Here is a 137,629-nt window from a genome sequence, read left to right on the forward strand (position 1 = left end):
TGAGATTTCTGTTCCCCGGACACAATTCACTCCTTCCAGAAGGCTGGGGAAGGAGGTGACCAGGCTAGAGAAAGAATACCAGTCCCAGAGCCTGTCCTAGGGTGCAAGCCCGTCGACCCGGCCGAGTCTTGGGGAGAGGGATTCCAGGGAGGAGGGCCCTGGTGCCCAGCAGTCTGTCAGGGACAGGCCTCAGGACCTCCAAGAGCATCAAAGGGGAGTGCCCTCCCACCCTCTTGCTTCTGGCTCCAGCAATCCCAAGCCCCAGGCCAAGCTCCAGAGACCTTGACTTCCAGGAATAATATTTTCGCCAGGAACAGAAGTTCAGGACTCCAAGATCACTGTCACGTCCATCTCCCCCACACCTCCCCAAACACACCCCCAGCCACCACCCTCGGGCCCGTGTGCTCAGCCCACATGTCCCAGCTGCCGACACAGCGGTCACCAGCCCCGGGTCCACCGAGTCAATGGCTTCCCATGCAGCCTCCCCACCCAGAAGGGCCAGAGCCCCTCTCAGACACCCCTTATTTTTGAGGGAGGCAGTTTAAATGGAGAGATTACAAACTCAGGGGCTCACTCATTTGACTCGAGTTCCTCTCCCCATTCCACCACCTCTTTGCGACGTGATGACCAGGGTGGGAACAAGAAGCCGGTGTGCCTCGGTTTCCTCATCTGTACAATGGGGTGACCCCAGCTTCATGGGCCAGGCGGCCAACCATGGCCAGTGGCCCATGCCAGAGCCCTCTTTGTGACAAGGAGTGCGCGTGCGCACATGTATCATGTCCGAGTCCAGGAGGGATGCTCCGGATCCCAAGGGCTGGACATGGGGTAGCTGCAGACTTCCCCTCTCTATACCCAGGCCCCTCGGTGACCACAACTGCCTTACTCCTTTCCCCCTCTCCCTATCACCCATGAGCACAGCATCCCCAGCTTCCGGCCTCAGCTCCAGCCATACCAGGGGCTCGGAGAGGTGCCTGGGTGCATGGGCCTCAGGCCTCCTGGCTCTGCGGTTCCCCCCACCGCCCTGTGCTCTGCAATCCCCAGGCAGACCAGAAGGAACTCAGGAAGTTATATCATATTAATGAGGGATGATGCCTGGCGGGCTTACGTCCTGTGGCAGGATCAGGGGAGTTGGGGGGCGGGGCGGGGTAGCTCTGGTTCCTGGAGCCTCCCTCCCCCTGGCTTCCTGTCCCCACCAGGGACCACTGAGCATTCAGGAAGTCCACTCTGCTCCCAGGCCCAGTGTGGCCTGGCCTCATGCACCCTGCCCCCCCTCCAGGCCTCAGTTTACCCCCCTGTGCCACTGGGGGCCGGGAGCCCTTGCAACCCTGGCATCCCGTTGTATGCGTCGGGGCAGGCGGGGGTGGCCGCGACTGTAACGAGAGGTCCCTGGGGCTGGTGTCAGTGCTGGACCCCCTCCACTCACTTTCCGGGAACCCTGGCATCCTGCCAGCTGTGGCCACGCCCACAGCTGGAGCCACAAAGGGGTCCTCTTCTCTCAGGTGCCTTGGAGTGAGAGGCCACCCCAGCTGGGCTATGAGGGGGTGGCTTCCGGGGCTGGGGGTGGGGGAACTGTGGGAAGGAACAGCTCGAGAGACGAGTCAGCCTCCCTCCCCTCCCACCGCTTGAACAGGACTCAGGCATCCCCAGAAGGACCATGGACAGGGGCAGAGGAGGGCGGACAGCCCCAGAGACAATGGGGAGTGGCCAGCACCATACCAGGGCAGGGGGCGTGCAAGGGGCTGTCGCGGACACGTGAACTTCAGGCGTGGGTCTGTGTGATATTAGCGGGGCCTGTGGAACTGAAGTGAGCATTTTTTAAAATGTATTTACTTATGGGGCGGGGAGCAGAGGGAGAAGGACAAGCAGACTCCCCGCTGGGTGTGGAACCCAACGTGGGGCTCAATCCCACGACCCCCGAGATCATGACCCGAGCAGAAACCAAGAGTCAGACGCCCAGCTGACTGAGCCACCCAGGCGCCCCCTACAGGAGCATTTTAACCGCACCGTGAGTGCGTGTGCTTGTGTGCACCATGGCGGTGGGTGGGCGTGATTTTTCTCGACAGCCTATTTGTACATCTGTGTCCCTTCACGCACCTCGTTGTGGGTCTGCGCATGTGTGTTTATTGTGGACCCCTGTGGTGCTTTATGGCTGTGTCTCCGTGTGTGTGTGTGTGTGTGTGTGTTTGCTTGCGGAGGGGCTGCCTGGCGCAGGGGGAAGAGAGTGGCTTTGGAAGCGCCCCTCCACCCCTCACCAGTCACTTGATGTGTGACCCTGGAAAATGACTTCCCCTGGCTCAGCCTTGATGTTCTTCCTCACATGGCTGCCTTGCCCTTGTTGGGGTGTGGTGTGAAGATTAGAGACCGGGTTCCCCCTGCCTGCCTCCAGGAAGCCCTCAAACAGCTGCTGGCGTTGTTATTATTCATTCAACAAACTGTCACCCACTTACTGGGGGCCGAGGGAGGGGGACGCAGCGGGGCTGGAGGGGGACCATCCGACGGATGCATGTTCCCAAGTGGCGGGGAAGGTCAGAAGGGGAGCCTGGGCACGCAGGTCCTCCGCTGAGTCATCCGCAGCCCTGGGTCTCTCCCACACCTGCTTGCGGACCAGTGCCTCCAGCTGCCTGCCCATGCCTGCATCCGGACCTGCCCCCGAGCTAAGACCCTGCTTGCCCGGGGCCTGACCTTCTCCCGACTCCCTGGTGTCCTGGCCCTGCCCTGCCTGGGAAGAGGTTGGCCCCACACGCACACGCACAGACATGCACGTGCACGCGCACCCCATCAGCTGCTCACACCTGCCAAGCCTACCTGTCCACCTGTGCCCTCCCGTGGCTGCAAGAAGTTGCTGCGGGTCCATCCTGACCTGTCCCTCATTGGCAGGTGCCAACGCTTTCAGACACAGGCCATTTGTCTCTGCCCACCACCCTTTCCTGCACCCCAAATGGGCCCTTGCCTACCTACCAGTCTCTTCTTCTCGTTCCTGCTCCAGGGGGCTCTCCTCCTGCCACCCCTGCCCTGCCTTTGCCTGGGCCCGGCCCCTCCCCTGGGATACCCCCGTTCTGTCCTTCAAGCCCCCCACAACACCTCCAGCCCCTCCTGAACCCTCACCCATTGGTGCCCACTCCAACCTCAAGCCCCAACTGGCCAGGTGATGTCACTTCGCTGTGCCTGACTCCATGTCTATAAAATGGGGATAAACAGAGTCCTTTGGGGGGTCATCGGAGAATTAAGTGAGGTGGGGCTTCAGAAATGGGATTCCAATATGTGATGGTCATAGCTGTGGCTCAGGGCCACTCCTCCCCCAAATCCCCTCAGCAGAGCCAAGCACCGCTCAGAGCATGTGGGGTGCAAAGGGCAGACAGCCTGGGAGGGGCAGCCTGGGGCCCCTCAGGGTCTGGGGTGAAGTGGAAGGGGACTGCTGGCAGCAGGCACTTCCCCAGGTGGTCCCCTCTGCCTCTTGGCCTGGCTCTGACCCCAGGGCTGACCTCACGCGAGGCTGGCCGGAAAGAGCAGAACAGCGGGTAACCAGAAGCTGTTACTACAGAGTCATACCCGCTAACAAGATTACCCAGGTTTGCATGCGTGGATGCTGCTCACCCAGGACCTGCTCACCCTGTCTAGCTCATCTGTCTGGCACCCTCCGCACCCCCAGCCTCCCTCCCACACCTCCTCCAGGTAGACCTCCTTCCTGCCCGCCCTCCCCTCCCCACACTGGGTCAGCCAGCCCCCTTGCTTCTCCTGACTTCCATTCCCCAAGACCAGGAATGTGAAGGAGGGAGGATCCACACTACACAGCCCCAAGATTTCGGGGCTAAAAGGGTCTAAATCCCAACAGTCGAGCCTCAAGGAATCCTTACACTCCTGCAGTGCAGAGCTCTGGGTCCTAGCTGGACAAAGGAACAGGAGTCTAGCCCCACAGGGTCGAAAGACTCCAGAATTCCAGCCCTCTGAGGTCCTGCGATTCTAGAGTCCTCTGCATTTCAGGTTCTAACATGCAAGGATGCTGGGTCTGAGAAATTCCAGAATCCTCTGGCAACTTCCCTCCCAGCATCCCTCCTCCCCAGCCCCACCCCCCCCAGCTCATCCTTGGCTCTGTCTGTCCCCGGTGTCCCCAGGGGCTCCCACAGACATGATGCAACTAGGCTGGAGCCAGCTGAGAGGGGTGGGAGGCAGGAGGGAGATGTAATTACAGCTCGTCCTGCCTCAACCCAACAGGAAGCTCAGAGTTGGGGCCCAGGGGACCCTAATCCAATGTGAATAATGGAGCACTCACCAGAAACACACATGGCCCGGTGAGCCGGCTCCATCCAGATCCAGGGGTCCAGCCCCCGTTGCCCCAAGCTGGGGAGCACAGGTGTTAGTCGGGAGAAAAGAGGAAGTGGGGGTGAGGGGACTGGAGAGGGGTCTCTAACTCTGTGGCCCTCCAGCCAACCTGGTAAAATGATTGACCAAACCCACAGCTCACCCAATCTGCATCTCATTTTCTTTTAAGATTTTTTTTTTCTTAAAGATTTTATTTATTTATTTGAGAGAGAGAGAAAGCATGAGGTGGGGAGGGTCAGAGGGAGAAGCAAACTCCTCGCTGAGCAAGGAGCCCGATGCGGGACTTGATCCCGGGACTCCAGGATCATGACCTGAGCCCAAGGCAGTCGCTTAACCAACTGAGCCACCCAGGCGCCCTCTTTTAAGATTTTTTATGTGTTTATTTGAGAGAGAAAGAGAGAGAGCACAAGCAGGGGGAGCGGCAGGCAGAGGGAGAAGCAGGCTCCCCACTGAGCAGGGAGCCCGACGTGGGACTCGATCCCAGGACCCCAGGATCATGACCTGAGCTGAAGGCAGATGCCCAAGCGACTGAGCTACCCAGGCGTCCCCTGCATCTCATTTTCAACAGACATTCAAGACATAACACGTTCCACTAGAAGAAGCCCCTGATAAATAACACCTGGCACTCAGCCTTCTTAAGCAGGAGACATTAGGGCATGGTGGAGACTTTGGTGAGCTGGAAAGCCCAGATCCCACCTCCCAGCCTAGGGTCAACCTGAGGGGTATATGGGTCTGAGGTCACCCGAACATCCAATTTGGGAGAAGCTGGAAATAAGGACTTTTAAGTGAAAGACTCCTATTTTTCAATTTGGCAACCAAGTCAAAAACATTTTTAAACATTATGTAGGCCAAAAGTAGAGAACCCAAAATAAGTGAATAAATAAAAGACGACATAACATAAATGGAACTGCAGGCTATAAATGTCCTGTGGGCCAGCCATGTGTGAAGTGGGAAACACAGGGCAGGAGCCAGAGCTGTTAGTCACCCCTGTGTCCCCGGAACAAAGAAATAACTGTTGAAGGAAAGAGTGGTACACATTAAATTGTCTCCTCTCCCTCTAGCCACATTTCTCTCTCCTCCTGGTCCCCAAGTTTTATTACCACCCTGTCTCAGCTCAGATGTCCCCTCCTCCAGGAAGCCTTCCCTGATCCCTAAGCTGAGTCAAGTATACCCTCTGGGCTCCCCCACCCCAGCCCTGCCCACTCTGGGTCATCATTTTCTGGGGACAGGTCTGTTTCTCCCACTGGATTCTGAGCCCCAAGAGGGCAAGGCCAGGGCTGTCTCAGTCACAACCATGTTCCCAGCTTCACCCAGCGCGGGGCTGGTCACAGAGCAGGTACCACAGGAATGAATGAACAACAGAGATCAGTGCTAAGGACAGAGGTGAGGTAAGCTTGTGGCAGGGGGTGGAATCATCCAGGGGGTGAGGAAGGTGCAATGGGCACAGGGGCTCCTAAAAATCTACAACCCAAGAGAGGAGAGAGGCCAGCTCAGGGGTTCGGGGGTTCGGCACTGGAGGCCACAGTCTTCACCTCATTACCTCCTAGCTGTGTGACTTGGAGTAAGGGACCTCCTTTGGCTCAGTTTCCTCATCTGCAAAATGGATACTCTACAATCAGCCAGCTGCCTTCTGGGGCTCTTGGAACGATTAAATAAATTCAGGATCATGGAGTGCTCAGTGGAGGTCAGAGCCCAGACTGCTCATTTCCTCCTGCACAAGCCTCTGCATCCACACACCACGCCCCACACACCCCGCACATCCTCACCCCCCAACACACTCCACACATACTCAGAAGGGATGAGAAGGGACACAGGTTCCCCCATGATGGCCCCAAGCCCTGGGCGTGCCTCAGTTTCCCCAAAAGCACAGGTACCACCACAATCACCACGTTTATTGGATCCATACTTTGGCAGGGGAGGGCAAGCGGTCGGGAAGACTCAGAGCAGGACGCAAAAGAGCCGCTTGTCGCGGAAGGGGTTCTCTGCGGCGGGTACCGGCGTCACCAGCGGGTCGTCTTTGGCGTGCGTCTCGCAGAAGGCCAGGAGCTCGGCCGCCGCCTGCGACACCTGCGGGCGCCCGCGTGATGACCATCCTCCGCCCAAGGCCCCGCCTCTTGCCCGGGCCCGCCCCCAGCCCCTCCCCGGACCCGGCCCGCCCCCTTGTGACCACGCCCCCTGTCCGAGCCCCTCCCCCGGGTTCGGCCCCGTTCCGAAGGGAATCTTCCCCCGGGCTCCACCCCCAACAGCGCCAGGTCCAGACCCCAGCCCCAGAGCCCCCGCCTTCCTCCCTACCCGCACCCCGCACCTTCATGCGGTCGATGTTCACCTCCAGCTTCAGCTGTTCCACCGTCTTGCGGGCCTCCGCGATCTTGGCCATGTTGTTGGACATGGCTGAGGGCGGGGAAGAGTTTAAAAGCCGGGCGGGAGTGGGGGGCCGAGAGGGTTGGGCTAGGGCAAGTCTGGGTCCCCAGGTAAGGGTGGCAGTGGTCGTGGGACCCGGCGACAGGGTTGTGGATGGAAGAGCGTACGAAGGGGGTGCCCAGAGGTGGAGGGAGGGACAGGAAAACAGAAAAAAGGAGGAACGAAGAGACGTACAGATGGGGGACCAAGAGGCAGGCCAAAGGAGGGACAGAGGAACAGGGAGGAGAGGGGCAAGGGGAGATGGTGGAGGGGTGCCTAGGATGGGGGACCTAGAGGCAGGTGGAGGGGGGACCAAAGAACAGGGCCACAGGTGCTGGATCAGGATCCAGGTGTCCTCAGCCCCCGGGGATAGAGCAGGAGCCAGGAGGGGGGCCCTCCCCAGGCCAATTAGCGGTGACTCCGGGGAGAACAAGGAATTAAGATCGCGGCGGGAAAGGCGCAGAGGGGGCCTCATTAGGGCCTTGGCAGCAGCTGCCCCCTCCAGCCCCCTTGGGGAGCTCCCCCACCCCAGCCCTGGCCACCTCAAAGGCTCCTCTGCTCATTAGCGGCCAGAGAGAGGGCTGGGGCGGGGGGCGGGTAACCCAGGCACAACTGGGAGAGGGGCAGAGAGGATGGAAGGACAAATGGAGGGGCAGAGGGAGTGACAAAGTGACAGAGGGAAAGACTGAGGCCCGGAAGAAATAAAGAGACTGGGGCGGGGGAGAGAGAGATGGAGGGATGAAACAAGGGAAGGAGTAGAGGGAGGGGAGGACAGATAGAGGGACAGAGTGATCCAGGGGGACAGAGGCACAGAAGGGACAAAGGGACAGAGCGGGGACTGGGAAGGTGAGGGGGACTGGGAAGGGGAGTGAGGGAGTGGGAAAGGAGAGAGAGAGGCACAAAGGAAGGGGCAGAGAGAGGCACAGCGGGGATAAAGGGACAGAGGAGAGAAGGGACAGGGGGACAGAGAGAGGGAGCCACTGGAGGGGCTGGGGGAGAGACAGGCTGATGGAGACGCAGAAGTAGAAAGTCATTCATTCGCCCATTCATTCATTCATTCATTCATTCCCAGGCGGACAGACCGCGGCTGTGGGGTGGAGACCCGAGCCCCCTACCTGTTGCTGCTCCGGGCTGGGATGGCGGGCAGGTGGCGGAGGCTGGGAGACCGCGTCTGGGTCCCCCGCCGCCAGTCCCGCCCCGCCCCCTCCCCCGGGGCGCAGCCCCTGAGGGCCGCCTCCTCCTGCTGCCACCGCGGCCGGCCCCTGCGCCCTGGCCGCCTTGGGTCTGTCTCTGTGGGTCCCCTGTCTCTGTCCGTCCCCTTCTTTGTCTTTCTGTTTCTGTGTCTCTGTCGCTCCTGTTCTGTGTCTCTTGTCCTCCCCCTTTCTCTCTCCCAGTCTCCCCTCTCAGTCTCTGCCCCTGCCTCTGTCTCTGTCCCTCTGAAACACACACACACGCACACACACACGCACACACACACGCACACACACGCAGGAAGGCTCTCCTGGCGTGCCCCACACCCCGCCCTTACCCCACGGTCGCACAGATCTCTCCTGTGAGTCCCGCACAGCCTGTCACTCCATCACACGTGCTCTCCCACCTGTCACACCTGCCCCTGTTTCACCCCACCCCAGCCCCTCACACAGAGGTGCACACTACCTCACCGTCTCACGACCATCCGGCGCGCTGAACACACAGCCGCGGGACCCCTCAAAACGCCACACACGGTCCCTCACAATCTCTCAGAGGGTGGCACATCATCGCCAATGCCACCTCGCACAAGCACAGATATCCTATCGCAGAGTGTCCCGTGTGCAGAGTTTCACCCAGTGTCACACGCAATCTCTCAAGACGTCCCTCACACACATTCACGTGCAGCTGAAACTTCTGTCTCGCCCCCGACAGCAACTTCACCCACACTTTGTCAGGGTCTCACACGGTGACATGGAGTTACTCACACGACGTCTTAGTTGAGCGTTGTCACACGACATTCCATGGGGTCACACATCCAGTGACCCCCACATACAGTCATACTCGCTCTTGCACGGTCTCCCGGTGTCACACACAGCCTTACACAGTCCCTCACAGACTGTCCCCCCCACACGCTGTCATGCACACAAGCTCCTGCTGAGCTTCGCGCAGTGCACGCCGCACACAGCCGTCCCCGCCCTCACGCCGCAGTCTCTAGTGGCGCACGTGCTTACGGGCACAAGACCTCGCTCATCCTCTCATCTCCGAGTGCCCCGCACAGTGACACGCGCCCTCACGCGCTGTCACGACACCGTGACAGTCTCTCACTATCCCACACGATCTGATCGGTGTCACACAGAGTCACACAGTTTCTCACAGTCCGTCAGTGTGGCTGATATACACTGTCACACTCACATGGTCCCTCTGTCACCCCCATTCCCCGCGGGGCCTGTCACAACGCCTTCTCACGCCACCTGAGTGCGTCCCACTCATCTGGTCTCACCCTCTGTCACACATCGTCTGCCCGTGTGACACGCACAGCGCTCGCGTCCGCCCCATGTTGCACACTGTGCCACACAATCTCTCGCTCTCACATAGTCTCTTGATGTCACAACCAGTCCCCCGAATAGTGTCTCAGGCACACCCAACCTCACGGGGTCCCACGCAGTCACCTGCATGTCATCTCTCATCCCACAACACAGTCGCACACAACCTCTCCGTGTAACACATGGTTTCACAGTCACACCCTGTGTCTGGTGGTCACAAAATCTCACAGCCACACACCAACCCCTGGCGTCACGCGCAATCTCACGGTAGTACGCGCTCACACAGCCTGTTGGCGTCACACGCCATTCCCCGGTGTCACCCAGGGGCAGCCACGGTGTCTCTCCCGCCCTCGGCACGCCCCGGCGGGCGCCCATACTCAGCCCTCGGGCCTCTCGCGACAGCCCCCTGATGGCCACACGGGGGCGCCCGCGGCCCGCCGAAGCCGTAGGCGGAGGTGGAAATTGGGAGGGCAAGGCGCCCGGGTGGGCGGGCGGGGGGTGCAGACCCGGGAGGGAGACCCGGACACAGAAGGTGGAGGGGGCTGGAGGCCAGAGGGAGAGAACTGAAGATGGACTGGGACAAGAGAAATTCAAAGAGGCGGGGAGAGAGATGCAGAGAGATGCAGAGTGGCAGAGAGAGAGGCAGAGACAGAAATTTGGGGAGATAGAGACCTAGGGACTAGGTGCAACAGAGACAGGCAGAGGGCTGCAGAGACAGAGACATGCAGGGTTTAGGAGAGACAGACACACAGACAGAAATGTAGAGAGTCAGAGACAGGGACCGAGAAACGCAGACACCCAGAGACACAGAAGCGAACAGACAGACGAACTCGCACAGCGAGCGGCCCACAGGGGATGGTGGCGGAGGCGGGGCCTGCAGGGCGCGCCCCAGGGGCGTGGCCCGGGGCGGCCTAAGGGGCGGGGTTAGGGGCGGGGTTCCGAAGGGGCACGTCCCGGGGCGGACCATTAGGGGCGTGGGCTGGCGGAGTCGTGCCCGGAGGGGCTGGTGTTGGGGAGAGGCGGAGGTCCTGGAAGGAGCGTCTCCGCCAGTCAGCCCACCCCAATCCGGTTTTTACCGACTGGATGGGGAAGCGAGACCGGCCGGGAGGGGACACCGGCCCAGGTGCCTGGTAGCGATTTCATAGGAGGGTTTCGGACCCTGACTCCCCCCGCCCCAACCCCGCAGGAGCAACGGGGCCAGGTGGGGGAGGGGAACCGGGCTCACATCTGGAAAGCATCAGGCGCGCCGGACGTGCCAGGGCCCCGGGCCCGGCTGCGGAAGGGGGGAGGGGAGCTAGGGCGCCCTCGTCCTCCCCCTTAGCGGGGTCTGCCGGCGCCGGGGAGGGGCCTGGGCTTGCGCCGAGCCTCCGCGCCTCCCGCAGCTGGTTTCCATCAGCGGTCTTGGCCCGGGCCGCCCCTAAGGAGGAAACCCAGCTTAGAGTGGGGGAAGACAGGGTGGCGACCCAGTCTCCTATCCCCCCTCCCTGACGGCAGCCAGACGCTGGGGGGCGGGGGAGACGGACTGACCGACGCTGCTTGAACCGTACATAACCTCCAGTTCTCGCCGGAGCTGCAGACCTCAGCCGTCTTAACACCCGACGCATAAGTTTAGTTTCCAGGTATGCAATGCTGTCCTGTGCTGCAAAGGAATCGCCCCAGCCTCGTGACAGCCTAGGAGCCAGTGGTATTATTGTGCCCATTTTTTGGAGGGGGAAACTGAGACCCTGGATTCGGCTTCAGTTCTGGCTTTAATTATTCAGGAAATGTGCAATGAACGCCAACAGTAACTCTAGGGTCGAATACCCCATCGCCTATTGTATGTTCCCAGCTGGACGTCTGCTGGGTATCCCACTCAACCGTCCAACACTGAGCTCTGGATTCCACCGGCCAAACCCTCTCCTAATGCAGTCTCAACCATCTGATAGTAACTCTTTGGGGTCATTCTTGATTTCCCTCCCTCTCTCTCACCTCACAACTGATCTTAGTAACAAATGCCATTAACTCCGGCTTCCGGCTGTCCCCAGTGTGCAGTCACTTCTCATCTCCTCTGCCGCCCACACTCCGGCCCAGCCACCATTCCTCACTGGCTTCCCTCATTCTGGTCCCCAGAGAGCAGCCAGAAAGGACCCTGTTTGAGACGAAGTCCCCAGATAATAGCAAATGTTAGCGAGGGGGTGGCGAAATTGGAACCCTCACACACTGGTGGTGGGAAGTAAAATGTTCCAGCCACCATAGATAACAGTATGGCCATTCTTCAAAAGGTTAAGGTCACCACATGACCCAGCAATTCCACTCCTAGGTATCTACCTAAGAAAACCCCCGAAAACACCCATCCACACAAAAATTTGTACGTGAACGTTCATAGCAGCATGATTCATAATAGCCCCCAAGTGGAAATGACCCAAATATCAACTGATGAGTGAAAAACTGTGGTCTGTCCAGACCGTGGGATATCATTTGTCAATAAAAAGAACCAGAGTACTTTCACATGCTGCCATGGACTGAACTTTGAAAACATCAGGCTGAGTGAAAGAAGTCGGTCCCAAAAGGCCACATGTTGCATAATTCCACTGACATGAAATGTCCAGAATAGGCCAATATATAGGGACAGAGAGTGAGTCAGATTAGGAGTTTCCAGGGGCGGGGGATAGTGGAGGATGACAGCTAAGGGTGCAAAATTTCTTACTGGGATGGATATTCTTAAACTGGTTATGCGGATAGTGACACAACTCTGTGAATATACTAAACGCCACTGAACTCTGTACTTATAGGGGTGAATTTTATGGTAGGTGAATTATATCTCAATAGAGCTGTTAATCCTTTCACTTCCCTTCTGCCCCCCCAAAAACCCAAGTCCCTCTTGTGCTCAGAATTCTCCCATGGCTCCCACCTCCCTCAAAGTAAAAACCAAAATCGTCATTAAGGCCCATGATGCCCCACGCAATGTAGTGGGCCCTACCATTCTCTGCCCCCCCACCCTGGCTACTCCCACCACTGTTGTCCATCCTGCCAAGACATTCACAAGCCTCACTCCCCCACCTCCTTCAGATCTCTGTTCAAATGTCACCTTCTCAACTAGACCATCCTGATCACTCTACTTAAAATCACAAACTCCTGGGCGCCTGGGTGGCTCAGTTGTTAAGCATCTGCCTTCGGCTCAGGTCATGATCCTGGGGTCCTGGGATCGAGCCCCACATCGGGCTACCTGCTCATTGGGAAGCCTGCTTCTCCCTCTCCCACTCCCCCGGCTTGTGTTCCCTCTCTCACTGTCTCTCTCTCTCTGTCAGATAAATAAAATCTTAAAAAAAAAAAAAAATCACAAACTCCTCTGCTCCCCCATCCCACCGAATTCCCTCATATCTCTGCTCAGTTTTTCCCCCATAGGCCCTATCACCTTTAACAGATTATAGAATTTATTTACTTATTATGTCAACACCCTTGCCCCACTCCCTGCTCCCACCCCTGTAAGCAGTTCCTTTTGCACTCTTCTAGAAATAATCCATATAGCAAATAGGCTATGTAGGGCAGTGCTTAAGAGCATGGACTCTTAGGCAGCCTGAACTTAAATCTGGCTTTGCTGCTTATTAACTTACTCCAGGCAAGTTACTTAACATCTGTGCCTCAGTTTCTCCATCTGTAAAATGGGCATAACAGTATCTATATATCTATCTAATAGGCTCTTGAGTTCTGAGCATTAAATGAGTCACCGAGAAGAGAGTCTGGCATGCAATAAAGGCTCAATTTATTGTTAGCTGTTGTTTTTTTTATTTTTTTGTTTTTTTAAGTAGGCTTCACACCCAATATAGGAGTTGAATTCACCACCCTGAGATTAAGAGTCGCGTGTTTACCAACTGAGCCAGCCAGGCGTCCCGCTGTTATTATTATTATTTTTTAATGAGTAAGCACTAAAATCTTTAAAAAGAAGGAAGGCCATCCATATGACCTTGACATATGACCACCAAGTGGTCTGTGTAGCCTTTGACAAGTCCCTTCCCCCGAGTATAGTTACCTCTTTGACTCAATGGAGATGGGGCAAATATTCCCAAAGGCCTGACAACCAATGGCTTTTCCTGGCTAACTTTCAAAACTGACTTGTATTTATTGGTACTCTAAACGAAATACATGTTTATCCATACACACACACTGCCCTCCCACCTTCTACAACAGAAGGAAGCTCCGCAGGAAGGAACTTTTTTTTTTTCCCTGCTTTGTTCCTTGCCATTTCCCCACCGCCTCAGTGGGCACTGGGCATGCAGGTGAGCGTAGCAGGTCTGGTCTCTGCTCTCTCAGACTTCAAAGCTACAGAGAGGTGGACCCACCCACGTAAAGACACAAAAGTCAAAGCAGAATAAATACCATTCTTCAGACTGTGGAGTCAGGTGGGGGTTGGGTCCTAGCCTTAGCTCCCACCTTCTTGCTGTGCGATCAGGGTTAGCAATGGCCCCTCCCCAAACTTCTACTTACCCACCCATGAAATCGGTATGATTACCGAACTTACCCAATAGAAATATGGGCAAAGGGTGTGAACAGGCAACTCATAGAATTAAAAGTGGTCCAACAAACATAGAAAAGTATGTGGTGCCTCAAGGAAACAGGGAGGGAGACATGCTAATTAAAACAGAACACAGTTTTCCCTCGGAAGATTGGCAAAAATATTCGGTGAACAGGTGGAAAAATGGGCATCTCAGAAATTGCTGTTGGAAATGTCAATTGAGGGCACGCTTAGTGGAAGGAAGTGTGGCAATGTCAATTAAAAGTTTTTAAATGAGCATACTATAATGACCAAGCAATTCTATTTCTAGGAGTGGGGCCTCTGGAAATACACACATATATGCACAGAGGTAGGTACAAGGACATTGCTGCAGCGAAGTTCCTAACAGCACAAGAACTGGCAGAGCTGACAATCCCACAGTGACCTCTTATGCAGCTATTGATAATACAGTGATGGGGGCACCTGGCTGGCTCAATCGGTAGAGCATGCGACTCTTGATCTCGGGCTGTGAGTTCAGGCCCCAGTTGGGCGTAGAGATTACTTAAAAATAAAATCTTTAAAAAATAATAATACAGTGACAGGAAAACATGCCACCTAAATTTAGATGAAATGGACAAATTCCTAGAAGAATACAACTTAATGAAACAGACACAGGAAGAAATAGAAAAGCTAAAGAGTACCATAACCATCAAAGAAGTCCTTTTTTTTTTTTTTTAAGAGCCAGAGAACAGGAGCGGGGATGGGGGGAGAGGGGCAGAGGGAGAGAATCTTAAGCAGGCTCCATGCCCAGTGTGGAGCCCAACACGGAGCTCAATTCCACAACACTGAGATTATGACCTGTGCTGAAATCAACAGTCGGATGCTTAACCAACTAAGCCACCAAGACACCCCTAAAAAAATCAATTCTTAATTGAAATCCTTCCCATAAAGAAATCTCTGGACACAGATGACTTAAGACCACCAAAAAAAAAAAAAAACCAGTGATAAACAAGGCAAATATAAAGCTCAATTTATATATGTATATATATGTAAATATATATAGTATAACTACATGTATATAATAGTTATGTATTTGTATAGTTACTTAGATTAATATACGTATGCAAATGCATAAAGGAAAACAGGCAAGGATACACATCAAACTGATTATGATAACTTCTGAGAGAAGGGATTTGGGGTTGTCCCTTTACCTATATTTTTATGAAACAATGTTCATGCCCAAACACAACTCAATCAGAGGTCAGATTCCTTGTAGTAAAACAGCTGATGATAGGAAAACTAGGTGGAGACCCACCCTGAGATCTGCCATCTGGTTCTGGAAATTACTATATTCAAAGCAAACAGTAGTCGCTCACTAAATGTTAGTCCAAAAGAAAATCATGTCTCCCATTTTACCACAGAAGAAGAGTCCACCACATATGTAACATTGTGCATTTATTTACAAAGAGGTTAGAGAAACACACAGTCTGGCCCCCCTGTGCACTGGGGAGTCACCATCGTCATAATAAATACAGTAATTTTAAAAAAGAAAAAATACTGGATTGGAACAGTTGAGGGTCTTCCTGGGCTCCCTGAACTCCCTCAGCTGGGGAGCAAGGGGGCACGAGATAGAAGCCATCTTCCTTCCCCTCTTCTACCTCCTAATCCGCCATAATTGTCCAGGGATAGAGGTGAAAGAGTGTTTCTTTCCAGGTGTTACCACCTCCTACTTGACCCTCAAAACCCCAGAGTCAGTGCTCCTTCCTTTCCCAGGGCACTCTGCAAGCACCACCTGGGTCAGACACAGAATCTCTGACCATGGTGCCAAGGGGATATCCTAAGAATCCAGGGACATGGACGGGGGCACTTTGTGAATGGGGGGTGGGGAAGGACACCGTATCTGGGCATGGAAAGGAGGAGTAAGAGGGTTCAGTGACAGAAGTGAACGGGAACAAACGGACTAAGTGTCTAAACTAAAATGGGGAAATTCAAACTGAATTACCCCTTCTGCATACCATAGTACACCCATAGTACAGATGAGGAAAGTGAGGCCCAGACAAAGGGAACTTTCTTGCCCATAGGCTGCAGAGCCAGCAGCTGAACTGGGTCAAACAGGGCTCCTCCCCCATTCCTCCCTATGGTGGAGGGGGAGCCTTTTCAACCAAGACTTGCAGTGGATGGGGGGCAGTGAGGAAGGGTCTTTGGAAGCAGAGAAAATGGTGGTCTTTGGAAGGGAGGTATGGAAGGGTCGGTGACTGGGAGTGTGGCGGTGCAGAGGCCATGAAGGGGGAGCCCGAGCAAACTCCCAAACTCACACGGTAGTCATGACCTTGAGAGAACCCGAACGGAAACGCAGTATCTTTTTCTTGAGTGCGTGGGAAGCCTTGATCTTCACAAAGACTTTGGCGGGGCCCGCGGGCGCCCCTCCACCTGCACCACCCGCTGCCCCAGAGGCTGCGGTGGCCGCCACCAGCTGCTGCGGCCACACCAGGCCACCGCTGCCGTCTGAGTCGCTGGATGCGGAGCTGAAGGCCGGCGACTCCCCCTCGCTGGCGCTCGACTCACTCTCCCCATAGCCGCCGCCCACGCCGCCTGCGGGCCCCCGGCGTCCAAGGGGCCCCAGGCGCCCGGCCGAGCACTCCGAGTCGCTGCCCGCGCAGCCGTAGAGAAGACGGCGCTGAGGAGCCGACGGCGACGGGCCGGGCCCGGGGCCGCGGGCCGCCGGGGCTCGGGGGCGGCCGCGGCGCCCGTCCGCCGCGTCGATCTCGGCCGTGGAGCGCCAGCGGCGGCAGGACCCCGCGGCCTGCGCCGCGAGCGTGGGCGCGGGGCCGCGGCGGGGCCTCGGCGGCCGAGGCTCTTCCCGTTCAGCCGTGGGGTACTTGGGGGGCCCCGGAGGAACGGCGGCCGCGCGGCCCAACAGACTGGTCTCGGACTGGGAGCGCGCGGCCTTGCGAGCCCTGGGCGAGCCCCGGCGGCCCGAGGCCTCCGCCATGCGTCCGCGGCGGCCGGCGGCCCGGGGACGCTCCCGGGGCGGGGACTGCTCCACGCTGCGGCCGCGGGTCAGTGGTGGCGCTTTGCGGCGCGCCGCGCGGCCGGGGAGGCCGCGGGTGGCGGCCTGCGCGCCCGGGATGTACTGTGCCTTCACCAGGCGACCCTCGGCCGGGCTGTCGGGGGGCGAGGGAGCGGCGGGCGGCGCGGCGGGCTCGGGCGCCGGCTCCGGCTCCCACGGCGGGGCCCAGGCGCGGCCTAAGGCGGCCGGGCTGGCGGGACGGCCCCCCGCGCGCTCCACCGGGGGCTCGGGCGCGGGCCGCGCGCCTCCGGGGGGCGGGGACACGTCGGGCGGCCTCTGGCGCACGCTGTTCTGGCGCCGCGGGCCGCCGTCCGCGCCCCCGGGACTGGTCCGGGGCTGGCCCGCCCCCCGGCGGCGGCGCCTGCGCAGGAGCGCCGAGATGTAGCCGTCCAGGGGCCGCCCCGCACCCGAGGCGTCCGGCGAGTCCGCGGGAGGCCGGCCGCAGGGCCGCGGGCTGCGCAGCGCCACGGCGTGCAGGGGGCTGGGCGTCAGGAAGGGCCCGGCGCGGGCCCGCCGCTCGGCGGAGGAGCAGGCCTCCGGGCCCGCAGGGCCCGCTGCCGTCGGGTAGGGCGCCGAGTAGGATCGCGGCACGGCTGCCCGAGCGCTCACCGCCTCTGGAGCGCTGGGACTGGCGTCTCCTACGGAGGGAGGCAAAAAAAAAAAAAAAAAAAGGAAGAGAGTGGAGGGACCCTCGAAGCCCTTGCTCAGTGAGTCTAGGTGGGGCAAGTTGCCTACCCCGTCCTCTTCCGCTGTCATCAAAAACCCTTCCCCTCATACCGGGTTCATAACAAAATCTTCACAAGACCCTGAATCTTCACTGCCCTGCCTCTGCCTCTCCGACCTCCATCTCTGACCCCTCTCTTCTATAATTCTAGGTCTCCAGCTCCACTGACCTCCTGGAAGCACACGCCAGTCACGTTCCAGCCCCAGGGCCTTTGCACTTGCTGTTCGCGCTACCTGGAACACGCTTCCCTGAGGATATCTGCTTGGCCCACTCCCTCACTTACCGTAGGGCGCCACACAAATGTCAGAGTCTCAGTGACACCCTCCCTAGCCATGTCTCCTAAAATTGCAACTTCCTCCCCAACTCAAAAGGGCAGGCCCTCCCTAGCCCCCTTCCCTTTCTTCTCATCCTATATGTCTATATCTTAGTTATCTCGTATATTATCTGTTTCTCCCACTGGAAAGTCAGCTTTATGAGGACAGGGATTTTTTTTTTTTTTCACTGTCGTATCCCTCACCACTGAAACAGAGCTAAGCTGGCACATAGCAGGGGCTCAGAGACTTACTTGCATAAATGAACAACAGCAGTTGCTGTTTACGAGTGGCTACCAAGTACCAAGTCCAATGGCAGTTAGGGCTGAGGCTCACTGAATATGCGAAACTTCCCTATGAGGTAGGTGCTGTTATTAATCCCATTTTAACAGATAGAGAAACAGAGGCCCAGAAAGAAGCAACATGCTCAAAATCACATGAGGAGGGAGGGTCACAGCTAGAATTTGAATCCAGGTCAGTCTGACTCAGAAGCTTGTGCTCAAAACCATTCTCTTACTGCCCATTCCCTGGTTCTCGGGGCCCCAACCCCACCCACCTTACCTAGGGACTTGGGCCTCTCGCTGGCATAGATGCCCCGGGGTTCAGAGGGACCCAGGCGTCCATAGGAGCCAGATCCAGAGAAGCCACTGTCCCCACAGAAGGTAGAGGGTGGTGAGTCTGGACCTCCTGTGGAGCTGGGGTCTTCATAGAAGCCTGGATTCCAGGGAGAGGAGGAGAGACAATCAGGGGCCTGGATGGGGAAACCAGGGGTGGGGAGAGGAGAGACCAAGAGGCAGAGACAGGGAAACCTTCGAGGTAGGGGGCAGTAGGAAAGATAGGGGTGTTTCATGCTCCCTCCAAGCATACTCACCTGAGCTGCGCCCGCTCTCCTGTTCCAGACCCCCAGACTCCAGGCTCAGGTCTCCCAGTTGCTGGCCCAGGTCCCAGATGAGCCCAGGCAAGGCCTCCTGAGGGCATGAGGAGAGCAGGATAGTCAGAATGTCCCCAATCCTCTTCCACCTGGTCCCCCCAACTCCCCCCCCTCACGCTCCCCTCCCCTCGCCAATGGGCAGAGTTTCACTTTGACAATGAGGCTCTGATATCAAAAGTATAAAAGCAGTACCCAAGTCCCAGGATCCCCCTCAAGATCTCTGTCCCTTCATCCCATTAGAAGTCTTGCTGATTGTCTAACTCGAGTCCTTCATGCTACAGCTACATCATCCTTTCTTAGGTGGGATAAGCTTCCGAAGAACCCATCCCTTGCCCCCTCTCTGTCAAGTGTTCCCTCCACTTGTGCTCATAGTCCCTTAACCCCTATTAGAACGTCCCTCTTGGAGTCTCCGTTCAGATGGTCTCGCTGTAAGGGCAGTTCGCTGCTAAAAGTTGGTATCCAGGACTTAGCAGATCCCTTATCCATTGGTCTGCCTCCTCCCAGTCCTTGACCTTCTCTTCTCAGATGCTCCCATCTCCCCCCCCCGCCCCTTATCGTCAGCAGAAAGCCCTTTTGCAAGTCTTCCTTAAGTCCTTCCTGCTGCAGACCGATTCTTTCCCTCATATGGATAAAACAGGCTGACCACGACTCATATAAGCCTTTGCTCCTTCCCTCAGGAAGAACCCCCCCCACCCAAAATGCCTACTGGAAAGTCCTTCTGTGAGTCTAGCCTGTAGTGGTATTACAGTAGCAAGCCCCAGCAGGTTCCCTTGCCCCAGGGAACCACATCTTCCTCCTGCCCTTGCTTCCTTCCCACCCAGAAGCCTCCAGTGTCTGCCCACTGCGCCTCATCCCCATGAGAAAGTTCGGTTGAGTCTATCCTGGATCCTTCTTGCTGCAGGAAATGACCATTTCTTATCAGGTGCGAATAAATGAAGGTGAAAACCCTTTTAGGGGAGCGGCAGTGACCAGGGACGGGGCTAGGGGCTAACACAACACAGATGGGGCCTCCGAGACACTAGGACCTAACCCCATTTTGGAAAAACAGGGCCAGATCCAGGAAGAGTCTCACATGGGTCTGGGTGAGGCTAGAGGTGGCAGCCGCCGAGGGCTGACGGTTGACCCTCAGACAAAAGCAGCTTGTCTGGACGGCGGGAGGGAGGGAAGGAGGGGGGAGGAGCCGGGAGGCCAGGCGCCCAGCCCTGCCTATTTAGGGCAGAAAGACTGGCCGGCTCCCCCGTAGTCCCCTCCCCTCCCCCAGCTTCCTACTCCTGTGGCTGCTCTCCTGGGCCCCCGTCCTCACCCCTCCCCCGCCCCCCCAGAACAGAAGCCCCCATCTGGGCTTGTTTATGGGAGGAAAGTCAACAAATCATTCCATGTTGGGCTCCTGCCCTGGGTGTGCAGAGATGCTCAGGGTGGCGTCATCTTGGAGCAGAACCCAGGAAAGCAGCCGAATTGTGCAGCATCAGGGGTGGCTAAAAAAAATGTCGCAGACCAGCCATGTACCCCATGTCATGTCCCCCACTAATCACCCCCTCGCTCACTCTGCTCTAGCCCCGCTCCCTGGACGTGCCATGCTGTGTGGTGCTCCTACCTCAGTAAGGACGTGTTCCCCCTGCATTTCTTCCTGGCTCCCTCCCTGGCTTCATTCAGATCTTTGCTTACATGATCCCTCCTCTGACCGGTCTTTCCAAAATAGCTCCCCTGTCATTTTGCACCCGTTGACCTGCTTTTTTTTCCCTTCCCTGCAACATAGCAGTAATGACCTCCTGGCTCAAAAGGATGCATCAGGTTGTCCTTGGGTTATTGTCCGTCTTGCTAAATGTCATCCCTGGAAGGCAGAGATTTTTTTGTCTGCTTTGTTCATTTCAGCTTCCTTCCCCACCCCCCAGTGCATAGCACAGTGCCCAGCACAAAGCAGGTGCTCAGGAAATGTCTGATGAAAATGAATGTCTATGGCAGAATACTATGCAGCTGTCAAAACGGAAGGAGGCCATTTCTACACAGAATCATCACTAAGAGGGGGTGCCTGGGTGGCTCAGTGGGTTAAGCGTCTGCCTTCAGCTCAGATCACGATCACTTGTCCTGGGATCGAGCCCCGCGTGGGGCTCCCTGCTCAGCGGGGAGTCTACTTCTCCCTCTACCCCTCACCCTGCTCTCTCTTGCTCGCTCTCTCTCTCAAATGAATAAAATCTTAAAAAAAAGAAAAAAAAAGAATCATCAATAAGATACAGCATTGAGCAGAAAAAGAAAAGTGCAGAGTATGAGCCAGAGTCAGATTTACCTGAAGGGCCTGGGTCCCACCTCCAGAGCTTCTGATTCCAGTCTGGAGCCCAAGAATCTGCATAGCTTACAAGTTCCGCGGTATGCTGCTTAGTCCAGCGGCCACACTTTGAGAACCACTGGCATTATCTCTGGGACCTCAACCAAGAGACGGGAATTTGCAAGAAGCAAAACAAAACCCTACGTTTCTTGGCATGTAAGCTCGTCCTACAAGTAGATGCATTGGTAAGAGGTCTGGAGGGACTCACGCCAAGGTGACAGTGGTGGTGATCTCAGAGGAGATCCTGTGTGATCTTTAGCAGGTTACTCCCCCTCCCTGGGCCCTGGTTTCCTGTCTGTAACATGGCGTCATTCAACTCCCTCCCTCACAGGGTGTTGTGAGGATTATATGACTTAAAACAGCAGTTCCCTTTAAGCTCTTAATAATTGCTAGCTTTTATTATTACACGAAAGCTATGAATTTCTTAACAAGGAAAATATAAAGTCATGTTTTACTTGTGTAATTAAAAATAAATATAAAAGGATGGATTCGGGGGGTAGGTTCTGCAGGCCTAATTTCAGTTTTTGCTCTGTAGGGAAGAGGAGGACTTAGGGGGACAGAGAGGCAAGGGCTCCTCTTCCCCCATGCCTGGGCCCTCCAACACCACCCCAAGTCTACACGCTCCCATTGTTTGTAAGTTTGACCCCCTCCCTTCCAGGAGCAAAGCGATGGGTGCCTGGGTGGCTCAGTCATTAAGCATCTGCCTTCGACTCAGGTCATGATCCTGTATTGGGTCCTGGGATGGAGCCCCGCATCAGGTCCTGCATCGGGTCCCAGGTCCGGCTCCTTGCTCAGTCGGGAGCCTGCTTCTCCCTCTCCCACCCCCCCTGCTTGTGTTCCCTCTCTCTCTCTTTCTCTGTCAAATAAATAAATAAATAAATAAATAAATAAATAAATAAATAAATAAATAAAATAAAATCTCTATTAAAAAAAAAAGACCAGAAGGACCTTGGTCTGAATCCTGCTCCCTATGTACCCACAATGCCCCTCAGTCCCCCCACCCCCTTTTTTTTGCAAGCCCTTCTGCCGGCCGTCTGTGGCCGTCCAGTTCAAGCAGGGTTTTTGTTTGTTTGTTTGTTTGTTTGTTTTCAAGCAGGTTTAACACGCGTGTGATTAAGACCCCTGGAGACCCCTTGGCCCAAACTTTTCCAGACCTTTGTTCCCCGCTGCTCACATGCCCCTAGTCTGTATCCAGTTCCCTTTATCGCTATTTGGAAGTCCTTTTGCAAGTCTAACTTAAGTCCTTCTTGCTGGAAGGGGACCCTTTTTCTTGGTGGGAGAGAACAGAACTCCTACCCCCATCCAGGATTCTCACCTCTTTTCTCTGAGATGTCCCTGGTCTTTACCTGCGTCCCCACTACTCCTATTAGGAACGAATCAAGTCCAGCTCCAAAGGGAGTGTATTCCTTGGTAGGGGGGTGCGGGGCGGGAGGGGTTAGCATCATAAGAGAGAGGCTCAGCGATCAGAGGAGGGACCCACACCCTCTTCAGAAGGACCCAGGAACCCCCAACCGCAGAGGAGTTTATATTTAGCGCTTCTCTGTTCCTCCCCTCCCGCCGCTGCCTTCCTCCCGCTGCCTGCCACCGCCTCCTCCCTGACGCTGGGACGGAGCTTTGCCTGGAGAGTGTGGGGGGGATGAGGCCTCTCCACTACCACCTCCTGGGGGGCGGGGTAGACAGAGGGGCAGAGAAGGGGGGAGACTCAGCGGCAGGGATAGGGAAGCTGAAGGGCAGAGAGGGGAGACTGAGGCAGACAGAGGGACTGAGGGACAGGAAGGAAGGACACAGCTCGCCCATCCCCATGCTCTCTCCCTCTCCTCGTACGTGGGGTGGGAGGTGCCTTCCCTAGCCCAGCCAGCTTGGGGTGGGGGGTGAGCTGGTGAAGGCCCCCACAACGCGTCTCTAACTTTGGGAGGGGGTGGGGCCTCCCACAGCTGTTTCTGTTTCCAGAGAAGAATGTGCAGGGTCCCACTCCCGGTCGGGGGAGGGGCTGTGCGTGCAGCCCCGGAGTCTGGCGTCAATCCTCCTCCCCATTCCCCATCTGGGGAGGGGGCAGTGGAGGTCAGCAGCAGGGAGAGCCCCCTCCCCCGCCGCCATGGCTCAGGTTTCCCCAAACGGGAAGCTCTGACCACACACAGGCTTGGGGATGGGATCTGCAAGGGAAGCCAGGGTCTGGAGCCTGGCAGGCTGGGGGGAGGGGAAAAGAGAGATAGGGACAGGGACGTGGGGCGGGAAGAGAGAGAGGTGCAGAAAGGCAAGAGAAGGCCAGGGAGACGGAGATAGAGAGACACAGAGAGAGGGAGGATTAAGAAAGACAGAAACAGACGCCGAAAGTCAGAGATGTGGCAATAGGGAGATAGAGTGAGAGAAATTCAGGAAGAGGAGAATCAAAGAATGACAGAGAAGGAGAGAGGGGTGGTGCTCTTGAAGTCATTCTGGAGACCTCTGCATCATTTTCTACCATCAGAGCACTCAGGGAGTTCAGAAGGCAGGCCCCCATGCTGCCTCGACCTGCCTCTTCTGGGGTCCACCAAGGCTGGGACCAGCTAGGAAAGGAGGGAAAGTGTCACGGCAGCGTAAAGATCACCGCGGGGTCCTCAAGGACAGCAAGCTTCCTCTCAGCAGTGATCCCTCCCTCAGGAGGCCTGAGGATCCCCTCCCCCCACCCCGCCCCCTCCAGAGATCTCCAAGCACACCGGGACTTAGGGAAGATGGAGCCCTGGTGGCGGGGCCGGGGGTGGGGGGTGGTGGCATGTTTGGATCCCGGCTGTGTGACCTTGGGTGAGTCACTTGCCATCTCTGAGCCTCAGCTTCTTGCTCTGTAAAATGGGGACTATCACCCCCTTCTCCCCGCAAGCTGCAAGAAGACAACGCATGCCAAATACTCGGCCCAGGCTTGACACATACTTGGCGCCCAGAAGAATCTTCTTTGGGGAAGGGGCCTGTGCATTTCACGAGGCTCCAGCGGAAGCGATGCGGTTCCCCTTCCCCAGTTTGGGGGTGAGCAGACCAGATCCCGCCCGCCGCCCATACTCCTGGGTCTCCAGCCCCACCCCCTGTCCATTCCCCCTCCCCCACCGGAACGGGTGTCTGAGCATCCAACCGAGACAGACAGACAGACAGACACAGACGGGGGCGGAGGGATGGACGGACAGGCGGCCCCTCACCAGCTGCTCCTCCAGGGCCGCTGCGGCCCGGCGCGCCGCCGCGGCATCTTCGTCCTCATCGGCGTCCTCCTCGTCCTCGGCCTCGGCGCCCCCCATTCCGGGCTGGGCCAGCCGCAGCGCCTGCTGCACGCGGTACTCCTGTCTCTCCCGGAGCCAGTGCAACTCGCAGAGCCCGGCCAGGCTGCCCTCCAGCCAGCCCCGCAGCCGGCCCCGCTCGGGGCTCACCGGGAACGAGAAGGCCCGGATCATGGCTGCGGCCCCCCACCCCAGCCCGGCCGGGCCCCACGGCCACCCCTCTCCGGGTCCCACCTCCCCGCCCCAACAGCCCGCCTGCCCGCCCGCCCGCTGGCCCGGCTGTCACCGTCTCATCTGCATAGGCGCCCGCCCATTGGGCCGCCCACCCGCGCCTTATCTGCATGGCCACGCCCCCGGCGACAGAGCAACCGTCGCCTATTGGCTGGAACCCTCCCTTACGAAGATGCCCGGCGGTGCACCCGCGCCCCCCCAACGCGACGCATGCTCGCAGCTTCCTACTCTCTTTGCTTCTGGGCGGCCTCGCCACGCCCCACCGCTTGCCTGCCTTTGGGCCCTAGTCACGCCCCCTCTCGCGTCACAATGAAACAAGTCCGCCCTTGCTCCAATGTCATTGGTCCGTGCCTCCCCGGTCCGCAGCTGGTTCCGCCCACTTGCGGGCGAGCTCTGGCTACCATTGGACTGTCCCAGGCGAAAGGGGAAGGGTGATCTATAAATAGAGAATGGGTCCACGTGACAGTTTGGCAACCGTTCCTCTCCCCCCACCCCTAGCAACCCTGAGCGGCTGAGGCTGTGCAGGGGGCGGAAAGGGTTATCGAGTCGAGCCCTGATTTTGCCTCCTCTTCCACGAAGCCTTCCCAGACACTCAGCTGTAAAACTAGAGGCCAGCTAAGACCGACATCCTTCCATAAAATAATGCTTCTAAGAGGGACCGGCTTCACGGACGTGTGACCAGCTTAGGAGGGCCCTGCACTTGGTTTAGTATTGGCTGTTCTTGTCTTGGAAATTCTTAATTTTTGAACAAGGGGTCTCGCATTTTCGTTTTGCCCCAGGCTTCACAAATTATGTAGCCAGTCTTGCTTCTAAGAGTCAGATTGGTTGTATCCCAAATTCTGGAATTGTAAGACCAGCCTGGGTGGAAGATTCTGTGATTCGACCAGAACAGAATCTAAGCGTCTTTTGTCTCCCAGATCGTGTGGGGCATTGCGTTCACCGTTCTACGATTCCAGGAGCCTTTGTTCGACGTTCTAAGAGGCTTTGTTCTCAGCATTCTAAGATGCTCTGTTCTCAACGTTCTGTGGTCCTAAGAGTCTGAGCCTGACTTTGGTTTCCAAGGTTCCCTTCTGGCTCCCCAGGCTCCGCGAGCCGGGCTGGCGCCCCCTCAGGCGGCCAGCCTGGGTCACTACGCCGAGTGTGTGTCCCTACAACCTTGGAGATCTAGCTCCAAGATTCGTACCCATTTCTCAGACAGACCTTGACTCCCTAAAAGCTAGGGCCCAGAAGATCATGTGAGAACTTCCCTCTTTTATGACCCCCTCTTTTATGACACCAGAAGACATCTGGTCGTAAGCTGGAGAGGCAATGATAACCATTGAGAACTAACTCTGGAACCAGAATGCGGGAGGGGGGGCGGAGCCCCAGCCCCTGCCACTTTCTAGCTGTGTGACCTTGGGAAACTTGCTTAACCTCTGTGCCTCAGTGTCCTTATCTGTGTGATGGGGGTCATAATACTGCCTACCTTATCCAGGCATTCTAAAGACTGAGTGAGATAGCTGTCCAGTGCCTTCCATGTATAAAGAGCCACAGAAGGGTGTGATAAATAAGGACAAAATAATCCCAAGGAGAAAAATGAGCCTGGATTTTAATATCGACAAAGTATATTCACTCCCCCTCTTGTTTAAGACAGACCTAGACTTTCCTTAAACAGTCTTAATTTTCCAACAGTGGGGAGATGATCGGGATTCATGATAGGTGGTTCTGGGGAGCTTGCTCTCAAACGAGATTTTCTTAGTAGTTAGTGTCTGGGGTGATGTCAGGGTTGGGCTTTCATCTCTGCTGTTTGTGCAAAGCCAGTTGGACCATTTCTTGCATAAAATGTTGGATCTGGAACGGATTTAGGTTTTGGTCACTGGGCTTTCACGAATGGGTATTCCTAGGAAGAGCAATAAAAAGAGAAATATTAATGGTTGAATAAGGGAGTAACACCAAGATTGGAGGCCCAAGGGCAGCCAATTGCAAGGGTTCCCAGAAGGAGGTACAGAGAGATCCTTAATTGATGGAGTCAGATCAGCGGTCACAATTCTGCGGATTTCCTCGGTGGCCTCTTGATGTTCTTACCGATGATGATCAGGTCTGAGGAGTCCCCAGAAATGAATGTGCAGCAGTAACTTCCAACGAGAGCATACAAGTCCTTCCCTTGGAAGTCCCTAACCTGGTACTAAAGTTGCCCAAACCTGGTTGGAGGCCGTATGAAATCCTCGGAGCTTACTGCTAAGCATTTGACTTCTTGTTCCAAGCCTCCTTTAGATGCTAATGAAAGAAGGGGTCACGGTCATACTGGATCGTGTGTCCGCGTGGTGATTTTCAGCCTTCACAGGATGTGGCAGATCTCTTATGTTTGTGGGGAATTGGGTGGGGCTTTGAGAGAAGAACGAGTGAAGTTTAGACATTGATAGAATGAAGAGGACTCAAAACCCTGAAAAGGACTTACAGGATTGGCAAGATAACAGAAGCCAGTCCAGTTTCTGGTAGGTAGATATCAATCTGCAAAACCTTTATGCATAAAATACACAGCATTAGGGCGCCTGGGTGGCTCAGTTGGTTAAGCGACTGCCTTCGGCTCAGGTCATGATCCTGGAGTCCCGGGATCGAGTCCCGCATCGGGCTCCCTGCTCGGCAGGGAGTCTGCTTCTCCCTCTGACCCTCCTCCCTCTCGTGCTCTCTGTCTCTCATTCTCTCTCTCTCGAATAAATAAATAAAATCTTTAAAAAAAAAAAAAGAAAAAAAAATACACAGCATTGGGGGCAATCCCAAGACTCATGGAAATCATTGTCTTATTTATTTGAGGGGTCAGAAAATAAATGTGGGGTTTGTTGTGTTGGGTTGTTTTGTTGTTGTTGTTGTTGTTGTTTTTTAAAATGTTGATTAAAGGTGAAAAACCAGGGGCACCTGAGTGGCTCAGTTGGTTAAGCGTCTGCCTTCCGCTCAGGTCAGGATCCCGGGGTCCTGGGATTGAGCCCCACATGGGGCTCCCTGCTCAGCGGGGAGTCTGCTTCTCCCTCTCTCTCCCTCTCTGCTGCGCACACACACACACTCTCTCTTAAATAAATAAAGAAAATATTTTTAAGAAAAAAGGTGGAAAACCAAGGAGAAGATGCAGGGACGGGACTGGGACCATGAAATGAGTCACAAGACGGGTGATACCACTGATACCAAGAGAAATTGTGAGCGGCACCAGTTGACTCGGGATCAGCAATATTTTGATAGCTGGAAAATCTGGGTGAGTTCAGTGAGGAGGTGGTTCCTGCCATTAGGGTTGTCACCGTGTCATTTACCACGTAAAAGTTTCCGGAGACTGAGTCCCCTGAAGGGGCCGTTAGGGAAGTTGTGGAAGGAGCACATAAATCCTGACTCATAGATGCTAGGGATAGGGAGAGTTTTGCTGTGACAATCAAGTGGTGAGTTGGGAGGGGTCTTGGAGGGGATGGTGCTCGATCCATCTGCAACCATCCTATTTCCAAATCAGGTCACATTCTGAGATACTGGGGGATAGGATTTTAACATACCTTTTTTTGGAGGGGGTGTGGACACAATTCAACCGATAACAGGCCCAGAAACCCCTGGAGTTGCGTTTTAGTCTTGGGTAAAAGGTGAAATTAACGATGGGATAAATTCATTCCGTGGATAAAGTTAGCCTTCGGGGGCGAAGTCACGTCCTAGATAGTGCACTTTTGCTTTATGTGGCTGTAATCCTTCCCGAGATACCCTGTGTCCCTGTGAGCAAGGGCTTGGGGTAAGTATTGAGTGTCAGAGAGTGAGCTGGGTGAGGGATCAGCCACATTTTGGATTTGAGGCGTCTTGTGAGGGAAAACCACATCCCGCAAATTAGCCTTCAGAGTCCCAGAAAAGTAAGGAGGGGCTTCGGTGAACTCTTAAGGCACACCTGTCCCTGTGTATTGTTGACTTTCCCAGGTGAAAACAAAAAACGTCTGTGAATCAGACGTAGAGGGATATGAAGGAATGTGTAGAGGAGGTGTTAATCCAGTAAAGTGGGGGGTGTTGGAAGGTAGAGAGAGGCCAGGCAGTGTTTGGAGTGGGAACTCGCGGGAACCTAGGTTTGACTATTTTATTTATGGCCTACGGGTCTTGGACTAGCCATATTCCCGTGGTAACACTGGAGTTCTAGACGGACAAGGTGGGAGTGCTTCAGGGTCCGGGAGCCAGGATTGGGAGACCCCGAGTGACTGGTGGAGGCATGTGAAGTCAGTTTCAGGAAGGGCATGAAGGTTCTATTTCCACTTGGAGAGAGGTTCAGCCTCCAAGATGCACCCTATGTTGCTGAGGCCCAAAGAGAATCAGAATGCGGGGCAGCGTGTCTTGAATATGTGGGCTTGAGGGAGAGGTTGATGGGTTTTTTGGGGAGGGGGCAGGGGAGTAGGAGGGGTAGCGGGCTGAGATGGATAGGAGTAGTCCGGGACTTCGAGACATAGGCTCTCTTGTGAACATGAAATCTTGATGTTCCAGATGGAAAGAATATCCCTTCCTGAAAGATTTCTTGGAGTAGTTTGGGTATAAACCGCACTGGGTAGTAAGGGGGCCTAATGAGTCACAGAGGGACTTAGACAAGCCTAAACACGTGGCAAACTGCGGAATTCATCTTAATCATTGCTGTGTACTGATGGAGGGGGAGGGGGAAACTGGGAGATATTTATGGGGAGGGCGTGGCCCCTGTGTATTAAAAGGGGTAGGATACCCACTAATGGGGATAGTCATTTCACCTGTGGCTTGAGGGGTATTTATAGGCACAGAGAAAGCCTGCCAGGAGGGAATCCTTGGAAAAACGAAATTTTACCCCCTACAAGTTTGTGCCTCTGTCAAGATCAGGGTTGGTGGTATCCGATACCCTGATAGGATGGGCTTTTTCTTCTCTAATTGTTTAAGTTGTGGGGCCTTAAGTGACGTTATGTGGCTTTGATTTGATCTGCCATGGTATCCTCATGATGTTGCACTACCTCATGGAATTCTGCAATCAAGGTATTTTCCCATCTGACATCATGGATTTTTTTTAATGATTTTATTTGTTTATTTTATTTTATTTTTTTTCGAGAGAGCGCTCGCATGAGTGGGGGGAGGTGCAGAGGGAGAAGCAGACTCCCCACTGAGCAAAGAGCCCTATGCGGCACTTGATCCCAGGACCCTGGGATCCTGACCCAAAGGCAGACGCTTAACCAACTGAGCCACCCAGGCGCCCTATGGGTTTTTTTCTTTTAAGTTTTTATTTATTTATTCATTTAAGTCATCTCTATACCCAACGTGGGGCTCGAACTCACGACCCAGAGATCAAGAGTCGCCCGTTCTTCCGATTGAGCCAGCCAGGCGCCCTTAAGTTTATGTTTATGATCATATCTCTAATTCCTGGTCTCAGGGTGTTAACGAAACTGGTGGTCAAGATAGAAGCAGTGTGTTTATTCAGGATTGGACCTGAGTATTTGGTCCATGCACTTCTTAGCTCGGTTTTATCACTGGAGATGGAGTTGTCTCTCTGTTGTCTACCCCCTTGGATCTTAGGCCAGTCAGTTTTAGAGGGAGAGGCATTGAGGATGCAGTCCAAGAGACTCCAATATTTCCCAATATTATTAGCTCGAATTATGCCTCAAAGGCATTCTTGTTCATTTGGAGATCCTCATTGACTGAGGCTCATTTGAGCCTCTTTATCTTATTTTAAAGATTTTATTTATTTGAGAGAGACAGAGGTAGCGACAGAGAGCATGAGCGGGGTGGAGAGGGAGAAGTAGGCTCCCCGCTGAGCAAGGAGCCTGAAGTGGGGCTCGACCCCAGGATCAACCTGAGCCAAAGGCAGACACTTAACCGACTGAGCCACCCAGGCGCCCCTCTGCGCTTCTTTAAATCAAAGAGCTGTAGCTCCGGAGCCAACCAGCAGACGGGCTAGCTAACATACATCAGGAAGCCTCAGAGAGTAAGCTCCCTGTACTAGCCCATTTTTCCAGGGTTCAGGAAAGTCTTTATGGTGTGTAAGTCTGAGTGTTTAGAAAGGACTTGTTTCGGTGCATGCTCCAATCGCTTGCCCTCAGCTGTGACAATGAGGAGCTGGAGAATCTGGAGGTCAGGGGTCAAAGGTGGAGAGATGTTCCCTCGGCCTGCAACCTCAGAGCCAAGATGAGAAGTCAGATCAGAAGACCCACCTTCCTGACCCTCAGGCTCGCTCAAAGCTGCCCCACCCTTCTGGACTCCCCCATCCCAGTCTCACCCCCATCTGTCTCTCCACGGGATGGTGAACCCCCTGAGGGAAGGGTCTGGGCTGTCTCAGTCACCACCGTGTCCCCAGCATCACCCAGCACCCAGCGTGACGAATGAATTAGTGAATGAGCACATTTGGTGTGTAGAGAAGTCATTGCATCAATTTAAAATACTAGATATTGTGGGTCAGGTTTCTACTATGGACCAGACTTGTGCTAATGGCATTGTCGTTATTAGTAGTTGTGATTAGTAGTAATACCACTGACCAAAAAAGTGGATCAAACAAGCCATGGGATTACTTTGCTCTAAACCCTCTATCCCTCTAGTCATGCTCCTCCATCCATCTATCTTCCCCTCCTGGCATACTCGTTCCATCTCGAACTCTTCTTGCTTTTCTCTTCCCTGTCCTCCTTATGCTACCCTTCCTATCTTCCCCCTTCTAGTCCTCCCTCTTGGCAGTCCTCCCTCCAGATTTCCCACCCCAGTTGGTCCTCCTTCCAGAACTCCTCCGCCTTCAGCCCCCTCTCTCCCACCTCTCCCATCCCCCCTCCCTCCCGCCTCATTCTCAGACAGTCCTCTTTCCAGGGGAACTCCATCTTGGTGAATAACAGACTCATGATGGAGAGTGCGGTGTGGCCAGAGACCAAGGCCATGGGGCCACAGATGAGTTCGTTTTAATTGCTGGGGAATTCAGGTTGGAAATAACTATCCCTGACCCGCCACGGGCCCCCGCCCTGCTCCTCTCCTGGGGTGTGTCCCATCCATCTTGGGCAGGAAGCGCTTCTGTTTAGAACAGTTCCTCGCTGAGACGGTGCGGAGGGGCGCTCTCTGGGGACCAGAGGACAGCATCATGGGGCAGCCAAGGTGGGAGCACGACGCCTCAGAGGATGCTGATGCGCTCGGCCAGCCCCTGCATCTCGCGGTCCTGCGGCGGGAGGGCCCCACCGAAGTCCCCACCGAAGTCCCCATCGGGGGGCAGCCCGGGCCCGGGCAGAGGGTGCTCTGCCACGAACTGCTCCCAGCGCGCGTCGTCACTCTCGTGCGTGATGTACCGCTCGCCCATCTTCCCCTCCAGCTCTCGGAGGTCCAGCCACGTCTGGTACTCCTGGGCCCGGGAGAACAGGGGTTAGCTTGCACAGAGCACGACCCATAGCGGCTGAGCTGCGCCCCTGCCCTGCCAGTGACAGGCCCGGGATCAATGAAGGGGAAACCACACCCTTCGCAACCTGCCCAGCCAATAGAAATTCAGCTCCGCCTCCTTCTACAGCCCAGCCAATAGGAGGCTCAGCCACTCTCCGGATCCACGGAAAATTTACCTGCAGCCTTCACCACCTACACAGCCAATAAGCCGTCGGGCTCCACCCCTTCCTCCAACCCAGCCAATGAGACCTCCCTCCCCTTTGCTCTCAAGCCCCGCCCCCCGCATCACCTGTAACCAGGGGTGGCTGAGAGACTTGTCCACGCTGTAGCGCTTGCGCATCTTCACCTGCAGCAGGTTGTTGATGAGGTCAATGGCTGCGCGGGAAGGAGACAGACAGTTCAAGCCCTGCGCGGTAGGGGCCGCCCCTCCACCAACAGGCCACTCCAGCCGACCTGCTACCATCCTGGCCTTCCGTCTGCCCTGGCACCAATCTCTCACCCACTCATTTCCTCATTAAATTACCATCTTGTCCACCTCTCCCCCGACGTTGCATACCCACTAGCTCCTACATGTCTTCACCAAGCCTCTCCCTCAGTTTCCCCATTCCTATGTCACCTCCATAAGTTTTGTCATACAGAGGTACACACAGGTACACCTGTAGTATTCTTCACTTATATTTTCCTTTAAGCCAGGGGCGCCTGGGTGGCTCAGTTGGCTGGGCGACCGACTCTTGATTTCGGCTCAGGTCATGATTTCGGCTCAGGTCATGATTTCAGGGTCGTGGGATTGAGCCCTGCATGGGGCTCTGTGCTCAGCGTAGAGTCGGTTTGAGATTCTCTCTCTCCCTCTCCCTCTGCCCCTCTCCCTGCTCACACACGCTCTCTCTCTAAAATAAATAAATAAATACAATGTTTTTAAAAATATTTTTTTTCTTTAAGCCAAACCATTGGCCCAAGATATACGGTGAAGAGGACAATGCAAGTAAAAAAGCAGCAGGTATAGCACACTATCACTTGTGTAAAAGGAGGAAATAAAAGAATATATGTCCATATATTTGCTTGTACATATTTAAAAGATTTGTAATAGCCATTGCCTTTGGGAAGAATGGCAGACAAAGGAGTGACAGAGGATTTTCACTGCCGACCCTTCTGTATATTTAAAAATTTGAGTCACGTCAGTATTTGATCAAAGCAAAAATCGGTAACATTTGGCTTTAAATCACTTCACTTTTTAAAAATTCATTTTCCCCTTGAAAAACTTAAGGGGTAAATAAATTTATTTGTAATGGAAATATTATATCACCCCGGCCAATGAAAATCCAAAGATCACTTGCCATGTTCACAAAAATAAAATGAAAATAAAACAACATTATTAGAAGGCAGTCAGTCAGTGGTTTCCTGCTCAGGCTCAGAGATAGGCCTGTTCTTTAGGAAAAGAAAAATTAGCGAGTGTCAGGCATTCAAGACAAGCCGGCACTCATCCGAAGCTGTCTCCTTGATCAGAAGCCTTGAAGGACAAGGCCTCACTGTGTGAACCCCTCTGAGTATAGGTCTTGTCCACACGGCCTCCCTCACACATGTCCATCCACACCAAATTCATTCTCGCATACTTGATGCACTTTTATTGAGACTCCTGAGCAGGTCCAAAAACACAACGCTGAGGACCTCCAGTATTACTCCAGTACTCGTGAATCCATTCTTATCACTTAGTGCTTACCTCTCTTGGCCCCCTGCTGCCACCTTTTCCTGCACTAACCCCCATGTCATCCCCCTCTCTGCCTGCTCCATGAGGCCATATCCCTCTAGGTTCCTTCCCTCCTCAACAACCTTCTTCCCGCACGACCCCTTATTTCCAACTCATCCCAGTATTCCCAGAGCCTGGGACAGTCAGTACGGGGCCCACAGTAGGCACTCAACATGCTTGTTGAATAAACTGTTATGAACAGTGATTGTCTTCCTAACTTCCCTCCCATCCTCTGTCTGTCTTCCTGAGCTCCCCGGCTCTAGGGCCTGCCCCTTGTTCTTACAGCTTCCTAACATGCCCCAGTATCTTAGTCCCACTGTAGGCCCACCCTCACACCTGTTCGGGCCCCAACATTATAGGCCTCCTGAGGGAACTTTCTGAGGCCCAAGTCACAAGCCCCAGTACCACTAGCCGGCCACAACAGCAGAGCCCCTGGATCCCAGTGTCCGCCTCGGGCCTGACTCCCCTCTCCTTGCACCCTACCCTTAAGCTTCCCCCCACTCGCTCCTCTTCACAGGTCCAGGTGATTTTGGTCTCAGGATGGGTCTTTCTGGACAGCCTCAGAAACCCTCCATGACCCTGCCCCTCCTCTTGCCACGCTCCTAAACCAGGCCCCTTCATCACCGGACCTGTCCCCGGCCCCAGGCCCAAGTCTGCCCAGCACCCAGCAAATTAGCCGGGTCCTTGTTCCTCAACCCTGCCCTCCGGCACCACTGCTTTTGCAAGGCTAACCCTTTCGGGGTCGTAGCCCCAAAGACTCCAGGCCCCAGCCAATGCCTTGGGAGGAAGGATCCGCCCCTTCTCCTGGCCACCCCAGCTGTGTGGCTTCCTCAGGTCCAGTAGTCCCTCTCCTTGTCCCGCCTTAGACAGGCCAAACCTTGTTCGGCCCCCAAAGCGCCAGGTGTCTGTCTCGGTGCTTCTGGAGCACTTCGTTTCCTGTGAACTGGGAACTAGGACTGACTAATTCCATACACACGCCTGAGTCCCTCTGCCCCAAGCTTCCAGGTCCAAGGTACCGCACCGTTTAAAGGACCGCCCTCCCTGTGGCCCCACCCACCGCCAGGCTCCACCCCCACAGCCTGGACGCTTCCGGGCCCACCTCTCTTATGGCCCCGCCCACTCCTCGCCCCCTCCCGTCCCCACCCACCTCCGGAGGAGATGCAGCTCCAGGGGCAGGCTGGGTACATGAAGGCGGCGTTCTGGATCTGGTCCTTGATGTCCTCGTCCTCGTTGAAGGGGAACGTGCCACTGAGGCTGACGTACATGATCACGCCCACCGACCACATGTCCAGCGAGCGGTTGTAGCCCTGGTTGAGCAGCACCTCGGGCGCCAGGTAGGCAGGGGTGCCCACCACCGAGCGCCGGAACGACTTCTCGCCGATGATGCGCGCGAAGCCGAAGTCACACAGCTTCACCTGCAGAGGGCGTGGGGTGGAGGGTCCGAAGGAGCGTTAAGGCTGCCCCTGCCCAGTGACCCAGCCCCACGCCCTCCATGGCGTTCCAGAGAAAACGGAGTTTCTCCTCTCACTGGTCGACGGACCTTGGTCGAGTGACTTCCTCCCTGTGCCTCAGTTTCCCATGTATGGAAACTGTTTCCTCAGTATGCCACGAGCGCTTAACAAAGGCCACCTGTCCCTGTACTTCCGCCACATTGAACAGGTCTCTTAACCACCTCGTGCCTCTATTTCCTCTTTTGCACGACGGTGATCTGAAAACTCCCTACCTTAAAGGGCGGTTGTATGGGTTGAATGACTAAATACATGGAAAGTGCGGGGCTCAGTGTCTGGCTCAGAGAGAGCCTCACTGGTCTCAGGGGCAGGAGCTGATTTCTCTCCGCCCCAGCCGCGTCACCTGTATCAGGGCTGTTAATAGCAGCTTCCTCTCAGGCTTCCCTGGGGATTAAATGGGACCCCGCGTGTAAACTGCCGACCGTGATGGCCAGCAGTCGGTAACAGGTAGACGCCCACCTTTCCCCTGATGGTGGAGGCACTCAAGGGTCACAGACAGGCTCTGGAGCCAGCCACACCCAGGTTCAAGGTCCTGCTCTCCTTCCTACCAAGTTCATAGGCAGTACCACCTCTGTGCTGCCATCTCTGTTCATGTATTGTTCCTCCCCTGCTCAAAATCCTTCTGTGGCTCACTATGGCTCTCCAGATGGAGTCCAAAACCCTCGAAGCCCCAAGCCCCTGTTGCCTGCCCTCAAAAACAGCCAGAGCCCAACCACTGACTCGATGTGACAGCCATACTGTCCTGTCCTAAGATCCTTTCCTTTTCAAAGATCCACTCTTTTCTCCAGATGTTACAATGGAATATTACTTGGCTGTTAAAAGAAACAGAAGGACTGATCCATGCTACCACATAAACGAACTCTGAAAACATGAACTAAGTGAAAGAAACCAGTCACAAAGGGCCACATATGCTATTCCTGAATGTTCTGTTCATACAAAACGCCCAGAAGGGGCAAATCTACAGAAAGTCGATTTATGGTTGGGATGAAGAGTGGTGGGTTTGGAGGATGATGCCTAAGGGGTACAAGGGTTTGTTTTGGGGGGTGATGAAATGTTCTAAAACTGATTGTGGTGATGGCTGCACAACTCTGTGAATATACTAAAAGCCACTGAATTGTATACTTTTCTTTTCTTTTTTTTTTTTAGATAGGCTCCACGCCCAGCACTGAGCGCAGTGTGGAGCACAATGTGGGACTTGAACTCACGACCCTGAGATCAAGACCTGAACTGAGGTTAGGAGTCAGATGCTGGGGCACCTGGGTGGCTCAGTCGTTAAGCGTCTGCCTTCAGCTCAGGTCATGGTCCCAGGGTTCTGGGATCGAGTCCCGCATCGGGTTCCCTGCTCAGCGGGAGGCCTGCTTCTCCCTCTCCCACTCCCCCTGCTTGTGTCCCCTCTCTCTCTATCAAATAAATAAATAAAATCTTAAAAAAAAAAAAAAAGGGCACCTGGGTGGCTCAGTCGTTAAGCATCTGCCTTCTGCTCAGGTCATGATCTCAGGGTCCTGGGATCGAGCCCCACATCGGGCTCCCCGATCGGCGGGAAGCCTGCTTCTCCCTCTCCCACTCCCCCTGCTTGTGTTCCCTCTCTCTCGCTGTGTCTCTCTCTGTCAAATAAATAAAATATTTAAAAAAAAAAAAAAAGCCGGATGCTTAACCGACTGAGTCGCCCAGGTGCCCCTGAATTGTATACTTTGAATCAGTGAATTATATAGTGTGTGAATTATATCTCAGTAAAGTTGTTTAAAAAAAAAGTACAGATAATCCTGCTACAAGGGCCTTTGCCTGGGCTGTTCCCACTGCCTGGAATACTTGTCCATCCAAAAAACGGACTCCTACTCTTTCTTCAGAGTGGTTTTTTCCTCTGACCCTCCAAATGGGCTATACAGTTATGTGAGCTCAGAGAACCACGTCACAGAACTCATTACAGATATAATTCTATTTTTTGACAACATGATCAACATTTGCTCTTCCCTCTGTGATCTGTGCTGACCAATATGGTGGCCATTGGCCCCTTGTGGCTACTGAGCACTCGAATGTGGCAAGAGCAACTGACAAATTAGTTTTTATTTTATTTAATTTTCATTAACTTACATTTAAAAATTGATCCTATGTTACATCCCAGGCTGCCACTAACAACTGAACGACTTCCAGAAGCAGAAAGAAACCATGAGGTCGATGTAAGCTGTTTCCACTGGGAGTCAAAATCTTTTACCCTTCCAAAATAAATGTTTTTGTGTTGTTGTTTTTTTTGAAGATTTTATTTATTTATATTTGCTAGAGAGAGAGAGCATAGGCGAGAGAGAGTGAGCGAGAGTATAAGCAGGGGGAGCTGCAGGCAGTGGGAGAAGCAGGCTCCCTGCTGAGCAAGGAGCCTGATGCGGGACTCAACCCCAGGACCCTGGGATCATGACCTGAGCCGAAGGCAGATGCTTAACAACTGAGCCACCCAGGCGTCCCTTCCAAAATAAATGTTAATGAAAATAATATCATCTTTTACTAAAAACAAAACAAAACAAAACCAACAGGGGCGCCTGGGTGGCTTATTTAGTTAAGTGTCTGCCTTCAGCTCAGGTCGTGATCTCTGGGTCCTGGAATCAAGCCCTGTGTTGGGCTTCCTGCTTCTCTCTCTCTCCCCCTGCCCCTCCCCTTTGCTCGTTCTTTCTCTCTCTCAATCTCAAATAAATAAAATCTTTAAAAAACAAACAAAAAGACCCTAGACTTAGTTATTGGAAAACTTTTAAATATGCTTGGAACAACTTGGATATGTCAGTCTACTTTTTCAAGTGCTAATTTTTTCAAATCTAAGCACAAAATCAAATATTTCTGATAAAAATTTCACATCTGAATTGAGATGTGTCCTAGGTGTTAAATACCAGATTTTGAAGGTGTGGTATAGAAAGAAAGAACATTTCATTAATAACTTTTATGTCAATTATACATTAAAATGATAATATTTGAATATACTGGGATAAAGTATTATTATTAAAGTTAATATCATCAGGGGCTCCTGTCTGGCTCAGTCAGTGGAGCCTGCAATTCTTGATCTCGGGGTTGTGGTTTGAGCCTCACACTGGGGGTAGAGATTACTTAGAAATAAATTTTATTATTTTATTTTTTTTAAGGTTTTATTTACTTATTTGTGTGAGAGAGACAGCACAAGCAGGAGGGAGGGGCAGTGGGAGAGGGAGAAGCAGGCTCCCCGCTGAGCAGGGAGCCCCATGCGGGACTTGATCCCAAGACCCTGGGATCATGACCCCAGCCAAAGGCAGACGCTCAACCAACTGAGACACCCAGGCGTCCCAGAAATAAATTTTAAAAAATCTTTCAAGTTAATGTCACCAGTTTCTTTTTACTTTTTTAAGTGTGGCTACTAAAATGTGGGATCTGGTATCCCTAGATACCAGCAGCACCCCTCCCCACCCCCCAACAGCTGTGACAACCAAAAGTGTCTCCAACATTGTCACATGTCCCCTAGGGGGCAAAACCGCTCCAGCTGTAAACCACTGGTAGAGATGGATGTTCCTTGGCCATAGAGAGGAGATGTCTTTGCTTACTACAGTTCCTGATGCCCCCACAGGGAGCTTGGCTCTTAGTAGGCACACAGCAATTCTTAGTTGAATAAAATGAACCTCTGGCTTTTGAAATGAAATGAACTCAGTGTTTGCAAAACACAGATCATAAAGCAAAAGCTTTACAGGATGTGGAAGGGCCACATGAGAACCTGTAGGCCCTTAAACACAGTAGGCATTTAATAAACTGTATCTGTTATAATCGTCACCGCTACCCAATCTGGTTCTGCCCCTGGGGGGTGTTCTCACCGCCCAGTCCCGAGGCTCATCAGAACTGTTTTCCTAACAGACCCACAGAGGAAATTACCAGTTGTCCCCCAATATCTGTTCTCCATTTTCCCCTTAATAATAAAAATCTTGAATTGAACGGGCCACAGGGCCACGCAGAATAAAGACTACATCTCCCGGCCTCCCTTGCAGCCATCCATGCCACGTGATCTAGTCCTGGCCAATGGGATGCTAGAAGACGTGCCTTGTAAAGTTCCACACCTTCTGGGAAAGAAGGGGGTGTGTCCATTTCCTTCACCCTGTTTCTTTCCTCCTCCTCCCTCCTACTATCTTGTCACATGATGGGGACCATCATGAACCATGAAGGCTAGAACCTCATAGAGAGGCCAGAACAAGACAGCCGGAGCCAAGTACCTGACCCTAAGGAACTGCTTTTTAAACCTCAAAATGCTTATGCTGGACCCTATATGAGTGTGAAACAAGCGTCTGTTTTATTTAAGCCATTGTTATCTTGAGTCTCTGTGTCCAATTATCCTGATTCATACAATCCCCACCTGCCTCCAGTGTTAGCTGGACTTCCCCAAATCAAGCTGGGACATGACTGACCTGAGGAAAGGGGTCGGCTGATGCCAACAACACGTTTTCCGGTTTCAAGTCACAGTGGACGATGTTCTTGAAGTGAAGGTGTCTCAGAGCCACCAGGATCTGAGGGGAGGAGGTGGGGCCGGTAAGAAAGGTAGAAAGCTGCCTGCCCCAGATTCTGCCACCAGCCCTCCAAACCCCATCCATGCCCCCTCTTTGTACCCTTAAAGATGCCCCCCAGGACCAGGGGAGGCATTGGAGCCCCAAATAAGAATCTCAGAACCCCAAAACCATGACGCCCGAGATAGGAGTTGGATAATTCCAGAAATGTTCGACTGGAGCAGTGGGTTTGGGAAGAGCCTGAGACCCTCTGGCATGTGGATAGCTCCTGACAAAAAAGAGCTAATATGAGGCTCCTGGCTGGCTCAGTTGGCAGAGCTGGCGACTTGTGACCTCCTGGGTCATGAGTTCGAGCCCCACCCTGGGCCTGGAGTTTACTCTAAAAAGGGGGGGGGCAGGGTTATTAGTAAAGTAGCAGCCTTTAAGAAGGTACTATTGTGTGACTCCATTTTAAAAAAATCTCTAATGTGAGGGGCGCCTGGGTGGCTCAGTTGGTTGGGCGATTGCCTTTGGCTCAGGTCATGATCCTGGAGTCCCTGGATCGAGTCCCGCATTGGGCTCCCTGCTTGGCAGGGAGTCTGCTTCTCCCTCTGACCCTCCCCCCTCTCATGTGCTCTCTCTCTCTCTCATTCTCTCTGTCTCAAATAAATAAATAAAATCTTTAAAAAAAATAAAAAATAAAAATAAAAATAAATAAAAAAATCTCTAATGTGAAACAGTACAAATACCAATATGATCTACATTATATATTAAATGCAATACTCTTAAGAGGCGGGGGGACTCTAGAGCCGGCCTACCCAGATGGAAAACCCAGCTCTACACTCACTAGCTTGTGGCATCGGGCAAGCCACTTTAACTCTCTGGGTCTCAGTGTTCTCACCTGTAAAATAGGGGGTAATAAAAGTACCCATCCTCAGGGGTCGCTGTGAAGTTTAAATGCGTTGAGGCATAGAAAGTGCTTAGGACAGTGTCTAGCACAGAGCAAATACTGCATTAGCTGCTACTGTTGTTGGCACCTGGTCCTCTTTCTGGGATGGCCTGTGGATGAACCTATTTCTGTGTGCGTTTCAAATAGAGCTTTTCCTGCTCTGTTAATTCAAGAGTATTCTATGATGGCAAGGTGAGCTGCTTTGCAAAACCAAAAAGCAAAAAAATGGATACAATTTCCAACCACTTTATCTGTGGACACTATGATCTTCCTTGATTCTGTGTAATCCTCAGGCTGCGGCCAGGAAACTGAGATCCACTGTGTGTATGTACCTCTTTTCCCGACTTCCTGTTTGTTGACCACCCCCCCTCCCCTGCTAGTACTTGAGGAGAACAAAGAGGGCAGGTGGGAAGCTAGACAGATCTGGGTTCAAATCTCAGCCAGACCGCCACCGAGCTGTGTGACCTTGGGCAGGACATGGACCCTCCCTCCACCTCAGTGTCCTCATCTGTAAAATGGGGTGCTAGTAATACCTACCTCAGAGGGCAGTTGTGAAGCATAAACAAGCCCGTGAGGTAAAGGGCCTAGCACAGGACTTGGGGTGGGACAGACAAGAGGCGGAAGGTAGAAATCTGCAGAGAGAGAGAGAGAGAGGGGAGCACAGGCAAAAAGAGAAGGAGAGATGGAAGACCAGAAAGAGAAACCAACCAGTTGCTGAAGGCCGGCAGTTCCCTCTCCTGAAGTCTGGATGAGCCTGCCTCAGTGGGCTTCTCTCCCCACCCCACAAGCCAACCTGATGAAGGCACAGTGCTGGGGAAAGCGAGGGTGCCAGGCCTGCATAAAGGAAGCGCAGCACAGGGGACTTTGCAACCAAGAGAACAAGTCCCAGAATCAGGTGAGGGACCAGCTGGATGGCAAGGCCTCTCTAGGAAGGCTGTAAAACCCAGAAGCCATGAAAGGCAACATTTAACGTTGTGAAAGTTAAACTCTTTATGGCAAATAAAAGCCATGAATGAAATGAAAAAGAAAACAAATACAGGGATAAAAAAAATTGAACAACACAAGTGACAAGGATCCAGTGTCCCTCATATACAAAGAGCTCTCACAATTCAATAAGAATAATCCAACTGAAAAATGGGCAATGGGTATAAAAAGCACAGGCCAATAAACATAGGAAAATATGGTCAACCTCACCCATAATTTTTAGACTGCCAAATGAAGCCACGTGAAGTATTATGTTTCCACCTATAAGACTGGTGATTATTTTATCCAGAGTTAGTAAGGAGTGAGGAAGTAGACATCCTCAAACTATTGTTGAGAGCAGACTGAAAAGGATTTTAGACAATAACTGGGCAGCATATTTTAAAAAAATCCTGAAGCACATTTCCCTGGACTCAGGAGTCTATCATCTGAAACGTGTTCTATGGAAATTCTCCCACCAGAGCTCAGCAATGTGTGTAGAGATATTCACAGGATGTTGTTTGTAAAGGTGGAAAAGTGAAAACAACCTCTGTACTCAGCAATTACAGGACTTGGTGATATCCATCATGAGATACAATTCAGAAAAAGAGGCAGCTCTACGTACCGAAATAGAATAGCCTTCCAGAAGTACTATTAAAGTGAAGAAAGAGGCGGACCAACACACAGGTGACACGAATTAGTTTGACATTACTAGTAAAAGCCCGGATCCTAGGTGCACATCCCACCAGCTGTGTGACCCTGGGCAAGTTACTTAAAGTCTCTGAGCCTTGTTTTTTTCCGACTCAAAAACAGGAGCAATCATGGCCACTACCACATGGGTTGTGATGCAGGTAAAATGAGTTAAAACAGTGCCTGGCACACCGTTAGCATCCCCCATCCCCACCCTGCCCATTCTGGGTGATCGTTGTCCAGGCCTGGGGCTATCTTGGTCACAGCTGTGTCCCCAGCACTGCCTGGCATGCAGCCGGGAACAGAGCAGGGGAAGAGGGAGAGCTTGGTGAACCACCCAAGAAATGGATGAATGAGCTCCCCACAGAAAGGCCTCCCTCCCCTTCCCTTTTCCTACATGAATATAGTCAGGCCTTAGGGAATCTCATTCTATAAAGGAATAAAAAATATAAAATAATCATTTCTGATTTTTCTATACTAATAACTATAATTATCACTACTGCTCTATTCTTTTTATCATTTTATTATTTTCTATTGTTATTACTCTTATTACTCTACAGTCTGTTCTATTATTACTCTTTCGAAATTATCGTTCTATTATTTTTTCTATTGTTGTTATTATTACTCTCTATTTTTTATTATCCGCTATTAGGATTCCTACCAGTGTCTGCCTGAGCTGGGCGCAGGGCAGGTGGGGAGCCAGGCGGAGGTGGGCAGAGGGCAGGGGGGCAGGGGGGGTGGGGGGGGCGGGTGCACCTGTGTAATGAGGAACTTGGTGAGGCGCTCGGGCAGCCGGCCCTTCTCACTGGAGAGGATCATCTCCAGCATGTCCCCGTGCAGCTTCTCCATCACCACAAACACCTTCTCAGGTGTCTCAAACATGCAGTCCAGGTTCACAATCCCGGGGTGCCGCAGACTCTGGGGTGGGGATGAGGGGTAGGGTAGCAGTCAGGGTCCAGGTCCCCCGTGAACTTGGGACCCCAGAGGCGAGCCATGGGAGCAGATGGATGACAAATAAGAAGGATGTCCCCGGAGGGTCAGCAGCTCCTTCCCTGGGGGCGGCAATGGGGGAGGTGGGAGGGGCTTCCCACAGACCCAGACAGAACCACATCCCCACACCACCAGGTATCTGGAAGGATCTTTATATCATGAAGCTCTGTCGAAGGTCCAGGGTTGGGGGGGGGAGGAGGGGAGGGAGGGAGCAGAAGTCTGGAACAATGGGAAGGACCTTTGTACATCTCTGTGTTGTAAATCCTCCTCCCTCTCCCCCCAAGCCCTGCCTGGCCTAACCCCATTTCTACCCCCCAGGTCCCCACCTAGCTTCCTCCCTGGGCTCCAGGCTCCAGTCCCACCACTTTCCACCCACCCTCCGGGGGCAAGCCTGCGACATCTTCCTAAAGTACACACTCAACCCTATCCCCTTCTTGCTCAACATCTTTCCATGGCTCCCCAGTATCCTCAGGAGAAAATCCATAGGGTGTGACCCCACCCTCCTCCCTGCCATCACCTCCCACCACCTCCCCACACATAAACCATCTAGTAACCTCGAACTTCAAATTCCTAGAAGACTTCATGTTCCCTCTCACCTCTAGACCTTTCTTTGCACAAGCTGGTCCCTCTGCTCAGAATACCTTTCCACCCCTTCAGTCTCAACATGCATGTTCCCTCCTCCAGGAAGCCTTCCCTGACCACCCCCAGCCTGGGTCCATTGGCCCGAGCCCGGTGGTCACCTGCAGAATGGCCACTTCGTTCCGGAGCTGGCTCTCCTGCTTGGTGGGGAAACGCAGTTTGTCAATGACCTTGACTGCCACGTCCCGGCCTGTCTTCCGGTGCTTTCCTGGGCAGGGGGTAGGGAGACTGGGGATGAAGGGAGCAAGACCTTCCAGTCCTGGTAAGAGGAACACCCCCCCCACCACCACCACCACAAAGACACAGGCATAGTTGAACAAAGGTGGGCAGAAGGCCATCAGGGTGGCTCTGAGGGGTTTCCAGGAGGCATGTGAGGGGCGGGGGACCTTGGGAATAAAAGCTTTGGAATGAAAAAGGTAAAAGACAAGAGCTCTGAGGAGGGAAATCTATCACATGGGAAACTAGATTTATAACCAATCAGAACCTAGGAACTAGCTCTGTGGCCAATCAGAGTGAAGAATTTGCTCTCCCTATTAAGAAGGGGAGAAAGTCCATTGGCTTTTTCCAGTAAGAAAAGGAGAAGCTGCATCCATCTGCTTCGAGGATTTAGCTTTCTAAGTCAACTAGAACAGGAAGTGAGCATGCAGCCAATCACATAGGAAGGTCTGGAGCCCAGGAACCCCCCGGACCCCCTCTGGATTAGCTCAGAAGCATCCATACCTCCATAGACCACTCCAAACTGCCCGGAGCCCAGCACCTCATCCGGGAAGATCTGATAGACAGTGGCGATGTCCTGCATGGTGGGGATGGGGAGGGTCAAGGGGGCAAATGGAGATGGGGTGTTGGGGAGACTAGGGAGGGCATGAGGCTGCGTGGGAGGCAGAGGACATCCTTGGGACCATGGGGTGTGGGCAGGGTCTCACCACGTTCTCTTGGATCTGGCTGTTAGACACGGAGATGCTCAGAGAAGCTTGTCCTGGGAAGAGTGGAGAGGTGGAGGTGAGGGGACCCCGGGCTCAGGATTATCTTCACCCAGAGACAGCCTCTGGAGCCACACCACCCGGATTCGAAGCCAGGGGATCCTGTGCAGCTCTGGGCCACTGACTTGTCCATTATGAACCTGTTTCCCCATCTAGAGAATGGGGATAACAGGTGCTCCCTCCTAGGGCCAGTGGGAGAAGTAAACAAGATAGGCCGAGGGGGCTCAAGAAGTGTCAGGAATTATTTCACTGAGCATTGTACCCCAAGATCTCAGGGCCAAGGGAAGCACGCTGATCCCATTTTACGGAGGAGGACACTGAGGCTCTCTCAGCAGGATAGCCCAAACTGATTGCAACATACATCTCCCCTCGCCACCGCCGAACTTGCCACCCTACCACTCAACCAGAGCCAGACATTTCCTAAGTTCTGACCCTTCTGCCATTTGAACACCTGCCCCCTTCCCATTCCAGGCCTGGCCCCTCATCCTCCTCCCTGGTCTGTCTGCCCCTGTTCTGCTCTCTCCTATTCACCAGCACAAACCTGAGTCTGTCCTTCCCCTGCTCCAAACTCTGCCATGGCTCCCCAGCACACTCAGGAGGAAGCCCAAGCCCCTTCAATGGCCTCACAGGCATTGGTCCCTCATTTACCTCTTTAACTTCAAGCCCTACCATGCTGGGGTGTCCTCCCAACACCCTGGCCTCCTTGCTGGGCCTCCTTGCTGGGCCAAGTCCCCTCCTATCTCCTGCCTTTGTACTTGCTGTTCCCTCTGCCAGGAACGTGCATCCCTTCTGCTGAACTTAGTGAAATCCTCCTCCTCACTCACTCTCAGCTCAAACTTCACTCCTGGGGCCACGTCACGTTCTACATTACACTTGTCATTCCCGCAGGATGATCTGATGAGTGTCTGTCACTCACACTGGATTATGAGCTCCAGAAGGCAGGAGCCTGGGACTTTCTGATAATCTTCTGCCTCTGCTTGAAATATTTCCCATCTGCATTCCCCTCTCTCAGCCCTCCTCAGCTTCCAGGTCTCAGCTCAGATGTTGCCGCATCCAGGAAGCCCTCCTAGATACCCAGGCTGGATCGTCTATCCCCTCTGAGCTCCCACAGCCCTCTGGCTCCCCTGTCCCAGCCCTGCCCACTCTGGGTTGTCACTGCTTGGGGACAGGTCTGTCTCCCTTACTGGACTGTGAGCCCTGTGAGGGCAGGTCCTGGGCTGTCTTGGTGACAGCTATGTCCCCAGCATTGCCCAGCACAGGATGGGGATGGGGAAGTAAATATCTGAATGAAATACTCTGAACTCACAATCTGGAGGAGTTGTCACCACCTGGGACAAGACTCAGAAAAGGGAAGTGACATGCCCAAGGCCACACATCAGGTCTGGGGCTTAATGGAGATTTGGACTCAGGCCAGCTGAGTCCAGAATCCACATTCTCCACTGTGCCATTCCCTGCCTTCTTCCTGGCTCTTCCTTTCCCTGGGACCCCATGCAAGCCCTCCCAGACCCATCCTCTCAGGGCCCAGGGTGGGGACTTACTGTGGGGTGTGTGGCCTGGGGCGCTGGGTGCGTCCTGGAGTATGACTGGCATCAGAGCCTGGCGGATGGCCGTTTCCCAGCCCCGGGCAGCCTCAGCCCCCTGCCCACTAGGCCCCCCTGGGGCCCCGCCAGGCGTCTCGCCCACAAAGTAGGTGACATTGGCAGTGATGATCTCGAAGCAGTGGGGGTTGGTGCCTGGTGGCACAAGGCTGAAGTTCTGGGCAGGCTCCACGGTGAGGATTTCTGACAATGGAATTTCCTGGCAGGACAAAGAACCAGCACCAATGAGGATGCCAGGCAGATCCTGGGGCTCCCCATTTACTCAGAAGAGCATATAGAATCTAGTATCTATGGGAAAGGGCCTGATTTGCATAGAGTAGTCAGAAAAGGCCTCCTGGCAGAAGTTATATGAAGCAAGAGATCAGAAAGGTAAGATGAGGCCAACTGGTGGAGGATGGTGGAAACAGCATGTGCAAAGGCCCTGAGGTGGGAAAGGCTGGTATTCAAGGGACATGCTCTATTCCCATCACATTCTCTATTCACATCACACACAGGAGGTGTGCCATGTTTGGTGAACAAATGAAATTAGGCCCTGAGGGGCCTCATGGGCCACAGAGAGGAACCTGGGCTTTGTCTCCAGGGCCGTGGGGAACCATGGAAAGGTTTAGAGCAAGGCAGGGGGAGGTCTCTGGCTGTGTGCAGAGGGTGGACGGGAAAGGATGGGACTGAGACAGGAGACCAAAAAGGAGGCTGAGAGGGCCAGGGGGAGGGGAGGGGACGGGGAGAGAAGGTGCAGGGTCTGTGTGGAGTGAAAAGAGCGTGCTTTGAAAAGTGTTGGAAGAGAAAGTATGTGTGTGGGGGGCACATTTGCAAAAGGGGGAGAAAAGAATTAAAATAACGAAAGACTGAAACAGGGACAGACTGACATAGCTAATAAAAGCAGATGACAGAGACATGGTGGGGACAGCATCCTAGTGTGGCCGAGAATACAGAAGGATGAGAAGGCACCCCCCCATGGGAAGCCGCTCCAGAGCAGGTAACCCCGAGGCATCCGAGTTTTATTTTAAGGGCAAAGGGAGGGTTCTGACGGTTTTCTCAGCTCCTCTGGCTGCTATGTGGGACAAGGCTGTGGGGGCAAGTGCAGAAGCAAGGACCCAGGAGGAGACAGCCCAGAGTATAGTGCGGCCATGGCGGGTGGTGAGGGATACTGATAAATGATCCAATACTTCATTTTAAAGTAGTAATGGTAACAGGGAGCTCCACACAAGCCAGGCCCCTAAGCTAACCGCTTCGAGGAGGTGATCGCTGAATTAGGGCAGCAGCCCTGAGGTGAGGACTAGTCTTTGAGGCCTTTTACAGGTGCCAGACGGGAGGCGCAGAGAGGTGAGGTAAGCCGCCCGGGTTCCCCAGCTGGAAAGTGGTGGGGCTGGGCAGGCCCATTTGCTGGTGACATGCAAGCAGGCAAGCAACTGGGAGAGGAGTGGGAGGAGGAAGTTGGGGGAGCTGGGGGCCGGAAGGCCCACCTTGTAGTATCTGTTGGTCGTGTTGTTCTGGAAGAGCGTGATGCACTTGCAGTCCAGGCGCCAATAGTGCCGCTTCCTCTGTTGGAAGAGGTGCTCCAGGTGAGGTGGTCCGCCCTTGGCGCGGCTGGGGCTCCAGGTCTTCCCGGAGCCAAACCCCGCCCTTAAGCCTAGCCCCGCCCCCAGAAGGCCACACCCCTTCCATCTCTCATCACCCACCCCTCTAATTCTAGCTCCGCCTCCACTAAGGCCCCGCCCATCCCTAACTCCAGCTCCACCTCCACCTCGTTCCTTTCTCAGATTGATCCCGCCCCTCCCGCCTTAGCTCCGGCTCCACTCACCTTGCCCCGCCCCATAACCCCCCTCCAACTTCAGGTCAGCCTCCAGCCACGCTCCTCTGCCCCTAAACCAGCCCCACCCCTATCTCCTACCTGCCCAGACCCTGGCCCTGCCACTATAAGCCCTCCCCCGCCTCCCTCCCAACTTCGCCCCATCTGGCCCCACCCTGTATCACACCCCCACTTAATTACCTCCAGTTAGGCCTCTAGCCCAGCCCAGCACGCCCTGATCCCATCCTCTATAACCTGAACCCTTCTCGCTCCCTACCCTAACTTCAGCTTCCCCATTCCTGGTCCCACTCTTTCCCTGACCTTGTCCTTAGCCCCGCCTCTTCCCTGACTCCTGCCCTGCCCCTTAGCCCTCCCTTAGAACCCATCCCTCTAAGTCTAGCTCCGCCTCCAGATAGGCCCCGCCCACCATACCCCCACCAGTCCCGCCTCCTCAAGCGGAGCTTGCCCCTCCCCTAACTCTAGCTCCGCCCCACATCGCCCCACCCCGCCCTCTCACCAGCGTGTCCTTGTTGCTGTAATGAACCACCCAACCCTCGCGCAGGGTGGTGCTAGATTTCCGCGTCGTGTGTCGCACCGACTGCACCACCCTCATTAGGGGGATGTACCCCAAGGAGCTGAGAGGGAGGGGGAGAGGAAGAGGTGAGAGGTTACAAGTGGAAAATACCCATTAGCAATTGGGGCTGCAGGGCGCATCTCTGGGCAGCCAGGAGTTGGGGTTTTTTTGGGCCACATTTCTGTGGTTTCCACATTTCCCATAATGAGGAAGGGGACTCTTGAGAAGGCCACATTACAAGGCTGGGTTCCAAAGTCAGGCTGCCTGGTAAATCACCTAACCTCTGTGTACCTCGGTTTCTCCACGCAAAGGAGTTGCTGTGAGGAATGAAAACCTTTCTTAGGCGTTTAGCACATGCTTGGCACCCAGTGGGCCTCCGATAAGTGCTCATCAGTACTGAGCCCAGTGATTGTGGAGCCGGCTGTGTGACACGAGGCAAGCGACTCAACCTCTCTGTGCCTCATTGCCCTTTTCCAGTGCACATGCTATTATTACAGAGAGGAAATGAAGGCTGAGGGAGATTCACAGACTTGCTCAACTCCAGAACCAACCACCTCTTGATCCCTGCACTAAACAGGATTCGGTTGGCCTTGGCATTTCCCTTCACCTCTCTGAGACTTGGTTTCCTGATCTGTGAAATAGGCTGCCTCTCCCAACACCCCCACCCCACCCAAGTCAATCAAGACCCAGCTCTGACACCCACTTATTCTGTTACTAGATACTCCAGGAAAGACCTGGCATATCCATCTCCCCTTTGGCCTGGTTTCCCATCCCCTTCCCCTTGCCCTCCCTGCTCCAGCCACACCAAGCTCAATGCTATTTCTGGAACATGCTTGGCCCTACCACAGGGCCTTTGCACCTGCTATTCCCTTTGCTTGGTAGGGAACCAAGCTATCTTCCACATGTCTCCTTTCCTCCCCTCCTTCAGATCTCTTCAAATGTCACCTCCTCGGAGAGGCTCCCTTTAATGACCCTAACTAAAATGGCATATCTTCATTTTCTGGCCCCTCTCATTGCTTTATTTTTATTTTTTTGATAGCAATCATCAATACCTGATGCTATGCATGCATTTATTACCTGTCTCCCCAACTAGAGTGTCTGCTCTATGAGGCCAGAGAGTTTCCCTGGTTTGGTTCACAGCTGTGTGCTTGGAAGTCCTAGAACCCAGTAGGTGCTCATTAAGTGTCTACTGATGGACCGTGGAAGTGGCTCACCCTCCTCCCCATGTTTATGTCTCCCTGACCCTGTGGGGTGAAGTCTCAGCTCCTTTCTTTTAGTAATTACTGGCTGAAGCCCCTGAGCTTCAATCTTCTAACCTAGGAATGCGTATAGTGATCCTTATGGTCCTTCTGAGGATTTAGTTCAAAAACAAATACTTATACATCAATGATGGTTTCAATCCACAGGTTACCCTTATTTATACATGTATTACTGTATTAATAGAATATACCAATAATAGTATATTAATATTATTCTAAAACATATGCAAAAAAGTGAAAACATCTAAAAGATGAGATTAAAAGTAAAGAGAAATGGAAATGCAAATATTTGTCCCCATTACTCCGGAATGGATCACCTCCCACCCTCCGCACTTGGGGGATTCAAGAACAGAGTACCGGGGAGGATTCTCTCTCCATCATTTACAACCCAGCAAGCACTTGACCCGCATGATCTAATGGAATTCGAAAATCACCCCATGAGACAAGTGCTGTCATTGCCCTAGGAGGAAACCGAGGCTCAGGGAGACGTGATTCACCATGTAAGTGGCGGATCTGGGACCTAGCCCTGGTGCTCTCAGCCTCCAGCGCCCTGGGCTTCCAAAACCCCACTGCCTTCCTGCCTCCTGGACACACAGGAATTCCACACCCATGCCTGAAGCCAGGCCCTGTCCTAGGCACCTGGAGAATGGACCTGAACTGACCTCTACCCACTGGATCCTTGCCATCAAGCACTTGAGCTTTTATGCTAGTAGAACTGAATCAATATGAATCCCATTTATAATTTAAGAATGTAAAATTAAGCAGGTTATTATTTTTCAGAGCTTCCATGCCAGAAGAAAGCCACTGCCCGTCAGGTCCTTGGGGATGGTTTTCCCTTTCCCCATTTTACAGACAGGAAGACTAAGGCACCACAAGAGGAAGGGACTTGTTTAGGCCATACAAGTCAATCTGAGGCCAAAATGGCTAAAAGAAAGTGGGTAGTTTTCCTTCCTTTCTAAGATTTGACTGCTCTGCGAGAAGAGCTAACACCCAGGCGCTATTTTAGGTACTTCATTCGTATTCATTCGCTTCGCCCTTACAACAATCCTCAAAGGTAGGTCCTACTTTAGCCCCATCTTACTGATGAAGAAACTGAGGGCCCAGAGAGGTTAATCTCCTGCCAAAGGCCATATAGCCTCTGGTTCCAGATTCCCACGTTTTTACTCTTTGCTCTGTCACTTTGCAACACAGACTGTTTCTGGAAGGGCCGACCAGCAGCTGATCCCAGTGACGTCCTCGGAGAGAGGAGCTAAGCAGCTGGGAGGCAGGGAAGCAGGAGGGTTTGACTATCTACCTTTTGAATGACTGGATTAGCAGTTCCGAAAAAGAAATATACTCTAAATTAAAATCTGCTTCTACAGGGCACTTGGGTGGCTCAGTCGTTAAGCATCTGCCTTCGGCTCAGGTCATGATCCCGGAGTCCTGGGATCGAGCCCCGCATCAGCCTCCCTGCTCTGCAGGGGACCTGCTTCTCCCTCTCCCACTCCTCCTGCTTGTGTTCCCTCTCTGGCTGTGTCTCTCTCTGTCAAATAAATAAAAATTAAAAAATAAAAATAAAAATAAAATAAATAAAATAAAATCTGCTTCTATGAAAACTTTCTAAAAATGTACATTTTTCAGGAAAAAGGTAAAATTTAAAAACAAAGTGTGGGTGCCTGGGAAATTTACAGGGGGACATCGACCCATTGTAGAGATAGGGCCTTCCCCAGAGGGTGCCCCGGGTACCTCTCGGCCTTGCCTCCCTCGCCTTCCTCCTCCTCACTGGCGTGGAGGGCGTTTTCCGCGTGGGAGCCCGGGATGACCCCGGAGTCGTCGGACTCATCCGTGAGGGAGCTCTTATCAGCCTCGCTGAAATCGGTGGCCTCCTCCATCGGCACATCTAGGAGGACGGGGGCATCAGAGGGGCCTCCGCCCAGTCCCACACTCCCCCTTCCCGCTCAGCCCACAGCCTCTCACCTCCATTGATGAGTGCTTCCCCTAAACAGTCGTTAGGGACGCGGGTGGCACAGCGCTTGTGACAGTTAAACTTGCAGTCTGGTATGAGGACAGGGAACAAGTGGACAGGTGGGAGGGGAGAGAGAGGTCACCTGTAAGGGTTGAACTTGACTCCTAACCCCCAGACCCAAAAGATTCTGCTCTTGCCATTTGGAGCAGGAAACCTAGCTGAACTTTCTCTGGTTGTCCGTCTTTGAGTCTAGAATAGTTGGGGCTGGGGAATTCCTTGTTGCGGGGGCCTGGTCTGTGCATATCATAGGTGTTTAGCAACCATCCCTGTCCTCTACCCACTAGATTCCAGTAGTACATCCCCGTATGATTATAGATTTTTTTTCTAGAGTTCTAAGACTCCAAATTCCAATGTTCAAGTGTCTAGAACTTGACACATCTATGATTCTACAGTTCTATGATTCTAGACTGCTAAGGCTCCTTGATGTCCAAGGTTTTAGGGTTTCCTATATCTAAACTCTAGACATCAGTGATTCTATAGTTCTACAATTCTGGACTGTGAAGCCTCCAGAATCTAATGATTCCAAGGTTCTAGGATTCCATACACCCTAGATTCTAGAATTGGATGACTCTAAATTTTTATGGATCTAGACATCTGGTATTCTAGAATCTGATAACCCAGAGTTCTGTACTCTAGATGTCTAGGACTCTAGGATTCCATGGTCCCAAGGGTTTATGATTCTAGACTTCTCAGGTTTCCATTTGATGTTTCTAAAGTTTTGATATTCTGAGATCCAGAATTCTTGAAGCCTATGATTCCAGTTCTATGGTTCTAGAATTCTCAAGTTCTACAGTTTTAGAAGCCCATGCTAAGTGGCTTATAGATCTAAATTTCTAAGGTTCTAGGATTCCAGAATTCCAAAGGTTCTAGAATACCAGGATTCAGGGCACTCTTCTCCTGAGGCCCTGTGCTCCTAAGGATCAGAATACTGGGATTCTTTCTTTCTTTCTTTTTTTAAGACTTTATTTTTAAGTCATCTCCACACCCAACATGGGGCTCGAACTCAAAACCCCGAGATCTAGAGTCGCAGTCCCCACCGAGTGAGCCAGCCAGGTGCCCCCAGAGTACTGGGAGTCTTAGGTCCTGCCACGAGCCCAGGTGAGAGAGGCCCGAAGCCGCTGAACGAGTGTGTGTCTATGTCGGGGCCCTCTGACCCCGTCTGTCCCCCCCTGGGGGCCCCGCTGACCTTTGCACTGCAGGCCCTGGCGAAAGAGACCCTTGAGGAGTTTCTTGCAAGCCTGGCAGACGGTGGGCCGCGTGTAGCTGTGGATGAGGAACGTGTGCGGGACCTTCACCTTGGAGAGCAGCATCTTGTCCAGCTCGATCGGGCGGCCCGTGTAGGAGGAGGCCGAAGATGAGGAGGAGGATGACGGGGGGCGGCGAGGCAGGAGCTCGGTGGTACTACGGCTCTGCGGTCAGCAGGATGGAGGGGACACATTAGTGCGCGGCCCCATGCCCGGGCCCTGTCGCCCGCCCCCCTTCCCCCCGCCACCAGCCAGCCCGCTCCCCAGCCCCTCACCAGCTCATCAGCCATGCAGGGCAGGGACTCGGAGGTGCTGAGGCGCACAGAATGGCCACTGGCCAGAGACGTGGACGACAGGCGCCTCTTGCGGGCACCACTGCAGTTGTTGGGGATGCTGAAGGCACAGCGCTTGTGGTAGTTCAGTCCGCAGCCTGCGGGGGGCGCCAGACGATCAGAGACATACTTCCACCAGTCCTGGGCTCTAAAGCTCTGCCCCGCCCCTTTTCCCTTTTGGTAGATGAGGAATACAGCAGATCTCTCAGGAGAACCCCCTACGGGTGCCACTAAAGCCGACGAAAAACTACCTAAACCCAAATCGGGTAGAACCGCTACCGGCCTGGAAGGTTCTGGGCCACCAGGCAAAGAACCAGGAGCAGGTGAGGTGCTTGCTGAGGACCCAGGAAATGTGGATTGGGTAGAGGCTGAAGGCGGCCACAACCACGTGACCAGTTGCACAAAGGAGGAGCGTACTGGCAACGACCGGTTCTTCCTTATATATAGGCGTACACCAAATATTTGTGTTTTCTTCCTTTTATCCCCCTATCACCTAACACAATACTTACTATTTTTTTTAATATGGAACGCTTTAGGAATGTGCGTATTGTCCTTGCGCAGGAACTATGCTACTCTTCTCCATATTGGCCCCATTTTAGTACATGCGCTGCCAAAGGGAGCACTGTACCGTATTTAAATTACAGGACATCGAAGGAAAAGAGTGAACAAGCATCCCCATCTTCCCGGGAAAGGGTTAGCATGTTTTCAGTTGTACTCGGGAGGGTTCTACCGTATCAGATGGAAGTAGGACTTTATTGTCCTTTCTTTCCTAATTTATCACAAAAAAAAAAAAAAATCCAAAATCCTCGTCCTTGAAAGAATCAGGCTCAGCTTGCTGTTTTCCTAGCGGGCTTCCTGAACCCTTGCTCCCATACATCTCCAGAGATTCCAAATGATTCCAGGATGGTGCCCTGTTCAGGAGTGAAGAATGTTCCTCCAGCCTTTGGAAGCTTCTTTGGGATCGCCTCATGAAGGCTGTCTTCTGGTAGCCTGGCTGTCATAGGCTTTCCCGAAGGCGGTGCTATGACGAGCTTTGGGATGGCAAATGGCCTTTGAGACCAGGAAACACTTCCCAGCGCCGGCCTTTGCTCACTCAGGTGCTTCATGGCATTTCAAAATCTCATCCGTGACTCCCTATGTGAGTATCAGGGTAGAGTCAAACTCCCATTGGAAGGTGTTAATGGCATGAAGAACAGTCATTTGAGGGGCTCCTGGGTGGCTCAGTTGGTTAAGTGACTGCCTTCGGCTCGGGTCGTGATCCCAGGGTCCTGGGATCGAGCCCCTCATCGGGCTCCCTGCTCGGCGGGAAGCCTGCTTCTCCCTCTCCCACTCCCCCTGCTTGTGTTCCCTCTCTCGCTGTGTCTCTCGCTGTCAAATAAATAAACAAAATCTTAAAAAAAATTAATTAATTAAATAAAATCTAAAAAAAAAAAAAGAACAGTCATTTGGGACTCTGTTGGAACCACATGAACGAGGACCATCATCTGTGATGTTGAACCAATGAAGTCCGTGCGGAGGTTGCCCATTAGAATCGATGACACCAGGGGGCTCCTGGGTGGCTCAGTAGGTTGAGCGTCTGGCTCTTGGTTTCGGCTCAGGTCATAATCTCAGGGTCGTGTGATCGAGCCCCGCATCAGTCTCCTTGCTGAGCATGGAGCCTGCTTAAGATTCTCTCTCTCCCGGGACACCTGGGTGGCTCAGTCGGTTGAGCGTATGCCTTCGGCTCGGGTCGTGATCCCAGGGTCCTGGGATCTAGTCTCGCATCGGGCTCCCCGCTCTGCGGGGAGCCTGCTTCTCCCTCTGCCTCTGCCTCTCTCTCTCTCTATCTCTCATGAATAAATAAATAAAATCTTTAAGAAAAAAAAAAATTCTCTCTCTCCCTCTCCCTCTGCTCCTCCCCCGTCCCCCCTGCTTGCCCACGTGCATGCAGCTCTTTCTCTCTCAAAAAAAAAAAAAAAATTTTTTTTTTTGATGACACCAGGATTGCGCCATGATGAAGGTTCTATATGCCAAGACACCAAGAGTTGGATATGGTTTGTGCACAATGGCAGTACTGATAACAGTTTTGAACGCAACTGAATCAGTTTTCTGCAGGCCTGACGTGGCTAGCATCCCTCGAGCCCCTAAATGCCACAGGTATATTTAGGGCTGTGTAATAACAATCCTGGTCAATGCTGCAGGTCATCTGGAACACCAGGGACACTGAAGACTCGAGATTTCCATATAAGCGTGACCGCCACGAAGCTGGAGGTCCTTGGATGATGGAACATCCAAGAATATGCTTCTAATGGAGGTGCGGTCTTCACAGAATGGATGATCTTCATCTGCTGTGTGTATTGGCAAGGCGGCTGTGTGGCCTTCATCTGCAGGTGGGGCAAGATCTCAATGTTCTCGCTCAGAATCGTGGAAGATGGGAAGAGTGGACCTGCGGAACCTAACACTGGGCTTAACCTTGAGACACACTGCTGTGTTCCTTTATTTTTTTAAGTATGATTGAAGGACATGTGTATGGGTGCTTGTTGTAGACTGAACAAGTGTCCATCCCCCCAAAGTCATAGCTGATGCCCTAACCCACAATGTGACTGCATTTGAAGAATGGGCCTTTAAGGAGGTAATTAAGGTTAAATGAAGCCATAAAGGTGGGGCGCTGGTCCGATGTGACCCAGGTCTTTATAAAAGGGAAACGGTGTCTCTCTGCACACCACGTGAGCTACAGGGCGAGATAGCAGCCCTGTGCAAGCCAGAAAGAGGGTTCTCACCAGGAACCACGCCCTGTCCGAAGCGTGATCTTAAACTTTCCAGCCTCTGGAACCGTGAGTTATAAATATGTGTTGTTTAAACCACTTGGCCTGTGGGTATTTTGTTATGGCAGGCCCTGGCACACTGAGGGGCCAAGTCAATAAGGAGTGGACTCTAATGGTCAGCTTATGTGTCAACCCCAGTAATTCAGATGCTAGTGTAGGGTTTGCTCTAAGGGTATTTTGTAGGTGTGATTCAAGTCCACAGTCAGATGACGTGAAGTGAGGGAGAGTATTCTAGTTAATCTGGGTGGGCCCGTTTCAATCAGTTGAAAAGTTAAAAAGCAGAGTTGAGATTTCCCAGATGAAGAAACTGCCCGGAAGTCCAGCCGGCCCTTTCTGATGGGCTGCCCTATGGATTTGAGAGTTGCTTGGCCAGCCCCCACAATCCTGTAAGCTAATTCCTTCCAAATATCCCTTAATATCTACCTCCTACTGGCCGTTTCTCTGGTGATTCCTGTTATAGGCTCCACCTTCCTCCCTGTGCACATTCCCCTTCTCCTCCCCCAAGCTCTGCCCCCTTACCTCTCCCTCGAAGCTCCAAATCAGGCTCCACCTCCGGAGCTGAGCACCGCCCCGGGCCCCACCCACCACTCAAGCCCCGCCCCAGCCCCGCCCCCAAGCTGTGCCTCTGGGCCCTTACCTCTCCCTCCGAGCCACGCCTCCTACCTCTGAGCTCCACCCCCGCCCTACCTTCCTGTCCCCTCCCCACACACTTCTGGGCCCCGCCTCCAGCCCCTCTCCCCTCACCATCACACTTGAGGCCTTGGCGCACTAAGCCGAAGAGCATCTCCCCGCAGTGATCACAGAAGGCCGGCGCTCGGTAGGAGTGCACCGTGAGGGCGTGCGGGCGGATCTGGAAGTCCTCGAAGGTGGCCGAAGCTGCAGGCAGCAGGGAGGGGCGGATGGTTGAGCCGGGGCAGCGAGGGCTGTTGCTGGGTTTCTCACAGTCCTCCCCGCTGCAAGGTTTGATCTTGCCTTCCTTCATTTACTCGCATACTACACTCTACCTGGGTTCCAATCCCAGCGTCACCACTGGGCAAGACACCTATGCCGGGGACTGGGGAGTTGTTTAGTGGGTACAGAGTTTCAGTTCTGCAAGATGAAAATATTCCTGGAGACTGTGGCAGGACAGCGTGAATGTCATTAACCCTACTGAAGAGGAGACTTAAAAATGGTTAAGATGGTAAATTTTATGTTATGTATATTTCACAATTAAACACTTTAAAATAAAATTTAAAAATACAGATACAGATGCCTGGGTCCCACCCTCAGAGTTGCTGATCTAGGATGGAGCTTGAGTACCAAGAGAAAAAACCAAATACCTATGTATCTCCGTTTTCTCATCTTTAAAATGGAAATCCAACAAACATTTACTGAGCATTGTTCTAGGTGCCAGGGACACCACACAGAACAAACAGACAAATTCCCTGCCTGGCCTCTAGTAAGGGAGGCTGACAACCAAAGAAAATAAATATTCTTTTTTTTTTTTAGAATACTCTGGTCCAAGCCAAGTCCCACTTGGTTTAGTGCCATAGCCTCTTTTTTTTTTTTTTTTAAAGATTTTATTTATTTATTTGAGAGAGAGAGAATGAGAGACAGAGAGCAGGAGAGGGAGGAGGGTCAAAGGGAGAAGCAGACTCCCTGCTGAGCAGGGAGCCCGATGCGGGACTGAATCCCGGAACTCCAGGATCATGACCTGAGCCGAAGGCAGTCGCTTAACCAACTGAGCCATCCAGGCGCCCGAAAATAAATATTCTTATTTAACAATCACCCAGGGCTGCCTGGGTGGCTCAGTTGGTTGGGCACCTGGTTTCGGCTCAGGTCATGATCCCTGGGGCCTGGGATCCAGCCCCACGTTAGGCTCCCTGCTGGGCAGGGAATTTGCTTCTCCCTCTCCCTCTGTCCCCTCCCCAAGGCTTGTGTGCTCTCTCTCTCTCTTTCTCTCTCAAATAAATAAAATGTTTTTTAAAAATGGGGCACCTGGGTGGCTCAGTTGGTTGAGTCTGCCTTTGGCTCAGGTCATGATCCTCGGGGCCTAGGATCTAGCCCGGGTAGGTGTCCCTGCTCAGTGGGGAGCCTGCTTCTCCCTCTCCCTCTGCCACTCCCCCTGCTGTGCTCTCTTGCTTGCCCTCTCGATCTCTCTCTCAAATAAATAAATAAATCTTTAAAATATATATATATAAAATCTTAAAAAAAAAAAATCACCCAACCTAGCAATTACCTAGTGCCATGCACTACTCCACGTACTTTAAAATACTAGTGAATTCAGTTCTCTCAAAAGCCCCGGAGGTACACTGTTATTATCCCCATTTTCCAGATGAGAAGATTGTAGCACAGAGAGGTGAAGCAACTTGCCCAAGGTCACACAGCTAGCAAGCCTTGGAACTTGAAATCGAACCTGGGCCAGTGTAGCCAAAGTTCATGCTTTTAGTACCGTATTTATTGCCTCTTGGAAATGTTTACATAGTAAAGTATACAGCATGTGTCTACTATACTCAAATAATTAAAAAAAAAAAAAAAAAAACCTGTCAAGCAAATCTTTCCTTTCTCAATAACAGGACGAATATTGAGAACCAACATAAACTGGGTACTCTGGAAGACACAGCTCAGCCAAAACATACACTTGCATGCTCTCATTTGATGTTCTTAGTCTGTCTCTATATGTGTAACTTTGCACTTTTCCCTAGGGTAAAAAAAAAATATATATATATTTGCACATTATGTATATTTATATATAATGTAAATTATACATATTATATATTATTTTATAGTATATCTTATATATTTATAATACAACATATATCATTATATATTATATAACATGTTATGTTATAGCATGTTATATTATATGTTATATATAATACATTAAATATGTATTATGTATATGTATATGTATTATGTATATTTACATATATAATATACATAAAATATAAAAACATTATGTAAATTATATATATTTGCACATTATGTATATAAATATATGCAGTATATATTTATTCAAGAAATAAATTACAACTCCAAAAAAACATATATACAGCAGGCTAGAAGTCAGTAAGTGCTAAGGAGAAAAATTAAGCAGAGAAGGGAGAGTGGGAAGGTACAAGATGTACAATTTTAAATAGGTGGTTGAGGAAGACCCCCTTCAGATGTCATTAGGGCAAAAACCTGAAGGAGGCAAGGGTATGAGCCATGCAGGTGTCTAGGAAAGAACATGCCCAGGATCACAGTAGTATTCTTTATAGACTTTTTTTTAAAGATTTTATTTATTTATTTGAGACAGACGGAGAGAGACAGAGCACAAGTGGAGGAGGATCAGAGAGAGAGGGAGAAGCAGGCTTCCCGCTGAGCAGAGAGCCCAATGCAGGGCTCGATCCCAGGACCCTGAGATCATGACCTGAGCTGAAGGCAGACGCTTAACGACTGAGCCACCCAGGCACCCTTATAGATTCTTTTTTAAGGGCTAAATGAATTAATATATGGAAAGCTTTTAAAACAGAGTTCTTTATTTTATTGTTTTTTTAAAGATTTTATTTTATTTTATTTTTTTAAAGATTTTATTTATTTGACAGAGAGAGACACAGCGAGAGAGGGAACACAAGCAGGGGGAGGGGGAGAAGCAGGCTTCTTGCCGAGCAGGGAGCCTGATGCGGGGCTCGATCCCAGGACCCTGGAATCATGACCTGAGCCGAAGGCAGATGCTTAACGACTGAGCCACCCAGGTGCCCCTATTTTATTGTTTTTTTTTTAAGATTTTATTTTTAAGTCATCTCTATACCCAACGAAGGGCTGGAACCCACAACCCTGAGATCCAGAGTTTTACACTCTACCGACTGAGCTGGAACCCACAACCCTGAGATCCAGAGTTGCACACTCTACCGACTGAGCTAGTGAGGTGACCCTCGCTTTTTTTTTTTTAAGTTTAAAATTTTATTTATTTATTTATTTATTTTTAAGATTTTTTACCTATTTATTTGTCAAAGAGAGAGAGGGCACAAGTAGGGGGAGCAGCAGAGGCAGAGGGAGAAGCAGACTCCCCGCCGAGCAGGGAGCCTGATGCGGGACTCGATCCCAGGACCCTTGGATCATGACCCGAACGGAAGGCAGATGCTTAACTGACTGAGCCACCCAGGCGTCCCTAAAAATTAAAAGTTTTAAACAGTGCTCTTTAAACAGAGCACACAGAAAGTCCTCAATAAATCTTGACTTTTATTTTTAAAGTTTCATTTTTGCACTAAGTCTCATCCTCTTTCCTACCCTCCCCACCTCCCCCCCGAATTTCGGTCTAATTGGGCTATTTTCCTTGTTATGGTGCAACAGAAAGGGGACTCTCTTGTATGTGCCAAGCACAGCTTACACACTCAGGGTAAAGCTATGAACACCCCACTCTCAGGGAGCTGACATTCTTTTGGGGAGACAGGGAACATAAACACACAGAGAAGGAAATTTCAGACACTGGAGGAAATGGCATTTAAGCTTAGATCCAAACAACACGGAGGAGCTAGCTATGAGAAAATGGGGCGGGAAGACTAGTGCACATACCTGGAGATGGGCGGCAGCTCAGTTTATTCAAGGGACAGAGAACAGACAACCATGGCAGGAACAAAGAAAGTAAGGGGGACAAGTGTAAGAGGTGAATCCAGGGAATTGGCAGGGGCCAGATCAGGACAGCCATAATAAGGCCATATTGAGGAGTTTGCATTTTATTCCAAGGGTAATGGGGAGCCATGGGAGGATTCTGAGCAGTGAAGTGTCAGGATCTGACTTGTGAGCTACGGTAACAGTCTAGGCAGGAGGTGATCGCTGCTTGAACCAGAGGAGGCTGTAAGAAATACATTCAGAATGTATGTTAAAGGTAAGACCAATTGGTTTGATGACGGATCAAGTGAAGGGGTGAGAGAAAAAGGAAGAGTCAAGGATGCCTCCAGGATTTGGGGCATGAGCACCTGAGTGAATGGTGATGCCCTTCACCAAGGTGGAGAACACTGCTGAAAGAAAGGAGGACAAAATGAAGATTTCTGTCTTGGAGAGGCCATCTCCGAGATGCCTAGAGCTGCCAAATAAAAGTATCAGGGGGACAAGCTACATGACAGATTTGGATTTAGCAGAGGGAGATCTGGATGAATAAAAATCCAAGAGTTGCCGGCCTACATGAGGATATTTAAAACCTGAATAAGGTCACCAGGGCCATAACTTCTGCTAATTGTCATCCACTCATTCAACCCATTTTACTGAGCATTGCACTATGCAAGGTTGGGGGAGGAAACGTTTAAAACTCTGTATCAAAGTACAACATACATCTAGAAAAACACACATCTCCCCTGCATGGCTCAGGGAACTGTCACACTGTACACACCGTGTCACCAACACCCTGATAGATAAATGGAAGTTTAAATCAGTCCCCAGAAATCTCCCTCACGCCCCCCAGGTGATGGTGGTGCCCTTCACCCACGGGGAGAACACTGGCCCTTTGGCGAAGTCACCTGCCTTCCTCGCTCCTAACTGTATCCGTCTCTGCGCTTCATAAAAGTAATTATACAACATGTAGTCTGATGTCTAGCAAATGCCTTTCGGCGTTACGTTTGTGAGATTCATCCATGTTGCTGGACATCGCCTACGTTCGGTGCTATGCGAAGTTCACGGTGTGCACACGCAACATATTTACCCATTCCAGGGTGGCAGTTTGTCAAAGCTCCAGGGGTGATTCTAATTTGCGACCAAGGCTTCGAACCACTGGCCCTGACTTTAAGAAGCATGTTTCTGGGCCCACCCCAGAAGTCCCGCCCCCGCTAGAGGCGACGCCCCCAGGCGGGCCTCTGCCGCTCACCCGACAGGACCACCTCCACCAGGTCGCCCTCCTGGATGTCTCCCACCGAGCGCACCAGCTGCAAGAGGTTGGCCGACGTGGGGTCATGTTTGAAGAGAAGGATCTTGTCGTAAAGACCGTAGAAGCCACACTCGGGGAACTGAGGGGCGGGAGAGAGAGGTGGTGACGGCCCGGCTCTGCCTTCGGCGGCAGCGGTCTGGAACACTCCCAGGGCAGGGCCTACAGTTTCCCCCGGAAACAGAGACCCCGCAGCCCTGCACTTCCTGCCTGCGCCCTCCCCAGCGCAGCGGAGCGAGTGGGCAGGGTGCCAGGGCCCCAGGTGTGCTGGGAGAGAGGCCAATGGAGTTCCCGACTGGGTGGCTGGACTGGGAAACTGGGGTGGGAGGGAGAGTGGCTCTGGGCGCGTGAGCACCTAGAATTTTCCAGGGGGTGAGGGGGTTAAGTGAACACCCCCTCCTTTAAGCCCCCACCCCACCCCAGCTTCCTTCCTGGATCTATTGTCCCTGTTACCTGGCTCCAGGCCCAGCACTGGGGTGGGGCCAGCTGGAAGAAGGGGACTTAGGACTCCTGGGGGGGAGGGGGAGAGGTGGGAAGGCTAAGGCTCAATAGAGCTGGAGGTAGGGAGGGTGCCCCCTACCCAATGTCCAAAGGACCCAGGTGTCCCTAGCTGAGGCTGGGGCGGGGGGCAGGAAATGAAACGAGGTAGAACAGAAAGTGAAACCTCCCAGGTGGAGCGGCTGGAAGGAAGGAAAGGGGCCCTGCCACACCTGGACAGAAGACAGAAAACAAAACTGGGGTGAGGCCTGAGGGAGGAGGCCAAAGATTTGGGCACTGGACAAATTACACCCAGGGGACAGTCTGCCTTCTACCCCATCCCCATCTGTCTTCCCAAAGAGCAGGCTGAGTTGGGTATGACAACTGGACCTGTGGGTTTGGGGTTTTGGTGGAGGGCCAAGGAAGCCCCATATCGTTCTTGTCTGCTGGGAGAGGGTCCACAGCTCACAGGGACTGCCTGGGCCTTGACTGCTTGGGGGTGGGGGGAGTCTGTCTCTAAGCTTCAGTTTCTTTGTCTGTAAAATGGGGGAGTTGGCCCAGTTCCCGATGTTTCTCTGAAGCCCAAAGAATTCATTTCTGGGCGTCTGAGAAGATTCTGGAATTTGGACATTTAGGGATTCCAACATGCTCACATGATATATGATATATATATCATGATATATATATATCTTAGGTTCCAACATATTATCATGACACGTTTTGGGATTTCAACCATCTAGATCAGCAGCAGTCTGATATTTTCATGTTCTAGGAATCTAATAAAGTAGGATTTATTTGAGTATCTTACCATTAAAGGATTTCAACAACCCAGCATTCCAAAATTCTAACATTTTAACATTCTACGATTCCAACAACCCAGGAATCTAATATTCTACCATTTTCATGTTTTAATATTCCAACAACCTAGGATTCTAATGTTTGTACACTTTTTTTTTTTTTTTTAAGTAAGCTTTACCCCTAATGTGGGGCTGGAACTCATGACCCTGTGATCAAGAGTCGCATGTTCTACTGACTGAGCCAGCCAGGTGCCCCTGGACACTTTAATATCAAGAGTTCAATTACCTAGAAGTTGCATATTTGAACAATCTAGAATTCTAATATTCTAACATTTTTACAGGCTAGAATTCCAACAACAGAGAAACCCACTATCCTAACTTCTAACATTCTAGAATTCAGGCATTGAGTTCCACCTGATTTCCTCTTGCCATGATCCCCAGCTTCCCACCATGGTGACCCTGGTGTCCAAAACTAAGAGTAAGGTGGGGTTGGGGAAGGCCCGTTTTAACAGGCCAGCATCAGCCCTGGGGGGTGGTAACACTGTGATTAGGAGAGGGGACAGAGTCCCCAGAGTCTCTGGGGGTTCCAAAGAGGTGCCTGCCCCTCCACACACATCTCAGGCCTGGGGGAGGGCAGAGATTGGGCTCGGGAGACCTCACTTGCCCCTGGCAGCTGGGGCAGGCACGCACACCCACACATGTCATCCGATAGTCATGGCCAGCACGGCTTCAATTTCTCCTGTTTCCACCAAATGGGAGATGGAAGGGGATAGGCTTGAATGGAGAGGTCCCCCATCTGAGGCCCCCACCTACCCCTTCCTCCCCACTTCGACACCTAGCTGGCCCCTCCCTTCCTCCCTGCTGGCTGCAGAAAACACCACCACGCAGGGACACGCAATTTGGGGAGGCCTTTGGGGCACCCCGCCCCTGCCCAGGCCTCCCTCGAATGGGTCGTGAGATGAGGAAGCAACTGGGGGCTAAATGCCCCATCCCCATCCCCCCCAGTCGCCCAAGGCTTAATCCTCCTTTTCCCCTTCCCCTGTGCCAGGCTCCTGGCCACCTCTGCCGGCGCCCCCCCCCCCTCCGGACCTCTCCCCAAGCTGGTTGGGAGGAACCCTGCGCTCTTACCTTCTGGTCCACGATGGAGCAAGCCAGCTGCTTCACATGGGCCAGCTCAGAGGCGGTGGGCAGCAGCACAAACTCGCGGGTCAGCCCGATCTGGATGTGGAAGGAGACCCCGGAGCTCGGAGCTGGGACCTGGGCCAGTTGCGGTGGTGGCGACTGCAACTCCAAGCCGCCGGGGGGCGGAGGAGACCCCGGCCCGGGAGAGCCTGGGAGCCCGGCGAGATGGGAAGGGGAGGCGGCCATGGGGGGCGGGGGGCGGGGGGGGGAGTCCCGGGACCCGCCGCCCGGCGCCGGCCGCCCGGCGCCCACCCGGGATGAGGCTGAAGGAGCCCGGGGAACCCGGGTCACTGGATCCGAGGGAGCCCGTAAGATGGTGGTGGGAGCGCGGGAATCCCGGGGATACGAGAAAAGAAATCTAGCAGGTTGAGGGCACTCGAGGATGGCGGGACCCTGGGAAATTAAAGAAAGGCAATCTAGTGGGTCAAACGCTCGGGAGTCATAAAGGAGAAATCTAATGGTTTGAGGGACCCAGGGCTTGAGAGATTCCAAGAAATCAAGAAAATCTAGTAGGTCGGAATCTCAGGGATCAGGAGAGCCCAGGATCCAAACCCCTTGAGGAGAGAAAGGCTTGAGAAGGCAGCAGCGGGGAATCCCAGAATACAGTGGCTCTGAGACGAGGATCCAATTAAGGCGGTCCGCGGGATTCATCAGACCTTGGGGGTGGAGGACAGGAGTCTCTGAGTCGGGGATCGAGGGGATCCCAAGGATCCGACGGGCCCGGGGATGGGCAAAGGGATCCCGAGGGCCGGGGTGCTAAGGGGGAATCTCACGGGTCTCAGAAGTTGGAGAAAAGTTCGGTCGGGGGCCGCGGAGAAGGGGGCGTTACCGGCGGCAGTTTGGTGGGGGGAAGGGAGGGTCACCCGGCGCTCGGCGCCGGTGGCTCTTTTCCCCCTCCAAAGTTTTAACTCTGCGGCTGCGGCCCAGGAGGAAGTGTCCCGAGCGATGGCGCAGTCGGCCAATCCGCGCGGGCCTCGGTGACGTCGGAGAGGGGCGGAGCCTGCTGGGGGCCGGGGGCCGGGGGCGGAAGCGGAGGGCGGGCCCGGCACCTCGGGGTTGGGGGCGTCGCCTGCCCCGCCCGGGTCCGGGTGTCTGGGGTGCGAGATGCAGGGCAGGGATCCGGGACTGATTCCTTCCCCCAACACACCCAAGTCCGGAAAGTTAACTATTCCCTGAGCTGGAGAGGAGGGGCGAGCCACCGTCGTGGGGCCGGGGCTGAGGAGGCGCCTGGCCCTTTAAGGAAGGGGGCCGTCTAGTCTAGCCTGGCCTGCATCCGGCGCCCACCGCAGGGGAAAGGGTGGGAAACTGGTGTCAGGTCCAGCCCGCTCTCGGACCTCTGGGCTCGGCCCACCTCTTCTCAGGAGCGTCGTCCTCCCCATCCCCCACCCCTGCCCAGGGGAGGCGGTGCTGTAGAGATCCCCAGCCCATTACACAGGTGGGAAGACAGAGACCTCCGGATCTGCCAAAGGTCCTTGCCTCCTGTCTGTCTCTGGCAGCCTTGACGAGGTGCATGGAGGCAACTGGAGGGGCCGGGGCTGGGTTATCTGTGCAGGGCCGGTCAGGCACAGGGCGGGTGGAGAAGGGGTGTAGTTTCCCTCCATCAGCTCCCCACTCTGCCCCAGCCCTCGGGAGAGTGAAGAGCCACAGACCTGGGGGTGCCTTAAGGGGCCATAGTAACTAGGGAAGACAGCACACCCACCCCACGTCCTCGATGAACTGATTGTTTTCCGGGGGCAGCGTGCACGTGTCTGTCTCTCTCTGTGACTTTAGGTAGGTGGCTTCCCCCGAGCCTGTTTCTTAGATGGAACAGTAATCGGACTGAGCCCAGAGGGTCTTTGGGGGGATTACTGAGATCGTGACACAGGGCTGAAGTTCAGTAGGTGGTGGCTGGCACTGAACTTTGCAGAGATAAAGGGGTGGGCACCTCAAGCTCTCAGGTGTTTAGGAGTCCGTTCATTCTGTCAGTCATCCAGCAAGCATTGAATGCCGGCCTACTGTGTGCCAGGCTTGTGCTAAAACAGCTCTTCTAGCCCTTTCAGGAGCAACTCAGACTGGATTTCTCCTCCCCAGCTAATAAGAGTGGCCGCCATTTAGTTTACATTCAGGAAACTGAACCCCCTAGGGGCAAAATGACTTGTCCAAGAGCACCACTAGACTTGCTGCCACCCCATCCCCTCCACTGAGGGGTCAAGGCCTGACTTTGAGCTTCAAAGGCATCCCAGTAGATGGGCCACCCGCCCACCTGGGTTCCAGACCAGCAGGGCTGGTTGGGGATGAGGGCCTCAAGAGGAGCCCCCCCTCCCGCTAAAGGGCTGCTGGGGGCAGCTGAGGTTGGTACAGCAGTGACTGCCACCACATCCGGGGGCTGGCTGGGGCTGGGGAAGGAAGTCTGAGGCTGGAGTGAAAACCCAAACCACCACCTGGGGAAGCTGCTCAGAGCCCTGAGGGATGAGGGCGGAGCAAGGCCACGTGGAGCTCGCAGCTAGGCTCCTGTCAGTGTCACCTGATGGCCATCTGGCCACCTGCATCCTTCTTCAAGTGTTCCCGGGGCCCCGAGAGGGGCCAGGTCCTATTCTGGGCACTGGGGCACAGCCCCTGGCAACCCAGGGGGTGGGCATTAGCATCAGGCCCGTTGTACAGAGGATGCTGAGGCCCTGAAAAGTGCAGAGGGAGCCCCATGGGACTGGCTATGAATTAGGACCCGCTGGGGGTCCTGAACGCCTCCCCACCTCATTTTCTGTAACTTGTGCTCACGATCCCCACTTCCTGAGCCTGTTGTGAGGCTCCAGTGAACCAGCATGTGAGGAACTTTGCACGGGGTCTGGCTCCTGCTAAGCACGTAACTGACCTGGTGCAGGGACGGGACTCCTCAGGGCACCTGCAGTGAGGGACCGGGCGCCCCCATCACCTGCACCCTTGCGGCAGCTCCCAGCAGGGCGCAGGCTCTCCCGTCCCCACTCCATGTGGGCTGACGGGGCGGGGGGCGGGGGGAGAGAGCGCAAGAGGAGGGAGCAGAAGGGGAAGGTAGTGATCTGTCACCTCACATCATCTGCTTGCCAGGGCTCTGCCCCCAGGCTGCTGCTGAGGCCCCTGGGGAGGGAGTACTTAGGAACAGAAAGGAGGGGCATGGGGAGATTCGGTCCTGTGCCCCCATTTCCGGGCCTCCACCCACACCCTGCCCAAACTCTGGGCCCCTCTCTTCCCACCCCCCACCCTACCACAAAACCCAACCCATCATATCCCCTCCCTGAGCTCCACCCAGCCCAGGCAGAGCCCAAGACTCATCTCCCGAAGTCCCTGGCTCCCTCAGGCCCCTGACAGTCAGCACCACCACCCATCTTACTCCAAAGGGTTTATTGAGACAAGTTTCACATCCAAGTCCAGGGCAGAGGGGACGGGGGCTTATAAACAGGAACCTGGAAGGGGGCCCGAGGGCTCAGGGTGGAACCCAAAAAAGAGAGTGAAATAAATAGAGGGAGAGAGTGGAGGACCAGGAGAGGAGACACAGACTATCACACAGTGATAACAACATGGGGGGTGGGGGGCGGGGCTCCATTAACATCCCATTTATTTATACAGATATACAGAGAGTTGTGGGGGACCCGGGGGACCCCCTCAGCCTCCATGCCCTAGGGAGGGGCAAGAGAAGGCCATCTCTCCCCATGGGTGACCCCATGGGGGCTGGGGGGCTGCCCCTGGAGGAGGGCTGGGAACAGTGGGGGAGGTAGGGGTGGGCGCCTCCCCCGAGGGCATCACCTGCTCCCCAGGCAGTTACTGGCCCTGGAGACGCTGGGTAGTGTCTGGAAAGCTGTGTTGAGGGAACTGGAGGGGAGGGTGGGGGACTGGGCGTGCTTGTGGGGTGGGCCAGGCCGGGCACTCCCCCTGAGGGCAGCCCAGGGTCCAGCTGGCTCCATGGTTTCCCAGGGGACCCAGAGCAGGGGCGCCTGGGGCTCCTCCCAGCACAGCTCCCACTCAGGTCTGGGAAGATGGAGAAGGGGGGGTCAGGGGTTCAAAGAGAGAACCTGGCACCTTCTGGCGTCTTGGAAAAGCTGATCCCCAAGGACACCCAGCCCCGGCTGTGCTGCACCCGAGAAGGTGGCTCCGACACCAGAACTGGGTGGCAGGGCACAGAGAGGAAACTCCCGAGGCCATCCCAGGGGGTGATTCCTGAAGGAGGCTGCTCCCCAGGCTGGATGCTTGGGGAAGGACAGGCCGTGGGGTCAGCCTCCTGGGGAAAGGGCCGTTAGCACCACCAGGCTCCCAGGCAGGCAGGAAGAGGCCAGGCCTCCAGGCCTCCAGACTGAGGCTGGGAGTCACCTGAGGTAGACAGAAGGGAAGGGAGACCGGAGCATGATACCCCAGGTCCAAGAGCTCAGGCCGCCTCAGCCCCCTCTCTCAATGCCCAGGGGCTGCTACCTCGATGATTCTCACGAGGTGCCTCGACTACCACCTTGGGACATGGCACCCTCTAGAAGGGCCGAGCAAAGGGACGCGTTTGAAGTCCCGTTCGGGGTGAGGAGGCAGGGGGTTTCTGCCCTCCCAGACCAAGCCTCCCTCCTGTCCAGCCTCTCACCTCAGTCCCACCTGCCCGGCCCCGCTCCCCAGCCGGCACGGCAGCCAGGGCGGGGCCAGGTGGGCATCATACGAAGACCTTGGCCAGGGCGTCGGCGCCAGCGCTGGCAATGAGGGCCTTGCTGGGGTGGCACGCGACAGCGTGGATAGCCTCCTCGTGCTTCTTGCGGTGGGCTGTGATCTCCTGCACGCACGTTTTGTTGTCCAGGCTCCACAGACGCAGGGAACAGTCGTGGCCTGCGCAAGTGTGGGAGCAGAAAGGGCTGTCCCCCAGCACGCACCCCGGCCCCTCTGAACCTCAGCCTCTGGAGGAGCTGGACTCGGCACTGGGTGAGGGCTCCGGCCTGTTCACCCACCTCGGCCCAGCCTGCCATCCGTCCACCGAGCTGCCGAGTGTGTACCGGGCCCTGGGGGCACAGTGAACACGCTAGGCCAACCCCCCCCGCCCCGGGGCCATTGACGTTTCAGTGTGGTAGAGAGCAAACAAGAAAGCAGAATGAATCATGCCAGGGGGGTCAGCAGCACTGTGGGCACTGGTCAGCGTGAGGACAGAACGACCAAGGGGGTATCAGGAGGAAGAGTCCGGCAGGCAGCAGGGTGGGCCAAGGGAAGGTTCTGAGGACTGGCAGGAGGTGGGTGTGGCTGAGCAGCCTGAGCAGGGACATGGGGGCGGGGGGAGGTCAGAGAGAGGGGAGCAGACAGGGCGGGAGCTTGAGGCACAAGCCACCCATGGAGACGGCCTGACTTAAGCGTTAGAAGGATCAGGCTGGCTGTGGTGGAGGCCGGCTCTGTAGGTCCCCCACAGGGGGGACCTGGGCCCTGTCCCAAAGCCTCTCTGCCCCAGACTCGATCTCACTGACCGCCCCCTCTACCACCATCCCTGGAGACAGCTGCTACTGTCACAGGGCAGATGGAGAACAGACCACGATGGGTCCCCATCCCGTGTGCTCGCTCGCTCGTCACCTCCCACAAGCTCTGACGGCGAGCAGAGGGGAGTGGAAGGAGGCCCCTTGCCCGTGGCCTCCCTGAGGAGCCGTGCACCGCCCTCACCTCCCTGGGCAGCTACCGCCCTTCTCCATCGGCCCACACCCCACCCCATCCTTTGGAGGCATAGCTGCGCAGGAGCTGGGCTTCGGTGCCCTCATCCACAGAGAGCACATGCTCCCGAATGCTAAGAGCCCGTGGGGACGGAGACTCAAGACGGACCCCAACTTCATTCCTGCAACCAGCCCACTTCGCTGAGACAAAGTACGTCGCTTCTCTGAGCCTGTTTCCACATGTGCACCGTGAGTGCAACACGCCCACCCGAGAGGGTTATCTGGATGAACTGAGATGTAGGCAAATGTCCCCAGGGGGCTCTGCTCCCCCACCTCAGGGAGCCCAGGAGGACTCCCTCGTGACCAGTGCCCACGTCTCCTCCTCTTCCGCTCCCACACACCCTTGCTCCTTAGAAGCCTGGGAGGGTCCCGACTTACTTCCCGACATCAGGAACACGCCGTTGGGGTCCACGGCGAGGCAGGTGACCGCGTCCAGGTGGGCTACCATGGAGTGCACAGATTTCCCTGAGGGAAAAGAGGGTGAGTGGCAGTTACTTTCCCTCGCTGCCTTGCCTGGGGAGGCGAAGGCCCAGACGGGACGCTGAGAGCCCGCAACGTGGGCACCAGGAGCTCTGTCATCTGGGCAGCCCCCCACGAGCACAAGTGAGCGGGCGCCGGGAAGGTGGGGCCTCACCTGTCCGGCTGTCCAGGAAGCGGATGCCTCTGTCGTCGTGGGCGGTGATGGTGAGGGGCTGGTTCGGGTGACTCACCACCTGGTTGATCTGGGTTGGGCCTGGAAGGCAAGGAGGAGAGAAGGACATGGGGGAAATCAGGGAGACCAGGACAAAGACAAGAGGAGAACCACGGTCCCACAGCCCTGCCCCCTGCCTGGCTCTCTCCTGCTTGGGTCCACTGTTCATCTGTAAGACAGGCACCGTGCCCTGCTGGGGGTGGCCCAAGATGGGGTACAGCCACCCACAGGGGCCGTCCACTCTGCCAAGAGGCCTGACGGGCGAGTCCCTATGATCTCTCTTCCCTCAGCCTTCCCAGGAGCCCCGTGCTAGCCACAAGGGTGGCAGCTGGGACTCTTCTCTCCTTCCCACCCAGAGCCCCTGGTGGGGGAGGGTAGGGAAACTGTCTTCTGCTCACTGGATGTTGGGTCACCAAAGCCACAGGAGGGATTGGGGCCTTGGAGGCACTCAGATCCCGGCCCGGGGCCCCGGGGCCCCCTCTTACCGCTGCTCCCCCGGGATTCCAGCGAGAGGAGAGCGCTGCCAGCCTCCAGGTCATACAAGACAGTGTCGCCGGAGCAGAAGGAGGCCACAATGTGGGCAGGCTCGGTGCTGGTGAAGGCCACTGAGGTGGGGATCCCATGATCTGACGGCAGAGGGGAGGGAAGGCTGCTTAACAGGCCTGGTCCTGCCTGGGGGCTGCGGGAGGGGACTTGGGAAGCCTGGGTCCTCATCAGGAGTCATGCTCCGGTTGGGGCCTCCAGCTCTACCAAGTCCTCTGTGAGGTGTCGGCGTCCCTCCCAGGCCTGATCCCTCCACTCACCGCTGGCTGTGAGGAAGGTACAGAGGCAGGCTGGGCTGCTGCTGGGATCCCAGATACGGATGGTGCCGTCGGCAGAGCAGGAGGCCAGGCGCTGGGAGGCGGGACTGAAGGCCAGGCCCCATACGGCGTCCCCATGGCCCTCCAGGACATGGCTCAGCACGCTCGGGTCTGGACACACCAACGGGAGGAAACGGGCTACGTCAGGGCCACCAGCCCCAACCTGGCCAGCTCGAGAGCACCAACTCTGCTGGGAGCCAGGCGGCCGGGCTGGGGCCACCCATTCACCCAGCTTCCTCAGGGCCTCAGAGCTGTCACCACTGGAACGTGCCCCAGCTAGCTGCTCACACTCTGACCACTGGCGCTTCTGGGAAGATTTTAGGACTCCGAAGGCAACCCAGAATGGAAGCTCAGAGGGCAGGGAGTCCACCCGGTTCGCTGCCAACCCCACAGCACCCACAATAGTACCTGGCACAAAGCAAGCAGTTGGTACACGATTTTTAGGACTTAGTTAGGGGGAGAAGGAACAGTGGTGGCCCTGTGGCCCCAAGACCCTTTGCAGCCTGGGCCCTGTGGGTCGGCCTGGCCCGTGCTCCTTGCAGCCCTTTCCGCCCCGGGGCACAAGCCCTGCTTCCCTGGTCACTCAAGTCCACAGAGGCCGCTCGGTTAGGCCCTGCTGACCCCAGTGTGGGGCAGCCTACATGGCCCAGAGCACATACTACCTGGGACTGACCCTTGACCTTTCACAGGGTCGGACTGTTCTTGGGGAAACAGCGTGTGTTCGAGGGAAGACAGACCTCTAAACTCTGCCATGACAAAATGCTGCACAGGACCGTGCAGGTCATCAAGAGAGTTACTGAAAGAGGCGTCACGAGGCAGGGGACAGACACTGGACAGAAATCACAGTGTGATCACTTCTCCACTTAACTATTAAAGGTGCGCCAAAGACCAAGCGCAGACTCCCTACAACCTGGCCCAACGAACTTCTCCCCTCTTCCCTGCTTGACTTCTGCTCACCGCCTCCCTGCGCTCAGCACTGGAAGGCACTGCCAGGGCCCGCCACGCCTCTGCATGGGCTGATCCCTGGCCCCAGTGGTGATTTTGAGTCAGCTCACCCACCAGCTCCTCTGGGGGGCAGTCCCCCCACACCACCTCTTTCCTGCCTCAGCCTGTCTGACCCCTGTCACATGCTGAACACGCTGCTCCATGCTCCCCCCCACGAGGGGGGGTGAGCTGTCCTCACCATAACCGTCGTAGGGGTCCATGTTGAGGTCTGGAATCTTCCAGCTGTGGATGCGGGCGTCAGCCCCGCCGCTGTAACAGCATTCGCTGTTGCTGCCCACGGCGACTGCCAACACGGGGCCCCTGCAGGGCACACAGGTGGTGAGGGGGAGATGAAAACCTCAGTCTCACCCCTCCCCAGGCCCCCCCTGAAGTCCCTGCTAGATTTTTCAAGGATGGCCAAAAGGAATTCAGCATCTGGGGCTCTGGTTGGGCCACCCAGACCTGCCTTCCCCCAACTCCCCACACCCGTTTCCTCCTCCAAAGGCTGGGCTGAGAACCAGCTACGGGGGCACTTGGCCTGGGGAGCGCCGGCAGCAAGGGTGTGCGTGTGCAGAGGGCCGTCGGCCCCCTGGTGCAGCAGAGGGCAGGCCAGTGACCACACTCCCCTCGGGAGCACTTCCCTACCTGTGAGCCCGGAAGGCGTGGATAGGTTCCACATCTAGCGCAGCATTCCTGGGGGGAGGCAAAGGAGCCGCATGTCACCGGGAGCCCCTCATCACCCTGAACCCACATGCCCCCTCCTCCTCCCCTCCCCCCTGGGGTGTCCGCCCTCACTTCTTGGCTGTGACAGCCTTCTGCAGGTTCCAGAGCTTGAGCGTGCCGTCCTCAGAGGCGGTGAGCAAGGCAGACTGGCTGTGGTGGAAAGCCAGGGAGCGCACGCCGTCGTAGTGTGAGCGGAGAGTGAATTTGGGGTTCCACGTCTTCTTAAAGGCATCTTTGCTGTCAGAGAGCTGGGGTGGGGGGAGCTGCCTCAGTGTCCCCGCAGTCCCATGGACGCTGACCGGCATCCAGGATGTCAAGTCACCCAGACCCACGTGGAGCACCCCCCACCCGCCAATGGCCTCCAGCCCCAGGCACCCTACCCACAGCACCCCTCGCTCACTCAGTGAGTCCTACAGTGTGCGGGGACTAGCTGCAATTTGGGCACATAGTCAGGTCAGAGGGGGCCTGGGGGAGACCGTCAGATCACCCCACAGTGCACAGGCCTGTGAACTCCGAGCAGCGCTAGGAATTAAAAATGGACCGGGGAGAGGTACCCAAGCAGCCTGGCCACCTCTGTGGCGGTCAGTTAGGCTTTCCTGAGGAGCCGCCAGAGGAGCAGGACTTAACCAGGTCAGGGGAGGGGACTGAAGAAGGACACTGCATGTGCGAAGTCCCTGCAGCTGCCGGAGCAGATCCGGAGCCTGAGAGGAGGCCCAGGTTACAGAAAGCAAGGGACAGAGTGGCAGGAGCCGAGGGTGGAGCCACATTCGAGAACCTGCATCTCACCCTGAGTGAAACAGGGAGCCCTGGAAGGGTTTAGAGCAGGGAACTGACATGGACGGGGGAAGATGGGCGTGGCTGCAGAGAGGCTAAGGGGTCAGGAGAGAAGCCTCTCAGGGAAAGAGGAGGGCACAGAGAGCACATGCTGGGGAGCGAAAATGGGGACAGGTACACACAGTAGGGAGAGACTGGGGAGCAGAATCAGCAGGTCGCTGCGGGGGGGGGTTCCCAGAGACACTGCCCATGCCTTGGTAGACGGTGGTGGTGCTCTCTGTGGGGGACCCAGAGGCAGCCAGCTGGCAAAGATGAGCAGGCCATCAGGCAAAACTCAGTGTCCTGCCTCAACATGGGGTTCACACCTGACCAGCCCCTTCATGTGGGCTGCATCCCCCACAGTCCCCACATCTGCCATCACCACTGCCCTAGCTCTTTAGGGCCAGAGACTCCGCCACTATGTGGTGGCACCCTCACGGGCACGCACCCCTGCTCAAAGCCTCCACCCTGGCCCCCCTTCCCAGCATCCCACAGCAGTGCCCCCAACCTCGCTGGCGTCACCAACCACGTGAGATCCGGCTAAAAGCTGTGGTGGCTGTTCTGCCACAGGGAAATGCACACATGCACCTGATTCAGAAACTACCAGATGGCCAGACGCCACTCTGGGGGTACTGGGTCCCAAACACTTGGCCCTGACCTCTCCTTCCATCCTGGCCCATCGGCCCACCAGCCCCACTCATGCCTGCTTTTTCAGTTTCTGTCTGCAAAGATCAGCTCAATGCCTATCTCCCGCATAGCCTATCTTCCCTGCACTGTGCCGACCCAGAGCCCCCTTCCTCAGATGCTGTGCCCCCTTGCCCTGCCCCCAGACCGTGGGGGGCCTGGACTCAAGATGAACGTAAGCTGGGGTACAAGGGAGCGTCACCTGCAGGAGCTGGGCACTGGCTACACTGCAGTGTCTTCCAGGCCCTGCACCTCTCCCAGTAACCCCCTCAAGCCCCAGCCCCGACCATGTCCACACCCCTCTGTAAACCAGAGTGAGCTGCTGAATGACCTCACAGCATCCTCCTGCTAGGGGGCCAAGCGCAGGCAGAGCTCAGCAAGAGCAGGCTCGGTGTGGGATGCCCAGTGAGGGCCCGCAGGGGGTGGGGCACCCCAAGAACTTACATCACAGCTGAGGTCGTTGTCGTTGGTGACGGTGAGATCTGCCAAGTCCCCCAGGCTCACCTCCCCGCCCCCGATAGTGTCCATGATGAAAACGTCTGAGGAGAAGCCAAAGGAACCTGGTAGGGGTAGGGGAGGGAGGGGGCAGAGAGGGGCAGGGAGAGAGAGAGAGAAAGACAGAGAGAGGCAGAGAGGGAGATAAGCAAGGAGTCAGAGAGAGAGACAGGGAGAGAACAAGATCAAGAATCACAGCTGGAAAGAAAGAGACAGGGAGAGACAGACAGACAAGGCAGGACAGACAAGAAGAGAGGGAGACAGACAGACAGACAAACTTTTGCGACAGGGAGGCTGCAGACTAGAGGCCAGGCTCTGACCCTGAGGACACAGAAGCCCTGGGCTTAGCTCTGCAGACCCCCCCCAAACCTGCCATGGGCCCCAGGGGACTAGGCCAGGGTGGAGGGGCCTCTTACCTTCGTGTGGCCGGGGCTGGGGTGTGCCAGGAGGGGGACCAGTCACTTTAGGGGGCAGCCCGTCCACATCCCGGAGGTCGGCCAAAATGCCCTGGAGTTTGACCCGCCGGCTTTCTGGGGGGGACAAAAGCACAGGGCTGGAGTTGCCCACCAGTTCCAGTCACTAGCAGCCCCTCCTGCAAACGTGGGGCAGCCAGGAAGTGCTGGCCCCAGAGCGCAGGGCTCAAGGTGGGAGTCGGGGACGGGGCGGAGGAGACAGACCGAGCTGGGACCCTCTGCGGTCCCAGCCTGGCAGGGGCCTCAGTTCCTAGCCGTCCTACGTGACGGCTGAGGGCCTCTCGGCTTGGAGTCCCGGAACAAGACGAAGACGCAGCACTGCCCTGTCTGCCTCTCCCCACCAGCTCCTCATCCTGTTCCTCCCTGGCGGCCGCCGAGAATCAGCTGCTCTCATGGAGGGCTGGAGGCCCTGCTCCAGGAAGAGCTGGGCCTGCTGCGTGGCCGCAGGGATTTCCCAAGGGAGGGGTGAGGGCCTGGCCACCAGGGTGCGGGCCTCGTGCTCTCCTGGGCCACCCCCCCCTCAGGAAGTGTATCCGTCCGGCGGAGCCTTAGGGGCAGGAAGCAGCTGCTGGCGGCTGTGTGTGCCCCTAGCTCACCCGGGAGGAAGGCTGGCCAGGAAACCCTCCGCTTACCCAGCTCGTGGTGGGTCCCCTCTCCAGTGCATCGTCGAGGGTCCGGGGAGCCCTCCCCCTCCTCTCCTGAGCCCAAGAAATCAAACTCATTGATGGCATCCTCAGAGTCATCCTCCTCGTCCTCATCCTCCATCTCGGGCACCAGGGCCTTGGGGGGCAGCTGGGCGTGGAGAAAGCCAGACAGGTCAGGAGGCTCTGAGCCTCCGCCTGACAACAACCCCCCCACACACCCCACACCCCCGCCCCGAAGGCTCCGCTTCCCTTCCCCCAGTGCCTTCCCCTGCAGGCTCCCCTTAACACACTTCGGAGGCTGTGCTCCCCCTGCTGGGAGCTTTCAGAGGTCGCTCCTTACTAGGCCCAGGGCGCTGCCAGCCCCCCCAACCCCCCAGCGGGGCTTTGCACACCTCTTCCCCTCACTGCCACCTCCACCTGCACGCGTGATCCCCTCCCAGGACCCTCCTCCCAGCTTTTGCCCGGCTCTTCCTGCTCCCTCCTCTGCCGCCACCCCCACCCCTTCAGCACCGGTACTTCTCAGGGACAAAAAGGCAATACAGCCTGTTTTGGGGCAGAGGAGAAACACAGGTGTGCGAGTGTGTGTACGGAGGCGCACAATTCAAGTGGGAACGTCTAGGTGCCCGGGGAGACCGGTGGCGCTAGCCGCTGTGTGTCATTCAGCGCGCCAGGCAAGCGTCCCACGTGACCTGACCACCTCACGAACACTGATCATTACAGCATTTATCACGAGCAAACAGGCTGAGCAGTGAAGCCCCTCCCCTCAGGTCCCCAGTCCGAGCCGTCCCGGAAACACTAAGACAGCTCTGGACCGCGAGCCCACCAAGGGTTCTCCGAGTCTTCCTTAGAACTTTCTTGGCTGGCTCAAGCTTTGTTTTCTTACATGACCAGCGCGTGCTACTTTTGGAACAAGAGAAAACAGCACGGGTCCCCCATCCTGAGAAGCAGGACGCTGGGGCAGGTGAGCGCTGGCGGTCCTCACCGTCAGTCTTAAAGCAGCGCTAGGAACCAATCCTCTCGTGCTCCTCGACGTGTGCACCTGGACCCCAGCCCAGACTTCCCAGACTTGGGGTTTCAGGGCAGCACGGCACCTGCATTTCCCCACGTGGATGCCTTTCACACACAGCCTTCTACAATGACATCTTACACGTGACGTCACTACATTGTACCCCAAGTGCCATCTAGGGGATGTGTGCTTGGAACCTCAAAGACCGCAGAAAATGGCTTAAGGGAGCCCCAGAATTCTCACTAACAGTTTTGAACACTTCTGCTTTAAATGCTGGCTTAAGAACATACCCCACCCCAGCACGGGCGCTCTGACCACCACCGCCTCGAACACTACCTCTTCCGAGGACGTTTCTGCCTCCTAAGTGTTCCCCGACTAGACCAAGTCCTGGGCACCCCCGGGGCCAGCCTCAGTCAGACCACAAGCTCCTCGAGGGTGCGGCTGACCCTCCCACAGGCTCAGCACTCCAAGCGGGGGCTGGAGTCAAAACCGCTCAGGCATCCGGGAGGGGCCAGCCTCTGGCCTGTGTGGGAGGACCATGAGGGACAGGACATGGTAACGTCCCCTTCCTTCCCTGTGGAAGCCCCGGGGTCCAGGTTTAGCCAGCATGCCCAGAGAGGCAATGGGGGCGCCAGAGCTCTAGAGGAGCGTGGCAGCCTAACAGGCATCCTCCAGGGTCCGCAAGAGAGGGTTCCCGAGTAATTCTGTTCTGTCCGCCGAGCCCGAGCACTCGGTGCGGCCAGCCCCAGTGTACCCAAGGGCTTTCTGTGCATGAGCTCATGTTAATTAAATCCTCAACAACCCAGAGGCAGGGATTCTGAAACTGCAGCTCAGACAGAATCACGTGCCCAAAGGCACACAGCCAGGCCAGCAGCCACTCCGGGAGTCTCGGAGGTCTTTGGAATCAGCCTGGTCACTGCAGGTCTGCAAGGTGAGAGAGTGGCCCTGGGGGCTCAAGACCCCTGCACAATGAGCCACCCCACAGGGCCCACAGGACAAGCGCAGTGACAGACACACAAGGCCTAAGGAAGTATGGAAAGTCAGCAATGATCTCCGCTGGGAGGAGCAGGGAGGAGCAGAGCAGAGCGGGCAGGCTTCCCAGAGGAGAATGAGGTAAGAGCTGAGAAAGGAGTGAAAATCCCAACAGGGGCGGGAGGGAGCAGGAACAGGGGTAGAGGCCCCAGACCCAGCGCCATCCTGACTTTCCCGTAAACCAGCTCCAGTGTGCTGGCTCTGTCCATTCCTTGAGCACCCACGCCAGGTGGGACCCTGTACTGAGCCACACTGGGGACTCTGGAGACAGAGCTGGTCTCGCACAGCCATGGGTACACCAGGCAGGGAGGACCAGTTCGGGTCCAGATGGCTCCAACCCTGCCGAGGGAAGGGGAGGAAGGGCAGGTGAGAGGTCAGAGAGGGCTGCCTGGAGGAGGGGTGCTAAGGTGAGGCTGAAGGCGGCAGGGAGGGGTTCTGATGGGAAGGCCACACACAGGCACCCCTGCATGGGCATGCCGCCAGCCCAAGCTCCCCCAAGCCAGGGACTGGACTTCTGTCTCCACGTTGTTACTGCTGGCGCAGGGCTAGGCTCATGGAGGCCCAAACTGACATTTACCAGCCAAGGGAGCCCAGCCGTGCCTGAGGTTAGTACCGCTGAAACAGTAGGAGCACGGTGGCTCGGGAAGTTGAGGAGCAGGGGTGAAGTGGGGTGGGAGCCATTACCGTGAAGCCAAGCTGAGATCTGGACTCTACCCTGCAGGCGGTGCCCCTGGGCTTAGGTCCTGACACAAGAGCAGACTGGACACTTGCGCCTACAAAGTCCCCCGTGGGACCCCCAACCTGGCCCCGGCACTGCCCAGGGCCCTGCCACATCCATTCTGGGTGCTGGGGAGAGAAGAGCAAGGAAACCCCCACAGTCCCTGCCTGGCAGAGCTCACAGCCTGTGAAGGGAGAAGACAGAGAGGCACAGCCACACCAAAAATAGCTCAGCGCAACGGTGACGAGGCTAGCCCGAGGGAGAGTGCGCTGCGAGAGGGCAGCGCATGGCTGGCCCAGTCTGGAGAGCTCAGGCCTCTCAGGAACTGAAGGGAGGATGGGAGAAGATAGGGGTGGGGCTGAAGAAGCGGGCCCTGACACAGCACCGAGGCAGGGGCTTGGCTGGAGAGGGGACGCGGACCCTGGGAAGGGACAGGGTCAGGCCGCACACACACTGGGCCGGGAAGGGAGCCCCGAGAGCACCCACAGGGGCACTCTGCTGCCAGTCTGCAAAGTGGGCAGGCCCCCCAGGGGGTGGGGGAGGCGAGGGGAGCGCACCTTCACGCGCTGCTTCTTGTGCTGCATGCTGTCCAGCTCATCATCCTCGTCGCTGTCCTCGTCCTCACAGTTCTGCAGGAAGGGGATCTGCTCCAGCACCGAGCCGCTCAGGCGCTCTTTGCTGTCTTTGCCTGCTGCGTTCCTGCCCACGAGAGGGGGGCAGAGGGAGCATTAGTCCCGCCAGGTGATGAAGCTGATGGGAGGGCGCTGAGGCGCCGTGGCCAGAGCCTGGACCCCGCTCTCAAGAGGGCTGAGCCCACTGTGACCCCACAGGAGCCTGGACCCCAATCACACAGGGGGCTCCAGTCCCAGCCTCCGCCTGACACACACTCTCCACGACCCGACCACCCTCACTCAGACCGCACCCTGGGCCCCTCCTCCCTGAGCTCTGAGCCCCCGAGCACGAGCCCCCACCCCCGGCCCCAACCACACATCTGCCCGCACATGCGGAGCCAGGAGAGCTGGCCGAGAAAGCAGCCCCCTTGCCCACGGGCCGGGAGAACCCCGGGCGCAGGTCAGGCAAGTGGCAAACACGGCCAGCGGGAAGGAGGAAGCGGTCCCTCTGCCAATGCTGGTGTCCCTGCTGCCAGCCTCGCCAGCAGTGAGCCTGTCCCCTCCTGTTTCCACTCCGGCCCGACTGTCTAATGCCTCCGACTGGATGACAAGCTTTAACAAAGGACGTATCTGCCAAACCTGAGTCCAGAATAGAAAAGCAGGTGGAATTCAAAGTTCGGATAAACGCAAGCATTCTCCTTTCTTGCCACTAGGCCGATGCTCTAGAGGGTCCTTGCCAACCCCCAGGTATGTGGTTAGCGCTCCAAGGACAGATCTCTCCTCCGGGTTGCCAAGTCCAGCGCTCCCTCCCCAGCCACCGGGTGCACAGCCTCCCAGCGGAGCAGGTCTGCGCTCGGCTGCCGGCCACCACTCGGGTCTCCCCCCGCAACCCTGGCCGCACCCGCTTGGCCTCCTGTGCCGCCGCCTCCAGGTTGCAAATCCCCCCCTGCGCGCTGGTGAGCCAGAGGGCAGTCCGGAATGCAGCGCCCCCCAGCCGAGCCCCAGGCTGGCTACTCATCACTGGTCCTGGGGGGGCGACCCAGCCCCGTGAACTCCACCCGCCCTCGACGGCCCCCTTGCCATCCCTTCCACTGCTCGTCCTCCCCACTAGTCAACTAGTCAACGCTGCTCCCGTTGCTGGACCAAACCCCAGAGCCACCCCCTAGTTTCCTTCCTCTCCCCCACATCCATTTCTTTAAAAAGCAAACCTGCAGAGAGGCTGGCCAGCTCACCCCCTCCACCACCCGCATCCACCACCTCTCGCCTGGATGGCCCAGGAGGCTCCGCTCCCACCCTATGGCCCCTCCTTCACGAAGGAGGCCAGCACATGGGATTGTGTCACGCCCTGCTCAAAACCACAGGCTTCCCACAACTCGGAGACTCCAAACTCCCTATCGTGGCTGCTCTGGCCCCATTTGATCTGACTCCCGAGATTTCAACCTCACCACAGACCACAAGCCCATGTGCTCACTCGCTGCAGCCACGCTGGCCTTGCTGTGGGTTCCTGAATGCACCAAGTGGAACTCTGACCTGACAATCACCATTCCCTCTGCCTAGAACATTCTCCTTCTAGTACTTGTGTGGCTTACTTTCCCACTTCCTGTGGTTCTCTGCCCAGATGTCACCTCCGTGAATAACCACCCCCATCGCCCACTTCCCCATCTTTCTTTCTTCCGACCTTTCTCTGCAACACCAAACATCAGCGAACGTTAAATTACTTATGTTGATGAGTGACGACTACAGAGAAGAGAAGGAACCAGGAGGAAGTCCCCAGGCGGCGGCCGTGTGTTTCGCTCCCCGTTGGGCCCCAGCACGCCACCCAGGGTCGGCCTCCAGCAGGTGCTCTGTGTGCTGAGCAGCGTAAGGCCTGAGCCTCAGGAGGGGGGCCGGGCTGGGCGTGAGCTGTGGCACGAATCAGCACAAACACGATGCCATGGGAGAGGACGCACAGGGGGACCCAGAACAGTGAAGGGACCAAGGGCTCTGGAACAAACCAGCCCACAACATGCTCCAGGAAGGAAGTGGCCACCAGAGCACCCAGGAGCACTGCTGACTTTTGTGACACTGGCCTTCACCGGGAGGAGGGGCCACAGAGGACCAGACCTGTGAGGGCTCACCTCTTGATCTGCTCTTCGATCTGTTTCACCAGCAGCGACTCACCGCCGCTGAGCCCCCCAGGGCCTGGCGTGGCCCTGGGGCCCCCTTCGCTGGGCTCCACGGCCCCGTTGAGCTCCAGCGAGCGGCCCAGGAGGGAGCGCACGCGTTTGGACCGCATGTCCAGGATGGTGTCCGTGTAGCCCACCTCTTCCAGGTACCTGCAGGGAGACAGAACCAGTGCGGCTCAGGCATCTCCTGGCTTCTTTAGATCTGATGAGGCTGATGCAAACGGGGACAGGCTTTTTCGAGAAGCAGCTTAAGACTACACGCCTGTATTTTAAATAAGCACACCCCGGGCCCCGCTGCGTCACTTTCGAGTCTATTTCCAGGGGAAGTCTTTACATACAGGCACAGTGCGGTCACTGAGATGTTCGCGGGGATGCCGAACGAAGAGCCAAAATGCAGGGGCCACGCTACATGCCTACTGCGGACGACTATAGCCGCAAATGACTGATGGGGACACAAGGCAGAAAATAGAAGAGGCAGAGGGCCAAGACAGCCACAGTAAGCAGCTTAACGAAAATCACAAGTTACGTGAGCCACACAATTCATGAGTTTGTTTAAAAAAAAAAGCAAGCATTAACGTGTACAAATACAGGCCACACACAAACATGTCTGAAACGTGCCCCCATGAGGCCTGGAAAGACACATACTCAGTGCACTAGCAGCGACCTCGGACCTTCGGAATAAGGGGTTAGGGACGTAAGAGCAACCTTTACAACTCGCTCTACTCGCTTCCACAAATGAGTGTTTACTTCCGCAATTAAAAAAATGGAAGCTAGCTGGGACTGGTCTAAAAGTTACAGACAGAGGAAAAAAATCCATTGCGGCTATCTGTGGATATCTGGTCCTCCGGAGGCTCCTTCAGAAGGCTTTTATGTTTACCACGACCTGGGGCCTTCGGGACCCCTGAGCCCGCCCCTCGCACGCCGAAGCGAAGCACACCTGCCTTCACCTGCTGTCTCATCCCGCACGCCCACCCGAGGGGAGGCAGGGGAGCACGGTGATGAAGAGGTTGGGCTCTGGGGTCACATCTCAGACCCCCCACTTACTTACCAGCTATGTCATCTTCCGCCAATACACGCCCTCCCTGCCTTTCTGTGTTAGGGGAGTATTGGTAGTTTTTTTTTTTTTTTAAAGATTTTTTATTTATTTATTTGAGAGAGAGAGAATGAGAGACAGAGAGCACGAGAGGGAAGAGGGCAGAGGGCAGAGGGAGAAGCAGACCCCCTGCAGAGCAGGGAGCCCGATGTGGGACTCGATCCCGGGACTCCAGGATCATGACCTGAGCCGAAGGCAGTCGCTCAACCAACTGAGCCACCCAGGCGCCCCGTATTGGTAGTTTATTTACCGCATAGAATTTACAGCCGGCATCAATGTGGGTACAGGGGCACGTAACAGGCACCTGCAAAGTGCTGCCTACGAGAACCGTTTTGTCATTACTGCTGGCAAAGCCCGTAAGCAAGTAAGCTTCCGGACGTCCGGCTTAAGGAAATCGGGGACAGGGACAAATATCTTCCTGATGCTTGTCACACTACAGACCCATCTTCAACGAAATGTGCAAGAAGTGCCTGGCTATGGAAAGTGATGGTTATCTGTGTGACAGACGAGCATACGGCTCTTAAGATGATGCAACCTAACTAATTTATATGGAAGGATGTCCACAACACAAAAACAATGCAGTAGAAAACACGGGGGAAGGGCGCCTGGGTGGCTCAGTTGGTTAAGCGACTGCCTTCGGCTCAGGTCATGATCCCGGAGTCCTGGGATCGAGTCCCACATCGGGCTCCCGGCCCGGCGGGGAGCCTGCTTCTCCCTCTGACCCTATCCTCTCTCGTGCTGTTTCTCTCTCTCTCTCTCAAATAAATAAATAAATAAAATCTTTAAAAAAAAGACAACACGGGGGAAGGGGAGCGCCTGCTTTTATAAAACACACACACAGAGCCCCACCAGAGTCGCCAAAATGTTTACAGGAGCATGAGATTCCTTGGGTGGTGGAATTCTAAGTGATTTTATTTGTGTGTGTGTATGTGTTTCCCTACATTTCGTGAGTTTTCTAATAACACACTAATCTCTTTAATAGTAAAACATAACATTACCCTTTTTTTTTTTTAAGTGAGCGATATCTGGGGTCACATCCCAAGAGGAGGCCCCCCCCTCCCCCGTCTGCCTCCTGTAGCAAGTCTTCCCTCCCTCCCAGGCTTGGCTCCACCCACAGCGTGACCAGCAGGGATCCTGACAGTCCAGTGTCCCGCCCCCAGGGGGGACAGGAAGGACTGTGGAGTCTTCGGGCTTATCTCCCGAGCCAAACGTGTCCCTCTCCCCACCCCAGCCCGGCACCCCTGTCCTGCACACTCACTGCCGGAGAAGCTGCCGCCCCTCCTTCCACACCAGCGGGCTGTTCTCCAGGGTGACCGACTCCACAGGGCCATTGGAGACTGGAGAGTGGAGACAAAGGAGGCAGACTGTCTTAGGGCAGTGCCACGTATCCATCACCTCCTCCACCTTCCTCACCCTCAAACCCTCCTCAGTCACTACTGGTCACTGTCACATGTCCTGCCGAGTCCCTGCCTGAGGGCATCTGAAACCTACCCTCACCCCTCCATGCCCTCTACTCTCCTGGGGTCATTCCCCAAACCACCCCCCAGACGACCTGCAGACTCCCATCCACTTATGTTACTTTGCCACACAGGAAGCTGGCCCCGCTGTGAGACAGCAGGCAGAACCAGACTCTATACTTCAAGTCCGGCTCTGCCGCTCACCAGCTATGTGACCTCGAGCAGGTTGGTTTACCTCTCTGAGCCTCAGCTTCCTCTTCCGAGAAAATCAGTTAATAATAGTAGCACCTAGCTCTCGGGATTCTTGAAAGGATTAAATGAGATCGTCTTTTTTACTCATCAACTACTTACTGGGCATCTACCAGGCACCTGGCTAGGTGCCCAGACTACAAAGACCCCTGACCTCTAGGACTCCAGTCCTGGTGGGAGGGGTCTGATGTAAACAACAACATTACTGTTAACCCAGCCCTGAAGGCCTTGCTGGGTCGCCCAGCCCCTCACCTCCACTGTCCCACACCACCTGTTCCAGTCACACCCAGTAACTCCTCGTCCCCTCTCTCACATCGCCAAACTTCCATACACGTGTCCCTCTACCTGGAACACCTGCCCTACCTACTTGTTGGTGAACAAGGAGCTTAGAATATTAGGGACAGTGTCCGTCTGTGTCACAGAGGGACAGAAGGCAGGACTGGCCTTCTTCACCGCAATCCAGCCCCCTTCCCACTTGGGGGCCCTGCAGAGCAGCCCGCGAAGGGCGTGAGTGAAGTTCAAGCCCTCCCCAGCCCCCCGGGCAAGTCTGCTTTCTGTGGAGTGAAGAAAGAAAGAGGTGGCCCAACTCGGCACAACTCCACCACACTGAGCTCCGTTTCGCGGGGTGGGCAAGTCAGGCGGATCTGCAGGTGGGTACCTGGTTCTGCTGGTTCTGATTTCTTCTCCCCTGGGTTCAGGTCCGTCCCAAACTTCAATTTATGGTATTTGGCCCTAGAAGAGCAAATGATCAACGGATGACAGATGCAGAGGAGTAGACAGGGCCAGCACTCACCTCAGGGATCCCAGATCCCAGGGCCTCCCACAGTCCACTCCCTGACCACTGAAGCTGAGCCCCATCCCCACTCCCACCTCACTCCACCTTTAGGAAGCTGCCCTGGTGGAAGAGGCCACACACGGCATTATGAAGAACCCACTCTTTGGAGTCAGGCAGACTGTGGTGCTACCCAGTTCCAGGAGTCCCTGAAGAAGTCCTTCCCCTCTGGAAGCCTCACCTGTACCCATGAGGTGACTGGAAGGGGTCAATGAGGCAATGAGCATACAGCGGGGGCCACCATCATTACGAATATTGTTACTAGCGCTGATCCTGAACTCCACCTACCATGTCTTGTTCTGTCTCCCTGCACTAGAATCACACAGTATTGGGTGATGGGGAAGAAAACGCCGGATTCCAAACCTCCTTGGGCACCCAGACAGCAGGGCTCACCTTTCCTGCTTCAGCGCATATTCCAACATCTTGATCCGCCGCACCAGGTCTGTCTTGAGATTCTCTTGCCCTTTCCTTTCTCCCTGGAGGAAAGCCACCTGAGCCTGGGGGGATAGAAGGGAACAGGAAGACAGCAGGGCTCAGGCTCACTGATGTGTGTCCCTCACTCACGCAAGGACAATCAGCTCCAGCCCCCACCCCCACCCCCACAACGACATGCAGCAGCCACGTCTTCAGGCGTGAAGACCCTGAGCCAGGGTTCAATGGAGCAGTGACAGGGCATGCTGGATCTGTTTCCAGAGTCCCCTGCCATGTGACCCACCATGAAAGAGCTGAGGAGGAGTCCTTAACCCTTAAAATTAAAATGGGTAACTTGGCCCCTGCCTTTTGGGGAGAAGTCAGATCGGGGATGAAGGTGGGGGAGGTAGGCACGAAGAGCCCCGGGCTCCTTCTCCCCCACCCTAAGGCAGGTGCTGTCCCCTAGGTTGCTGGTGGAGGTGGTGTCTCACTATTTCTACCAGAGCATCTGTCTCTGGGAGGCGTAGGAAGCTACTTCGGGAGCTTAGGGACAAGAGTGGGTGGCTCAGCTCAGCTCCCGCTCCAATGCAAAAGCTTTACCACCCAACCCCCACCGCGGGGACCAAGCGTCCCACTGGAGTCTGCCCAGGGTGAGCGAGACATGCCACAGACATTACCCAGGGCCCCTGCCAACCACTTCACACCGTCTGCTGGCATGGCTACCCCAGTCTGCTCTGGTCTGTCAACAGGTCTTTTGGAGACACTGGGCCAACGGCCTTCGAGGCAGGATCCTGGCCCCTGACCATGTTCCAGAAGTCCTGTGCCAAAGCCCTGAGAGCAGGGCTCAACCCTGGCTTCTCCCCAAGTGCTCCACTGTTACAGGCTGGGACAGCCTGAGCTCCAGGCCGGGCTCGGCCACTTACTTGCTGCATGATCTTAGGCAGGTCATCGGCCTTCTCTGAGCCTCCATTTCCCCTTCTAGAAAATGGGGCTCACGAGAGTGCCTGCCCCTCATGTGTTAAGTTCTTCTCAGTCCGAGGCCTAGCACAGAAGAAGGGCTAATAAATGCCGGCTCCTACCTCTTATTATTTTTATTCTCCCTGTCCGTTCTTCCGCAACGCTGAAATGGGCCCAGTTCTTTAAGACCCAAGCCCCATCAAGCAAGAGATGTCCATGGCTTACAGGCCTCCTGCCCCCACAGGCAGCTGCATCTTCCTGGAGCCAATCCCCAAACATCATGTGCTTGTTGGAGAACTTCAATGACTCTAAGAAGCCCCAGGGTCTGGCCACAGACACCTTTTCCAGGCCGTTCCCATTCTCAAAGCCCGGCTCTAGGACTCTAGATTCTTGGCAGCCTCTCAGATGCCCACCCACACTCTCTCCCTCTCCTTAAGGCTCGAAGGGCCCAGAGGACCTACCTGCCCGGGCACTTCGGAGTGTGGCACAGCTCTGTGCCCGCAAGCCTACTATGGCCTTGGTCCTGCTCCAGGGACCAGGTCTCTCCCTCAGGTTAGCTGAGAACTGAGCATGTGCTAATTAATGCCTGGCTCTGGCCGGGAAACGGGCACTCATATACCTCTGGTGGGGTCATACATCGATGCACACTTCCTGGAGGGCAATTCGGCCATATCTGTAAAAATGTTAAATGTACACTCCCTTTGTCCTAACAGGTCCACTTCTGGGGACACAGCCTACAGGCATAACTGCAATGTAGGCTTCCTTCGAGAAAATAAAAAGGAATATACGTGCATTGATGTAAGACGAAAGTATCATGCATTCGTTCATTTACGACACCAATATTTACTGAGCCCCAACTGTGTATCAGGTATAGGAGCAGATAGAGGACACAGCACTGAACAAGATGGAGTGCACATTCCAGAAGGGGGTGTGGGAAAAATAATGAACAGATCGCTATATGTCACCAGGTATGCTGTGGGGGGGAAAAAAACCCATCTATCCATTGAGGGAATGGACTTTTCCCCCTTCTGAACACTTTTCTCTCTCTACACTTTATTTTTTTTTTTTTAAGATTTTATTTATTTATTTGACAGAGAAAGACACAGCGAGAGAGGGAACACAAACGGGGAGAGGGAGAAGCAGACTCCCCGCCGAGCAGGGAGCCCGATGCGGGACTCGATCCCGGGACTCCAGGATCATGACCTGAGCCGAAGGAAGTCGCTTAACCAACTGAGCCACCCAGGCGCCCTCTCTCTACACTTTAAATCAACACATACGCGCATAAATGCCTAAGGCCAGACAGGCAGACTCACATGTGGTCACCATCTTAGCAGTCTGAATTTCTGTCCTTTTTCCCCCAAATCCACCCTGTCCAGTCACTTAGAAGGTGGAGAAGAAAAGCTCAATCACCAAACATAAGCCCCCAGTTACTACCTCCTCACTGTCCTCCCTACCCTCTGGGGCTTCCGTAGTGAGCCTTCTACTTCCCAGCGCCGGGACAGCCTGCTGAACACCTACATCCATTCGACATCCAGCACTGGTGACTGCCTGGACAACCAGGTCCTACGTGAGGCACTGGCCAGTAATGGAGAAGATGAGTGGTTCCTGGCCCCACAGAGCTCTCAGTATGGTGCAGGAGACAAGCAGGAGCATGGACAACCAACATATGGCGTGACTAGGCACGGTGAGGAAGCAAAGGGTGTTATGGGAGGAGGGACACCCAACCCGCTCCTGGAGGTTAAGCAGCACAGTTCAGTCAAGACCCGAAGGCTGTTAGAAGGTGGCCAGGGGAGTGGCAGGTGCTGCTGGCAGAGGACAGAGACAAGAGCTGCATGGCAGGCTTATGGAACGCTAAAAAGGCCAGTACGGCCGCATGAGAACATGTAACAGGGTTAGTGAGGAAAGGCAGAGAGGCTTGTAGGCCCGAAAAAGAACCGCACACCAAGCTGGAGTTTGAATGTTGTCCTAAGAGCACAGGGGAAGCCACGGAAGGGTTTTAAGCAAAGGAGAGATGTAATCAGTGCATGTTACAAAGACAATTCCAGCTATATTGCAGAGAACTGATGGCTGGGGGGTTGGGGGGGTGGGATGCCCACGAAGCTAAAGGCCAGTCACAGGAGGCAGTCCCAGAAATCCCAGGGAGAAATGACAGTGGCCCAGACGAGGAAGGGGGGCTGGGTTAGTGGATTTGTGGTAATAAGGAGGCGGGACTGATAACACAGGTGACTCAGTCTGTGGGGAGAAAGGGAAGTCAAGAGCAGACAAGGCCCTCATGCTTGCTGGGCTGCGCCCCTTTATCTCCTCGCTTTCACCACAGCAAGCCCCGATCTCTCTTCTCCTCATTATGGTGCGAGAATCTGACTCAGCCCACTCTGCTCTGTTGTCCCCTTCCCAGCTCCCCTGGCAAAGAAGGGAGAAGAAAGAACCAGAAACATGTGGTTGAAGTGAACCAACTCAGTGGAATCCCACTGAAAGGGGAAGTGTTGGCAGCCGGTCCCTCCAACCGCCGAAAATGCCAGCAGCCAGCGCCGCCTGATCTGTGAGTGCCCTGATGGGCTGGCAGGTAAGCCTAGGATCTGGAAGTTCTCTACCCACCATATTCACCCACCGCCACTCCCCCTGGCCAGACTGTTAGAACACCCCCCCCCCCAAGAACTGTGCCCAGACGCCGCTGCCGCCTCTCCCTCGGCTGCTTCCTCTCTCCAGCCAGGCGGCACTGGAAGGGCTTCCCGAGGAGCCTGAGCAACCTCGGTCCTCCCCGGGGCTGATGGATGCTTCTCCGTATCCTGTGCTGACCTTTCTGTCCCAGCCACCAGTCCTGTCTGTTTCCCTTCTGGCCCCACCTAGCCCTGTATCTCCTGCACTCCTCCTTGCCCAGCACCAGGGGCTCCTGGCAGGGATGCCTCCCCACTGGATGCTTCCAAGCCCCTAGTGAGGCTGGCAGTGGGGAGGGGCCAGTTCCATACCTTCTCTGCTGCCACCATGCTCCCCACATCTCCCTATCGCTGCTCCTCCGTGAACATCCATCTGAGACTCCCCCAAGAGGTTCCTCCTGTCCTCGGCGAGCTCCCCTCCCCAGAAGTGCCAGAGTTCTATAAACTATACAGGGTTTGTACGTGACCTTTTGTGTTTATCCTGTGTTGATTTACCTTAAATGCACAACATACGTATCTATAAAATCACAAATACTTACGACCGTAACTTCTGTTTTCACTTAAATATTTTATGCTTTCTTACGTTCAAAAGATCACGGTGCTTCGAGCAGAGCCACACAATCAAGTCACTCCACTTGTGTGTGAGTGTGCACAGAACTCTGCAGCCTCTTGTGCAAACTAGGCTCCTCTGGCAGCCTGGAAGTTTCTGAAGGGCAGAAACCACACTGCCTGCTTCTCGGAATCCCCCATCTGACAAAGTCCTGCTTATTGTCAGATGGCATCTACGCCACCACCCTGCCCCGATCTCTGGGTACCGGCAGGACCTCACGAGCGGCTGCCTGTTCTACCATCCCCCACACGCCCTCACTGAGCACAGCGACATCACAGCGGGTCCTGTGCCCAGAGCAGCTGTACTCTGCGATTTGGAGAAAAGGTACGCAGGGTTCCTCACAGAAGTCAGACACGGGCCAGGCCTTCACGGATCTCACAAGAGAAGTCACACAGTTAAGAGAAGTTAAGCGTTAAGTGTTCGAGCAAAGGTGTATAAACTGAGGTGCCGCTGAAGGGGGGGGTGTGGAACCGTGGGGGCAACCTGAACCGATCGCCGTTTCATAAACATAGCTGTTCTTCCATTGCCCCCACCTATTCCGCTTTATACTCACAAGGAATGTAGAAATAATCACTGCAGCCATTCCTGACCAGGGGTGGGGGAGGTTCTAGGAAAGAAGCTAAAAGTCTGTCAACGAGGGTCAACTAAAGGAGCTACAGTATAAACATCCAGTGGAATGTAGTTATCAAAAATAATACGAAAGTTCTCTGTCCGGACAGGAAAAGACCACCAAGGCACAGGTGTGAAAGTCGCAAAACGATTCGTATGTGACCTCACGTTTTACACACACACAGCTGAAGTACTTTTCTCGCAGGAACAGTTGCAGAGAAGAGCAGGAAAGGGATGGGGGGGTTCCCTTTTCACTCACACACACACATACACACACACACTTCTGACACCTCTGCGTTTTTACTAATGTGCCAGAACAAGAGAAAACAAAAGTTCACAGTAAGTGATGCCGCAGCCTGGACATGGGAGAGCCTACCCAGGGGCTCTCCACGAGTTCTTCTCCAACTCCAAGGGCCACTAGGTGAGGGCATAAACACACAACTTTTCTCCCGTCTGTCTCAAGGACGAGAAGGTGGCACGGTGGGTGCTGCAGGGTGCACTGGCGTGTGAAGTCCCAGAGACCAAGATTCAATCCCAGGTCTGCTTACAACTGCTTGGCCGATCCTGAGGAGGCCACTGGGCTTCGGTGGAACATTTTCCTCGTCTGTACTGGGCAGCAGAGAGGTACAGAGCATGGGCTTTTAAAAGCCCACAGACCAGCCCTGCCACCCACAGGCTGTGATCCTAGATCAATCACGGACTGACTCTCCCTCAGGGCCTCCCTTTGCTCTTCGGATTCTTTTCTCAAAAAGCAAGGGTGGGGGAATAGAATCACTCGCCCTCCCAGAATGTTGCAAGGATAAATGATACCATGTATCTAAAGTGCTACATACAGTGCTTAGCCCCTCATATGTGCTCAATAAACAGCAGCTGCCTCCTTGCTGCTGAGAGGGCCAGGGTACACCTGCCGGGTCTCCATAATGGGGTATTGAGATCTAGCCAGATGTATGCTGGGAAAGAGCTCCGGAAACAGAGTTGAACACAAAAGTGAGGGGTGCTTATATAAGGATTCCTCTCCCACCTCAATGCCAAGCCTCAGCTACCACCCAGCTAAGATCCCTAGTGGCAGAGGGTGGGGGTTGTAGAATGCTCTCTTCATTCACCCTCTGGACAAAATTCTAATCGGTTATTTATTTGGGGTCCCCATATCAACTAGACAGGAAACCGGGAACCAGAAGGGGAAAATTGGGCTGCTAGAAGTAGATACCGGCTTCTGCTAATTATACCCCAGCCCAGGAACCCTCAGAGTCCTCGTCGCCCATCCCTGGATCCCTTCAAATCCTCACAACTCTGATGCCCCATCCTCCAGACACTCCGCAAACAGAACTATACTTCTCAAGGTCACGAAACCCAGCCCAATTCCTCAGGCTCTAACAAACATCATCCCAAAGCACACTCCTCTCCCAAGCTACTCCACAAACCATGGGGTCCTTTCCCAGAAACTTCCACAAACACATCTCCTCCCAGAGTCCTTCTGAGATGCTTCTTCAACGCTGTCTGCCTGCTCTGCCAAATCCTCCCCCTGCCACCCTCCAGGTACCCCCCCCAAAAGTCCTCCTGTCTCCATCCCAGGTCCCCTTATCTCCACGCTGGACGCCAGCGCACTCCAGTCCAGGGTTCTCCACCTGACATCCTATACACACCTCCCATCTCAAGGCCATTGCCCGCCGCACTCCTCCACATCCCCCAAACTGGAGTTTCCGCTCTGCAGCTCTTACATACAGGCTCCTAGACCAAGTCCCGGCCCTGTCCATGCTTCCACTCCCGGCACCCCACCCTACAGTCGGCAGCCACACATGCCGGGCTCCCCAAAGTTTCGTCCTTAGAGGGGAGGGCACACATTTTCCTCCTGGGACCCCCCGAGGCCCTCTTCTCCTCCCGAGTCCTCATACAGGCACCTTTCATTCCCCCCGCCCAGTCCAAATGCTCTGAAAACACACCCGGTCCCAGGCTCCCTGACTTCCTCTCCCCACGCAGGCCAGATCCCCGTTCGACTCACTCTCGCCCTCGGCGGCTCCCAAGTTCCCCCGACGCCCCCTCTCTCCCACCCGAAGCCCATCAAGTTCCACCTCCAACCCTCACCTAGTCGGGGACGGGGTGGGAGCCCAGCGGCACCTTTCGGGCTTATGCTCACTCCCAACGAGACCCCCCCAACTCCTCCCACCACTCTCCGCTGAGTTCTCCTGGGCTCCCCTCAGGGCCCGAGGTCCCTCTCCAGGGAACCCGTCTGCCGGTCCGCTCACTCCCACTCCAGCTTCCAGCCGGTTCCGGTCCCCTGCGCCCCTCCTCTCGGCCGGCCCCTGTCGGACCCTCCCGCCCCGGGGCCCCCCTCCCGCCTCGAGCCGCCGGGTGCCCTCAGGACCCCCCTCGGACGGCCCCTCACTCCGTCTCCGGGCCGGTCGCGGTCCCCTCCCGTCCCCCCCCCCCGGCCGTCCCGGCGGCCATTGCTCCAAGATGGCGGCGACGGCGGCGGCGGGTGAGGCCGGGCCGGGCCGGGCGGGGGGTCGGGGGTCCCGGGGCGGTGCTCACCTGCAGCTCGGCGCGCTCGGCCTCCCAGCGGGCCTTCTCCGCTTCGAAGCGCGCCCACTCGTGCTGGATAAAGTGCAGGATCCCGGGCAGGCTCAGGGGCTCGGGCCCCGCCGTAGGCCCGGGGCTGCCTCCGCCGCCGCCTCCCTTACCAGCCGGGCCGGGCCCCGGGGCAGGGGCAGAGGGCGGGGCTGCCCCCGTCGGGCCGGGGCCCGCACCGGAGCCCAGCGGGCGGCAGGAGGAGGCGGCGGCGGCGACCGCGGCGGCCGCTCGCTCCTCCATCATGGAGGCCCCGGGGCCGGCCCGCGCGCCCGCTGTGCCTCGCGCGCCTGCGCGGCCGTACCACCGCCACCCCCCACCCCGCCCGCGCGCGCGCTCGGCGGGGGCCGGGGGGGGGGCGGTGATGGGAACGAGGACGGGCGCGCGCCTCGCCCACCCAGGTCGACCCCGAAAGCGCGCGCGCGCGTGCGGTTGGGAGGGAAGGGGCGGGGCGGAGGCGCGCGCCCCGAGGAGCGCTGAGACCCAGGCCCAGCACGAGGGTCGCGCCTGGGAAGAGCTGGACTTTGGGAGGAACCGCTTTCTGCCCCTCTCCTCTTGCTTCGCCCCAAAGAAAAATTCTAACCCCCTCCAGACCCAAATGTCACTCTCTTTGATACTGTCCCTCTGAGAGAAAGGGTGACCACCAGGGGTGGTTTCAGCAGTGGCCCCATCCTCTCTGATTCCTGGTCCAGGTCGGTAGTCATGGTAACCCTTCCCCAGCCTGGAATCGTCCCCCTTTGTGGTTATGGAGCCCCAAACCTCACCTGTCCCTGCACCAGGAGGAGGTTGCTAAGGTAACCTAAGTCCCTGGTGGTCCTTCTGCCCCTACCTTCATTTGGTTACTATGGCAACCTCACCTAGCACTCAGGTAGAAAGGACCCCAGCCCCAAGGACACTGATTGCTGAGAGAACACCTCTTTCCCAACCCCTCCCCCTAGCCACCCAGTTGGCATTACCATGGTAACCTGTTCCCCCCACCTTTCTCATCGTGGGAGGTCCATGGACCAAACCAACCAGGTGTGTTTATTTAGAGAGGATGCTCTGCTGAGGAGTCGTTGCTATGGTTACAGGGCCTGGACCAGGAGGTGGAAACAGGCAAGGCCAACCCCTGGTTACTATGGTAACAAGGACAGTCCCCCTTCCCATGACCCTAAGAACCAGGCCCACCAAGGTAGGAGACAGTTTTCAGATTGTGTCTCGGGATGGAGTAGGTCTAGGGAAGAGGTTGTCATGGTAACAGCTTCAGTCACTTCTAGCCCCACCTTTCTGGACACATTCATTCATAAGAAAGGGATGGTTATAGGTTGCTATCATAACTGATATCCTTCCCACCCATTCCTGAGATACCCCAGGTGGTGCCTGAGCTTATGGAACTTCAAAGAGTAAAGGATTCTCTGACCTTCTCACTGCCACTTTTGTAGGTAAGGTGAAATCATACTCTACTTTGCAAAATTGGCTGATTTGGGGTTTTCTGGTTCTCGTTCCCTCAGCAGTGCAGCTGAGCTGGGCTGGAACCGCCCACCCGGAGGTCCTGCAGCAACCTAGGAGGTAAGAAGTTCCTCAGTGTCACCAGCACTCCTGTGGAAACTGCCCTTCCCCCATATTGTTCATTTTCTTTGCCTGTCACGTTCCCATTCCACAGATGCAGCAGCTGAGGCCCAGTCCACAGCAGAGCTCAGGCTGGGTGAACCTAGGCCTAACGTGAATCTGGATCCACTTACATTGTTTTGTGAGGAACGGAGAGACAAAGTCTCAGCCTAACTGTCCTCTCCTCCCCTGACCACCTTTTCTCTATCACACCCCCCGCTGGTTTCCTGACCTATCTGTAAGTTCTGTGTGTGGTTTTTGTCTTCCTACCTCTTGAGGGCCTGCCCAGTGACCGCTTCGATCTTTCTCTGTCCCTAGAACACAGGGCCTGGCACAGAGGATACTCAGTAAATATCTGTCTGTTGAGTTAATGGGTTGAATTCATTAAGTGATGTGCCGTATTCAGCTTTGAAAAGCACCCGTCAGATTAGGGCTGCAGAATGCTCACTGAAGGTGGACAGCGAGCTGGGCTGTCTGAGTGGACCCAAGAGAGACAGCAGAGCTTCTTGGTTGAAAACATGACTCTAGAGCCAGTGTTGTGGGTCAAATCCTGGGTCCACCATTTCCCAGCTGTGTGGCCTTGAATGAGTGACTTCACTTCTCTGTACTGCTTTTTCCTCATCTTTAAATGTTATCAGAACATGAAAATTAAACAAGGTAATTTAAGCAAAGTGCTTAGGCAGGGATCTGGCATATCATGAGCAGCTAGAATTATTGATATTATCATCGTATTGTGATTCAGAGAAACAGAACATTCAGACCTTCAGAATCATCGCTTCATACTCTTTGCCTCGATAAAGGAGTTTTGAGCCCTTATAGTTGGGGAAGTCAAGACCAACCGTGTCAGGGTACTGGATGATTCCTTTTTCTTTCTTTTCTGGTCCCCTCACCTGCTGGTCTGGCTATCGTAGCCACTGGTCTCTGAGGACCCGATTTTGGTCCTCTCTCCTGCTGGGCACCTCGTAGCCCAGAGTCAGACAGACAGAGCATGCCGAGAGCCAGGGCCTGGGAGGTTCTCCCTGCGTCCTTTCTGTCTCTGAGCCACAGTTTCCCCATCTGAACAACTGGAGTCAGTCATTTGGGCCGCACACATTTATTGAGCACGTGCTATGTGCCAGGCACTGAGCTGCGCCCTGAGCACACAGCAAGGAACAAAATAATAAGTAAAATCTACGTGATCATGACTAGGGGAGAAAAACACAGGGATGGGGCACAGGAAATATGTGGGTCATAGGGAGATACATTTTGAAAAAAGAGTGTCCAAGGAAAGGGCTCGCTGGACAGGTGACATCTGAGCAGAGACCCAAGGGCCATGAGGGAGGAGCCATGCAGAGGGAATAGCCAGTACTTTGGCTGAAGTCCCCTGGGTGTATTTGATGGCCAGTGTGGCTGGAGCTGACAGAGTCAGTGGGAGAGGCTGGGGGATCACATGGGGCCTTATGGACCCCGGTGAAGACTTTGGCTTTTCCTTTGAGTGAGTTGTAAGCCACAGAAGGGTTTGAGCAGATGCAGGACAGGATCTAATTTGAGTTTTAACAGGATCCCTCTGGGCTCCGAGTGGGGAACAGACTGGGGGGTGGGGGTGGGGAATGAGGGCAGAGCAGGAAGATGGTCTCTATAGAATCTTTAGGAGATTCTGGAACCGTCAGTGGTCTCTCCTGTGCTTCTGTGTACGTAAGCTCTGAGAGTCTAAGATTTTTAAGACCCCAAAGATTCTATGGTTCCAAAGGTTCCTCCCCCACCCACAGTAATGTGAGGTCAGAGTTGTTTGTCGCTGTGTGCTGTGTGTCCGCTGTTGGGTCCCCAGTGCCTAGAACAGTGCCTGGCGTATTGTAGGAGTTCCACAGAGAGGGAAGAACTGAAGGAAGGAAGAATCAATCTAAGGTCCAGAAGGCGATTCCAAGGTTTTAAAGATTAAGAAGTTGCTCTTAAAGTGCAACTCAGATTCTTAAATGCCCACCCTGAGCTGGGTCAGAGAAGGGTAAGCAGGCCTGGGATGGATGAAGAGGGGGAGGAGGGCATTCCTGGTAGGAGAGAGAAAGAGAGCAAGGAGGCAGGACCCAGGGCCCTGAGCCACAGTACAAAGTTTGACTTCAGGAACCTGAGGCCTTATAGATTCGGAGAACCCTGGCTTTGGGCATCAGTTTTCCACCAAGTGCACTTTCAGTACCCACCTGTGTGCCAGGGACACGGAGGTGATCGAGGAAGCCCTGGCTTTACCCTCCCGGGTCTCACAGTCTCGTAGGGGAGACAGACCCATCCCCAGATGATGCCCAACCAGAACAGGCAGGGCTGGGATGGGGAGCCCAGGGGCGTCAAGAGCCCACAGAGGACTTCTGACCCAGCCTGGGGTTCAGGGAGGGCTTCCTGGGGGGAGGAGGCATCAGAGCTGAGGCCTAAAGCATAAGTAGGAGTTCTCGAGGAGAAAAGAGGCATGGGGAGAAGGGGTGTTCGGGAAGAGAATCTTCTAAGCAGAAAGAACAGAATGTACAAAGGCCTAGAAATAACATCTGTTGGAGGAAAAGTCCAAGGTGGCTTAGACAGAGTTTGACACATGGCAGGAGATGGAGCTGGACTGGTGGGCCAGCAAGAGACCCAAGGTCACCCAAGGTCTTGTGGGAGGTTGTAAGAAACTTAAACTTGTTCCTCACTGTACTGGGTAGCCATGGCAGGTTCTGAGCAGGGAGGGAGAGGTCAGATTTGTGCTTTATGAAGACCCCTCTGGCTGCCATGAGGAGCAGACTTGCTCAGGAGACCAGGGGAGGCTGAGCGAGCGGGGATCTGGGTGGACCAGGATTGAAGGGGGAGCTGTGGTCAGAAGTATTTAGGAGGTAGGAAGAGTAGCTGGGTCTCTGATGTCCCACTTTCTGGGAGGAGTAGAAATCTATGGAAATCCTTCCTGGGGAAACTTTTTTTTCAGTATTTGCTCAGAGCCCCGAGAGTGAGTTAGCGTATTGTAGGAGTTCTGGAGACCAGCCGAGCCTCCCGTTGTGATGGGGACAGTGAGACAGCGCCATCTGGGGGTTGCTTAGGAGTGCGGGGATGAGTGAAGGGTGGGTGTGTCCTATGGCCCACAGCTGCTTATCCAAAGAGGCCACCCACTCCCCTTTTATTTATTTTATTTATTTATTTATTTTTAAGATTTTATTTATTTGACAGAGAGAGACACAGCAAAAGAAGGAACACAAGCAGCGTGAGTGGGAGAGAGGAGCAGGCTTCCCGCGGAGCAGGGAGCCAGAAATGGGGCTCGATCCCAGGACCCTGGGATCATGACCTGAGCTGAAGGCAGACGCTTAACGACTGAGCCACCCAGGCGCCCCTCCATTCCCCTTAAAAAAATTATTTTATTTTTGTCCTTTTATTTATTATTTGATAGGACTTAGCATTCAAAGTATTTTTATTTTTTAATTTCACGCTTTTATTTAAATTCTAGTTAGTTAATACATATGGTAAAATTGCTTTGTTTTTTGTTTTTCAAGTAGTGGTCAGTATTAAAAATTGGGATAGTTGTGATTTAAGAAAACACTTCTAGCTTCTCTTGCAAAACCAAAGCGATCTGGCAGACCATCGGGAAAGAGATGGCCAGATGGCAGAGGATTTGAGGAAGTGAGAAGGGGACAGTGGGGGAGGGGCTTGGCGGGCGAACGCTGAGGCAGCAGCCTCACCCGGGAGCCAGAGCCAGAGTGTGAGAGGGACAGAAGAGACAGATCCGGGGCAGGAGCTTCCTGGAGGAGGGAATGGTGGAGCAGAACGTGCAAGCTGGGCCTGGGAATGGAGTGGGACATTTATAACTGCACCCAAACCTGAATGAGAAGTTGCCAAAGAAAAGGATAAAGATGAATTGCGACTGAACAAGGAAGAAGGGAAGGTGAATCGTTTGATAAAACCTTGCTAAGCACCAGGCTCTGTGCTGGGTGGAACTAGGGACCCAGCAGTGGTTGAAACAAGCTCAGAACCTGCCCAGTGGGAGGATACAGACCTGTCCCCACGCAGAAATGCCGTAGAGTGGTGGGCTAGGGTGGGAGAGCTGAAACCAAATAGAGAAAGGGCTGGGAGAGGAGGGCAGCGCTGAGGATGGAAGGGGGGTGGGGGGTAGGAGGCTTCTGACAACCAGCTCCAGCCTCGCCTTTCGTTCTGCCTTCCCCAGGATGCCCTGGAAGCCCAGCTAGGGCCCGACTTTGGCCCCATGCGTCTCACCCGCTGCCAGGCTGCCCTGGCAGCTGCCATCACGCTCAACCTCCTGGTCCTCTTCTATGTCTCATGGCTGCAGCACCAGCCCAGGAACTCCCGGGCCCGGGGTCCCCGCCGTGGAGCTGCTGCCGGCCCCCGCGTCACCGTCCTGGTGCGGGAGTTCGAGGCCTTTGACAACGCGGTGCCTGAGCTGGTGGACTCCTTCTTGCAACAGGACGCAGCCCAGCCCGTGGTGGTGGCCGCCGACACGCTCCCCTACCCGCCCCTGGCCCTGCCCCGCGTTCCCAACGTGCGCCTGGCGCTGCTCCAGCCCGCCCTGGACCGGCCCGCCGCGGCCTCGCGCCCCGAGACCTATGTGGCCACCGAGTTCGTGGCCCTGGTGCCCGACGGGGCGAGGGCCGAGGCACCGGGCCAGCTGGAGCGCATGGTGGAGGTGCTCCGGGCGGGAGGGGCACGCCTGGTGGCCGCCCCCGTCGCCTCGGCCAACCCTGCCCGGTGCCTGGCCCTGAACGTCAGCCTGCGGGAGTGGACGGCCCGCTACGGCCCCGCGCCCTCCGCGCCGCGCTGCGACGCCCTGGACGGAGACGCCGTGGTGCTCCTGCGCGCCCGCGACCTCTTCAACCTGTCGGCGCCGCTGGCCCGGCCGGTGGGCACCGGCCTCTTCCTGCAGACGGCCCTGCGCGGCTGGGCCGTGCAGCTGCTGGACCTGCCGTTCGGCGCGGCGCGCCAGCCCCCCCTGGCCACGGCCCACGCGCGCTGGAAGGCGGAGCGCGAGGGGCGCGCGCGGCGGGCGGCGCTGCTGCGCTCGCTGGGCGTCCGCCTGGTGAGCGGCGAGGGCGGGCGCCTCGAGTGGTTCGGCTGCAGCAAGGAGACCGCGCGCTGCTTCGGGACGGTGGTGGGCGACACGCCGGCCTACCTCTACGAGGAGCGCTGGACGCCCCCGTGCTGCCTGCGCGCGCTGCGCGAGACCGCCCGCTACGTGGTGGGCGTGCTGGAGGCGGCGGGCGTGCGCTACTGGCTGGAGGGCGGCTCGCTGCTCGGCGCCGCCCGCCACGGGGACATCATCCCGTGGGACTACGACGTGGACCTGGGCATCTACCTGGAGGACGTGGGCAACTGCGAGCAGCTGCGGGGCGCCGAGGCGGGCTCGGTGGTGGACGAGCGCGGCTTCGTGTGGGAGAAGGCCGTAGAGGGCGACTTCTTCCGCGTGCAGTACAGCGAGAGCAACCACCTGCACGTGGACCTGTGGCCTTTCTACCCCCGCAACGGAGTCATGACCAAGGACACGTGGCTGGACCACCGGCAGGATGTCGAATTCCCCGAACACTTCCTGCAGCCTCTCGTGCCCCTGTCCTTCGCTGGCTTCGTGGCGCAGGCGCCTAACAACTACCGTCGCTTCCTGGAGCTCAAGTTCGGCCCCGGGGTCATCGAGAACCCCGAGTACCCCAACCCGGCACTCCTGAGTTTGGCGGGAAGCGGCTGAAGCTCCAGCGCCCGCTCCTGGGGTCTGAAGAACACTCATGCGCGGGGAGCTGCCCTTTGCTTTGGCGCCGTTGGCATTTGGGGGGCGGGCCGGGGACGGGCCTGGACCTCGAAGACCTGCCCTGCCCAAGATTTCCAAGAGCTTGGGTTTTATTCAGAGCACGGACAGTCTTAGAAAGAGGAAAACGTGTACGTTCTGCGGCTGGACTGCCGCGATTAAAACCCCAGCTCTACCACTTACTAGTTGGGCGGGCCTGGGCGAGTGTCCCAGTTTCTGGGTGCGCATCACTTTCCTCCAGGATTCAGTGGGTGCCCTCGCAGCGTCTCGCTCGCGAAGAGCCCCGCAGGACTCTTGGTTGCTGGGGTTGCTTCCGCCACTAGAGGGCGCCTTTGTCCTGCTCTGGGGCCAAGGCCCGAGTAAGCCCAGGACCTCCCCGTTCCCGTAACTTTCCTAACTCTTGAGCCTTTGGTCTCTCTAATCCCCCGTACCTGGAGGGACAGGATGACTATCTCCCTTCTTCCAGAATGCGACCTCCCTGCCTCCTGGGAGAGCCCTGTGAGATGCATGCTGCTCTTAACCCCATCTTACAGAGGAGGAAACAGGCTCAGCCCTGAGCTGCAGCCGTGGTTAAGAACCGAGTTCTGGATGCCAGACCCACTCCATATTAACTGCGTTACCTCATTGTTGTAGAGCTCTGCACCTGTTAGCCCACTTGCAAGGCGGGATAAACAGCAATCCTAGCTCACATAACTCAGCACGTGTGATGTGCCAGGCATCCTTCTTGGTGTTGGACACGGATTAACTGATCAGTCTCTCACCTCAACCCTCTGAGGCGGGAGGGAGCTGCTATTATTTCCGTTTTACAGGTGAGCACACTGAGGCCAGAATGGTAAAGTCACTTGCCCAAGGTCAGACAGCTTAGGAAGTGACAGAGCAGGGACTCGAACCCAGTCAGGCTGGAGCCCACACTGAAGTGGGATATTCTGCCCCTCTCTAATAACTCTACATGAGACGGGGGGGGGGGGGGGGGGGGGGGGGGTCCCGGGAGGCCGCACCACTTAGCAGGTGAAGCCATGGCGGCCTTCCTTTTGTGATCATGCACCCAAGAGTAAGTGCTGTTTGGGCAAGTATCCCAAATATGTGTATTTATTTATGAATTATATACAGGTACTACTATCGTTCTGTATATTAGTAATGAGGCTTAAATTATCCCATTTTAAAATTTAAAATAAACTCAGAGGTTTATTTTAACTGGCTCATCTCAGTGACTTGTCCCGCACACCCCCTGGGTGTGTGCACCCAGCTTTTGGGACCATGGATTCTGAGGCGGGAGAGGGCTGGGGTCAAAACCCAGCGCTGCCACACACCCTTTCTCCCATTGGGAATTTGGGCCGCGGTGACTCTCCCTCTCTGAACCTCTGCTTTGTACCTGGGAAATGCGGGTCATGAACGCTCACCCCCCAGGGGTGCTGTGAGCCACTTGAGTGGAACGGGCTCAGGAATCAAGGCTGGGTTTGGCTCCTGGCACGGCCCCTTATTTTCTTTGTGATCTTAGGCAAGTCACTGCCTCCCCAAACCTATAGGATGGGTGTGGGGAAGGGGTGATACTGCAGAAGCGGGAAGCCCTTGGAGGAGGAGGCATCACAGACCAGCCTCAGCATTGGCCCGCCAAGCCCCTCCCCCACTGTCCCCTCTCACTTCCTCAAATCCTCTGCCATCTGGCCATCTCTTTCCCGATGGTCTGCCAGATCGCTTTGGTTTTGCAAGAGAAGCTAGAAGTGTTTTCTTAAATCGCAACAGAAGATAAATGCAAATCTGGCCCACTCTCAAACGTGGCTCCCACATCCAAAGTCCGATTTCTTAGAACACAGCCTCTGTTTTTAGCCACTGAACCCGCAAATGGCTCCCAGAGACTGTTGGGTTTCCATGGAGCATTCTGGAAACATATGGGGATGATTTGGGTTATCACTGTGATCGGGTGGTGCTTTTGGCTCTTGGGAGGCATAGCCCATGGATGGAGATGTCATAATATGCAGGGCATCTTCACATAATAAAGCATTGGCCCTTGTCACATACGGTTTTGAAATGTCCTCTTGGACATTCATGAAGGAAGTGTGATGTTCAAAATCGTTTGCAACTGGTACGGTGATATAAATTAATATATACGTCAATATATGCATCAAAATGTTTAAATATTTCTTTTTTCTTCTCTGAAGAATGGGAACGATCTCTCTATATATACATATTTCTTTAAATTGTTTGCCAAGAACATAAGCTGAAGCTCAAATCATTCTTAAATCATGCAATGATTTTGTTTTATTTAGAAACTTAGAAATTGTTGGTGCGATTTCTTGATTGATATGCTAAATATATATATACACATATATATTCACTTATTTAATTACTTTATTTATTATATTAAATATATATAAAATAACCCTGGCTTAGCTGTGATTTGATAAGAAAACCACATCAAGTGCTTCTGGCAACTTCCCATTAAACTGAATGCCATTAGGTGACTTGGGGTCTCAACAGATAAAGAATTTCTCTTAGCACCATCCATAGGGTTTTGGTGTTTTCTCCTCTCTTCATTGTTCCTGAACTAATAACAATTACACTAAAAACTTTTGTAGACTTTATAAAACTGCCTGACAGCTTTGTGTATTCAGTATCTTTATTATCGACTAGGTAGTAATAGGACAGAAAACCTATTGCAGCAATTAACTTGAATTAATGAGTTTATATTAGGATATGTTATTACTGAATTTTAGTGCTTTCTCAATTCCTTTTGCATGATTAGCCAGCCAGAACAGAAGTATTTCGATATTGTAAAAACCAGCACATCCATACTAGTGCATATTAACCAAATTTTAGCCTCACGTGGAAAAACTTGGTTAAGAATTATCTGAGCCCCAGGGGCACCTGGCTGGCTCAGTCAGAAAGAGCATGCAACTCTTGATCTCAGGGTCGTGAGTTCAAGCCCCACGTTGGGGGTAGAGATGACTAAAAAAATAAAATAAATAAACTTTAAAAAATAAATAACATAAAATCATGTGCAGGTAGGTTATAGTATCTATGACCTTCATTTCAGCAGAGCCCAGAGGATTTTCCCAGAGCTGACAAGCCAACACGTGGCCGTGATGTGGTTAAAGCATGAAAATATTACATTATAGATTACTGATCTGTTGGTAAACGGTCATCGCCATGGATCCCCTGTTATTACCTCCCTGGCTTTCCATGGGGACTCCCTGGACTTCTCTCCCCACACCCTACCCCCAGCAACCAAGGGGTTAACACTGGGCACAGCCAGAGGGAAGGAGGTTCGAGTCTCTACCGCTATTGGATGCTCTGCTCCCTTTACCAAGCAGTAAATATTTGTGTATCCTCCCTGGGCATTACAAAAGATTCACCATGGAAAGTCAATGGCTGGCAAACCGCCTGTGGACATACGCACCTTTATATACGATAGCCCCAAACCAGAAACCACCCAGTGTCCCTGTCAGGTGGGTGGATACACAAACCTGCACCCAAACAGTGGAATACTCGTCGGTGATTAAAAACAAAAAGGAATAAACAGATATGTACACAAACATGACTAAATCTCAAAGGCATTATGCTAAGTAAAAGAAACAGGATGCGAAAAGCTACCTGCTACAGGATTCCACTAATGTGAAATTCTAGGAGAGGCAAACTAATCTTCAGTGACCCAAAGCAGATCAGTGGTTGCCTGGGCCTGGGGGCGGAGGGAGGGACAGAATGCAAAGGAGCACCAGGATATTTGGGCGTGATGGGAATATCATGTATCTTGATTGTGGTGGTTTTCACTATCTATGCATCTGTCAATTTTTTTAAGATTTTATTTATTTATTTATTTATTTATTTGAGAGAGAGAGAATGAGTGAGCGAGAGGGCACACGAGAGGGGGGAGGGTCAGAGGGAGAAGCAGAATCCCAGCTGAGCAGGGAGCCCGATGCAGGACTCGATCCCGGGACTCCAGGATCATAACCTGAGCCGAAGGCAGTCGCCTAACCAACTGAGCCACCCAGGTGTCCCTGCATCTGTCAATTTTATCCAAACACTTCCTTTCATGGATACACTTTATTGTATGCAACTTATACCTTAATAAGGTTGACATTCCCCCCCCAAAAAAAAAGATTGGGAGAGGGAGTCCAACAGGCCTAGTAACACTGTCGCAAGGAAAGACAAAGGTGTGGGGTGCCTGGGTGGCTCAGTCAGTTAAGTGGCTGCCTTCAGCCCAGGTCATGATCTCAGGGTTCTGGGATCGAGTCCCACGTCGGGCTCCCTGCTGAGTGGGGAGCCTGCTTCTCCCTCTCCCTCTACCTGCTGATCCCCCTGCTTGTACTCTCTCTAATAAAAAATAAAAAAATCTTAAAAAAAAAAAGACAAAGGTGTGATTACCCTGTGCCTGCCAGCCCCCCATCCTGGCCCAATGCAGGGCTAGTGTGAGGACTCCCTCCCAAGCTAGACTCCTTCGAAGGAGCAAGAGGGGTGTCCCCAAAAAAGGGGTGGGTGGAGCCATGGAGAAAGGGAGAGGGAGGTGGGAGCCGGGCCCCAGAGGATGTCTGTCCAGGTGCTTTTCCTTCTTTTCTTCTTTTTTTTTTTTAAAAGATTTTATTTATTAATTTGACAGAGAGACAGCGAGAGAGGGAACACAAGCAGGGGGAGTGGGAGAGGGAGAAGCAGGCTTCCCGCGGAGCAGGGAGCCCGATGCGGGGCTCGAACCCAGGACCCTGAGATCATGACCTGAGCTGAAGGCAGACGCCTAACGACTGAGCCACCCAGGTGCCCGGTTCCAGACTTTTTTAAATGACCCAGATCAGTGTCTTAGGCAAATTAGTGGCATGTGCCCAGTAAGTCTTGAAAATGGAATCGAAAAATGGGGAAATTGGAACTTGGCCTAGTTATGGATTCCTTATATGTATACATATTGTACATATAGGATATGGGATATATTACACATGTGTGTATCTCTGTAGACAGGCATCCTTCATAATCTGATCCATTCCCCCAAAAGCATTAAATAGAAAATTTGAAGATAGGGCATATGGGTGGGTCAGTCGTTAAGCGTCTGCCTTCGGCTCAGGTCATGATCCCAGGGTCCTGGGATCGAGTCCCGCATCAGGCTCCCTGCTCGGCAGGAAGCCTGCTTCTCCCTCTCTCGCTTCCCCTGCTTGTGTTCCTGCTCTCTCTCTCTGTCAAATAAATAAAATAAAAATTTTTTAAAAAAGAAAAAGAAAATTTAAAGATAAACAACTATTTTAAGTGGGGAAAGTAATGCACTCCCAGCTCCTTCCAACAACCCCAACTAATTTCCCCAAATACCATTAAAACTCAAAACACTTTTATAACCACCCACCAAGGATTTTGGCCTAATAGAAAGCATTGAAAACGCCAATTACTTCATTATTCAACACTTAATGAACTCATTAGTAGTTATGTTTGTGTGCAATACACAATTTTGCACCGAATCAGATATGAATTATATTTTCCTTCCACACTGCAAGGATCATGAGATGTAACTAAATACCGCCCCCCCCCCAAAATGCTGAAGATACTCAAGATACCATCTATAATTGAACTCAGATTGGTGGTGCCTCCAGGTACCTGGCAGGAGCCTACATAGGGCTCTGGGAGGGGGAGATAATGATCAGTAATGTGTAACATGTTTCAGCAATGTACAAGGCAGGATTGTTAGAGCGGGTGAGGCGCGATTGGTGTCATCCACATCCTGGACTCAAACGGGACTTAAAAACAGTTGCACAGGGCGCCTGGGTGGCTCAGATGGTTAAGCATCTGCCTTCAGCTTGGGTCATGATCCCCGGGGTCCTGGGACCGAGCCCCACGTCTGGCTCCTGGCTCAGCGGGAGCCTGCTTCTCCCTCTCCTACTCCCCCTGCTCGTGTTCCCTCTCACTGTTGTCTGTCCAATAAATAAAATCTTTTTAAAAAATAAAAATAAAAAATAAGGGCGCCTGGGTGGCTCAGTCGTTAAGCGTCTGCCTTCGGCTCAGGTCATGATCCCAGGGTCCTGGGATCGAGTCCCACATCGGGCTCCCTGCTCTGCGGGGAGCCTGCTTCTCCCTCTCCTGCCCCCCCTGCTTGTGTTCCTGTTCTCGCTGTCTCTCTGTCATATAAATAAATAAAATCTTAAAAAAAAATAAAAATAAAAATAAAAAATAAAATGCAGATCTTCAGTGTACAGACGAATTTTTCCAAACGTATAGGTCTGTGTAAGCAACACCCGCCTCAAGATACGGGTTTGCTACATCGTGAAGTTTCCCTGGGCCCCTTCCCAGTCACGAAGTCACCCTCATAGGTCATCACTGTTTGGATTTCTCGCACAATAGACCAGTTTAGCCTGTTCCACACCTTCATAGAAACGGAACTAGGTAGCATACACTGTTTCCAGCTTTCACTCAAAATGTTATCCATGGGATGCATATCCAAATGGAATAGATCTTTTTTTTTTTTTTTTGCTGAGCGGCCATCCATCATATTTGTACTCCTCTATCAATTGATGCATTGCCAAATTTTGGCAATTATGGGGAGAGCAGCCATAGACATTTGTGTACTGGGCTTTGGGTGGACCGAAGTTTTTTCTTCTCTTTGGTAAGTGGGACTCCTGAGCTGTTAGTAAGTGTATCATGTTGACTTGGTAAGAAACTGCCCAGCAACTTTCCCCAAGTGTCTGGACTGTTGTGCATTCCCGCCCGCAGAGTGTGGGGCTCTATACAGTCGCTCTACTTCCTCAGCCACACTCGGCACTTGCTCTCTGCCTTTCCAACAGGTCTGCAGTGGCAGCTCGTGGTTTCTCCAGTGGGGTTTTTTGATGAACAGCTATTTTAGGTCAACGAAGCCCGATTTTTCGTGTTTGTTTTTTCTGTGTGGCTCATGCTTTTAGTCTTAAAAACATCCGATGAGATATGCTTCACAACTTTATTGCTCAAAAAGGTCCTTTGGAATGACAGCAGTCTTTGTCCTTGGTGTCCCCCACCCTGGCAGGGTCCCCTGGAGTGTTTGTTACTGTGGAGGGAACAGAGGGCCTGGGGACAGGATGGGATGTACCGTAGAGTCACAACACACACACACACACACACACACACACAGTTACAGCCACCAAAACAGCCAGCAAACCCACTGGAACATCCTTCCTCGCAGAGGGCCGAAGCCCACATTTACACTATTTCTCCATCTTGTTTCCTAACTTTGGGTGGGAACAGGAATTGAGGACTGGGGGAGATCTGGGGAGAGACACACACATACACATCTACCCCAGCATTGAGGTCTCCCAGATCTGATGTCGTGGGGTGGGGCATCAGCTGAGGCCCCTGGGTCCCCCGAGTGTGCAGGCAGGGCCTCCAGAGCCCCAGTTCATGATCCCAATGTCCACAGTGGCCCCATCAGGGCAGGGAACGTCCCTATGGGGTTTACATAACTGATTCCTTCTCGCAGCGGCCCGCATCCCCCGCAGGTCCGGGACAGCGTTTGAGGAGGGGGTTCCCCTCCTCGGTAGGGACGGGCAGGGGAGACAGGGGCGTCTCGCTCTTCACTTGGATCAACTCTGGCACCGAGCTCTGCAACTCTGAGCGATCCACGTAATTTTGGAGGAGTCCTGCCCCAAAGGCATCACCTTCCACGTTGAGAACGGTACAGGACCGGTCCCTGAAGAGGCAGGAGTGACAGGGAAGTGAGTGGGAGGGGAGAGGGTAGAGCTCAACCCTCCCGCTTCTCCCCACAAAGCCTGGAGTCTCCATGGCGCCCTCCTTCATGGAACCCTGATCCTAGACCCAGCTCATCCCTCCATCTTCCCAGGATCCCCATTATCCCTTCCTCCTAGAACCTCAAAGATCTTTTCATCCAGAATCCAAAAAGCTCCCTACCTCTCACCTCTCTTCTTTCCTGTGGAATCCCAAAGTATCCCGCATTTTCTCTGCCTCAGAACCCCAAAGATCCCCTCCTCCATCCTCCCTGGAGCCCAAACGATTCTTCTTCCAATAAAACACAAGATTTGCTCCTCCTGGAACCTCAAAAAGTCACCCCTCCCTTCTCTTGGGGCCTCAGAAGACCCATCCAACCTCTCCTCTTCCCCCTGAAATACTACTTTCTCACTCAGGCCTTTCTTTTTTTTTTTTTTTAATTTTATTATGTTATGTTAGTCACCATACAATACATCATTAGTTTTTGATGTGGTGATCCAAGATCCATTGTATTCGTATAACACCCAGTGCTCCATGCAGTACGTGCCCTCCTTAATACCCATCACCAATACCTATCACCGAGCTAACCAATCCCCCCTCCCCCTCACTCAGGCCTTTCTAAAGAGCTCTTTTCCCTTCCTCTTTATACTTTGTGTGTGTGCCATTTTAGAAAATTGAGGTATGATTCACATACCATAAAATTTACCCTTAAAAAAAAAAAGATTTTATTTATTTGAGAGAAAGAGTGAGAGAGAGAGCACGAGCAGAGGGAGGGGTAGAGGGAGAGGGAGAAGCAGACCCCCCCACCAAGCAGGGAGCCCAATACAGACTTAATCCCAAGACCCTGAGATCATGACCTGAGCTGAAGGCAGACGCTTAACCGACTGAGCCACCCAGGCGCCCCAAATTCACCCTTCAAAAGTATACAATCCAGGGACACCTGGGTGGCTCAGTTGGTTGGATGTCCGACTCTATTTCAGCTCAGGTCATGATCTTAGGGTTATGAGATCGAGCCCTTCGTCGGGCTCCACACTAAGTGCGGAGCCTGCTTAAGATTCTCCTTCCCTCTGCCCCTCCCCCGTGTCCCCTCCCTCACACATGCACATGCTCTCTCTCTCAAAAAAAGAAAAAGGTATACAACCCAGTGGTTTTTAGTATATTCAGAGTAGTACGACCATCACTGCTACTTAATTCCAGGACGTTGTCATTGCTCTAAAAGGACACCCCACACCCACCAAGCAGTTATCCCCCATTCCTTCCTTCCCCGGCCCCTGGCAACTGCTAACCTAGGGTCTACAGATTTGCCTATCCTGGACATCGCATAGAAATGGAATCATGATATGTGGTCCTTTGTGTTCTGCCTTCTTTCACTTAGCATGAGGTTTTCAAGGGTCCACCACATGGTAGCGTGTACTTATGTCCATGCTTCATTCAATTTTATTGCTGAATGATATTCCATTGTTATGGATATATGACATTTTATGTATCCATTCATCAGTTGATGGACATTGGGTTGTTTCCACCTGTTTGCCATTATAAATAATGCCACTACAAACGTTCATGCACAAGTTTTTGTGAACATGTTTCCAATTCTCTTGGCATTATACCTAGGAGTGATGTGGCTGAGAAGTAGTAACTCTGACCAGGGGCTCTTATAAGGGAGTTACATGTTTCCGTCATCTGATCCTCAAGGAGAGACCATTCCATTCTCTCCATTTTACAGATGGAGAAACTGAGACCAGTGATGAAGGACTCAACCTGGGTCACATTAGCTAGCAGAGGTGGCCCTGGGATTTGAACACAAGCAGCCTGGCCTAAGAATCCACTCAATATATTAACCACTGGGGCACACTACCTCTCTGGGGTTCTTCTTAGAACCCCCAAGATCCCCCCCAAAAACGAACCCCCAAGATCCCTTCGTTCCCTCTAATTAGAACGTTCAAGACACCATCCCCTTTCTTGCTCTCCTCTCCTGCCCACAGGCTCTCAATGACCCTCCTGTTCACCCCCTTTCCCTGGGGGGTGTACCCGTTAGGCCCCGGAAGCCCCAAACCCACACTTACACCAGCCAGTCCACAGCCAGGATCAAGGAGATGTCCCGAACCGGCAGGTTGACTGCCTCCAGGATGATGGCCAGGGTGAGGACGCCTCCAGCGGGAATGCCCGCGGCACCCACACTGGACGCCGTGGCGGTGACCCTGGGGGAAGAGAGCGGAGGTCAGGGAGAGGGGCCTCGGCGGCATGGGAAGCTGGCTCCCTCCAGCCCGCATCCACGCTGGGGGGAGGTGTCAGAGGGGCCGAGGGGGGGGTCCTGGCCACAGCCTTCCCACACTCACAGAATGGTGATGATCTGCACAAAGTCCAGGGATCGCTGGTTGAGCTGTGCAATGAACACCGCGGCCACACACTGGAAGAGCGCTGCACCATCCATGTTGACCGTGGCACCGATGGGTAGGATGAAGCGGCTGATGTGCTTGGTGACGCCATTCCTCTCCTCCACGCACTTCATCATTAGGGGCAGCGTAGCGGAGCTGAGGGGCGGCCCTGTCAGTCAGCGCGTGACCCGCCCCCCGCCGAAGCCCCGCCCAGTCGACTACCCCACTGGCCAATCAGCACGCTACAGGCTCCGCCCACCAGCCTAGACCCCTCCCCCACCACACCCAGCCCTCCCCAGCTCTCCACGCCCATGCCCTTCTCTTCCCAGAGCCAGAGGCCCCTGGGATCCTGCAGAATGCCAGGATTCCAAAATATAGGAGTCCTGGACCCCCTGGAAGAGTACAGGCTGCTATCCTTCAAAATACACATAAAAATTCAAACCTAAATTCTATAATGCCTTGGAGCTCGCTGACCCACACTCCCTCCCTGCTCCACCAATAATAGATCTTGGCTAAGAATTGCTATTCTCCGAGGAACCCTGCTGTGGGGAGGGCCGGGTTCTGAGGGCACAGGTGGACAAAATACCTAGAAGAGGGTGGAAAGGGCTCCTAAATGATTAGATCCAGGGTGGAGCGCTAGACCACTGCCCCCAGGGCCAGGCCTTGTGGAGGAGGAGGGGTTCCCAGGAAGGAAAGAAGAAGAAATCTCTAAGACAGTGGTTTTCTAATGGGGGAGAATAGAACCTTATGAGAAACTCACAAAAGTATGGCCCCTATATCCAGATCCAGTGTCCCCAGATTATAAAATGTCAAGGGTCTCCAGATACTGATACCCACTCCAGGCCCCTTAAGCTTAAAAATCCTGCACTAGTCGGCCCCAAAGCCATACCTAGAAGAGGTCCCGAAGGCAGTGGCCAGCGCTGTCATAATGCCCCACAAGAAGCGGTAGGGGTTTTTGCGGGTGAAGAGGAAATAGATGAGAGGCAGCACCAGGAGCCCATGGATGGCATGGCCCAGCAGACAACACAGGATGTATTTGCCGAGACTGGCGAAGAGCATCCCCACGTCCTCCATCTCCACGATCTTGCCAGCCACCAGGAACAAGATGCCCACGGGGGCATACCTAAGTGCCCAGGAGACAGATTGCAGCCTCTGACTGTGTGTCCACGCAGGACCAGGCTTGGTGCTCAGTACACAGCCTGACCACAGGCTCCCTTGTGGGCAGGAAACATGACGTGTGCTGAGGTTTGGGCACCTTCCCTGCCATCCCCCCAGCTCTTTCCCCTTGAAAACAGCAGGGAGATAAAGAAGCCTGAGGGTTCCTATCGCTCGCTTGGAGTTGAATCACTAACCAGATTTGGACTGAACACATGGCCCCCATGAGTGAGTCATTTACATGTTCTGGTTCGTTTGTTACAGCAGTGAGGATGATTTAAACCGATACAATCGGGGCGCCTGGGTGGCTCAGTCGTTGAGTGTCTGCCTTCGGTTCAGGTCCTGATCCCGGGGTCCTGGGATCGAGCCCCACATCGGGCTCGCTGCTCGCAGGAAGCCTGCTTCTCCCTCTCCCACTCCCCCTGCTTGTGTTCCCCTCTTGCTGTGTATCTCTCTGTCAAATAAATAAAATCTTTAAAAGAAAAAAAAAGGGGCGCCTGGGTGGCTCAGTCGTTAAGCGTCTGCCTTCAGCTCAGGTCATGATCCCAGGGTTCTGGGATCGAGCCCCACATTGGGCTCCCTGCTCAACGGGAAGCCTGCTTCTCCCTCTCCCACTCCCCCTGCTTGTGTTTCCTCTCTCGCTGTGTCTCTCTGTCAAATAAATAAATAAAATCTTTAAAAAAAAAAGAAAAGAAAAAAAAACTGATACAATCTCTCACCACATCATGAAAACTAAAAAGTCTGTCACTCGGGTCTTAAAACACACAAAGCATTTATGATGGGCTGAGCCCTGGAACACGACTGAACCTTTACCACAATCCCACACAAGCTCCTATGTTAGTCCTCTGTAGCTACAGTTGAATTGAAATCTAATAGGTCTATAAAACAGGGACATTTGGGCTACCGGCCTCATAGGAATGTTGGAGGAAATGGGGTGCCAGGGGAAGTGCCTTGAAAGCTCTTTGTACACAATAAGTGATCTATAAACTTCTGCTGGAATTATTATCACCCCCTCCTGCAGTGATGATCCCAGGGGTGCTCCTGCCTCCCAGCCAGGAGGCCTCCCAAGACTGCCTTCCCGGTTTGATCACTATGGCTAGTTGTCGCCCAAACCCCTTCTGCTCTTTGGTAGCAGAAGAAAGGCCCTGTTGGCCAGCCACCTGTGCAGCTAGGTTTGGCCAAATGCCCAAGCTCCGGCCAGTGGGATGAGCCCAGAAGTTATACAAGTGACTATCTGATAAATATTAGCCAATACTGTTTACTGTCGACATGCTATAGGCCAGGTGGTGTCCCAAGAACTTCACACTCATTTGTGCCTGGTACTGTCAGTCCCATTTTCCAGATGGGGAAACCAAGGCAGAGCGAGCTCAGTCACTTATTATAGGGCATCCAGGTGGGAAGTCATAATGATAGTGATCATAGCTAACAGTAAGTAAATGCTTAGGAGGCGCTAGACATTTAAAACACTTTACAAGTGCTTTACCTAGACCACCTATTACTCATTTCATCTTCATGGTAACTCGGACATTTGATCCCATTCAAATCTCTGCAATGGAGATGCATTCGCTAAGTTGTGGCCACAGCTTGGCTGGCTTTTTGTCACCTTCCAGGAGGATCCAGAAGGTGCTGGCGTCAGTCTCAGCTCCCATGGAATACTACATAGTCCTCATCTTATAATGAAGACACTGAGGCACAGACAGGGTAGGATCACTTGCCCAAAGTCACATAGCCAGGGGATGGTCAATGCTGGGTGTGAATCCAGGCCATCTGGCTGGATGGAGGGTTGCCCCATCCCACATCCCGCCCCCCCACCTACCACATGATCCAGGAGACCAGCACCATGGTGGCATCATTAAAGGAGTTGAAGAAGCGGATGAGCAGCTCTCCCTCAGGCCCCAGCTTCCGCAGGGCCACACCAAAGACAATGGCAAATACCACCAGGCCCAGGATGTTCATACTCTCCACCTCATCGCCAATGGGCACCTTTGAGCAAGGAACAGATTGGGATGGGAGGAGGACGCTCGGTCAACCTGAACAGTCACTAAGGGCCTGTCCTGGGCCCTGCTGGGACCCAACGCGGACAAAACAGCTCCTGGAGCTCATTTGTCCCTTCCTCCCAAGGCTCACAGTCCAAGTCCAGGAGAAATACACCTGTCACCAGGGACCACTCAGAGTGATTGGAATAGGGAAACCCAAGGGAGTGTCGGAACTGAGGGGGGATGCCAGCTTGGTAGGTGGTGTGGCGGGGGAATCAGGGAGGGCTTCGTGGAGGAAGGGGCTGAGAGCTGGAGAACAGGAGGATTAACCAGGTCAAGAGGGGTGGTAGAAGGTTCTGGAGAGGGGAAACAATGTGCAACCGTCTGGAAATGAGAGCACCTTGGGCATTCAAAGAGCAGAAAGAAACCCACTGTGGCTGGAATAGGCCGGCCAGAGTCAAAACATGAGGCTGGGTGGGCGGCTGGGCAGAAGCCTGACTTCGCAGGGTCCCATGGAATGTGGCAAGGAGCCTGGGCTTGCTTCCGAGGGCACTAGGTAGGGAGCATAAAGGGGCTCTGGGTAGGGGAGAGACAGGGTCAGGTTTGTGCTTTGGAAGGACTACATTGTACCAGGCTGAGGGTAGGTGGGAGAAGGGGAGCCAGGGGCAGAAAAGAAGCCTGCACCGGGGAGGGAGAAGAAAGGGGCAAAAACGGAGAGACTAGAAAAGATAGAAATTGGGCAGTGGCTGCAGAGAGTATAAAACAAATACCACCAAATGTCAGAAGACCCCCGGTGTGGGGGGCGGCAAACAAAGGCTGGGGTGGGAACAAAATGGAAAAACTCCCGCGATGGGCCGAGGGATGGGGTCCCACCCCCCTTCCCCTGCTCTCACCTTCACCTTGGTTCCATTGATCCATCTGTTTTCATAGGAGGTACTGTACTGCAGGTGAGGGTGGGCAAGAGTCAGCATCAACTGCCACAGAGGCTCCCCCACCCCTTCCTGGCGCTAACAGTACTCCAAGCCAGCCCTAAGCACCCCTAAACATGATCTCCTTGCATCCTGCCAGTAACCCCACTGAGGAGGGATTTTCATACCATGTGCCCATTTTCCAGAGGTGGAAACCGAGGCTCAGAGAGGCAAAGGCACTTGCCCAGGGTGACACAGCTAGAATTAGAACCCAGAAGGGGCTCAGAACCCATATTCTCCTGTCTTGGTGAGGGGCATGGAGGGCTTTCAGAGACCACCCAAAAGCAGGCACCCAGGGGCTGCAACTGGCTGTCTCCCTCCCAGCCCGCCCCCCACCCCTCGGGACATACCCCCAAGGACTCACTGAGCGGAAGGCCGCAGACACCAGGTTGGAGGGGAAGATATTTCTGCAGAGACAGACACGGAGGGGGGCATGTTATTAAATACCCCGGGGAGGGGTGCCTGGGTGGCTCAGTTGGTTAGGCGACTGCCTTCAGCTCAGGTCATGATCCTGGAGTCCCGGGATCGAGTCCCACATCGGGCTCCCTGCTTGGCAGGGAGTCTGCTTCTCCCTCTGACCCTCCTCCCTCTCATGCTCTCTGTCTCTCATTCTCTCTCTCTCAAATAAATAAATAAAATCTTAAAAAAAAAATGAAATAAAAAATAAATAAATACCCCGGGGAGGGAGGGGAGGTTGGGAGGGGAATGTGTATGAGGGGCTGCGTTGGCCTCTTGGGATGGGAAGAATCTTGGAGGCCCCGTTGGCACCCAAGTGTGGTCGCCACCTAGGCCTCAGGCTGGCTGTGGCCTGGCAGAGTTGGGCCCTGGCCCGCACACTTTTCCAGGGGGTGGGGAGTCTGAGCTGGCCTCCTAGGGCCCCACAGGCTGGCCTGCTAGCCCCGGCCAGCCCCGAGGGATTGTGGACTGGAGGAGGTGAGGAACACTGGCTTCCCAAGGCAGGCTGGGGCAGGGTCACCCAGGGCCTCAGCTCCACCCCACGCAGCAAACTTAATACCCTGGGCATCTTGCATCAGCCACTTCCTCCTGGACGGCTGAGAAACGCTTGGGCCTTGGGTCCCGGGCTGAGCGGGTCACAGGGTATGGGGAAGATCTGGGTGTGTTGGAAAGAGGTAGCAAGACAGAGTGACAAGGGATGGCTGTGTGTCATGAATGTGTATCTGTGCAGCAGCGTGTGGTAAACCCCAGCGAGCATGTCTCGGAGTGGGACGAAAATTACAGCAAATGTGGGGACGACAGTCCTTGTAGTGCTTGACATAAATCCACTCATTTATTTATTTTATTTTTTGTTTTTTTAAGTAGGCTCCCCGCAGGGCGCCTGGGTGGCTCAGTCGTTAAGCATCTGCCTTCAGCTCAGGTCATGATCTCAGGGTCCTGGGATCGAGCCCCGCGTCGGGCTCCCTACTCAGCAGGGAGTCTGCTTCTCCCTCTGCCCCTCACCCCGCTTGTGCTCTCTTTCTCTCACTCTGTCTCTCTCTCTAATAAATAAAATCTTTAAAAATAAATAAATAAGTAGGCTCCCCACCGAACACGGAGCCCAACACGGGGGTTGAACTCACCACCCTGGGATTGAGACCCGAGCTGAGATCAAGAGTCCGACGCTTCACCGACTGAGCCGCCCGGGCACCCCTAAATCCACTCATTTGATCCTCACGACAGCCCTCTGGTCCCCATTTTATAGAAGAGGGAACCAAGGCACAGAGAGGGAAAGAAACTTGCCTTGGCTAGGAAGTGGCCGAGCTGGGATTTGAACCCAGCCAGCCGGCGGCGTAGTTCTAACCACCCGGCATTCTGGTGTCCTCCCTCCACCAATGATGTTGCTCAAATGTTGGTATCCGGTGGGGGGTGCGGGTTAGTGTTCAGATACATGGGATGGTGTTGGTGTGTATGGGGTCTTGAGCATGGATGTTTGAGCAACGCTCGATGTACTGGTGTGGTCCTTGGCATCCGTGAGTGGCTGTGCAAAGGGATGCTTAGTATCCTGTGTGTGTGTGTGAGTGAGTGCACGTGTGACAACTGGTGTAAGGCTATGTGTCAGTGTGAGAGGCCGCGGCTGTGGCTGAGTATCTGTGTCCAGCTGTGGCCCAACTGCCTATAAAGTTGTGTGGTTCTGGGCGCCTGGGTGGCTCAGTTGGTTAAGCGACTGCCTTCGGCTCAGGTCATGGTCCCGGGGTCCTGGGATGGGGCCCTGCATTGGGCTCCCTGCTCTGCGGGAAGCCTGCTTCTCCCTCTCCCACTCCCCCTGCTTGTGTTCCCTCTCTCGCTGTGTCTCTGTCAAATAAATAAATAAAATCTTTAAAAAAAAAAAAAGTTGTGCGGTTCTGAGATGTTCCAGCTAAGTCTCTGAGGAGCTGGCCAAGTGCCAGTTCCTTCTATTTCGGCACACAGGGGAGGGCTGTGCACATCAACAGCCTCCGAGTGGGTGTGCCCATTGGCCAGAAGGCCTGTACCCATCCAGGCCCAGCAGGGCTGGGTCAGGACCCTGCTAATCTCCCCCAGCCAGGAGGCGCCCACCCACTGCGACTTCTAGACACCAAGCCCGCCCCCAAGTCTCTCATCTCAGCCGTCACGGGTCCCCCAAGCAGCTGGGAGAACCCAGTTCCGTGACTCATCATTTCCTCCCGCCACTTCCAGGAAGTCCCCAACCAGCCTGGAGACACTGAATCAGCAGGCCCCAAAGGCAACCCAGGGGTCTGCCCTCCTCAAAGCTGGGAGAGCCATTCTTGGGTGGGGAGCAGAGATCAGAAGGAAAAGCGTCTGCTCTCTTTCTAACTGGCCCCCTTCTGTGCAGCCTCATGTGGGTTTGGCGGGGTGGAGGGAAAGCCCAGACAGGCTCCCCAGACAGGAGGAAATAGAACTGAAGTCTCGGAGGTGGCAGGGTTTAGCAGGAACATATAAAAGGGAAGCTGCCAGGGCCCAGTTGAACTGGGCCGGGAAGGGAGGCTGAGAAAAAAACCTGGTCATGTCCCGGTGACACGTAGTGTGGGGAGCCCTGGGGCTGGAGGTCAGTCAGATCTCCTCTTGATCCCCCTCGGACTCCTCACCCAGGGGTTACAAGCCGTCTGACCCTGGACTCAAATCTTGATCCAGAAGCCCCATCCTGAGGCCTTTAGCAGCCCCCAAATTCCCTTCCAAGCCCCCCCTCACGCCCAGGATCCTCTCCCCTCCCAGGAGCCCCTCCTATGTCCCCTCCCTCCCCAAACTCCCCCAAGCATTACTCCTTCTTCCCTCTATAAGACTTCCTCGCCAATCACCTTCTTGTAGGGTCCCGGCTAATGTCCCCGGGCGCCCACATGAGAAGCCTCCTTTCCCAGGGCTCTGTCCTCACCCGCTGTACTCTGACCCTCAGAGGGCCACGATCACCATCCCTCACCACCCCGTCCTGTCTTCCTCAGGCCCCGGGGATGCCCTCTCCGATTCACGTGGCCACTCCCGCCATCCCTAACACGCGTCCCCTCCCCACGCGGCTGAGGCACCCCTTCCCCCCCTCCCCCCCGACTCCACCGGGCGGGCGGGGTCTGACCTCACGAGATCCAGGAACGAATCCAGGACTTCCTTGCTGGGGGCCTCTTCCGCGGCGCCCGAGGTCCCGACCGAGGCGTTGATGGCGGCGAAGGCGGCGCCCGGCTGCAGGGCCAGCGCCAAGCCCACGCCGAGCGCGGACGCCAGCAGCGTGGTGACCAGGAAAAAGAGCAGCGCCCAGGCGCCCAGGCGGCCGAGCGCGCTCGAGTCCAGGCTGGCGGCGCCGCCGATCAGGCTGCACACCACCAGCGGCAAGATGATCATCTTCAGCAGGCGCAGCAGCAGCTCGCCGGGGAAGGCGAAGGCAGCCAGGCGCGCGGGGCCCAGAGCTAGCGCGCCGCCGGCCCCCGAGACCCCCAGACCCAGCGCCACGCCTGCCACGACGGCCACCACGGTCAGCAGCACCAGCAGGTTGGCGCGAAGGCAGCGGCGCACCCGGTCCCGGGAACTGCCGCAGCCGCCTCCTGTGGCGCCGGGGTCCTCCATAGGGACCAACGTCGGGGCACCGTTCGCGGTGGGCTCAGCCTTGGGGTCTCCCCGAGGCGGATCGGCCACCATGATGAACGCCCCGGACTTGCTTAGCGCCTGGAAGCTGGGCGCGCTTGGGTCTCCTTCCCGGGACGCCGACGTTCCTTAGAACGGAGAGTTTTGTAACACAGCCTGGAGGCTGGAACTTTGGAAGGTTCCCCGGGGTTGGGAATTCACAGCGCCTTGGTTCCTGGGGTGTCTGAGATCCCCAAGCTGGGCGCTGAGGCTCTTCTGCTCTCCCAGGTGGTGTCCGGCGCCCGAAATCTGGGAGCACTTGGGTTTCTCGGCCCCAGGGATGGGAACACAGGAGTTTATCAGGCTGGGACCTGAGGTCCTTGGCTCTGGAAGGCTGAAGGCGTCCAAGTGGCAGAGTCCTCAAGAGGTCAGGTCCTGGTAGCGCAGATCCGGGAGGCAGGGATCCGGGGTGCCGGGGTCCTGGAAACCGAGGCTGGGGAGCCTGAATCCAGGGGGCGGGAGACAGAGATCCGGGAAGAGGGGAGCCAGGCTTTTGAGTCCAGGAGAGGAGATCCAGGCCCCTAGGAAGCGGAAGGCGGGGGTCCGGGACCCTGGGAGGTAACTGCGGCGGGTCGGGGGGGAAAGCTCGCGGGCGCGCCGCGTGGCTCTGAGCCCACCCGGCGGAAGCTTCCAGGATTAACGGCAGGGGCGAGGCTTGAGAAGGCGGGGAGCGAACCGCGGGCGCCGATTGGCTGAGGCGCGTTCGGAGCCCTCCTGCGAGCGAGAGGTGGGGCCGAGGCCAGAGTCTGGCCAAGTCACCCATAGAAGGCCGACTAACCAAGTCTAGCAATATCGAGGGGCGGGGACACCGGAGGGGCGGGGGCGGGGCCCGGTTGGGGGCGGGACGTCGAAGGGAAACCTTTTTTCCCGCCAAAGGCATCCGGACGTGGCTGGGGGCCGGTAACCCGCAACTGTTCTCCCGCTTGAGGGTCTCTAGAAAGAGCAAGCGAGCCGCAGGTGGCTCAACCCAGCCTGCAGTGCCTCCGCCCTGAGTTCGGTATTTTGTCGCCTCTCGGAACTCACATTCCTTGAATGTAAAATACAGATTATTAAAACTCATCCCACACATGATGGGTGGAAGATTTAAATTAGATGGAGTTATTTATTTAATAATGTTAATAGTTTAAAAAATAAATGTTCCAGGGGCGCCTGGCTGGCTCAGTCCGGGGAACATGCGACTCTTGATCTCGGGGTTGTAGGTTGGAGCCCCACGTTGAGTGTAGAAATTACTTAAAAATAAAATAAAATAAAAAGTTTTTATTTTTTTTAAAGATTTTATTTATTTATTTGAGAGAGAGAATAAGAGAGAGCAAGCACATGAGAGGGGGGAGGGTCAGAGGGAGAAGCAGACCCCCCGCTGAGCAGGGAGCCCGATGCGGGACTCGATCCTGGGACTCCAGGATCATGACCTGAGCCGAAGGCAGTCGCTTAACCAACTGAGCCACCCAGGCGCCCAAAATAAAAAGGTTTTAAATAAATGTTCCCAGTTCAGAACCCGACACATCAATAACAGCAGTTCTTAGTTTAGGATTATAATCCACTTTCCCCTGGGTATGTAATTCACAATTCACCCCTTAAAAATTAGAATTCAATCTAACAACTGTGCTAATGATTTTACACATGCTTTCACCAAATATTTCCATATATATATATATTTAAGGAGGCTCCATGCTGGGCATGACCCAATGTGGGACTTGAACTCAGGACTCTGATATCAAGAGTTGGTTGCCTAACCAACTGAGCTACCCAAGAGCCCCCTTCTTTTCCTTTTAAGGTAAAATACACATACAATGAAATGCAGATTGTAAGCGCCATTTGTTGATTTTGACAAATGCATAGGCCTGATTTCACTGGAATCTTCGTAACTGCTTGGTGAGGTGGGTCCCCCTATTATACCCATTCTTTGGATGCCCAAACTGGGGCTTAGGGCCAGAGGAAGCCACGTGCCTTGAGGCTACACCTGAGGAGGCTGGGAGTTGCATGCCTGCCTCCCAAGTTCCTAACCCTACCTATTGGGTTGCCTCCCTAAATTCCTTCTTGGTCATTTGAGTCGTTTCCAGTGAATCAGTCACCATTCACGATTCCCTACTTCTCCTGGCAGTGCTGAAATCCTAATTCCTTCCGGTGCCTGGGTGGCACAGTCAGTTGAGCATCTGACTCTTTTTTTTTTTTTTAATTTTTTTTTTTAAAGATTATTTTATTTTATTTTATTTGAGAGAGAATGAGAGAGAGCACATGAGAGGGGGGAGGGTCAGAGGGAGAAGCAGACTCCCTGCAGAGCAGGGAGCCCGGAGCATCTGACTCTTGGTTTCTGCTCAGGTCATGATCTCGGGGTCGTGAGATTGAGCCCCACATGGGGCTCGGCACTCAGTACTGAGTCGGCTTGAGATTCTCTCTCCCTCTGGCCCTCCCGCTCGTGCTCGCTCTCCCTCTCTCTCTAAAATAAATAAATAAATCTTAAAAAAGAAAAAAAAAGAAATCCTAATTCCTTCCCCAGCTGTCCTGTTCTCCGAGGACATTTCACGCATTGGCATTTGCTCAAAGACTGTAGACAGTGATAACCTCAGAAGCGTCCTCCTGAGGCAGCTGTTGGAGCCTCAGGCAAGTCACAACCTCTGTGAGTCTCAGTCTCTACACCTATAAAATGGGAAGAAGAAGAATAGATCACACCTCCTTGAGTGCTGTGAGGATCAAAGGAGATCATAGGTTTAAAGCATTTAGACAGGGTGCAGGTCAGCCCTTTAAAAAGTTAACTGGTACTATTCCTGTAATTGCTGTTATTGTTATTGGAGAACATGGTTTGGGCTCAGACCAGCTCTGGGGGCTGCTGGGCCCTGGTGGTAAGCTCTCCGTCCTGGTCACTGCAGCCCCAGCCCCAGACCCACTTGGGAAGGAGCTTCGAGAACTTTTGGTGACATCCTGGAGGATCTCAGGCATTGGTGCCAGGCGAGCTGAGATCTGCCCAGGCTCTGAAGGCGTGTCACCCAGGCACACTGGAATGTGGTGTGGACCTCCTTTCGGTGTCTCTCCCCTCCCAAGTCCTCCCATCCTCAACTACTTCAGGAAGCCCCCTACCCTCATAGGCTGAAGTCATATTCATTTAACAAACTCCCGCCCAGCTCCCGTGTGCTTGGTTGTGTGCTAGAGAGTGTGGGCACTAAATCTACACGGACATGGGTTCGAATCCTGACTCCACCACTTACCAGCTGAGTATCGGTGTCCTCATTTGTCCTGGAGCCGATGTGAGCATAAATTCGAGTGCTCCCATAGTGACCCTCGATACAAAACGTGAGGGGCCAGTCCCTGAGTATTTTATCATTATTATTTTTTAAGATTTTATTTATTTATTTGACAGAGAGAGACAGGGAGAGAGGGAACACAAGCAGGGGGAGTGGGAGAGGGAGAAGCAGGCTCCCCACGGAGCACGGAGCCCGATGCGGGGCTCGATGCGGGGCTCGATGCGGGGCTCGATGCGGGGCTCGATCCCAGGACCCTGAGATCATGACCCGAGCCGAAGGCAGACGCTTAACGACTGAGCCACCCAGGCGCCCCCCTGAGCACTTTATTTGTTCTACAAATATTCCTTGAGCCCTTCCTAAGGGCCAAGTACTGTTCAGTGTGTGGCGATTCAGCAGTGAGGAAAAAAGAAAGAAAGAAAGAACAAAAGAAAGAAAGACAGACAAAACTCCTTGCCAGCATTCTAGTGAGGGGAGACAGGGAAATAACCTTAGCCTACCAGAGGGTAAGTTCTGGAGAAAGCTGAAGTGTTGTATGGCAAAGAGGTGGGGTGGTCAGGATGGGCCACTCTGAGGCAGTGACATTTGCAACGGGACCTGCATGACAAGAAGGAGCCTTCAATATGGAAAGAACATTCTAGGGTAAAGGAAGAGCAGGTGTAAAGCCTTGAGGCGGCAGGAGGAGAGGCATCCACCTTGTCTGAAATGCTGTTATTGAAAAGATGTTATCTCGGGGCACCTGGGTGGCTCAGTCGTTAAGCGTCTGCCTTCGGCTCGGGTCATGATCCCAGGGTCCTGGGATTGAGCCCCGCGTCGGGCTCCCTGCTCCACGGGAAGCCTGCTTCTCCCTCTCCCACTCCCCCTGCTTGTGTTCCCTCTCTCGCTGTGTCTCCCTCTGTCAAATAAATAAATAAAATCTAAAAAAAAAAAGAGAGAGAGAGAGACGTTATCTTATCTCCACTAATCCTTAAGACCTTACACTCTACTTTTTTATGGATTTGGAAGCAGCTGGGGACATGAAGTGTGTTGTAGCCCAAACCCCCTACCTAGGCAGGGAATTTGAACTCAGGTGTCTCCGACCCCAGCCTGTGCCCTCCAGCCCTATGGGACACCATGGCTACCCCTGCGGTTGGCTCCTCCCCAAGCAGAGGCATTTCTTTCAAGGGAACCATCATCTATTCTGAGCTCAATGTTTGGCCTGTGATGGGTGGTGCTGGTGACCAATACATTCTTGGCTCTGTCCTCTGGGGACTCACGGTAAAATAAGGGAGACCACCCACCCCCAGAAGGTGATGACACAGAGTGACCAGGGCAGGGATGGGGAGGCCAGAAAGGATGCTTGACCCAACCTGGGGCTCAGGGAGGGCTTCCTGGGGGAGGGGACATCCCAGCTGGGATAGCAAAGGGTTGGACCAAGCCCAGGGAGAGAGTATTCCAGGCAAAGGGAGCCATACGTGCAAAGCCCCAGAGTTGAAAAGAGCCCAGAACGTTCCCAAGCATGGCTCTAACCTGGTCACCCCACCCTCTGAGTGGCTTCCCTTGGGATAAAGTCCAAATTCTTCAGCTGGACATCTGTCTACCCAGTAATTCATTCCTTCAATCAGTCAACAAACCACATCCATGGAACAGAACACAGAGAGACATCAAATAGAATGAGACAGATGAGGAACTGGGTGGAGGGCAGGTTTCAGTAATGAATCGGATGTCAAGAAATTTGTTAAAGAGGAACACACAAGGTGCAGGAGGGGGTGTAGAGGACGAGGTACCCTATCATCTGTGGGGAAAAACAAATATTGAACAGCCTCTGTCTCAAATGCATTGACTATCTCTGCAAGAATCCACAGAAGAGCACTCTCTCTCTCAAATAAATAAATAAAATCTAAAATTTAAAAAAATCCACAGAAGGTGCTTGAAGTGGTGGCTTTTAGAAAGAAAAGCATGGCTTTGCAGTTCAGCGTGAGCCCCGTGGTTTACTCAGCTGTGAGACAGCAATGATGGTGTCTGGCCTCAGAGATCAGAGAGGGATGATGAACCAAGTTCATGTGTACGAAGTGCTTTGGTTGGTAATGGGCACACTGCAGCCTCCTGGTATTTTAAGCCGTGATGACTTCTGGAAATCAACATTTTATCTAAGGTGAAAGTAAAAAAGGCTTCTTCCACACTTTCCCTTAGATACAAACTCACAGGCTGGTGCTCCCCGCCCCCCGCCCCCCCAGAAGTGTTCATGCCTTGGAGTCACTGGGCGAGGGCAGCAGGTGGGACCCGACAGCTGGTGCTGGTTTCAGGTGCTGTGCCAGCAGGTGGCCAGGCTGGGGGCAGGGAAGCTTCTGGCAGCCCTCCCGGTAATCAGGGCCCTGGGTATGGAGAAGTGGCCCAGCCTCCGTGGGCAACACTGGCCGAGGCCAGCCTTCACATAGTTGCTGCTCTCACATTTCAAGCACAGGGGTGTCAGATGGGGAGGCAAGTTGGAGGGAGGAGTCTCGAAGACTCAGGGGAGCCCAGAATCCCAGAACTTTCGGGAAGTGTGGGGTGGGCCTGGGCCAAGAGGGGAAGGTTTGAGGGTCTGGTCCAGGATTGGCCAGGAGTGTCCCACCCCCTTCCCTCCTCTGCTTACAGAGGAAAGTATACCAATTCTGCTCAGCCAAACCTCCTACCCAGATTCGAATTTCAGGAATTTCATCTTCGGAAAAGAAAAGGCCTGGGGCTCTGGGAAGGAGGTGAGAGGGGCCAGGAGAAGGCTGAGCTGAGCTGTGTGGAATCTGGACAGCACAGAGCATGGAGGACCCTCCTGACCTTAGTTCGCTGTCTGTGAAATGGGTATTGTTTGGAATGGTGTCCTCCGTGAGAGAACTGGGTATCGGAGAGCAGGTGGGATTGAGTTAACTTCGGGGTATCAGCCTTCTCCATCAGACCTGTGATCAGGAGCTTCCAGGCGATGCAGCCTCTCCTCCCTCAGATTTGCATTTGTGTGTTCAGCAAACTTTTTCTGAGCACCTAGTGGGTGCCCGGCCCTGTACTGAGGGGCACTGGGGTCCCGGCAGTGACTGAGACAGGCCTAGCTCCTGTCTTCCTGGCCTTATAGTCCAGTGGGGGAGACAAACAGTGATGACCCCAAGTGAGAAGTGCTGGGATAGAGGAGCCCAGGGGAGAAGCCCAGTCTGAGAAGTGAAGTCAGGGAGGGTTTCCTGGAGGAGGGGGCATCTGAGCTGAATTTGGAAGGATGTCAGAGCTAACCAGGAAAGGAAAGAGGGAACGGGTAAAGACAGAGGACACAGGAAGGGCAAAGACCTGGAGGTGAGGAATTTATGAAACTAAGAATAGTTCTGTTTGGTTGGAGTGGAAAATTCAAGGAGGAAAGTGCCAAGAAATGAAGCTGGAGGGGCGTCTGGCTGGCTCAGTCGGAAGAGCATGTGACTCTTGATCTTGGGACCATGAGTTCGAGCCCCACATTGGGTGTAGCGATTACTTAAAAGTAAAATCTTCAGGGGGCCCTGGGTGGCTCAGTCGGTTAAGCACCCGACTTTTTTTAATTAACACATAATGTGTTATTTGTTTCAGGGGTACAGGTCTGTGATTCATCAGTCTTACACAAGTCACAGCGCTCACCATAGCACATGCCCTCCCCAATGTCTATCACCCAGCCACCCCATCCCCCCCACCCCCCTCCACTCCAGCAACCCTCAGTTTGTTGCCTGAGATTAAGAGTCTCTTATGGTTTGTCTCCCTCTCTGGTTTCGTCTTGTTTCATTTTTCCCTCCCTTCCCCTATGATCCTCTGTCTTATTTCTCAAATTCCACGTATCATTGAGATCATATGATACTTGTCTTTCTCTGATTGACTTATTTCACTTAGCCTAATACCCTCTAGTTCCATCCACATGGTTGCAAATGGCAAGATTTCATTTTTTGATGGCTGCATAATATTCCATTATATATATATAATGTGTGTATATATATATACATACATACATATATACACACACACACATATATGTATATCACATTTTTTTTAAAGATTTTATTTATTTATTTGACAGAGAGAGACACAGCGAGAGAGGGAACACAAGCAGGGGGAGGGGGAGAGGGAGAAGCAGGCTTCCCGCGGAGCAGGGAGCCGGATGCGGGGCTCGATCCCAGGACCCCGGGATCATGACCTGAGCCAAAGGCAGATGCTTAAGGACTGAGCCACCCAGGCACCCACACACCACATCTTCTTTATCCATTCGTCTGTCGATGGACATCTGGGCTCTTTCCATAGTTTGGCTATTGCGGACATGCTGCTATAAACATTGGGGTGCAGGTGCCCCTTCGGGTCACTACATTTGTATCTTTGGGGCAAATAACCAGTGGTGCAATTACTGGGTCGTAGGACAGCTCTATTTTCAACTTGTTGAGGAACCTCCATACTGTTTTTCCAGAGTGGCTGCACCAGTTTGCATTCCCACCAACAGTGTAAGAAGGTTCCCCTTTCTCCGCATCCCTGCCAACATCTGTCGTTTCCTGACTTGTTAATTTTAGCCATTTGACTAGCACCTGACTCTTGATCTCAGCTCAGGGCTTGGATCTCAGGGTCGTGAGTTCAACCCCCATATTGGGCTCCACGCTGGGCATGGAGCCTACTTAAAAATAAATATAAATCAAATCAAATCAAGTCAAATCTTCAGGGGAAAAAAGGCTTTAGTTTAAATCATGCAATTACCCTGTGCTGGGTCCTGCCACAGACACAGTGGTGGCCAAGGGCACTCTGCCTTGTCCTCATGGAGTCTTATTACACCCCCATCACAATGCTTCCTTTGCAGGGCACCTGGGTGGTTCAGTCAGTTAAGTGTCTGCCTTCAGCTCAGGTCATGATCCCAGGGTCCTGGGATCGAGCATCTGGGGAGCCTGCTTCTCCCCCCACACCTCTCACATACAAAAAAAAAAAAAGAATACTAAATATCAGAGCATAGTGTATAAGTAATTATTGTTTCGTGGCTTTTTACTTTATCTGTGTGTGCACACCTGTTCATAAACAGGCTGGGTTGCAAATAAAATATGCCTTCTGCTGCCCATCGAGTGTCCTAAACTCGAAACACTTTGAAAAACACTGGTCTGCGGAGCCCTACCAGGTCTGCTCCCTCCTGACCTTTGCGGTTCTTCCCCCCATCTTTTTCTCACACAAACTTCTCATTGCTTAACCCAGATTTTCAGATTCCAACTCAGGGATCCCCTGAGTCCTCCAGACCCCCAGGCTGGGTCAGGTGTCCCTCCAAGCTCCTCCAACTCCGGCCCACTCTGGATGGTCACTGTCTGGGGATGGGTCTGTCGCCTCCATTGGGCTGCGCCGGGTAGGGGCCGTCTTGACCACCGCTGAGTCCCCAGCATTGCCCTGTGGGGGGTAGGGGCAGGGGCCAGCTGGGCCCACAGTAGGGACTCTGGGAATGTGGGTTGACTCCTTCCAAAACAGGAAAGAGAGGAGGAGGCAGGACACTTGGGTACATCAGAGCCAAAAGACTCGGGGGCTTTAGGCATTCAAGCCTGGCTGGGAAGCTGCAGCCTGGGGCCTTGGAGACTGGCCCAGACCTTCCCTTCCTACCTTCCTAATTATTTATTTAAGAGCTGGCTTGTCTGGGCTGCTCCGCCCCGCCTCCCCCAGCTGCAGGCTGTCAGGCCCCAGCCTGTGGCTTGCAGTAAGGGAGTAACTCAGGTTTCTGGGCCTTGAGGCCCAGAGCAGGGGTGACAGGTACTGCCCTCCCCACCTCTCCCCAGATGCAGTCAAGATCCTGGAGGCCGTTTCCTCAGGCAGCAGCCCCAGCCACCACTCCAGGCCCTGCCCCTGGGACCCCACAGCTCTCTCAGGGCCTGGGTGACCTGGGTGACCTGAGTGACCTGGGTAGAAGGACATTTGATGCTTCCAGGGAGTCAGGATAGAATAATGGTCAAAGGGGGGGGCGGGTAGGAGCAGAGAGATGGGCCCTCCCTTTTCTTAGCTGACCTTTTACCCCCGAGGTGGCAGGAGAATTCAATAAAACCACGGGACAGAAGCCCCTGCGAGGCAGAGGCCTTGGTAATGTAATAAGGGGATGAGTCGGGGCGCCTGGGTGGCTCAGCCGGTTAAGCGTCTGCCTTCGGCTCAGGTCATGATCTCGGAGCCAGGCATCTTGAGCAGGGAGCCTGCTTTTGTCTCTCCCTCCGCCTCTCCCCCGGCTTGTGCTCTCACTCTTGCTCACTCTCGCTCTCAAATAAATAAATAAATACAAATTTTTAAAAATTAAAAAAAAGGGCGCCTGGGTGGCTCAGTTGGTGAAGCGACTGCCTTCGGCTCAGGTCATGATCCTGGAGTCCCTGGATCGAGTCCCGCATCGGGCTCCCTGCTCGGCGGGGAGTCTGCTTCTCCCTCTGACCCTCCCCCCTCTCATGTGCTCTCTCTCTCAGTCTCTCTCTCTCAAATAAATAAATAAAATCTTAAAAAAAAAAAAGAATAATTGAGCTTGATATAAAAGAGCAAAATAGTAAAATATTTAAAAATAAAAAATAAAAAAAATAATAAAAATTTTAAAAAAAGAGAAAGGAGCCAGTTCAGAGAGTAAATGATCACACTGCCTGTTCGGAGTGACTGTGTGGGCGTCACCTCTGGAAACAGCCAGCCTGAAGGACCAGGACGTTGTGAGTCTGGAGAAATTGCCACCCCCGACCATCTGAGGCTAGGGGAGCCCTTGAGTAGCAAGTAATCCCCGCCCCCACCTGTGCAGCCAGCTGGATTCCAGGAGAAAGGTCGAAAGAGCCCCTGCTTTGCTTTCTGAGGGGAGTGTGAAGCTAGCGACCTGGTTTTGAGGGGTGTGAGGATTTGCACTTGAGCGTGAGATGAGGGGGCATCTGAGTTAATCTGAGTGCTGATTAACAGGCCCTGGGCAAAGTCCTTTGGGAGCTGGGGAGGGGGCAGCTGGGGAGGGGTGCAGCGGGCAGGGCAGTGGGGGGGGGGAAGGTGTTGCCACCTTGAGCTCAAGTAATACTTAAGGACACAATATTTGAGGGCTCGTCAGAGACCCCTGGGTTCGATCTGCTCTTGGTACAGACAAGGAAACCGAGTCACAAAGTTCCACAGAGAATTACTGAAGGAGCCAGAGGAGAAGCTGTGAGTGGGGATAGAGATGGGGCATCAGGCCAGGAAGAGAACAACAAGAGAAGCCCGAGAAGGATATCAAGACACACTCCACCCAATTTTTTCCCCCAAAGTGCATTTTTTAATTGTATTTTATTTTTTGTAAAGATTCATTTATTTGACAGAGAGAGACACAGCGAGAGAGGGAACACAAGCAGGGGGGTGGGAGAAGGAGAAGCAGGCTTCCCGCTGAGCAGGGAGCCCGATGCGGGGCTCTTGGGGGGGCTTGATCCCAGTGATGAGGGAGCAAAAGGCTAGCTGAGGACAAAGCATAAGCGGATACCCTGCAACCTCCCCTCCCCCCCAATTCCTGGGTGGGATATATGTGACCTTCCTCCAGGAAGCACCCAGCTGTCTTAATGTTAATGCCTTGTTTAAAGGGGAAAACAACCTTAACTTGACAATGGCATTGGCAAGGCCTCCGGTATCTTGTAGGTCCTCTTTAGCATATGAAAGTCCTTTCGAAACCTCCCTTTTCTTGGGGCGCCTGGGTGGCTCAGCCGTTAAGCATCTGCCTTCGGCTCAGGTTATGATCCCAGGGTCCTGGGATCGAGTCCCACATCGGGCTCCCTGCTCGGCAGGAAGCCTGCTTCTCCCTCTCCCACTCCCCCTGCTGTGTTCCCTCTCTCTCGGTGTCTCTGTCAAATAAATAAAATCTTAAAAAAAAAAAAAAAAAAGAAACCTCCCTTTTCCTTACTTTCCCCCAACTCCCAAGTATATAATCAGCCACTCCTCCTGACCCCGGTGCTACTGCTCTTTCTGCCCCAGAGTCCTGTCCCCGTGCTTTAATAAAACCACCATTTTGCACCAAAGACGTCTCAAGAATTCTTTCTTAGTCTTCGGCTCCGGACTTCACCCCACTGAACCTCCCCTATATTCCAAAACCCCATCACCAGGACCCCGGGATCATGACCTGAGCCGAAGGCAGACGCCCAACCAACTGAGCCCCCCCAGGGGCCCCCCCAAAGTGAATTTAAAAAAAATTGAGGTGAAATTGACATGACATGAAAATGACTCATTTTAAAGCATCTTAAAGCAGTAGCATTTTGTACAATGTCGTGCGACCACCACCTCCATCTAGTTCCAGAACATTTTCATCACTCCCCCGCCCTCCACCAAAGGAAAAAAACCCCGTGCCTGTTAAAGGTGTGACTCTCCATCCCCTCCCCCAGGGGCCGGCCACCACTAATCTGCTTTCTGTCTCTAAGGATTTGCCTCTTCTGGACAGTTCATATCAATGGAATCCTACACTATGGGATTTTCATTGTCTGACTGTTTGTGTCCCCCTGCAACACACACAAAATTTATATGTTGAAACCTACCCCTCCCCCCCCCCGGCCCAGGTGGTGCTATCAGGAGGTGGGGCCTTTGGGAGGTGAGTCAATCACAGGTGGAGCCCTCAGGATTGGGATCAGTGCCCGGATAAAAAGGCAGATTTTCTGCCTCCAGAGGCAAAGCTCTTCCCACTCTGCCTCTCAGCTGAGGAATTTAGCAAGTGGGCAAGGACTTGTCCTCTCTTTGGAGTTAGGCCTGCAGAGTGATACGTAGCTCTTGGGTTGTTCACCAGGCCCCGTTCCGGGTTCTAGCGCCGGTCCCGACACACACCACAGCCTGCTGTTCCTCCACCTCCAGCTCTTTGCCTCCCATGACCATGGGAGGATGCAGGGAGGATTTCTAAATGCCGAGTCTGCCAAAGGGTGCCAGCATGAAAGAGAACAGAACTGACAGGCCCAGACTGGCCTCATGGCATGGGTCAAGCTCCTGGAGCCAGCTCTGCCTGAAGCCAGCCAATTGGACGATTTTTCACACCGATGAGCTTATCAGTCCGATGTTGCTGGAGACAGTTACAGTAAGGATTTCAGTCACCTGAAATAGAAAAGGAACCCAATGGATCCAGTGGGGGTTAGTCTGGTGATCAGGCTCTGGGAGTAAGCTCCTGTAGGAGGGGAAGGCAGGAGCAAAGGAGAGTGGGTGGGAACACGGCCCATTTCAGGGGACAGACAGCAGATTATCAAGGTGGCTGGCATGTGCAGTTTTTTGAGGGGTCACGGTGGGGTCATGATGCAAACTTCCAGTCGCCAGACAAAGGGACCACCTGACTGACTATGAAGGACTTGGGCCTTGGGAGTATCAGCGGGGCGGGGGGGGGGGGGGGGGGGGGAGAGACATCAAAGAGTTTAAGCGGCAAAGTGACACAGCCAAGTTCACAGTCTTTATTTATTTATTTATTTTTTAAGATTTTATTTATTGGGCGCCTGGGTGGCTCAGTTGGTTAAGCGACTGCCTTCGGCTCAGGTCATGATCCTGGAGTCCCGGGATCGAGTCCCACATCGGGCTCCCTGCTCGGCGGGGAGTCTGCTTCTCCCTCATCCTCCCCCATCTCATGCTCTCTCTCTCTGTCTCATTCTCTCTCAAATAAATAAATAAAATCTTTAAAAAAAAAAAGATTTTATTTATTTAGGGGCGCCTGGGTGGCTCAGTTGTTAAGCGTCTGCCTTCGGCTCAGGTCATGATCCCAGGGTCCTGGGATCGAGCCCCGCATTGGGCTCCCTGCTCCGCGGGAGGCCTGCTTCTCCCTCTCCCACTCCCCCCTGCTGTGTTCCCTCTCTCACTGTGTCTCTTGCTGTCAAATAAATAAATAAAATCTTTAAAAAAAAAAAAAGATTTTCGGGCGCCTGGGTGGCTCAGTTGGTTAAGCGACTGCCTTCGGCTCGGGTCATGATCCTGGAGTCCCGGGATCGAGTCCCGCATCGGGCTCCCTGCTCGGCAGGGAGTCTGCTTCTCCCTCTGACCCTCCCCCATCTCATGTGCTCTCTCTCTCTCTGTCATTCTCTCTCTCAAATAATAAAAATAAAATAAAATAAATCTTTAAAAAAAAAAGATTTCATTTATTTATTTGACAGAGAGTGAGCACAAGCAGGGGGAACTGCAGGCAGAGGGAGAGGGAGACGCCGACTCCCCGCTGAGCAGGGAGCCCAATGCAGGGCTCGATCCCAGGACCCTGGGACCATGACTGCAGCTGAAGGCAGACGCCCCACCGACTGAGCCACCCAGGCGCCCCCAAGTGTCTTTAGAAGAAGGCTTTGCACTCTGACCCATCTGCTAGTGGGTGTGAAAATGGGGAGGCATTAGGCAACAATCATTAACGTTAGAACTCCCACACCTTTTGCTTTGTTCAAAGAACACAGAAGTTCTTCTTTGGGGGATTTAGTATATGGCTGTAGTCATACACGCAAGAAATCACTGGTGTTGTTTGCACTAGCTAACACTGGAAACCAGCAAAGCGCTCATCAGGAAGAAGACAGCAAAGTCTCTTACAGCGCATCCTTGTAACAGGACACTACCCAGCTTTACAGGGGGGAAGAAAAAAGAGCCAGATCTCTGTGCATTACAGTGGTGTACAGCTCTTTGGGGGAGAAACGGCCCTGATTTACCAGTGTCTATGGGGTAACTACCCCCACCGCTGCACATTGTAAGCTACCAGTTAATGCTGTTGAGTTGTGACATTGTTGAATGCAGAATTCAGAGAAAAATACACACTAGCCCACCATTAGGTAGCGTTCCTACCATGTGGACACAACAGGCGTTAAGGAACCCCTGGAACAGAGATAGTAGTAAAATGTAGTGTAATAATTAGGAAGTGATAAGTGTTGACTACTTCTTGTCTTTGTGTCTAATGTCATTTATTTCACCGTAAATGTGTATAATTTAATTTTCAGTAATGGCTGCGTGTAACCAGCTGGCTTGCAAAATTCCCCCAAATTTAGCAGTCGGCTCTCACAAACTGTTACAAGTTGGCCCCAGCACACCACTGAGACATCTCCCAGAGGAGAAAGCAAAAGCCAACTTGCGGACAAGTCTCTGAGAGCTCGTGTCTCGGCCCCGCTCTCCTCAACCACTCCTCTTCAGCTTCGCTGCTCCTTCCTGGATCTGGAACACTTCAGACTCGCTCCTACCTCAGGGCCTTTGCACCTGCTGTTCCCTCTGCTGTTTGCACCCATGCTGCCAGATGACCATGTGACTCACTTCCTTACCTCCTTTGGACCTTTGCTCAAACATCCCCTTTCACTGGGGCCTTCTCTGACCATTTTGTAAAAAAATAGAAACCTGCTGGGGCGCCTGGGTGGCTCAGTCCTTAAGCGTCTGCCTTGGGCTCAGGTCATGATCCCAGGGTCCTGGGATTGAGCCCCGCATCGGGCTCCCTGCTCTGCGGGAGGCCTGCTTCTCCCTCTCCCACTCCCCTTGCTTGTGTTCCCTCTCTTGCTGTCTCTCTCTGTCAAATAGATAAATAAAATCTTAAGAAAAAAAAAAAGAAACCTGCTTCCCCAATATTCCGCCTCCTTTGCCTGTTTTATGTTTTATGAAAAGCACTTACTGTGCCATCTGACCTGCTATATAATGTCAAAATGTACTTATTTTATTTATCCACTGTCTGTCTCCCCCCACTAGAATGTCAGCTGCAGGAGGGCAGAGAATTTTGTCTATTTTCTTTGCTGCTGTATCCCCCAGTGCCCAGAACGGTGCCCGGCATACAGTAGGTGCTCAATAAACATGTGTTAAATAAAAGAATATACTCTTGGGGCGCCTGGGTGGCTCGGTCGTTAAGCGTCTGCCTTCGGCTCAGGTCATGATCCCAGGGTCCTGGGATCGAGCCCCACATCGGGCTCTCTGCTCGGCGGGAAGCCTCCTTCTCCCTCTCCCACTCCCCCGCTTGTGTTCCCTCTCTCACTGTGTCTCTCTCTTTCAAATAAATAAACAAAATCTTAAAAAAAAAAAGAATATACTCTTTTTTTTTCTAAAGTAGGTTCTACACCCAGTGTGGGGCTTGAACTCACAACCCTGAGATCAAGAGTTGCACACTCTACCGGCTGAGCCGGCCAGGCGACCCCGACTATACTCTTAAATTTGAAAAAAAAAAAAAAAAAAAAAAAAATCATGTGAATAACCTGAATAGCACTTCGCCATCTGCACTTACATATGATAGACTATCTCTGGAGAAAACCCAAGAGACTGGAGGCCCAGCCCCAGTGCCTCCCTGGAGGGGCCCTGGGGGGAAGGGAGAAGGGAAGGCATTCACTGAGTCCCCTCCTGTACTTTTAGAAATCTCTGCCTTGTGCCTTTAATTACCTATTAACATTTTTTTTTCAAGTGTTCTATTAAAAGTACTGCCCCAGGCTGCTGTGGGCAGCGACTGGAGGAGGGTGAACCTGGGCTGGGACGAGGCTGGGGCAGTGACCCGGGAGTGGGGACTGGCCAGGGCTGCCAAGCCCTCATAGCCTGTTCCAGAAGGTCCTGCCATGGAATGTTCTGCACGAAGCCCTTAGAGGCTCTGGGAGGCAAGGCCTATCCCTCAGACCCTGCCCTCTGGCCTGGCCTCTGCAAGCCACCCACGGGGTCTCCCAAAAAGGCACTTTTGGCCACCTCTGCCCCTACACAAAAGGATCCTGATATGATCCCGCCACCTCCAACTGTTCAGTGGATCAAAGCTCTGGATCCCTCACACCCCATCTAGAAGGGTAGGAGCAGACTCACCTCCCTTCCTGCTCCCCCCTATTCCTCCCTCTCTCTAACTTTCCTCCCTCCTCCCTCTTTCTTCCAGCCACACACAACCTCCCCCAGGGCCTCTGAAACACCAGCTCCCTCTCTGCTCATGCTGTTCCCTCTGCTCTTTGCCCATGCTGTTCCTTCTGCCTGGAACTCCATTCCCCCCCCACCCCCCCACCTCTTCACCAGACTGAGGTTTATCTGGGAGACAATGGCTTCCTTCCTTCACATAACAAACATTTGACAGCCATCAACTCTTTGGGGGGGGGGGACAGGGGGGCGGGTGCCAGGGATTAGGGAGCAGGAACTGAAAAGAGGCCACATCCTAGCTGGCAAGACAAAATAAAGGAGACAACAGAAAGTACAAACAGGGGACTTTTAAAAAGAGTTAAATGCTGCAAGAACTGGTCTACAATCTGACTGAGAAGGAGCCCTCAGGTGAGGAAGTGAGAAGGAACAGCAAGTACAATGGCTCAGAGGCTTGGAAATGAGCTCTGAGAGTTCAAGAATCAGAAAGAAGGCCAGCACAGCTGGATTTAAGGATTTAAGGGAATGAGGGAAAGTGGCATCAGACACAGCCAAAAACATAGGTCTCCATGCTTGTCATAGACTCTGTAAGGAGCTTGGTATCCCCTCCTCCGGGAAGCCCTCCTTGACTGCATCAGGTGCCCGTCCCACCCCCCCAACCCTGTTCACTCTAGGGTTGTCACTCTCTAGTCACTGGCCTGTCTCCCGCAATGCCCTGTGAGGCCAGGGCCGGTCACCACCGTATCCCCAACACTGTCCAGCACATGCGTGGGTACACAGAATGTACTTGGTAAATGCCCTAGGAGGCTCGCCTTCTCTGCTTCTCTGGCTCCCCTCAGCCTTGCCTCTTCCTGACCCAGCCCTACATTCCTGAGCTCCTCATCCGGCTAATTTCTTTCATCCCATCCTCAAAGGCTCCTCTGGGGAGGACTCCCAGCTCCAGTCGCCTCTCATGGGCTGCATGCCCAAGGTGAAGTTTCTGAAGTGGTCAGATCAAACACCCCTAGGGCTGGGCTTTGGTTGGGCCAGCGTGGGGAGGCTCAGAGAAGACAGAAGTTCCCAGGCGGCAGTGTTCAGGGGAGGAGGGTGGAGGGGGGATGGGCAGGGCGAGCCCCCTCCCCCATCAGGACAACACATGACTTTCAGTTCCTGATTCATTTTGTGCCAGATGCTGGGCTAATATATATATTTTTTAAAGATTTTATTTATTTATTAATTAATGAGAGAGAGAGAGGCAGAGGGAGAAGCAGTCTCCTCGAAGAGCAGGGAGCCTGACGTGGGACTCGATCCCAGGACCCTGGGATCAAGACCTGAGCCAAAGGCGGATGCTTAACAGACTGAGCCACCCAGGTGCCCCTGGGCTAATCTTTATTTTTTTATTTTATTTATTTTTTTTAAAGATTTTATTTATTTATTTGAGAGAGAGAGAGCATGAGCAGCGTGGAGGATCAGAGGGAGAGAGAGAAGCAGACTCTCTGATGAGCAGAAAGCCCGACGCGGGGCTCGATCCCAGGACCCTAAGATCACGATCCAAGCTGAAGGCAGGTACCTAACTGACTGAGCCACCCCTGGGTGGCCAATCTTTAAAAATACTATAATGTATTAATTTAAATGGGTAAGATGTAGTCAGAGTGCATAATTCAGAACACTCAAAAGGGCTATAGGGAAAAGTAAGTATTTCTATTTTACAATTTTATTTTATTTTTAAAGATTTATTTATTTATTTGAGAGTGGGGGAAGGGCAGAGGGAGAGAGAGAATCTCAAGCAGACTCCCTTTGCTGAGCGTAGAGCCTGACAAGGGGCTCGATCTCACAACCCTGAGATAGTAGCCGAAATCAAGAGTCCGACACTTAACCGACGGAGCCACCCAGGCGCCCCTCTATTTTACAATTTTAAAAGGGTGGAGAAAAGCCCCTCTCACCTTGGGTGCAGGCAGCTCCCATTTTTAAACAATGTATATCTGCTGCCCACCCAGTTCCCCTTCCTGGAGGCAACTATCACTACCAGTTTCACTCAAAATATTTGCTAAAAAAATATTCACTAGGCACCTACCATCAGCCAGGCACTGTTCTAAGGACTGAGGATATAACCATAAACAACAGAGTGGGCTGGTGACTCAGTATTTTTTATAGAAAGGTCAGAGAAGATCAAACAGCCCTTTTGTGTGCTGGTGGGGATGATCCAGATTCCTAGATTTCAGAGGAGAAACAGAGGAGGGAGAGGAGAACAGCTGGAATGTTGTTCATACTGAGGCAAGACAGGAAGGGTCCCCAGGCTCAAGAGCGTAGTTCGTCATTACTAAGGAAGGTGTGTTTTCCAAAGACAGTCACAACAATCTCTCCCATCCCACATGCTCTCACAGTGTGACCTTGACATTCCTCCCAC

General features: G+C 54.2%; 6 protein-coding genes and 1 non-coding gene across 22 annotated transcripts; 1 reads left to right on the top strand and 6 right to left on the bottom strand.

The window, feature by feature from the left end:
* Positions 1-4,915: 4,915 nt before the first annotated feature.
* On the bottom strand, positions 4,916-10,075 carry GNG8 (G protein subunit gamma 8). Of its 2 annotated transcripts, XM_064582028.1 has the most exons (3): positions 7,836-10,075; positions 6,626-6,711; positions 4,916-6,387 (listed from the first exon to the last, which is right to left on the bottom strand). In XM_064582028.1, exons 2-3 carry the CDS (start codon positions 6,707-6,709, stop codon positions 6,259-6,261), a joined length of 213 nt encoding a protein of 70 aa, XP_064438098.1. In that variant the 5' UTR covers positions 6,710-6,711; positions 7,836-10,075; the 3' UTR covers positions 4,916-6,258. The 2 variants fall into 2 exon arrangements, with proteins under 2 accessions (XP_064438098.1, XP_045746367.2); XM_045890411.2 differs by lacking the exon at positions 7,836-10,075 and having other exon boundaries at positions 6,626-7,827.
* A 5,071-nt stretch (positions 10,076-15,146) lies between these two features.
* DACT3 (dishevelled binding antagonist of beta catenin 3) lies at positions 15,147-24,560 on the bottom strand. 2 transcript variants are annotated; one of them, XM_045891793.3, is made up of 4 exons: positions 24,231-24,560; positions 18,681-18,777; positions 18,371-18,523; positions 15,147-17,412 (listed from the first exon to the last, which is right to left on the bottom strand). In XM_045891793.3, exons 1-4 carry the CDS (start codon positions 24,477-24,479, stop codon positions 16,016-16,018), a joined length of 1,896 nt encoding a protein of 631 aa, XP_045747749.1. In that variant the 5' UTR covers positions 24,480-24,560; the 3' UTR covers positions 15,147-16,015. The 2 variants fall into 2 exon arrangements, with proteins under 2 accessions (XP_045747749.1, XP_045747750.1); XM_045891794.3 differs by lacking the exon at positions 24,231-24,560 and adding an exon at positions 21,025-24,194.
* A 6,801-nt stretch (positions 24,561-31,361) lies between these two features.
* Positions 31,362-65,983, bottom strand: PRKD2 (protein kinase D2). 6 transcript variants are annotated; one of them, XM_054511469.2, is made up of 19 exons: positions 65,587-65,983; positions 64,704-65,150; positions 62,245-62,383; positions 57,168-57,299; positions 53,563-53,717; positions 53,230-53,452; positions 51,995-52,072; positions 51,764-51,917; positions 48,723-48,840; positions 47,880-47,957; positions 46,357-46,615; positions 44,762-44,814; positions 44,559-44,631; positions 43,940-44,046; positions 42,966-43,127; positions 39,536-39,634; positions 34,772-35,039; positions 32,170-32,255; positions 31,362-31,845 (listed from the first exon to the last, which is right to left on the bottom strand). In XM_054511469.2, the coding sequence occupies exons 2-19, from the start codon at positions 64,941-64,943 to the stop codon at positions 31,621-31,623; spliced, it is 2,649 nt and encodes an 882-aa protein (XP_054367444.1). In that variant the 5' UTR covers positions 64,944-65,150; positions 65,587-65,983; the 3' UTR covers positions 31,362-31,620. The 6 variants fall into 6 exon arrangements, with proteins under 6 accessions (XP_054367444.1, XP_045747752.1, XP_064436463.1 ...); XM_045891796.3 differs by having other exon boundaries at positions 64,704-65,413; positions 65,531-65,983; XM_064580393.1 differs by having other exon boundaries at positions 64,704-64,793; positions 65,587-65,714.
* LOC123856302 (U6 spliceosomal RNA) lies at positions 54,136-54,242 on the bottom strand. The gene has a single exon (XR_006793703.1). It is a non-coding gene; the product is annotated as a U6 spliceosomal RNA (small nuclear RNA).
* A 2,111-nt stretch (positions 65,984-68,094) lies between the features above and the next one.
* STRN4 (striatin 4) lies at positions 68,095-94,043 on the bottom strand. 3 transcript variants are annotated; one of them, XM_064580396.1, is made up of 19 exons: positions 93,727-93,865; positions 87,291-87,408; positions 86,350-86,453; positions 85,783-85,856; positions 84,677-84,755; positions 82,278-82,475; positions 80,107-80,248; positions 76,782-76,941; positions 76,093-76,206; positions 75,626-75,741; positions 73,757-73,932; positions 73,607-73,654; positions 73,161-73,282; positions 71,921-72,088; positions 71,603-71,743; positions 71,061-71,159; positions 70,805-70,891; positions 69,331-69,566; positions 68,095-69,074 (listed from the first exon to the last, which is right to left on the bottom strand). In XM_064580396.1, exons 2-18 carry the CDS (start codon positions 87,297-87,299, stop codon positions 69,397-69,399), a joined length of 2,007 nt encoding a protein of 668 aa, XP_064436466.1. In that variant the 5' UTR covers positions 87,300-87,408; positions 93,727-93,865; the 3' UTR covers positions 68,095-69,074; positions 69,331-69,396. The 3 variants fall into 3 exon arrangements, with proteins under 3 accessions (XP_064436466.1, XP_045747756.1, XP_045747755.1); XM_045891800.3 differs by lacking the exon at positions 87,291-87,408 and having other exon boundaries at positions 75,626-75,720; positions 93,727-94,043; XM_045891799.3 differs by lacking the exon at positions 87,291-87,408 and having other exon boundaries at positions 93,727-94,043.
* FKRP (fukutin related protein) lies at positions 93,266-103,747 on the top strand. Of its 3 annotated transcripts, none has more exons than XM_054511471.2 (4): positions 93,266-93,673; positions 95,253-95,310; positions 95,405-99,217; positions 99,497-103,747. In XM_054511471.2, exon 4 carries the CDS (start codon positions 99,536-99,538, stop codon positions 101,021-101,023), a length of 1,488 nt encoding a protein of 495 aa, XP_054367446.1. In that variant the 5' UTR covers positions 93,266-93,673; positions 95,253-95,310; positions 95,405-99,217; positions 99,497-99,535; the 3' UTR covers positions 101,024-103,747. The 3 variants fall into 3 exon arrangements, with proteins under 3 accessions (XP_054367446.1, XP_064436471.1, XP_045747759.1); XM_064580401.1 differs by having other exon boundaries at positions 93,267-93,673; positions 95,405-95,587; XM_045891803.3 differs by lacking the exon at positions 95,405-99,217 and having other exon boundaries at positions 93,267-93,673.
* Positions 103,748-107,964: 4,217 nt separating this feature from the next.
* SLC1A5 (solute carrier family 1 member 5) lies at positions 107,965-119,930 on the bottom strand. 5 transcript variants are annotated; one of them, XM_045891805.3, is made up of 8 exons: positions 118,755-119,928; positions 115,578-115,620; positions 115,139-115,186; positions 114,086-114,252; positions 112,004-112,237; positions 111,076-111,270; positions 110,803-110,937; positions 107,965-108,704 (listed from the first exon to the last, which is right to left on the bottom strand). In XM_045891805.3, the coding sequence occupies exons 1-8, from the start codon at positions 119,309-119,311 to the stop codon at positions 108,470-108,472; spliced, it is 1,614 nt and encodes a 537-aa protein (XP_045747761.1). In that variant the 5' UTR covers positions 119,312-119,928; the 3' UTR covers positions 107,965-108,469. The 5 variants fall into 5 exon arrangements, with proteins under 5 accessions (XP_045747761.1, XP_064436468.1, XP_064436470.1 ...); XM_064580398.1 differs by having other exon boundaries at positions 115,564-115,620; positions 118,755-119,271; XM_064580400.1 differs by lacking the exon at positions 115,578-115,620 and having other exon boundaries at positions 118,755-119,271.
* Between the last annotated feature and the right edge of the window lie 17,699 nt (positions 119,931-137,629).

This window comes from Mirounga angustirostris, unplaced genomic scaffold (assembly GCF_029215605.1).
Source record: "Mirounga angustirostris isolate CCGP_5_RB_7025 unplaced genomic scaffold, mMirAng1.0.hap1 SCAF_16, whole genome shotgun sequence".
Lineage (NCBI taxonomy): Eukaryota > Metazoa > Chordata > Mammalia > Carnivora > Phocidae > Mirounga > Mirounga angustirostris.

Coding starts and splice junctions, on each gene's coding strand:
- GNG8 (XM_045890411.2), bottom strand. CDS start 7,195: ATGAGGCCCCCTCTGCGCCTTTCCCGCCGCGATCTTAATTCCTTGTTC. Junction 6,388..6,625: donor TGAACATCGACCGCATGAAG/GTGCGGGGTGCG, acceptor GGGCGCCCGCAG/GTGTCGCAGGCGGCGGCCGA.
- DACT3 (XM_045891793.3), bottom strand. CDS start 24,479: ATGATCCGGGCCTTCTCGTTCCCGGTGAGCCCCGAGCGGGGCCGGCTG. Junction 18,778..24,230: donor CGGCCCTGGAGGAGCAGCTG/GTGAGGGGCCGC, acceptor TCATGCCCTCAG/GAGGCCTTGCCTGGGCTCAT. Junction 18,524..18,680: donor GGAGAGCGGGCGCAGCTCAG/GTGAGTATGCTT, acceptor CCTGGAATCCAG/GCTTCTATGAAGACCCCAGC.
- PRKD2 (XM_054511469.2), bottom strand. CDS start 64,943: ATGGCCGCCTCCCCTTCCCATCTCGCCGGGCTCCCAGGCTCTCCCGGG. Junction 57,300..62,244: donor GGTGGAGGTGGTCCTGTCGG/GTGAGCGGCAGA, acceptor TGCTGCCTGCAG/CTTCGGCCACCTTCGAGGAC. Junction 35,040..39,535: donor CAGCCGACCCCTTTCCTCAG/GTCAGTCATGTC, acceptor CGCCCTCTGCAG/GTGAAGCTGTGTGACTTCGG.
- STRN4 (XM_045891799.3), bottom strand. CDS start 94,008: ATGATGGAGGAGCGAGCGGCCGCCGCGGTCGCCGCCGCCGCCTCCTCC. Junction 82,476..84,676: donor GGGCGGCAGCTTCTCCGGCA/GTGAGTGTGCAG, acceptor GTCTCCCTGCAG/GTACCTGGAAGAGGTGGGCT. Junction 71,744..71,920: donor TACCTTCCTCACAGCCAGCG/GTGAGTGGAGGG, acceptor CTCTGCCGTCAG/ATCATGGGATCCCCACCTCA.
- FKRP (XM_054511471.2), top strand. CDS start 99,536: ATGCGTCTCACCCGCTGCCAGGCTGCCCTGGCAGCTGCCATCACGCTC.
- SLC1A5 (XM_045891805.3), bottom strand. CDS start 119,311: ATGGTGGCCGATCCGCCTCGGGGAGACCCCAAGGCTGAGCCCACCGCG. Junction 115,187..115,577: donor TGTCTGCGGCCTTCCGCTCA/GTGAGTCCTTGG, acceptor CCTCACCTGCAG/TACAGTACCTCCTATGAAAA. Junction 114,253..115,138: donor TCAATGGAACCAAGGTGAAG/GTGAGAGCAGGG, acceptor CCTTGCTCAAAG/GTGCCCATTGGCGATGAGGT.